At 46.6% G+C, this 141,130-nt stretch overlaps 4 protein-coding genes, 1 long non-coding RNA gene, 1 other non-coding gene and 1 pseudogene across 11 annotated transcripts; 5 read left to right on the top strand and 2 right to left on the bottom strand.

Annotated features, from left to right (window-relative positions):
* Nucleotides 1-9,013: 9,013 nt before the first annotated feature.
* LOC141501029 (uncharacterized) lies at nucleotides 9,014-14,750 on the top strand. The gene is made up of 9 exons (XM_074204675.1): nucleotides 9,014-9,023; nucleotides 9,937-10,086; nucleotides 10,370-10,665; nucleotides 10,712-10,820; nucleotides 11,340-11,908; nucleotides 12,023-12,062; nucleotides 12,381-12,456; nucleotides 13,243-13,332; nucleotides 14,366-14,750. The coding sequence occupies exons 1-8, from the start codon at nucleotides 9,014-9,016 to the stop codon at nucleotides 13,301-13,303; spliced, it is 1,311 nt and encodes a 436-aa protein (XP_074060776.1). The 3' UTR covers nucleotides 13,304-13,332; nucleotides 14,366-14,750.
* A 6,213-nt stretch (nucleotides 14,751-20,963) lies between these two features.
* On the top strand, nucleotides 20,964-56,924 carry FLNA (filamin A). 2 transcript variants are annotated; one of them, XM_074206940.1, is made up of 47 exons: nucleotides 20,964-21,357; nucleotides 23,865-24,113; nucleotides 24,288-24,385; nucleotides 24,686-24,833; nucleotides 25,181-25,299; nucleotides 25,475-25,552; nucleotides 25,651-25,813; nucleotides 26,198-26,398; nucleotides 27,047-27,184; nucleotides 27,731-27,854; nucleotides 28,287-28,423; nucleotides 28,710-28,903; nucleotides 29,266-29,379; nucleotides 29,477-29,620; nucleotides 30,017-30,140; nucleotides 30,306-30,466; nucleotides 30,740-30,830; nucleotides 30,973-31,142; nucleotides 31,386-31,503; nucleotides 31,645-31,907; nucleotides 33,318-33,915; nucleotides 35,582-35,755; nucleotides 35,866-36,028; nucleotides 36,120-36,280; nucleotides 36,698-36,868; nucleotides 37,545-37,668; nucleotides 38,012-38,168; nucleotides 39,711-39,900; nucleotides 40,155-40,178; nucleotides 42,344-42,591; nucleotides 43,087-43,179; nucleotides 43,622-43,724; nucleotides 43,822-43,962; nucleotides 44,109-44,237; nucleotides 46,168-46,341; nucleotides 46,688-46,849; nucleotides 47,994-48,197; nucleotides 48,335-48,487; nucleotides 48,753-48,875; nucleotides 49,383-49,649; nucleotides 50,242-50,379; nucleotides 51,349-51,464; nucleotides 52,156-52,288; nucleotides 52,675-52,851; nucleotides 54,124-54,342; nucleotides 54,607-54,810; nucleotides 56,586-56,924. In XM_074206940.1, the coding sequence occupies exons 1-47, from the start codon at nucleotides 20,979-20,981 to the stop codon at nucleotides 56,771-56,773; spliced, it is 7,947 nt and encodes a 2,648-aa protein (XP_074063041.1). In that variant the 5' UTR covers nucleotides 20,964-20,978; the 3' UTR covers nucleotides 56,774-56,924. The 2 variants fall into 2 exon arrangements, with proteins under 2 accessions (XP_074063041.1, XP_074063042.1); XM_074206941.1 differs by lacking the exon at nucleotides 40,155-40,178.
* Nucleotides 56,925-79,799: 22,875 nt separating this feature from the next.
* On the top strand, nucleotides 79,800-80,852 carry LOC141498470 (GTPase NRas pseudogene; annotated as a pseudogene).
* Nucleotides 80,853-117,384: 36,532 nt separating this feature from the next.
* Nucleotides 117,385-121,517, bottom strand: LOC141498052 (uncharacterized). Of its 2 annotated transcripts, none has more exons than XR_012471527.1 (3): nucleotides 120,956-121,517; nucleotides 120,694-120,836; nucleotides 117,385-118,072 (listed from the first exon to the last, which is right to left on the bottom strand). It is a non-coding gene; the product is annotated as an uncharacterized LOC141498052 (long non-coding RNA). The 2 variants fall into 2 exon arrangements; XR_012471528.1 differs by lacking the exon at nucleotides 117,385-118,072 and having other exon boundaries at nucleotides 119,222-120,836; nucleotides 120,956-121,141; nucleotides 121,404-121,517.
* A 612-nt stretch (nucleotides 121,518-122,129) lies between these two features.
* On the top strand, nucleotides 122,130-124,017 carry RPL10 (ribosomal protein L10). The gene is made up of 6 exons (XM_074200675.1): nucleotides 122,130-122,238; nucleotides 122,472-122,530; nucleotides 122,624-122,731; nucleotides 122,811-122,949; nucleotides 123,458-123,620; nucleotides 123,802-124,017. The coding sequence occupies exons 1-6, from the start codon at nucleotides 122,216-122,218 to the stop codon at nucleotides 123,952-123,954; spliced, it is 645 nt and encodes a 214-aa protein (XP_074056776.1). The 5' UTR covers nucleotides 122,130-122,215; the 3' UTR covers nucleotides 123,955-124,017.
* LOC141503806 (small nucleolar RNA SNORA70) lies at nucleotides 123,251-123,383 on the top strand. The gene has a single exon (XR_012473111.1). It is a non-coding gene; the product is annotated as a small nucleolar RNA SNORA70 (small nucleolar RNA).
* Nucleotides 124,018-124,266: 249 nt separating the features above from the next.
* Nucleotides 124,267-133,103, bottom strand: LOC141497837 (deoxyribonuclease-1-like). 4 transcript variants are annotated; one of them, XM_074200671.1, is made up of 9 exons: nucleotides 132,885-133,103; nucleotides 132,627-132,812; nucleotides 131,512-131,600; nucleotides 131,050-131,136; nucleotides 130,833-130,945; nucleotides 126,319-126,431; nucleotides 125,879-126,036; nucleotides 124,513-124,609; nucleotides 124,267-124,426 (listed from the first exon to the last, which is right to left on the bottom strand). In XM_074200671.1, the coding sequence occupies exons 1-9, from the start codon at nucleotides 132,915-132,917 to the stop codon at nucleotides 124,349-124,351; spliced, it is 954 nt and encodes a 317-aa protein (XP_074056772.1). In that variant the 5' UTR covers nucleotides 132,918-133,103; the 3' UTR covers nucleotides 124,267-124,348. The 4 variants fall into 4 exon arrangements, 3 of the variants coding, with proteins under 3 accessions (XP_074056772.1, XP_074056774.1, XP_074056775.1); XR_012471458.1 differs by lacking the exon at nucleotides 124,267-124,426 and adding an exon at nucleotides 124,963-125,130 and having other exon boundaries at nucleotides 124,524-124,609; nucleotides 125,879-125,984; XM_074200673.1 differs by lacking the exon at nucleotides 124,513-124,609.
* Between the last annotated feature and the right edge of the window lie 8,027 nt (nucleotides 133,104-141,130).

Genomic DNA, 141,130 nt, shown 5'->3' on the forward strand with positions numbered 1-141,130 from the left:
GATATGAACAGTTTTCAAGTGAAGAAATTAAAGTGATATAATCATATGAAAAAAATACCCCAAATCATTACTGATGAGAGAAATGCAAATTAAAACAACTATGAGATATCACCTCACACCTATCAGATGAACTAAGATGACAAAAAGAAAAGAATGATCAATGTTGGAGAGGTTGTGGGAGGATTAGGACATTGATACCTTGCTGATGGAGTTGTGAAGGGATCCAGCCTTTCTGAAGAGCAATATGGAACTATGCCCAAAGAGCAACAAAAATGTTCATTCCTTTTTGACCCAGCAATTCCAATTCTAGGACTATATCCAGAAGAAATAAAAAATGGGAAAAGTCCCCCATGTTCCAAAATATTTGCAGCACTTCTTTTTGTAGAGGCAAAGAATTGGAAATTGAGGGGGTGCCCATCCATTAGAGAATGGCTAAACAAGTTATGGTATATGAATACTATGGAATATTATTGTTCTATAAGAAAGCACGAATGGTCAGACTCTAGAGAAGCATGGAATGACTTAAATGATCTGATGCTGAGTGAAGGGAGAAGAACCAAAAGACCAGTATATACATCAACAACAACACTGTAAGATAAACAACCTTGATGGAAGCGGCTCCTCTAGGCAGTCCAGAGAGTTAGGATAGCCGTATTAGACCAGCTATGGGCTATATGTTCCCCATCCAGAGGAAGAAAAACAAAACCAAAAACCTTCAGAGTCAGAATGAACACTATTCACTTTTTAAGCTTCTCTTATGTTTTTCCTTCTTATCTCATGGTTTTCTTTCCTTTCTTTTAGACCTATTTCCTCATCTAGAAAATAACTAATCTGTTAACATGTTAAACACAAATGTACATGAGCAACATTCACCAGACTGTTTGTCGCCGAAGGGAGGGAGGTGGGAAGGGAGGATGAAAGAAAATTGTGTAACTTAAAAATATACACGTGCATGTGAAAAAAAAAAAAGATCTTATGGGACATGACATTATTCTCTGACACCAGGTACGAGAAGTAAAGGAACTGTTGTTGGGCCAGTAAGCCAATGGGGGTGTTGGACTCACCAATAAGTAGACTTGAACTGTACCTCTCTTCAGGTAGATGTTGTATCCGGATGAATCAAATGCCATTTAATCACCACCTCCCCCAAATCATGGCATACTCTTCTTCCTATACATGGACATGGTCAATAGTCAGTGAATAAAGATTTCTTAAATGCTTACTGTGTGTGAGCCAGTGCACTAAATGCTGAGGAAAGAAAAAAGGGCCACAAGGATACTGCCTGAAGAAACAGCCATAGTTGGGCAAACAAATGATGGAGTGGATGGATTAGAAATAATCACCAGTAGGAAGGCCCTCAAATGACAGAGCAGCAGGGAAAGCTTCCTGGAGAAGTGGGGATTGAAGCAAGCCAGGAGCTGTAGATGGAGGAAGGGTTTCAGGCTGGAAAATGCCCGGAGCTTAGAGATGGAGCATCTTATTTGAGAAAGAGAAAAGAGGTTGAAGTCACTGTATAACAGTGATTGTGAAAGATTTTCAGAAGGCTAAAAAAACTTATCCAGGATGAGGTGATGGGGGGGGGGGTGCGGATCATGAAGGTTACTGAATGTAAAACAATGTTTTAGCTCTTAAAGGTAATAGGGAAACACTGGCGTTTATCAAGTAGGGGGTAATCTGGTCAGACCTGAGCTTTAGAAAAACTTCTTTTATTGGCTGAGTCAAGGATGGGTTGGAGTGAGAAGAGACTTAAGGCAAGTCGGTAGTAGTCTAGGTGTGAGATGATGAGGACTAGGTAGTGGTAGAGTTGGAAGAGAAAAGGGGACATATTCAGGAGATGCTACAAAGGGAAAATTCACAGGACTTGGCAACAGGTTATATATAGTAGGGCAGTGTGGAAAGAGGGGGGAGTTGAGGATTCTTCATAGGTTGTGAGACTGAGTGACTGGGAAAAGATAATGGTACTCTCAATAACAAAGAGGAAGTTGGAAAGAGGGGAGAGAGATGAATTCAGTTTGGGACATGTTTCAATTGACGATACCTCTAATGTGGTATGAGAAAATTGGGCCTGGTGGTCTTGAGACCACCATAATAATCTTCCCCTTAAGGAAGGTTCTAGTTTCTAGGATCTATACTATGAAGCTATCATCACAGTCTCCCCTTAAGGTGGCTTATAAGTTTATAGAATATCCTCAGGAATGTTAGTACAACTATGCCACCCCAAATAATATTTTGTCCCTAAAAATATAAGCTTGTTTTTCCCTCCAATAACAACGTCACCCCTCCCCAGTCCAGATAACATGTATTAGGCAGGTGGGAAAAACTGTACTTCCTACTGTCCATTCAATGAGCAGTGGGGAGAGGGACTTTAGTAGTCCCTTTTAACCTTTCTGTGGGAGAGTTAAAAGACACTGTTCTGAGCTGTGAGTGTGTCCCCCTTTGGGGATACCCATTCCTAAGAATGTAAAGAAAACCTTTTGAGTCTGTGGAGTTCTTGGTAAGGTATTTCTTCCTCCTAATTTTACTTCTCACTCTGTATTCCTTCAATTCACCTCCCTTCCTTTGTGTATAACACCCCCCCCCCAATATTTGAAGCAGTAGATTAGGTTCTGTCCTTTCCTGCACACATTTTGCCCACCAAGAAGGCCATCCAATATGAGAGTATAAGAACTCCACCCTCAGAGAAATTCTTTGGTAGCACCACCCTCTCCTCCAAGAGAAACAAAGACCAGTCCACACAGTGCCACCCCAATGTCAGCTACACTCAACTGGAGTCTACGTGTTTGAATTAGTTGGAGATGAGCTCCTCTTCTCTTTCTTCCCCATTGTTGGCACCAAAGTTTGGCATAGAACTGATTCCCATTGTTTTCTATGTTATTCTCAGTACTCAAACTCATTAGGGCTTGTTTTCCTGTATATCTTTGACTGACCCACAGGCCGTTCCTTAGACAGAAACTGGAGATGGCAGACAAGGACTTAACCTATTAACTGCATGTGGGGGGACAAGATGGCATTGTGAGTTCAGTTGTAGAAAACAAGGGAACCCTATATATCATCCCAGGAAGGAATGTAACAAAACCTCCATTCAGTCCAAGATGTCCATTAGGCAGCTGAAAATACAAGAGAGGAGGTTAGCAAAGTGGTTAGAGCTGGATAAGTAGAGATGAGAATTGAATCCATGGGAGTTGGTGAGATCACCAAATGAAGTCTCATAGCAGGAAGAGAGAAAAGGGTACAAAATAGAGTGAGTGTGATCTGGATGAAGATCCAGAAAAGGAGACTGAGAAAGAGCAGCCAGAAAGATAAGAGAACCAGGAGGGAGAGTAGAATCATGAAAAACCTAGAGAAAAGAGGATAAAAGACAGGAGAGCAGAGGTACATAATATGTCTTTGGGAAGAGTGGATAGAACTTTGAAGGACAAAACTACTCAATAGCACATATTTTTGGGCAACCATGCTGGAGTTGGAGTCAGGAAGGTCTGAGTTCAAATGTGACCACAGACTCTTCTTAATTAATGGCTGCATGTATACCGTGGAAACAATATAAAGTCTGGCAAATTGCCTTCTGGGGGGGGGGGAGGGAAATAAGATGGGGAGGGAAATTGTAAAAGTGAAAGTAAATAAAATCTTAATTAAGACTGCTTCAATTTTTCAACCATAAAATGGAAAAGATCATGTGTAGGCTCGGACTTATCGTGTGGATAGAAAACATTTCCCTCCAACTTTTCTGTCATTGAAAGTCCTCTTTAGGGGGCAGCTTGGTGGCACAGAGGATAGAGCATGAACCCTGGAATCAAGAAGACCTGAGTTCATATCCAATCTCAGACACTTGATGCTTGCTAGGCTCTGTAAATTTGGGCAAGTCACTTAACCCCACAGCATTGCAAAAACAAAACAAAAAAAAAGCCTTTTCCCTTTTCACAGAGTCCAGATGCAGCATAGCCAATAAAGTCTTGCCCTTGTCTACAGGACTGTCTCAATTGCTGGGTAATCACAACTGGGCGGGGGCAACAAGTTCCTCCTGAGATCCAGCTACTTGTATATTCTACAACCAACTAATTGCTGGAAGAGCAGCTACATGGCATAGTGTATAGAGCTCTGGCCTTGGAGTCAGGGGGATGGGAGTTTGAACCCAGCCTCAGACACTGACTAGCTGTGTGACCTTGGGCAAGTCACTTCACCTTGATGGCCTTGAATCCTGGACCATCTCCAGGCATCCTGATCCATATCTGGCCAACCAGATCCAGATGGCTCCAGAGGAGCAAGTGAGACTGGTGACTTAGCACAGCCTCCCCTCACTCCAATCCAGTTCACGTGTTTGTCATGGCATCACCTCCCTAATGTCATGGTCTTCTTTGAAACTGAAGGACCAAAAACCCCATTACTAATTGCTGGACCTTTTAGTCTTTCCAAGTTCACATAATATGCACCTTGGCTGTTCTGCCTCAGGCTATTCAGTCCCCTAAGATCAGGAAAGAAACTACAACAAAGGAATAGTTAATGTGTATTCAGGGACACTGGATGGCCAGGAAGGGAAAGGAGCAGAAGGTGTGTGCAAAAGGAACTAGAGTAAACCACAGGAGTTAGGAAAGTCAGCATTCTCAAGTCTTTTGTAGGCAGATTCATTGTTTCAGCAACCAATTAGAAGCTTTTCATCTCACTTTAGGAAGCCCATAAGAAAGAATTCATTGAAGTGATGTGAAGGGCCCCTTCTAAATTAGCCATGAAGAGTGGGGAGCAGGGAGGTCTTATTGCACATTCTCTAAAAACTGTTCTCACTTATTGCTGATATTTGTCTCCAAAGAAGACCACACATCCAGGAGATGATGCCACGAAGAGCACATAATTTAGATTTGAATGAAAGGGGGCTGGACTAAAGCACCGGCCTCATGTTCCCCTTCAGAGCCATGTAGGTCCAGTGGCCAGATATTGGGAGACAACGGGGTTAAGTGATTTGTCCATGGTCACACAACTAGTAAATATCAAGAGTCTGAGGTCGGATTTGAACTTAGGTCCTCCTGATTCCAGGGCCAACACTCTATCCACTTGCAGCATTGGTTAACTTTCACTGATTACACTTGTAAGAAAAACAAGGATGGCAAATATAAAGGACACTCTGCCCTTTGAGGTCACCTTAACTTTGAAACTGTATAATCAGAATAGGTAGACCAGTCACATAAAGACACTGAAGACTACTGGACAGTCCCACTTCTGCACCAGTAGAGTGTAACTCACACTGAGGTGGCACTGGGTGGACCGGTCTTTGTTCCTATTGGAGGAGAGGGTGGTGCTACCAAAGTATGTGCTAGTTGTTACCTCATAGTTGTTTTAATTTGCATTTCTCTAATCAGTAATGATTTGGAGTGTTTTTTCATATGATTATATCTAGCTTTAATTTCTTCATTTGAAAATTATCTATTCATATCCTTTGACTGTTTATCAACTGGGGAATGACTTGTAACTTTATAAATTCGATTCAATTCTCTAAATATTTTAGAAATGAGACCTTTATCAGAACTCCTAGTTGTGCAGATTGTTTCCCAGTTTTCTGCTTTCCTTCTAATTTTGGCAGCATTGATTTTATTAGTGCAAAACCTTTTTTAATTTAATATAGTCAAAATCATTCATTTTGCAATTTATAATAATACTCTATTTCTTGTTTGGTCATAAATTTCTCCCCTTTCCATAGATCTGATAGAGTTTTCTTGGCCTATTAATTTTTCTACGGTGTCACCCTTTATGTCTAAATTCTGTACCCATCTTGACCTTATTTTGGTATAGGGTATGAGATGTAGGTGTATGCCTAGTTTTTGCCATACTATTTTCCAGTTTTTCCAACAATTTGCATCAAATAATGAGTTCTTTTTGATCAAGGTATAACATGGAAACAATGTAAAGACTATCAGACTGCCCTGTGAGGGGGAAAATTGTAAAATTCACAAAAACATAAAAAATAGTGAGTTTTTATCCCAGAAGCTGATGTCTTCAGGTTTATCGAACAGTAGATTACTGTAATCATTTACTACTGTCTCAATAATTTTATTAAAGATTCAAGTTCCAACATATTAGAAAACAATCTCTGTTGAGTAAGGATTTCACCAACAGGCAAGGAGTTTTTTTTTTGTTTTTGCTAAAAACCCATAAAATCACCGTCCTGTCTCATGCCAGTCTCTGGCACTGATCTCTTCCTTCCAGTAGATCTGTTAAAACGGATAATTTTGATTACATGAAATGAAAATGGTATTACACAAACAAAACCACCAAATGTAACCAAAATTAGAAGAAAAGTGGGGAACTGGGGTAAATTGTTAGAACAAGTTTGTCTGATAAAGGTCTTGTTTCTCTAATATATAGAGAACTGAGCCAAATTTATAAAAATAAGAACCATGAGAAATGGTTAAAACATATGAATAGACAGCTTTTAGAAGATGAAATCAAAGCTCTTGATCACATATGAAAAAAAATGTTCTAAATCATTAAGAATTAAAGAAATCCAGATTAAAACAACTCCAAGTTATCACCTCATACCTATCAGACTGGCTAACGTGAGAGAAAAGCAAAATGGCAATACCCTGAAGAGATGATGTAAAAGGGTAAAAACATCACTTGTACAAAAATATTCATAGCAGCCCTGTTTGTGGTGGCAAAGAACTGGAAATCAAGTAAATGTCCTTCAATTGGGGAATGGCTTAGCAAACTAGGTCTATGTGTGTCATGGAACACTATTGTTCTATTAGAAACAAAGAGGGACAGGATTTCAGGGAAGCCTGGAGGGATTTGCATGAACTGATGCTGAGTGAGATGAGCAGAACCAGAAAAACACTGTACACCCTAACAATAACATGGGGATGATGATCAACCTTGATGGACTTGCTCATTCCATCAGTGCAACAATCAGAGACAATTTGGGGGCTGTTTGATTCTCTGTCATGACATTTGACTTATATCAATGCATACCATGAAAACATTGTAAAGAAGAACAGACTGCCTTTTGGGGGGGGGGGAGCAAGATTAGGGGAAAAATTTTTAAATTCCAAATAAATAAAATATTTTTAAAAGTTAAAAAAAGAAAAATGATAAATGCTGGAAGGGATATTGAAAAAAAGTATACTAATGCAGTATGAGTGGAGTTATGAACTGGTCTGGAAAGCAATTTGGAATCCTGCCCATCAAAGTGTATCAATAAGTATATTTCTAGTTGCTCTTTTTGCAGGGGCAAAGAAAGGTAGCAATTAGGGGGATGCCTATCAAAGGGGGAATGGCTGAACAAATTGTAAAATATGATTGTAATGGGTTTACTATTATATTGTAAGAAATGATGTGGGGAGTGGTTTCATAAAAACTTTGGAAGACTTACATGAGCTGATGAAAAGTGTAATGAGGAGATCTAGCTCATTGGATACAGTCACAGTAATGTGAGTGATACCATGAGTGAATTTAATCCTAAAGGCCTGGAGGAAAAGTGATAGCCACCTCCAGAGAGAAAATTCATGGATTTTGGGTGCAGATTGAAGCAGTTTTTTCTTTATTTTTCTTGCTTATTTTGTTTTGAATAACATGGTTATTAGGAGGACAAGGAATAGTGTTCCCTGTCAGAATTATGGAAAGAGGGACAGTTTATGAGCAAAGAAGAGATAGAGAACATTATAAAAAACAAACTGGACAATTTAATTCAAAAGATTTTGCGTCAACCAAACCACTGCAACCAAGATGAAAAGGAATGGAATAACTTATGGAAACAATTTTTCCAACTAGTGTTGCTAAAATGGAGAACTGAATCAAATTTAGAAAAAAAACCAAACCTAAGTCATTCTCCAATTGATAAATGGTCAAAGGATATGGAAAGGCAATTCTCAGATAAAGAATTCAAAGTTATCTATTTTTAAAAATTGTTCTAAATCATTATTGATTAGAGAAATGCAAATTAAAACATCTGTGAGGTATCATGTCACATTATGACTTGAAAAGAAAATGATCCATGTTGGACTGTGGGAAAACTGGGAGAACTCATGCATTGTTGGTGGAAGTCTGAACTGAGCCAACTTTTCTGGAGAGCAATTTGGAACCATTCGCAAAGGACAGTAAAAACGTGCATCGGCTTTGATCCAGTCATGCTACTATTGGGTCTGTATCCTGAAGAGATCAAGAAAAAGGGTAAAAATCCCACAGGTACAGAAATGCTCATAGCAGCTCTGATTGTAATGGCGAAGAATTGCACATTGAGGGGATGCCTATGCATTGGGGAACGGCTGAACAAATTGTAGCATATGGATGTGATGGAAATAAGAAATCAGGAGGGTTGGGATTTACGAGAAGCCTGGAAAGACTTATATGAATTGATGTGGAGTGAAGTGAGTGGAACTACATCACAGTACAAGGATCACCCTTGATGCCCTGGTTCATTTCAGCAGTGCACTAAACAGGGACAAGTTTAAAAGACTTGTGATGACCCATACGGTCCATGAGCAGAGGAGAAAGTGTGGAGTTTCAATGAAGACCAAAGTTTACTATCGTCCTATTTTGAAAGTTGTCTTTTCTATGATGTCAGTTTTTTCTTCTGTTTGGATTTGATTCTTCTCTCCGAGCATGATCAATATGAATCGTTGTTTAGCAGAGTTATGAATATAGAGCCCCTATCGGAATGCTTTGTGATTGGGGCAAGGGGAGAAGAGAAAAATGTACAACTGAAAACTTTGTATAAAATAAATGACTGGTATAAATGACTGTTGCATGTCATCAGAAAAACATATGTTTTTTAAAAAAGTCAATCTGGCTAATACAAAAATGAGTTTTGGCTGATTTCATTGCTAGAATGTGCTTGGCTATTCCATGGGGGGGATGAGGAGGTGGAGGAAGAGACCTCAACCTAAATTTGAAGAAACAAAAAGGAAAAAGGAAGGAAGCTGAAGTCCAGTTTATAAAAAAGAAATAAAGGCCCAGACAAGAGGAGATGAGAATACAACTTTTACTTCCTTTACAAGGTTGTGAAGAATGACTCAGACCCATAGAGGGCCCGATGGGACAGGGTGTGAATGGCAGAAAGATCTGTTAGAATCCCTCCTAAACATCTCCTCTGTCTGGGATCCTAGGTCTGCTATCCTTGAGCCTCAGTTTCTTTATTTGTAAAACAGGCCTAATCAGAGCCCTTTTCCCTCATTGCAAGGATGAGATGAAAACATTTGTTAGATGTTTTGCACACTTTAAAACCTAGGAACTTGAGTTATTCCTTTGTTTGGGGGGTTTTTGTGCTGTGGCCTTGTCAAATGGTGGGCAGGGGGAGCTTAGCGTCCATGCTAAGTCCCTCCCTCTCCCTGCTTTTGTGCCTAGCACCTGTGTCTGTTTCATTTTCAAAAGGCTTTGTTTGGGGTGAAAGCCTGGTATGTACGGGGACCTGGGGATGTGGCTCTATGCCTTGGTTCGTGCCCTGACCTCACAAACACAGGAAATCTGAGTCACCTTGGCAAGCAAGACTGACATGCCATCCTGTCATAATGCCAGGGGAAATACCCTGCCTTCTCTTGGGCCTCGCCCTCCCCAACCACACCTTTTCTTCTGGGGTTTTCCTGGGGGCTGGCAGAGTAGGAGAAGGGGGATCCTTGGGAGACTAAACAGCTGTTCCTAGAGGAGGAAGGCATTTTTATGCCCACCTCCACAGATCGCCTTGGGCACCTCAGATGGACCAATCTACAGGAAGGAAGGAGGAAAATGGGGGGGGGGGGGCTGTAGAGATCTGGAATGGAGGGAGGAGGAACATTGAGAAGAACATGAATTGGCAAGTCAGGGTCCACAGTGGGGTTCTCCCAGGATCTCCTTCCTCTTTATTTCTCTTTCTTTCCTTCCTCCCTTTCCTGGCTCCCATGAAGATGTCCAGGGAGCCCTTGGCAGCCCCCTATTATTGGCTCTAACAGTGGTTTCCGCTTTGGCTCTGCTTGGGAGCAGGCCTCGGTCCTGCTAGTCGGCTGGGGCTTAAGTGCAAGGACGTGCCCCTTGCCATGTGGGGAGGGGCCCCAGACGGGGAGACCCCCAAGGAGCAACCCACCTTAAGGAGCCGGTCCCCACCCTGCCCCAGGCGTGCCTCGTACGCGGCCAGTGAGGGCAGGAATGACGAGCTGGGCGAGGGAGAGGGCGGCCCGTCCCAGCCATGACCAGAGGCGGCGCTCTGACCTCCCGTCCCTGAGCTCCGGCGGCGGGATCGCGGCGCCCCGGCTCTTTCCCTCTGCTCCCTGTCGGTCCCCACCCACCTTTCCCCCTCGAGACCTCTGTCGCTAGCATTTATCGCCGCGTCTGAGTCTCTCCTTGCCCTGACTTTGGCGTTGGTCTTACTGCCTTCCGTGTGACCTTGGGTGAGTCCCTTAACTTTTGCGGGCCTCAGTCCCCCCCCCCCTCTGTAAAACGAGGCCCTTCCGGGCCTCCGGGGAGGGGAGTTTGGCCGCTATCACGTCTGCCCGAAGCCAGGGCCGGCGGGGGGCACCCCCTCCCAGCTGGGCCCCGTTTTGGGTGCCCCGAGAACCCTGGACGCCTCGCGGCATCCCCCTGTATCCCCCAGCCCCCCAGCCCCAAAGGCCGCCTGGAGAGCTCGCGGGGAGGGAGCTGACGTCACCCGACGGCATCCGGAGCCTGGCAACTGCCGCAAAACCGAGCTCCGATTGGCTGCGAAACGAGCGCGAGGTGCCCATTGGGCCAAGGGACGACGGCCAATGGCCTCGGAGCCCAGCCGCCGAACGATTGGCTGAGAGCGTGGGGGGGGGGGGGCGGCCCCGGGCTGAGGGACGGGCGCAGCCCCTGCCCCCCACCCCTCCCAGCGGCTCTCCCCTATCGGCCAGGTTCGTGGTTAGGCCCCGGGCCAGGCTGGCGGTGCCGCCCTGGCCCCTACCCCTCGTGGGCCGCCACCCAAAACCGCAGGGCGGGGGAGTGCGAAGAGCCACGTGGTGGGGGTGAGGCCTTCCAGGGGGGGCCAGGCTGGGCCACCTCCCTCCAAGTGGCCCAGGGCGAGTCACTTCGCCTCTGGCTGCCAACAGCACCTCTGTCCCGCAGTTAGCACAGGCGTTTGAGAATTCGTGGCCCCAAAGCGCTCCAGACAGTCCCTGGCACATGGTCTGCACTTGTCCGCTGGCTAAGGGTCGGGGGTTTTCTTGGCACAGCCACCTGAGGGCTTGGCTATTTCCTTCTCTACCTCATTTTACAGATGAGGAAACCTTTAAGGGGACTCATCCAAGGTCACACAGCTGGAGGTGGAGGCTGGCTCTGAAATCCAATCTAGCTGACACCAGGCCCCAATTCCAGCAACACAATCAGCCCCACTTCTGCCACACAGTAGAACCCTTTGTCCTCTTTCTCCCCAGCCCTACCAGGTCAAGCCCGAGCTCCCGTGAAGGTGCGCTACTCAGCCAGTAGACTGAAAAAGGAGAAGAAAATGGAGGAGATGAGCAAGAAGGAAGAAGTGGCCCCCCAACAGCTCCCCAGAGCCTCAGGCACCCAGTATGGGGAGGCGAGAGCCAGGAGCTACCACCTGCCAGAGGAAGAGGAGGCTCTGAGCATCCCTGGTTCAGCTGAGGAGGACGAGGAAACAGAGGCCATCCAGGCCATGGCCCTAGGGCTGGAACTCCAGTGCAGGCTTCAGCGCCACCTGGACCAGCTGCAGGCCAAAGCCAAGGCCAAGGCCCAGATTAAGGCCCAGGTCCCCAACCTGAGGGCCCAGCCCTTGCCCCACAGAGGGTGTCAAGGGGAGCCCCAAATCAAGGACCAAGACTGGGGGACTAGCCTGGGCCAAGTCTCTGAAGAGGAGTTCCAGCCAAGGGAAAAGGGGAGCTTCAAATCATTTGGGGAGCTCCTTTGGGATGCCAAATGGGGTTCTGATGAGAAGGGGGAAATCACCACTGCTGAAGCTCCTAATCTCTACCTCAGAAATCGGGTGAGTAGTCCCAGAGCATGCTGGCCCCAGGCCCCCAGGTCCTCAGCTCCCAACTTGGGAGGCCCATGGCTCCTCAGCCCTTTCCTGGCTCTTGAGCCTATGTCTCCTCCCCAGCAGGTCCCCAAAGGAGCCACCACCCTGGGCCTGACACCTTGTAAGTCTGCCCAATGGCAGGGGGTGGGTGGGTCTTGTGCATGTGTCTGTGCATCTCTCTGTGTGTCTCTGTGTGTCTCTGTGTCCCTGCCTCCCACCCAAGCCCTGTCAAGGCTGAGTCAGTGTCGTGGAGTGTTGCCCTGGACAGTATAAACAAGTCCCCCCCCCCCCATGCCCCCCTCAGCCAAAATTTAGCTCTTTCCTTATGAGGAGAGGAATTGCAGCTGCACTGTTCCCCAGGGGCCACCAGCCGGGCCTGTTACAGCCACTCTCTCTCTGACCCCCCCCCTTGAAGCCTCTGTCTGCCCTCCCCCCACAGACACCCCCAGCCTCAGGGCCACCAGCAGCCAAAAGTTTGGAGAGACCCTGATTCCAGTTGCAGAACAACAGGAGAGGTGAGATTCTCCCCATTGCTTGCCCACCCCCCCACCCCCACATCCCCAGGAGCCTTCCTCACTTACCCTTTCCTGCACCGCTCAACAAAAAGCCTAAGTCCTGGCTAGAAAGGATTCCCTGTTCCTAGCCTGGCTCGGCCTCTCTCAACCTGAAATCTCAAAAAAAGTCCTCAGTTTCCCCTCCAGGTCCTTCCCAGACCTCCACTTCCCCTTTTGCAAGAAGACCATCTTTGAGTTCCGTTGTAACCCGTCTTCTCACATCCCCCCACTTTTCTTCCCACTAACCCTTCTGACCAGGACCATGTGACTAGCCAATTCCCTTGCATAAAGGCTCATTTTCTCCTTCTGCTTGCTCACACCAACCTGCCTCAGTCTCCACCTTCATGCTCCAGCACATATGGCCAGCCTTGTTACCAGTTCTCTGTCTTGCCCGCCCCCCCCATCTCTGGACTCCCATGTGTCTGTGCATGTGCTTGGGTCCCTTCTCTTGAGACCTCACTTTTCTCCTCTGGCTCTGGCAAATGGAGGGGTTTGTGTATGTACCCCCCCCTCAGGTGTTGCCTGCTCTGGCCTTCCCCATCCCATCCCCCCCACAAGCAGAAGAGGGCCCTGTCTACTCCTCTCCACCCTGGAGCCTATCTGGCCCAGGGACATTGGAAGTGGAGGGCAAGAGTACTCCCAAGCTTGAGGTGAGGGGTCCTGGGTAGGGGTGGGGGGGGCAGAGAAGGTAGAGAGATCCAGGGTAAGACCCAACCCTTCAATGAAACCCTCCTCCATCCCTGCCAGCTCCAGGACCTTTGGCAGAAAAATGGTGGCCTTCCAAGAAAGGAACTCAACAGGGAACTGAGGGCACAACCCCCACCAGTCACCCCACAGGTAAGCTCATCCTCCCTCCTAGTTCAGAGATGGAAAAACTGAGGTGCAGAGCCAAGGACCAACTTCTTCCTCAGCCCAAGTCTGGAAGAGCAAGGAGGCTGGCTGTTGGTTTGGCCTCAGTCTCCCCATCCAGCTTCACACACAAGTGTGGACTAGAGAGCCCAGCCCAGCTCTGCTCCATCTGTAAGTGAAGTACCCTTTCGAAACCCATGAAGCCTCCTTCCCCTCCCTATCCCCATGAACCAAGCCCCTACACCCAAACCCAGGTGGAAACAGACCTCCAGGGGGGGGTCCAGACTCACCCCAAAGTATAGATGATATGGGCTAGCTTGGGTCAGGGAGGTAGGGCAGGCCTAGGCTAACTGATGCCTAGTTAGAACTTGGAAGATTCCCAGGAGTCTTCCCTACTATGGCCTGTACCACACCCTTCTCCACCAAACCTGGGTATAGCGGGCTGATCTGGATAGAAATATTGTGAAATAAGGCAGAAAAGAGGAACTGAGGCTGAGTCAATCAGAGACAGAGACAAGAGAGACACAGAATGAGGCCCATTTCCTTCCCTTCATTTCTTTGTTTTTTTTGGCTCCTTTTCCCGGGCTGGGTTCAGGGAGGGCCTGAGATGGGTCAATCATTGCTTGGAGAACAGGCAGGCAAAGGGGGAGACCCATTCGGGCCCCTCCCTCTTACATTGAGGGGGGGCATCTGCCCCAGCTCCTCTGGACTTGCTGGGCTGGCCTTGACTGGCTTCCTGAATGTGACCAAGGCCAAAGTGCCCCCACCCAACCAAGTCTGAGCCACTGAGCTAGAAGGAATTGGGGGGGGGGGGGGGTTGCATAGTTCACTAGAGAAAAAGGGGGAGGGGGAGTGAGAGAGGGGAAGGGGCCAATGGAGAAGACATCCCAGCCTTTTGGCATCACAGGCTCCCTGGGGTGCCAGGAACTGGGGCTTGGGCCTAGGAGGGGGAGGGGTGCAGATGGGCAGACCTGTGCGAACATTCTGCCTTGACTGAATACATGCTGACTGCTCTGTGCAGATCCCTGGGATGGCTCCTGCTGGAATCAGGTCCCCGTGAATAGTGGCTCCCAGGTAGCAGAGCTGAGCCCATGCCCGACGCCCAGCCAGCCATCAGAATCAGGGGGGACTCCCGAAGGAAGGGTCCCAGGCCCCTCTTCTGGAACTCTTTATCCCTGACAGCTCCCAGGAGCTTAGGCTCTGACACCCTTCTTCCTCCACTCCCTATGGAGAAGAGCAGACTTGGCTTCCCCAAAGAGTGGTGCATTGGGAAGCTATTGGGCTTGGGAGCTCCTTGGTGCCAAGCTGCCTTGGCAGAGACACCTAATAAAAGTTGTTGGTTACTTGAAGTCTTGACTCGGGCATTGATTATCCTTCATTTGGGGGGAGCTATGGGGTGGGGAGGCTCTGGATAGCATAACAGGAAGACTAGATGATCTCACAGGGCCTCTTTGGTTCTGGGGTCCCAGGCCTATCCCCACTGGGCCAGTTCTAGGCCAACTCCTTCCCCTCCCTCGGTTCTATTTTCCAGGTGGGGGATGGGCCAGGTTTTAGCTTCTAGGTGACATTAGACTTTACTTCCCTTGGATATGCTCCTCATCCTCCATTGGGGGAGGGCGTAGACTGAGGAAGTTATTTGAGAGTTGTGTGATCTTCCCGCCCCCCACAACTGCTCCCTTGTTCATCCCCTACCTACTCAGATCTCTCCTTCATCTAGGATTCTGTCATCCCCCGCCCAAAAAAAAATCTCCTTTCTGTTCATCCCCTACCCACCCCAGGTCCCTCATTTAGTCTAGGATTCTCAATCTCCCTTTGCCCAACCCTCTTTTGTTCATTCCACTACTGAGGTCCTTCCTTTATCTAGAATTCTGTCATCCCCCCTCCCCCAATCTCTCTCCTGTTCATCCCCTACCTGATACCCAAGTCCCTCCTTTAGGATTCTGTCATCTCCCACCTCTCCCTTGTTCATCCCTACCCATCCAAGCTCCTGCTTTAGTATTCTGTTATCTCCCCCAATGTCTTTCCTGTTCATCCTGTACCCAACCCGGGTCCCTCCTTTATCTAGGATTCTATGATCTCCCCCAAATTTCTCCTGTTCATCCCCTACCCACCCCAAGTCTTTCCTTTAGTCTAGGATTCTATGTTCCCCCTCGGCCTGAACTGCCTCCTTATTCATCCCCTATGTACCCAGGTCCCTCCTTTAGGATTCTGTCATTCCCTGGCCAATGTTTTTCCTGTTCAACCCCTACCTACCCCAGGTCCCTCCTTTAGTCTGGGCTTTTGTGATCCCCCCCCACCTCCCCCCACCCCCCCACCCCCTCTCCACCCCAGGTGCCTGGCTTTAGGGGAAGCCAATGCTGGTGGGACAGGGAGGGGCCCGTGTTCCCCAGTTCTCCTGGCCTGGGGATGGGGACTTAACAATGTCCTAGAAGAGATTAGCAGTGGTCCAGGGCCCGTTCCCCCCACTATCAGCCCCTCTTCTCCCTCTCCATACCCTTATATTCTCCTACATTCGGGAAGCTAGGAGGGACCTTAAAGAAGCTGAAATCTTGGTCCAATTCCGTGGGCCAGAGAAGGAAACTGAGGCCCTGACAGGGGCAGGGACTTAGCCAAGGTCACTCTGGGAAGGTTCCTGAAATCTCAGGCCAGGGGTCTTTGAATTTTCTTTTCCATGGCTTCATTCCCCAACCATTTTGTTAGGGGACTAGAGTGGGGGTCTTTGGTGATAAGGGGGAGGTCATGGAACCCTAGCCTGCCTGGGGGGTGGGGGGTGGGGGAGGGGGTAGCCAACAGCTTCAGAAGTCCTGGCCCCATGATTTCACTAGAATGGGGGGGGGGCTGTCCCACTGGAGCTGCTCCCCCCAGGAGCTGCTGCTCCCCCTCAGGAGCTGACCCCCGGCCCTCCCTTCCTCCGGCCCGGCGGGCTGTGAGCTCATTCCCCCAGGGGCGGGGTCACCGGCAGCAGGGCCACCCCCACCCCCCACCCCCGGCTCTCCTTCTCCCTTGCTCCGACTCCCTGGCTCCCCGCTCCCCGGCGACTTTACCAATTAAGGCTTTCTCCGGTCCAGGCGCCGGGGCCCCGGGGGGGCTCGCTGCCCACAAGAGGGGGCCCCCGGCCCAGCCCGGCCCAGCCCGCCGTAGCCCGGCCAGCGCAGCGCACCGCAGCTCCGCACAGCCCCCGCCGTGCCCGCGCCAGGCGCTCCGGACTCAGGCGGCCCCCGCGCCCCGGGAGGGACAAAGCAGGTCAGGCGTCCGGCCCGCGGGGAGGGGTGCTGGCTGGCCGGCCTGGCCTGGGAGGGGGCAGGGTTGTAGGGCGCTCCGGGGGGCCTGGTGGAGAACTCACTCTTGGGGGGGGGGCCGAGGGTTCAGGTCATTCTGTGTTATGGGGGGTTGTGGGGGTGTGCATGGGTGGAAGATGCGGGTCACTCTCTGGGCCGAATGGGGAACGCACGGGGGGGGGGGGGCGGTTAAGGTCTCGGGTCATTCTGTGCTTGGGTGGGAGGATGGAGGTGTGCATGGGTGGAAGGTTTCGGGTCCCTCTTTGGGGTGGGGAGTGCAAGGTCCCAGGTGACTCTGTGCATGGGGGGGGGGGGGTGTCAGATTGCAGGGCACTCTGGGTTTCAGTGTGGATGTCAACCTTTGGGGGGGGGGGGTCTGATGGCAGGGTATTCCATCAGTCTGTGTATAAATCACCCTTATGGGTAAGGGGGTGAGATTCCAGATCTTTCTATGGCTGGGGGGTGGGAGGGGAGGGTGTGTGTCTATGTGTAAGATTGCAGGGCCCTTTATAGGTGGCTGGGAATCACCCTTGGGGGTGGGGGTGTAAGAACCCAGGTCATGGTGTGGCTGTGGGGGGTGTGGAGGTGTCAGGGTGGGTGTGGGTGTGGGTGTGGGGGGTGGCCAGGCTCCCCAACAGCCACTCTATGGCCAGTGTCATCAAGGGGGCTTGTTGGAGGGGACAGGGTGGCACTGGGCAAGGAGCCCTGGGTGGCCTCCCCCTGTGCAGTAGACTGAGCCTCCCAACTTATGTGGGGGGGGATGCATCCTTTCTGCTTGCCCCCCCACCTGCTTGCACAATTCTATAGGCTGCCCCCCCCCATCTTTGGGGCAGGGGTGCTCTGCCAGAGCCCCAGACCCTCAGGTCCAAGCAGCCTGGGGCTTAAGCTCTAGGGCTGAATTTTGGGTCCTATTCTGAGATGGTCAGCATGGGAAACTGAGGGCCCAGGGAGGATGGCTTCTTGCCTTTCTGCTGAGTGTTCAGGACAAGGGGTTGGGGCTGGCAGCCGAAGGGAGTGGGGGAGCGGCCACTTGAGTTCAGGCCTAGTCCTCAAGCTCATTCCAAATAAGGGAAAATATGAAGGGGTGGAATTTCAGCTTCTTGGACCAGGGGAGATGGTGGGGCATTGGGTGGGGCGCCCCCTAGTGTCTTCCCAAGAGGCTGCCCCCCCCCCCAGCAGGTCCTGGGCTCCTGGCTGAGCCTCAGTAGTCCTGGGGCCAGAGCTGGGCCTATTCTGGTGCTTCTCTTCTGTCTGGGTTAAGGAATGCAATTGAGTGGGGAGGGTGCACCAGTGGCCTAGGTCTTTGGCTGGATGGCCAACCCCTCTGCCTCAGTTTTCCCTTTGTGGAGAAGCAGTCCAAGATCACTTAGGATGCCAAAGTCAGACTTTGTAAGGGGCAAGTTTGGGTTTCCTGGCTCCATGTGTCATTTCCATGGGTCCTCCTCCCTGCTGCCCTCCAGCTCCTGCCTCAGGAAGGGGTTCAAGACTGACAGCAAGGAGTAGGTGGCACCCCAGGTTTCTGAGGCTGATCTCCCCCACAGCCATGGAAAAGACCACAGTAGTAAAAATGAGACCTGATATGGGGGGGGGGGGGCAGGCCAGTGTGGCCTTAAAAATAGACCTCAGGTAATTCAGAGTGATCTAAGGAGAGTTGACTGTATTTGGATGGGTCCAACTGAGGCCTCCTCCTTCTCCCCCCCCCCCATCAGACAAGAAGAGAGTGCTAAGTGGGGGTGAGGAGAGGGGGAGACTATTGGGAAGAGGCCTAGGAGTGATGCAAGGTTTCCTGGCAGCTGGATCAATGGATTGGGCATGAAGGTTCATTCAATGGAGGGAGCCCAGAGCCAGGGAGAGGAACCAGCCACTTATGGGAGGGGGGTATTTAGAGAGGATGACAGCTGCTGCCTCCCAAACTCCCCACTCCTTAGTAGGGTGACTGGTACTGGTCCCAACTTGCCTCCACTCCCTCCCCACTGTGTCCTCTGTGTGTGCCCCCTTATTATTTTCCTTCTGTGTACTGAGCCTTTGCTCTTTTTGTCTCCCCTTGTAACGGTGCAGGACCTCCTGCCCCAGCCTGTTGGCCCTTATAAGTCTGACTTCGCTTCCCTTGGCCTTCCTCCGCTGTCCCTGTGACCCCTTGTCACCTTGACTTCTGTGTCCCCCCTGCACTTACCTTGTCTCTTCACTCTAGCTTCCTTCTCCTGTCCTTCTGACTCTTGGAACCCTGACTTTTCTGCCTCTTGAGTTGTACTTGTGTCCTTCCTCCTCATCCTTCTCCCTGTCCTGTGTGCCTCGACCCTTGTAAGCCTGATTTCTGTGCCCCCTGCACTGCGTGCCCTTTACTCCCTCCGCTTCCTGTGTCCCCTGTCCCCCTCCACCCTTCTTCTTTTCTCCCCTCCTGCCTCTGCCGTCTTTTCTGTCTCCCCTTTCCTCCTCCTGTCTCTTATCTGGACCCCTTCCTTTTCTTTCCTTTCTGCCCTGCCAGCTGTCTCTTGTTTTGCCTCTCTTTGTGTCTGTCTCTGTCTGTGTCTCTGTCTTCTTCTCTGTCATCTCCTTTCCTTCTGCAGATTCTTCCCTGTGCTGACTTCCTTTGGTCTTGGATCCAAAATACCCCTCCCCCAGGATTTTGGGACGACTAAATGGGACAAAAGAAGGCCTTCCCCATCTTCCCCTGGTTTGGCCCACTGAGGTCCACCGCCCAGGCTGTGGTAGTGTGACTCAGTTCCCCTAGAGTTGGGTGTGGTCCTTCCCTGATTTCGGCATGAGGGCTGCATTTGAGCTGGTCACTGCAAGTCTTGGGGAGTCCACTGAGGCTGAGAGGCAGGAGTCTTTGTGATCTGGGTCTCAGACAGGCTCCAGGGTGTTGCCTCCCATCTCCCTGTGTTAGGGGACTGCTGTTCCCTTTGGGTTATCCCCGGGGCTCTGGGGCTCTGCCAGCGAAGTCTGGAAGTACCTGGGCCCCCCACCCCACGTCCTCTTTTTCCCAGGCTGTTATTGGAGTGCCTGCCTTGAGGATGTGGAGAAGTGGAGGAGGGGCAGGTTTCTGGGAGGGCCTGGGGGGGGGTGCGGGGCCGGTTGGGAATTTTGGGGTGTGGCAGAGGCCCAGAACAGAGCCGATTTGGGAAGGGAGGTGACCTGGGGTACCCCTTGTTCAGAGATGCCTTAAGTTGTGGTCTGGAGGTGTGGCGGTGGGGACCAGGCGTGCTTCCCCCATCCCATTTTGTGTTTGGGGTGGGGGGGGGGGGTTAAGGCTCAAGGGAGAGGGTAAGGAATCTATTGTCTTTTCATTCCTTGGCCAAATAGGGAGGGATGGGGTTGGGGGTGTGGGGGCAGGCAGGAGGCCCAAGGCTCGCCTTGGTTTCCTCCTTTGATCAAATGGAGAAACTGAGTCTCTGTGTCTCTGAGCTGGATAGGCTGCGGGAGCAGTGGGTGGGCCCTTGTGGAAGACAAACTTTCGACCAATGGGGAGGTGCGGTGGGGGTGACCTTGGACTAGTCTTTTCCTTTTCACCGGACTTCGGTCCTCCTCACTCTAAGGCTGGGAGGCCGAGGGAGAAGAAGTAGGGCTCGCTGGCTCCTGACTCGAGTAAATGTTTGGGGGGAGGGGGGGTTGGACGGAGGGGGCTCCCGTCTTCTGCTCCTTGCTTCTCCCCATCCCGCTCGGGGTGGGGGAGGGGGTGGAGGACTGCTTCTGGGGACGTTGGGGCAGCTGCCTGGGGTGGGGTGCGGACCCGGGGCTGCAAGGGGACAGGAGCTCCTGGAGTAGGTGGGCTGCGGGGGAGAGGGGTCCTGGAGGGTGGGGGTTGGGGCGGAGGGGTCGGGAGACGAGAAGGACTGCAGGAGGAGGGGGGGGATGCGGGCGGAAAGAAGGCCTCCGAAGGGGAGGGGTCGGGGACCGAGAGGGGTGAAAGGTGGAGGGGGGATGCGCGCGGAGGGGGCCGGAGGAGGAGGGGGCTGGGGAAAGAAGGCGTCCGCGGGGCGGGGGGGGGGAGGTCGGGAGACGAGAGGCGGGGGTCTCCAGGAGGGGGGGGTGAGAACAAGGCGTCGGCGGGGGAGGGGTCGGGTCTCGAGAGGGGCTAAAGGCGGAGGGGGGATGCGCGCGGAGGGGGTCTCCAGGGGGAGGGGGCGGAGGGGGGCGAGAAGAAGGCGCCCGCGGGGGAGGGGTCGGGAGGGCAGGGCGGGCCGGAGAGGAGGAGTCGGGAGGAGGAAGGGGCCGGCGGAGGGGCGGGGGCCGCCGGCTGAGCGCCGCGTCTCTCTCTTTCCCCGCCTCCCCCCGCAGCCTCGGCCGCTGACCGGCCCCGCCCCTCGTCTCGGCCCCGCCCCAGGCCCGCCCCCCCCCCGGCGGCCGGCGCTCCCGATGAGCGGCTCGCAGGCGCGGCCCGGCCAGAGCCCCAGCGCGGGCGGCGGCGGCGGCGCGGACAGGCCGGCCGAGCGAGAGGCCGACATGCCGGCCACGGAGAAGGACCTGGCGGAGGACGCGCCCTGGAAGAAGATCCAGCAGAACACCTTCACGCGCTGGTGCAACGAGCACCTCAAGTGCGTGAGCAAGCGCATCGGCAACCTGCAGACCGACCTGGGCGACGGGCTGCGCCTGATCGCGCTGCTCGAGGTGCTGAGCCAGAAGAAGATGCACCGCAAGCACAACCAGCGGCCCACCTTCCGCCAGATGCAGCTGGAGAACGTGTCCGTGGCGCTCGAGTTCCTGGACCGCGAGAGCATCAAGCTGGTGTCCATCGGTACGTGCCCCCCACCCCCACCCCGGCCGCTCTGCGCGGGCCCGGCTCCGCCTTGCTCCCCGACGAGAGGGGGAAGGGAACACGCGGGGGGGGGGGGGGGAACGGCCGCCCTGAGGGTCTCTACCCGCCGCCGCCCCCTCCTCGCCGGAAGGGCCTGACTCACTCTCCCCCCCCCCCCACGGTCTCTGGGCCCCGAAGGGGGTGGGGTGGGGCCCACACCCCACCCCGGAGCCAGGCGGGGGGGGGGGGAGGCAGGCGGGCGGGCAGGATGTGGGGGGCGGGGTGGGCCCTGCCCCCAGCGGGGGGGGGGGGCGCCGCCCCTTCACCCGCCCCCATTCCTCGAGCTTTGCCCATATAAGGCGAAAAAATGTTCGAAAGCAGCGGCGTGAGCGGGCGGAGCCCGCGGGGAGGGGGCACCCCAGCCGCGAAGGCGGGGCCGCTGGGGAGAGGGTGGGAAAGGCCTCAGTGTCCCCTTCGGGAGGCCCCTGCACGTGTGGAGAAGGAGCTTTGTTGTGACTGGGAGGGGAGGGTGTGGCCCGCCGGGAAGGCCGCTGCACGCTGCCATCCTGGGCAGGGCGGCTCTGGCTATGCCACAAAACGGGCACCGACGTCCACTTGGGCCCTCCCGGGGGAAAGAGGCCGGCGTTCTTCTCAGCCCCCTGGAGAGAGGAGCGGGTGGCCTGGCCAAGGCCCAGGGGATCCCCCCACAGCCCCTGGCTGGGGTCAGGAACAGCCAGGAAGGGCTGGCGTGGCCCTTGGGGTGACGCTCAGGAGACCCTTCCTCCGGGAAGAGACGAATTCACAGGCTCTCCGACCTCCTCAGCTGCCATTGCCCCCCCCCCAAGGGAGCAGCCCGTTCTTCTGGGACAGCCTTCTCCCCCAAAGCCCATGGGGATAGGAAGCCTTGCACCAGGCTGCCCCCAACTCCCAGGAGGGCTCTGCCTTCTCAGGCCCGGCATGGGCTTCCTCTGCCCTGCAGCTCAGCCACCTCAGCCGTACACCATTTCTTTTCTTGGACCTGTCTACCACACTTCCTCCCCCCCCCCCACTCCTCTCTATCCTCCCACCCCACGGGCTTGGGTGAACTCCTGGGGCAAGGCCCCCCAGAAAGGCAGAATCCTGTGCGAGGGCCAGCTGTCTCCTGAGGCTGACAACCAGCCGATTGGGGGTTGCCATGGCAACACAGTGGCCCCTGGCCAGGCCCTCGGGTGGGTCTGAAGCATCCTGGCCCACTTCCCTGGCCAAGCCCGCCAGCTTTGGCCCACTGCTCCTTCTTCCTGGCTCACAGCCTGCCTTTTGCTCAACTTGCTGCGGTTTGGGACGGGCTGGGCCTATCCTACTGCTCTTCCCTCAGATTAGAGGAGAAGCTTGCCACAGGGCGGAGCATTCTTCCCCGAGCTTTTGGGGGCACTCTCTGAACCAAACCACTCCTTTTGTTCCCCACCCAACCCCACCCCTTCCTTTCCAACCCACAGCCCCGCAGGCCCAAAACACAGGATCTCATCTGTTGTCCCCCAGCCTCCTAGACCAACCCAGGTCTGTAACGGAGCAGAAACACAACCGAGGGGCAGCGGGAAGGCACCCAAGCCTTGGCAGACTCAGTCCATTCTTGCCACTTCCCCAGAGCAGGCTGAGACTTGTCCTAGTGGCTTCACTGCCATCTAGGGAAACAAGGGCCTGTTCCCAGTGACTAATCACCTTCCCTTCCCCTTCACAGAAGAAGTCTCAATATGGCCCAATTGGGGGCCAACCACCATCTTCATTGGGTTCAGAGAATTAACCTTTTAGCTATGCTTCTCCCCACCCCCACACCCCCACCCTTGCCCTTTCATGGGAAAGGGAGAAAGAAACCCCACTAGCTACAGATTTCCAGTTCCTTCTGAGTCAGCTGGCCTGGAACATGTCTCCCCCCCTCCCCCAAAACCCTGCCTCCTCTGTTCTAACTTCCCAGAATGCAGGGGTCTTCCCCAGATGGGACCCAGTGCTCATCAGCCACACCCCAGATGCTCTTGCCTTCCTGATCTCCCCCCCCCCATCTTTAATTACTGTTGACTTTACAAACTCTCTAACTCTTCTTCTTCCCCCTCTAGGGGTTTGCCAGCCACCTCACCTACAACTTCCTGGTAGACAGTAACAGAATTATAAGCATCTACACATGCACTTTCATATTCATTCTTTTCTCTGTTCCTCCACCCTCCTCCCCTTCTCTCACGTATTTGACCCTTCAATTTGCATGAAGTGAATTCTCTAGATGATAAAACTGAAGCCTGGAAAGGAAATTAGTTGCCTGGAGTCACTGAGCTACTAAAAGCCAAGGAGGCTTCACCATCATTGCCAGCCTAGTACTGTAGCCACACACCTTTCCCCCCACCACCCCCCTTCTAGTCTGACTAGTTCTTCCATTGACCATGCGCCCATACTCCCCAAGGGAAGAACGCCTTCACTCAAAATCGCCCAGCCCCTGAGACTGAACAGACACCCCTGTCTCCCCCCCCCCCCCCCCACAGACAGCAAGGCCATTGTCGATGGCAACCTGAAGCTCATCTTGGGTCTGATCTGGACTCTGATCCTGCACTACTCCATCTCCATGCCCATGTGGGATGAAGAAGAGGATGAGGAGGCCAAGAAGCAGACACCCAAGCAGAGACTCCTGGGCTGGATTCAGAACAAGCTCCCTCAGCTGCCCATCACCAACTTCAGTAGGGACTGGCAAAGTGGGCGTGCCCTTGGGGCACTCGTGGACAGCTGCGCTCCAGGTGAGAGCCCCTCCCACTTCTGTCTACTTCTTGGAGGACTGACCTTGGCTGACATCCCCATCCCAGGGTACAATGTAGTCCACTACTGGAATCCCTTGGATGCAGCGGGGGGGGGGGGGGGGGTGTATGTGGAGATGGACCTGCTCATGCCATGGCCCTCCTTTGTCTCCACAGGCCTGTGCCCCGACTGGGATTCCTGGGATGCCAGTAAGCCCGTGAACAACGCCAGAGAAGCCATGCAGCAGGCCGACGACTGGCTCGGCATTCCTCAGGTATGAGTTCAGCCGATATTTGTAGCTCACTCCCATCGCAAGAGACCCAGACAAATCAACCCAGAGCTCATCTGACAGGGGTGGAAACTGAGACACAGAGTGGAGAAGTAACATTTGAAGGATGGACCCCTTGGTCCCATGACACCCACCCAGTCAGGTGCCCCTCTAGGCCCCTGGCCCAATCTTCTCCAACTCCAGCCTCCCCCCCTTGCTCTTTGACCCTGCGGGGGGGGAGGGGTAGCTGGAGGATGGTGCTGCTGCATTGACTTTCCCTCACCCTGGCAACGACATCCCCTGCAGGTTATCACTCCTGAGGAGATCGTGGACCCCAACGTGGATGAGCACTCAGTCATGACCTACCTGTCCCAGTTTCCTAAGGCCAAGCTGAAACCTGGGGCCCCATTAAGGCCCAAACTCAATCCCAAAAAAGCCAGAGCCTACGGGCCAGGTGAGAAGCTCTTGTCTCGATGCCCCAGCTCTTTTGGAGCCAGACCCAGTAGGCTTGGCACTTTGTGGAGGGGAGAGGGGGAATATGCTCCAAGCTGGGCAGCTGAAGGGTTCAAGGTGGAAAAAGTGGCAGCACATGCCTTGACTTGCCCTCACCACCCCCTCTTTAGTTATTGCAGCCAACAGATGCCCTGCTCATAATCCCTAGATTGAAGAGAATGGGGTATACAGCAAGGACCCCATGTGTGCAGACTGTGGGAGGACCCTCTGCTTGGCCACAATGCAGGGGAGAGTCTAGAAGCATTCTCATGCCATCCAGATCAATTCATCTTGGTGTCTTTCTCATAGGAATCGAGCCCACTGGTAACATGGTGAAGAAACGGGCAGAGTTTACCGTGGAGACGATAAGCGCTGGCCAGGGGGAAGTCCTGGTGTACGTGGAAGACCCTGCTGGGCACCGGGAAGAGGTAGGTGCTGCCCCTGCCCACTAGAGGGCTTGGGAAAGGGGACATTTGAGCCCTATGCGGGAGATGGGAGTCAAGGACTGGCTGGCAGAGCAAAGCTGGGTGGCTGAGCATCCTGGCCTCATGCCCAGCAAGCTGACTGAGCGTGCGCCACCCCCCCCCCCGCCTGCTGTTCCAGGCCAAGGTGATTGCCAACAATGACAAGAATCACACCTTCTCCGTCTGGTACATCCCTGAAGTCACAGGGACACATAAGGTGAGTCTGATGTTCAGGCCAGAGGAGGGAAGGGAGAGGAGAGCACGGCCAGCCTCACTTCTTGACACCATCTCTTCCCGTGTCCCCCCCTTGGCCAGGTCACGGTCCTCTTTGCTGGGCAGCACATTGCTAAGAGCCCCTTTGAAGTGTATGTGGACAAATCCCAGGGAGACTCTAGCAAGGTCACGGCCCAAGGTCCTGGCCTGGAGCCCAGTGGCAACATTGCCAACAAGACCACCTACTTTGAGATCTTCACTGCCGGTGAGGCTGCCCTCTTGTCTGTCCAGACCTTCCCCCACCCCAAACCCAAGAGATATACAGTTAGATGTGGAGGACAAAAAGCGGATGGGGTCCCAAACTAGCCCTCTGGGGAGGGGTGGATTCGAGGTTTAGGCCTGAGCTTCAAAGGAGCCCCAAAGTAAAGTGGCTGTGGTGGAGCCTAGACTGCCTTCATCTTGCTTCCCGTGACTCTCTTGAGCTTTTGCCTGGATGGCAAGATGTGCTCTTCACCTTTATTTCAGAGATGTTTGTTCTGACCAGGGTTCTAGGCCATCCCCCTCTTTCCCACCTCGAATGGGAGTGGGGTGGCAGAGGAGGAGCAGGAGGGCAACTGGGGATCTGCTACTGTTATCTCCTGATGGCCAGGTGCCGGCGTCGGAGAGGTGGAGGTGGTGATCCAAGATCCCACGGGGAAGAAAGGCACAGTGGAACAACAGCTGGAAGACAAAGGCAACAGCACGTACCGCTGTAGCTACAAGCCCACCCTGGAGGGAATCTACACCATCTACGTCACCTTTGCCGGGGTCCCCATTCCCCGGAGCCCCTACACTGTTGCCATTGGGCAAGGTGAGCTCCTCTGGTGCATGCGATGCTCCCTCACATGCTGGGGGCCCCAGGGGACTATCATCCCGGCCACTGCCGCTGCGCCGCCCTCCTCCATTGTGTCCTGGAGAGGTTGAGTCCGTTGGGGGAAGGGGGAAAGCCACCAGCCCACTCTTCTTCTCCTCCTCCTATTCCTGGCCGCCTTGGGTCCCCCCCCCTTTTTCCCTGTCCTCTCTTTCCATCCATTACCTCTCTTTGCACTGTTCTTGGCGAACTCGCTGTCCCTTCTTCCGTCTGTCTCTTCTTCATGCTTCCGTCTTCTCTGAAGACCTGCCTCCGGCTGCCTGGGAATCTCTGCTGAGCTCTGATCTCACCAAAGGGTGGACGGTACTTGAGCCCACTTATTTGGGAGGGAGGGGTTGACGGGGAGAGAGGGGGCAAGGGGGGAGGGAGGCCCCAGCATGGCCCTGTAGCCTCCCAGCTCCGGGAGCACAGGCAGTACCTCCGGCTCCCAATCACTGGCCTAGCTCAGCCCGCCGCTGTCACATCTTCACGCCTGCCTCCTTTACCACCCAATTCTCTGGAAAAAGAGAATCTCCAGTCTGGCCTCTGGCAGGCCACTAGGGGTTCCTCCAGCCCTCCCGATAGTGAGATCGCCCTTCTCTTCCCCAGCCTGTAATCCCAGTGCCTGCCGGGCCGTGGGCCGAGGTTTGCAGCCCAAAGGCGTGCGAGTGAAGGAGATGGCTGACTTCAAAGTCTACACCAAAGGGGCGGGCAGTGGCGACCTCAAGGTGGTCGTCAAGGGTCCCAGTAAGTCACGTGGGGGACGTGGACAGGGGAGGGAAGGGGAGGGACTGATGGCCTGGGAATTGTTCCCTTCGATCTGATGACATTGAAAAAATGTCTGGATTTCCCAGAGAAAGTGGCATTTGAGTTGGGGATGTTTCGAGAATGAAAGGAATGAGGGCTGCTAGGTGGCGCTACAATGGATAGAGTACCAGCCCTGGAGCTGGGAGGACCTGAGTTCAAATCTGGCCTCCAAAGATTTCATATTTGTCTAGTGATGTGACCTTGGGCAAGTCACATAACCCCAGTGCCTTAAATAATTTTAAAAAATTTAAAGAACAAAAGGAATGAGACAGAGGTGATGGGGCTGGGGAGGGGGGCTGAGTAAAAAGGAAAAGCCCCTCCTAGTATGCACAGATGTGGAGGGTCAGGGAAGAAGACCCTTTGCAACTGTCCCGGGTGCCACCAGGGCCCACATCAGGGTGGCCAGTGGGCCAGGATGCTGGTGATCAGGCTTCTTGGCATGCCTTGGCCCTTGACTCTTTTTCCTCTGTACCTCCCCCACAACAGAGGGTGAAGAACGGGTGAAACAGAAGGATCTCGGCGATGGCATCTATGGCTTTGAATATTATCCTCCCCTTCCTGGCAACTACACGGTCACCATCACCTGGGGTGGTCAGAACATCTCCCGGAGGTGAGGAAGCCAAGTTAGTGGAGCCCTTGTGATTCTCAGCTTGGAGCAAGACCTTGCTGGCCATCCCCTCCCCTTCCCCCCAGACTTCCTCGTTTGAACAAAAGGGAAACCAGGTCAATGGTGCAACCCCCCTTAACCAAGAACTAAGCTCCTCATAACAGCATTATCTCCTTGGAGCCTCAATACAACCCTGGTGATTGTAGTTCCCCTTTTGACAAAGAAGGAAACTGAGATTGGGAATGACCAAGTGGTCCCCAGGGTTTCCTCACCCAGGGTCCCTTGGCCCCACCTGGTAGTCACATCTGCTCATGGTTCCTCCACCTTGCCACTTGGCTCCTTGGGACTGCGTGTCCTTATCTGGAAATTGGGGGACTGGAGCAAGAGGGAGGCATTTGCTGTTTTTCTCAAGCTCTGTGTGTGTCCTCTTGGTAGTCCCTTTGAGGTCAAGGTGGGCCCAGAGTGCGGCAGCCAGAAGGTGCGGGCCTGGGGCCCCGGCCTGGAGGGGGGCGTGGTCGGCAAGTCGGCTGACTTCGTGGTAGAAGCCATTGGAGATGACGTTGGCACCCTGGGTACGTCAGGAGGCACCGACTTTCCCGGGACTCCAGAGCAGTTGGCAGTTGGGGGGAGGGGATCCTCGCAGTCTCCACAGAATGGGGAGGGGGGCACACAGGGCCTTGCTTGAGGCAACCGGGGGGTGCTCTGGTCTTGACCCTTTCTGTGTGTCCTGTGGATGGGTAACCTTTCCAAGGCCCCTTTAGATAGTGGCACTTCCAAAATAGCCTCTGCCCTTGCTTGGGAATGCCCTTCGCCTCCAGCTGCCACTTCATCCCACCTCTCCATCTATCCATCCCCCAGGCTTCTCGGTGGAGGGCCCCTCCCAGGCAAAGATAGAGTGTGATGACCGGGGCGACGGCTCCTGCGATGTGCGCTACTGGCCCCAGGAGGCTGGGGAGTACGCGGTCCATGTGCTCTGCAACAACGAGGACATCAAACTCAGCCCGTTCATGGCTGACATCAAGACGGCGCCCAAAGACTTCTACCCAGAAAAGGTAAGGGTGGACTGGTTTCCAGGAAGGAACTTCCAAGGTGCAAGGTCGGGGCTGGGGCCCTCCCCATAGGTGGCCTCTCAGCTGCTAGTGGGTGACCTTGGGGCTGTATGGGGGCTGGGGCAAAGGGAGTCCCAGCAGCTTTTGGGAGAGGCCCGAGTGGCCACTCTGATCACCCTCTTTGGGCTCCTGCGAAGAGGCTGCCAGGGTAGAGGGAGCTCAGTGCCAGGGAGTTGGGGTTCATGCCAGTGAAGCTTTTATTAAAGCGTCTTGGGGGCCAGGCTTGCGGGAGTGGACTCTTGCAGGCACTCAAAGCCTGCCCGGTTCAGGATTTCTGGCTTTGATGTCTCTCCGGCCGGTTTTAGGTGAAGGCTCGTGGCCCGGGACTAGAGAAGACTGGTGTAGCCATCAATAAGCCAGCCGAGTTCACCGTGGATGCCAAGAACGGTGGCAAGGCCCCTCTCAAAGTCCAAGTGCAGGTGAGATGGGGCTGGATGGCCCGGGAATGGCACTAGAGCCCTGCCCGGAGACCAGTGGTGCTCAAGTTGCTTCTCCGCCCCCCCCCCCCCCCTTCAGGACAGTGAAGGCTCCCCCGTGGATGTCGTCGTGAAGGACAATGGCAACAGCACCTACAGCTGCTCCTATGTCCCCAAGAAGGCTGTCAAACACACGGCTGTGGTTTCTTGGGGAGGGGTCAACATCCCCAACAGCCCATACCGGGTGAGCCTCCCACCCCCACCTCTGTGCCATTAGTGAGGGGGAGGAGCCTGGGCTTGGCTGGAGTCAGGTTGGGAGTCGGCCACATTGGATCCCAAGAGTCTGGCTCCAGAGCCAGAAGGGCTCCAGCCCACTCCCTCCCCTTTTCTGCGCTGCCTGTTTCCACGAATGGCAAGTCGAGGCTCAGGAAACCATCTTTTGAGCTTTGTCTGCCTGTGGCCATTGTTCCTGGGCCTCCCTGCCTCTGTCTCTCCCTTCTTTCCCCAGCTTCAAAGGCTGCTGAAGGCCAGGCCCCCTATCCTCTGCTTCCCTATCATTTCCCATCTATCCCATGCGGTGAATGCAGCCCAGTTTTCTTCATCTTCTTCCCAGTCACCTTTGGGCCTTGTGTCTCTGCAGGTCAACGTGGGAGCAGGCAGTCATCCCAATAAGGTCAAGGTCTATGGGCCAGGAGTGGCCAAGACTGGGCTCAAGGCCCATGAGCCCACTTACTTCACTGTGGACTGTACCGAGGCCGGCCAGGGTGAGTGCCAATGGCCCGGGCCAGGGGCTGGCCTGTTTTAAGGCTGAAGCTGAGGGCAGGGGTGGGGGCGGGGAGTGGGGGGCAGAGATGGCCTTCGGGCCAGGTTAATCACCCCCAGGGACATCGAAGGGAAGCATTCTAAGCTCTGCTGTTGGGCCTGTGCAGGCGACGTCAGCATCGGCATCAAGTGTGCCCCTGGAGTGGTGGGGCCGGCAGAGGCGGACATCGACTTTGACATCATCCGCAATGACAACGACACCTTCACAGTCAAGTACACCCCCCGGGGGGCGGGCAGCTATACCATCATGGTCTTGTTCGCCAACCAGGTGAGAGGTGTCCGCGACCCCTTCCTACCCAGCTCTACCTTTTCCTCCTTTTTCACGACTCTGCCCACCCTGTTCTGCCCCTCCCTCTGTGGTTCTCACACCACCCAGATTGTGGTTCCCTAGCCCCTCTTTCTCTTCTGTTTCCTTGGGCCTGACCCCTGTTCTTGAAATGCCTTGAGTGATACTCCTGGCCTCTTTTTCCTCAAGGAAGGCCAAGACTCTCAGCCCCCAGGGGCACTTCTTGCTGCTCACACCAGTCTCCTTTCTTTCTAGGCCACACCCACCAGCCCCATCCGGATTAAGGTTGACCCTGCTCACGATGCTAGCAAAGTGAAGGCTGAAGGCCCTGGGCTGAGCAGGAATGGTGAGTGGCTGAAGGAGGAGGAGGAGGCTTTGGGTAGCTTGTGATGGGAAGGACTGGTCCCATCAGCTTCTGCCTCCCACCCCTGAGGTGGGATTGAGGGCCCCCACTGGGCGGTGTTCCATGGCATGGTTTCTCTCCTCAGGTGTGGAGCTCGGCAAGCCCACCCACTTTACCGTCAATGCCAAGCCAGCGGGAAAAGCCAAACTGGATGTGCAGTTCACGGGCCCGGCCAAGGGGGAGGCTGTCCGGGATCTTGATGTCATCGATCACCATGACAACACATACACTGTTAAATATGTCCCCTTGCAGCAGGTAAGGCCTGGCCTGAGGGCCTCCTGGGATGGCAGTCTCCTAGAATCTGCCTCAGAATTCCAAACGTTCACCCCACAGGCCCTTGGGTCACCGGGCGTGGGGGGGAGTGGCTTCTACCTGAGTAGTCCCAAGCGCCCATCTCCTTCCTTTGGTCTGAGGGAAAGAGTCATAGGCAGAGCTGGGGGGGAGGGGGTGCACACGGACCCAAAGACTGAGTGGTGGCACCTTCCTCCCCAAAACTAGGGCAACATGGGTGTGAATGTGACCTACGGAGGGGACCACATCCCCAAGAGTCCATTCTCTGTGGGAGTGGCCCAGACCCTGGACCTCAGCAAGATCAAAGTGTTCGGCCTGGGAGACAGTGAGTTCTTGCAAGGAGGGAGGGTGAGGAGAGTCCCCCCTCCTCCCAAGCCGCCTTTGGGGAGAGCCCTTGTTTGGGGGGACGCATGCATGTGCACACGTGCACACCATTTACACGCAGGTATTTTATTGTCCCTTCCAGAAGTGGAAGTCGGCAAAGACCAGGAATTCACAGTCAAAGCCAAGGGGGCCGGAGGCCAGGGCAAGGTGGTGTCCAAGATCACCGGCCCCTCGGGCAAGGCAGTGCCCTGCAAGGTGGAGCCTGGACTGAATGCTGACAACAGTGTGGTCAAATTCATCCCCCGAGAAGAGGGCCCCTATGAAGTGGAGGTGACCTATGACAGCGTGCCTGTCCCTGGCAGCCCCTTCCCAGTGGAGGCCATGCCCCCCACCAACCCCACCAAGGTACCCAGCTGCACATATCCCCACCCCACCCCAAGGCTAAAGTCCCAGGGTTCTGAGCAAAAACGAGTCCCTGCCTGCAAAGGGCTCATCTTCTAATGAGAGAGGGCAAATGCAAGGTACTGGGAAGTCAGAGAGGAAGCAGAGGATGCTAGGAGAGCCACAGCAAGAACACAGGTGGCACTTGTGTGAGGAGGAGGGCACTTGGGCGGAGATAGAGAAAGGTCAGTACCCAGGCAACGCTGGAGCCAAGGGATGGTTTTGAGTGAGGAGTTCAAGGAGATACCGAAGTTCCAAGCCTGAGGGGGAAGGGGGGTGCCTAGGAGAGGGTTGCCTGTGACAGTCAGAAAAGAGGCTTCTTGGGGAAAGGAGGTGCATCCAGGTTGGGACAGGTGGATTTTGAGGGAGAGGGCCAGACCCAAGTTCAAATCCAGCAGTCTCAGACCCTTTGTAGCTATGTGACCCTGGACAAGTCAGTTCATCTTGGTTGCCTCAGTTTCTTCATCTGTCAAATGAGTTGGAGAATCTCTCCAGGTCCCAAATGGGGCCACAGAGTCACACACAACTGAACAACAACATGAGATCCATTTCAAGTTGCCCAATGGGAAATTGGTGTTGGAGGGCCAGGGTTCAGGAGAGAGATGATACTGAAATCCATAGGAGCCAATGAGATTCCCAAATGGAGGAGGAGACAGACGCCTTGAGGGATGGACCCCCGTGCTAAGAGGGTGTGACCTGGCCGGGGACCCAGCACAGAAGAGGAGGGGCAATGGTCAGAGAGGGAGGAGAGGCCAATGGGCCGTGCCCAAGACTGCAGAGAGATGGCAGGGAGATCGAGGAATACAAGGCTAGAGAAAAGGTCTTTGGCTTTGGCGGCAAAGAACTCAGTGCTAACTTGGGGAAGTAAATGCAGCAGCTGTGGAGGGATGATGAGGCCGGATTGTAGCCAGTCGTATGAGATAGGAAGTAGAGGCCTTGATTGTAGAATGCTAAAGAGGAGAGCTCAAAGGTGACAGCAAGGATGGAAGGCTCCAGGCAGGAGGTCTTCAGGGTAGAAGAGTCCCAGGGGCCCCGCAGGGGGTGGTATTCTTGGGTGGCCCCTCATGGCTGCCCTCATCTAGTCTGTGCCAACATCAGCTTATGGTCATGTCTGGTCAGAGGCATCACTGAACTAGAGCAGCCCATCCCCCCCAGGATTGCCATGGCTCCTGTTGGGTTAGGAGAGAATGGGGCTTCCTGGGCCTCCCAAGTCCCTCATTGAGGCCCATGTCAATGGCAACTCACCCACGTTGGAGCCAGGCCTTGAAACAGGCCATCTTCTCCTTGGGGAAGTTCTTGGGGCGATCTGAGGCTGTTCTCCACCCACCTCATCCTCAGCTGCCTCACTTCCTTTTGCCATCTGCCTCCCTGCAGGTGAAAGCCTTTGGGCCCGGGCTGAAGGGGGGCAACGCCGGCTCCCCGGCCCCCTTCACAATCGACACCAAGGGGGCGGGTACAGGAGGACTCGGTCTGACGGTTGAGGGGCCATGCGAAGCCAAGATCGAGTGCCTGGACAACGGGGATGGCACCTGCTCTGTGTCCTACCTGCCCACGGAACCTGGGGATTACAACATCAACATCCTCTTTGCGGATGCTCACATCCCAGGCTCCCCCTTCAAGGCCCACGTGGCCCCTTGCTTCGACCCTTCCAAGGTCAAATGCACTGGCTCTGGGCTGGAGCGGGCCACAGCTGGCGAGGCGGGGCAGTTTCACGTGGACTGTTCCACAGCCGGGAGCGCCGAACTCACCATCGAAATCAGCTCAGACGCAGGCATGCAGGCTGAAGTGCACATCCAAGATAATGGGGACGGCACCTACACCATCACCTACATTCCTCTCTACCCTGGGGTCTACACCATCACCATCAAGTACGGCGGCCAGATGGTCCCCAACTTTCCCAGCAAGCTCCTGGTGGAACCGTCCGTCGACACCACCGGTGTCAAATGCTACGGCCCTGGGGTGGAGGGCAAAGGTGAGCTCCAGGTCTCCTGGAGGCAGTCTCCAAGTGCTGGGCAGTCTGAGCTCTCTCCCTTGGGTGCACTCCATCGTGACCCTTCTGGGGACCCCAGGTTAGGGACTACAGGAGAGTGGCCAGAAGGACGGCCTGGCAGGCAGAGGACCCAAAGAAACGAGCAAGTTTGGGGGGGCTGGGGGGGGGAACGCCTCTTCAGGGCCTCTTTTCAAGACCAGGCCTTTGGAGAAAAAGGTTTGGGCCTCTGAGGCAGAGGCAGGAACTGGGCAGATGGGGGTGGGGATGGCAGGCCACTTCCAGAGCGGAGCCAGACCTCCACCTACAGTGCGTGTTGGAGTACGAGTTGAGGGAGTTGGGGGCGGGGGCTTAAGCCAGCCCTTTGCTCCTATTCTGGGCCACCCGAGCCCGGAAGGTGGTGTCCAAGGTGTCCACCTACCGTGGAGCCATCAGCTGGTCTCTCACAGATGTTTGGGGGCCAAGATCTCTGACCCTAAATCTTTTTTATCCCCTTTCATGGTTTTCCATTCTACAAAAGATGATTTTTATCATTCTTTTTTCTTAATTATTATTTTTTACAAGGCAGTGGGGTTGAGTGACTTGCCCAAGGTCACCCAGCTAGGCAGTTCTGAAGTGCCTGAGGCTTACCATTCATTTTTACAAAATCATGAGGAGTTCCCAAGTTTTCTCCCTCTCCTTCCTGCTTCTGAAAACGATCTTATCAGGTAGAGAAAGAGCAAGGGGCGGGGGGGGGGAGATAGGAAGGGGCGATGGAGGGGCAGCTCAGTGGCCTAATGCACAGAGTACCCACCCAGGAGTCAGGAGGACCTGAGTTCAAATCTGGCCTCAGATCTTTGATATTATAGTAGTTGTGTGACCTTGGATAAGTCACTTCACACCATTGGCTTGCTGGGGGGAGGGGTGAACATTTTAAAATTAACAACAACAACAAAAAACACATGGAAATGGCCTGCTTGCCTCTAATCTGGATGAGAATGGTGTGTGCCATCGCCTTGGACTCCAGACCAAGCTTCAGCCACTGGCAAGTCTGGGAATCCCCTGGGATCTGCACACTTCTGTTCTCTTCTTACCCTTGTTCCATTATCAGTCATTGAGACAGACAGAGAGGAGAGAACTAGAGAGACAGAGAGGGGATGCCCCAGCCCTCTGCTGGGGTTGGCAGGGCTAGAAGTTGCCTTGGAAACATGGCAACAACTCATTTTGTAGGTGAAAAGGGACTCGATAGTTAACATTTGCCCATTGGGCAAACCCCAGTTTCCAGAGGGCACACAGTTGACCTGCGTTGGCCTCTGGCTGGCGCTGAGTGGCTGGGCCTCCATCTCCCTACTGTCTGCCATCTCAGACAAGGGCCTTCTTGGAGTAGATTTCTGCCACCCTATCTCAGATGAGATGCCAGTGGTGAGGCTTCCAAGAAGGGGCTCCCCTGGCCCAGGCCTGGAGCAGCGGACCTGCTCCTCCCTCCCCACTTCATATACTCCATTTTGGTCTCCATCATGTCTGTGGCAGAGCTGTGGCAGTTGCTTTTAGTATCCTGGAAAGGCATCAGGCCACTGGGTGGGTGGGACAGACGGGGTGCTGGGCCTGGCCAGCTCTGAGCTTTGCCGCAACATTCCCATCCCGGCCCTCATGATTCCTTCTACCTTCATAGGGGTATTCCGAGAGGCCACCACCGAGTTCAATGTGGATGCTCGGGCCCTCACCAAGGTGGGGGGTCCCCACATCAAGACCCGTGTTGCCAATCCCTCAGGCAATCTGACTGACGCCTATATTCAAGACAATAGAGATGGCACCTACAAAGTTGAATATACCCCTTATGAAGAAGGTAAGAGCAAGAGGGCCTGGGCCCCTGGGAAGTAGGGAGGAAGAGGTGGCGAAGCTCTCTGGGTGAGTGGAAAGCAGGTGCCTAGCTTTCTCCCCCTTCCCTTGGTTCAGGGGTCCACTCAGTAAATGTGACCTACGATGGCAGCCCCGTGCCCAGCAGCCCCTTCCGAGTCCCCGTGACCGAGGGCTGCGACCCATCCCGAGTACGTGTTCATGGACCAGGCATCCAGAGTGGTACCACTAACCAACCCAACAAATTCACTGTGGAGACCAGGTACAGGGGATAGCCCTGGTGTGTGGCGGAGGATGGGGTGGCATGGTAGGAGGTTATGGCCAGATAGACACTGTTTTCTTGTGGTTTCCAGGGGCGCAGGCACAGGGGGCCTTGGTCTGGCCGTGGAAGGTCCATCAGAAGCCAAGATGTCCTGCATGGACAACAAGGATGGCAGCTGCTCTGTGGAGTACGTGCCCTATGAGGCAGGGACCTACAACCTCAATGTGACCTATGGTGGCCACCAGGTGCCAGGTACTGTGAGCTTTTTGAAAGTGGGTGCTTGAAAAAATCTGGGGGTCCAGGATGAGTGGATGGGCCTTGCTGTCCTCTTCCCTGCTCAGGCCTCATGGGAAGTCCCCAGCTTAGTTCTGAATGTCATGGCTCAAGAAGGGAAGGGCTAAGTATGAGCAAGTGTCTAGAGGAGGGCAACCAGAACAGAGCCACTGAGGTAGAAGAAAGAGGGCAAGAAGATCTAGCTGGAGCTGCGATTGCTGTCTAAAAGGCCTGGACCTGGGAACACTGGGAGCCTTCCTGAGGCAGCCTGTCCCTGGGGGACTGTGTGACTCAAAGATCTCTTGAGAGAGGAAGGGAGGGAGGAAGTGCAGCTGGGGCATGGGACTCTGGGGTCTGGTGCCTCGTGCTCCCTCATCCTTTATTCTGCTCCCACAGGTAGCCCATTCAAGGTTCCCGTCCATGATGTGACTGACTCAACGAAGGTGAAGTGCTCAGGGCCTGGGCTAAGCCCTGGAGTGGTCCGAGCCAATGTTCCTCAGTCCTTCCAGGTGGACGCCAGTAAGGCAGGCGTGGCCCCACTCCAAGTCAAGGTTCAGGGGCCTAAGGGTAAGTAAGGTCATAGGCAGCTGGCCTGGGGGGGGGGGGGAGCTTTAGAGGAGCCATGGGACAGGAAGGACTCCGAGGCATGGGTTTGATGATTCAGTGCCATGAGGAAGGAAAAGAGGTTCCTCCTGTGGGCGAGGCATTGACCCCCCCATAACACCCCAGGAGGCAGGGGCTATTGTGACTCCCATATTGCAAATAAGGCAAAGGAGGCCAGCAGGATTAAGTGACCCACATAGCTTCTAAGTGTCTTGAGCCTGGATTTGAATTCCACCTGGTGCTCTATCCAGTGAGTCATCTGGCTGCCTCCATTGTAAAAGTGTGAAGGGTACTGTTAGGAAAGGCTTATTGCTCCAGGAGAGAAGGAAAGGTGCCAACGCAGGGTTTTCTAAAAGACCTCTGGCCTAAGACTGGAAATTGGGCTCAGATCGAGCAGAATTGCTAAGCCTGGGTTTCTTGGCCAAATAGAGATGGCTTTCACTTCAAGGGTCTTTGGGGCCCAGTGGCCTGAGCAGGGGACCAGGCAGGGAGTTCCCGCTGCTGGCTCTGTTGCCTAGTTGGTAATGGGTTTGAGGAGGAACAGAAGTGATGCTGAGAGAGTGTGGGAAGGGTGGGCTGCACCTGGACCCATTTTCTCCACCCAGTCTGATGTGCAGTCTTTTCTCTTCCCATCCCCTAGGGATAATCGAGCCTGTGGATGTGGTGGACAATGCAGATGGCACAAAGACTGTCAACTATGTGCCCAGCCGGGAGGGCCCCTACAACATCTCAGTGCTCTATGGAGATGAGGAGGTTCCCCGGAGGTAAGTCTATCCTCAAGTGAGAAGGGAGCCAGTCAGCTTGGAAAACAGGGAGGCCAGGGTTGGCAGATGGAAGGGCAAGGTCTCTGTTCTGAAGGAAAGCTACCCTCCTCAAAGAAGTATGGCGTCCATTTCGCAGTAAGGGAGAACAGTTAGGAAATGGGCACTTCTGGTGTGGCCCTGCAGATGAGTCCTGTTGGCGGGCCCCAAGGGTCATTTCATGTAGGAAAAGGAAGGCTCCTGGGGCTGGCTGGAAGGGAAGCCCTTCTTCTGGGACATGGCACAACCTCACTAGGCTTTGTTTCTTCCCCTACCTTTTTTTCCCCTCCCCATTTCATCTTTCTAGTCCCTTCAAGGTCAAGGTTCTGCCCACCCATGATGCCAGCAAGGTGAAGGCCAGTGGCCCTGGCCTCAACACAACAGGTGTTCCTGCCAGCCTGCCTGTAGAATTCACCATTGATGCTAAGGATGCAGGCGAAGGCCTGCTGGCTGTCCAGATCACGGTGGGTCGCTCAGCTTGGGAAGAGGTGGGCTGGCCAATTCCAAAAGATACAAAGCTGGCCTGCAAAGGGGGTAGAGGGTGGGACCCTTCCTAGATGAGTGGGAGGCAGTGGGGCTCATGTCCTCACTAACCCTGCCTTGGGATTCATTCACCACATGCTAGTTATCACACATTCACCAGGTCCCAAAACAGGCTTCCAGAGCGAAGGAAAGCCGATGCGCTAGTGGGGGAGCAGGACAGCCATTGGGTTGCCCTGCCTACAAAATGTGACTGACTGAGGGTTTGGCCTTTTACTCAGGGAGTTCTGGTTGGTGAGTCAAACAGCAATGGTTCCCAAAGGGCCGACTGACAGGCCAGAACCCAGCCTAGGAGGACAAGGAAGGAGGAGGCCTTAATTTTTTTTTTCCTTAATTCCATGCTATGGTCATTTTTCAACATTTATCCATTTGCAAATTTATGAGTTCCCCATTTTTCTACCACCCTTCCCCCTCCCCACGGTGGCCAACAGTCCGGTAAAAGTGTACATGTACATTTGTGTTGAACATGTTTACATGTTCTTCATTTTGTGTAAGAGGAATTAGAACTGAGGAGAAAGGAAGAAAACCATGACATAGGAAGGAAAAACAGAAGAGAAGTTTCAAAAAAGTGAACCCAGGATGCCTTCTAATTTGATGGGTTTTTCCTCTTGATGGGGGATGGCATTGTCTGTAACCAGTCTCCTAGGAGCTCTCTGGGCTGCTGAGAGGAGCTGCATCCATCAGGGTTGATCAGCTCACAGTGTTGTTTTTATTGTATATGGTGTTCTTTTGGTTCTGCTCCCTTCATTCTGCATCAGTTCTTGTAATTCATCCCACACTTCTCTAGAGTCTGGCCATTCTTGATTGCTCATAGGATAATAATAATCCATAGTATTCATGTCCCATCACTTGGTCAGCCATTCCCCAATGGATCGGCGTCCCCTTAACATTTTGGAACATGAGGGACTTCTCCCATTTTTAATGATTTCTTCTGGATATAGACCTGGTATTGGAATTGTGGGATCAAAGAGTACGAACAGTTGTATTGTTCTTTGGGCAGAGTTCCAGAGGCTTCATCAGACCAGAGTTCTTTGGCTTTTAAGTACTCTGGCTGCTGGCTTGGTTGGGATGGCCTCAGAGCTGGCTCCTCCAGTGGGCCTTGTGCAGCCTGGCCGGGAGTGTGGAGCAGTGGTGATTGAGCTTAGTTTAGGGTCAGGGGGCTCCTTGAGCCAAGAGCCACGTCCTGGACCCTGCCCCGGCCCATGCTCCTCTTGGCTTCCTCAGAAAGGAATCCCTTAAGTTGAAATACAATGACCCCGATCCTTAAAAGGTCAGTTTCTGGGCCTTGACTTAAGAAGAGCTGGTCTGTCAGTCTCTCTGCCCTCAGTTTCCACCTCTGTAAAAGGGAGGGCTCAGAATCTGGCTGCCCAGGTCCCTTTTGGCTGCTTCCCCTGATGTCAATATTTCAGGGCAACTGGGGTTTGGGGAGCACCCTCTCATGTCCCTGCTCCCTTCCCTTGTGGCAGGACCCTGAAGGGAAACCCAAGAAGACCACGATCCAGGACAATCAGGATGGTACCTACACTGTGTCCTATGTCCCCGACATGACGGGCCGATACACGATTCTCATCAAGTATGGGGGTGACGAGATCCCCTTGTCCCCCTACCGTGTCCGGGCCCTGCCCACGGGTGATGCCAGCAAGTGCACAGTGACAGGTGAGAGCGGTGGTGGGGGAGGGGCCTCGTGCCCCTCTGGAGGGTTGGTGGGCCCCCTTCTCCGAGACCCTGCGGACACTCGCTTTCTTACAGACACCCCTCGTTTCACTGCTGCTCACCGCCCCCCAGTTGTCTGTGTGTGCAGATGTGTGTGTGCGTGTGTGAGTGTGTGGGTATGCAGGTGGCATTGGCACCTTGTGTGACCTGGTTTTCTCACTTGACCTTTCTCCTTGCTCTCTGCCCTTTCACCTCAGTGTCAATCGGAGGTCACGGGCTAGGTAAGCTGCTTGCTGGTGCATACCCCAAATTCGGCCCTGTCCAGAGGGGCAGGTTCCTTTCCTGCTTGTCCCAGCTCCCCTCAAACCGTTCACAGCTGCAGCCACTCTGGGCAGTGGAGGGGGGCTGGGGGGGGCAAGGCGAGAGTAGGCCTCAGGGTGGGGGGAAGCTCTCTGAGCCCTCGCTCAGCTCAACCTCTGCAAGTCGCTTCCCTTTCAAGGCCAGAGGTGGAAGTCCCCACTCCCCCCCCCCCATGTTCTTGGGTTCTCTAAGGGAGCGGCTGTGAGCTGTTTGGGTTGGGGGCATCCAGAGGGACCATCTTTGCCAGGGAGCCTTGGGGTCTGGGGATCTCGGCACAAACGCTGCCCCTTTTCCCAGGGAAGCCGGGCCTGGCACCTGGCTCTCTGTCTTCCCTGCCCCCTGTCACCTCCAGGGGCAGCTCTCTCCCTCCCTCCCTTCCTCCCTCTCTTCCTCGCTAGCTGGGAACCCCTGTCTCACCCTCCCTGAAGACCTGAGGGAGTATTGGTCTGTCCTGCCCCTGGCCCAGAGCAGTCCTGTGCTCCTCCTTCCCCCTTCCCAGCCTTGGCCGGATCCGCAGACTCCTATTCCCACCTCCAGGGGGTGCCTCAGTCCTTACCCTGGGTGTGCATGGCAGGGGAGGTGGGGGTTGCTGGGGAGGTTGCTCTGCCAGCATGGCAGGAGACAGTGTTCCGCATTTTCTTGCACTCCCCCTCTCCCTGCCCACTAACCTTCCATGCTCCTCCAAGCCCAAGCAGTGACGTTCCGTATGATCCGAGGGCCCCAGAGTTTGAGGAGAGCAGAGGGGAGGGAGGCCCTATGGTGGGTCTGCAAAGGAGGAAGTATATGGGTGGGCCTCAAAATCCAAGCTAACCGAAGCCTCTGGGGCCTGGCCTAGCACCTCCCTCAGGATAGCCGTTGAGTCTTCCTTGGGTTCAGCGTCATGTACTTAAGCCAGGAGAAAGGCCTCAGCGAGGTGGAGCTGCAGAGGGCAGAGGCCAAAAGGCTGCCGCTGAGGCCAAGGCCAAGCTGCTGAGGGAGGACCAACCCACAAGGGGAGCAGAGACCCATGGGGATTTAGAGGCCAACATAGGACTGGCCACTAGCCAGCTGGGGTACTTGGAAAAGCCATGGGAGTCATTACTCAAGACAGGTCCGGGGAGCCAAAGGGAGCTTGAACCACCCCTTCCCTGTGACCATACTGGGTGCTTGCTCTCAGAGGGTCTCACTAGCCATTCTTGGACTTAACTCCTCTCCGGGTCCCCACCGCCGGCCAGATGTTGTTCGGGGTCAGCCTCTCTCTCCCATTTAGGGATTAGTGCAGAGGTTGCCCAGGTGTAGACTTTCCCATTCAGTGAGGGTTTTGAGGGTCCTCAGCATTCGATCCCTCGCTCCCAAACGTCACTGCCAGGCCCTCGTCCTTTAGGCTGTGGGCCCCACGCTAGGCAGCTGCTACCGCTGCTGCTCTGCCCTTTTCTCAGTGCTCGTTCTTCCTGCACCCCCAAGTGTCACCACTGCCTCTGCGCTAACTCCGCTGAGTCTTGCCAATCTCTCTGAACTCCCTTCTTCCGGCACTTGAGTGTGCTCACGCTTCACCCCTGCCCTGCTCCACGCCTGGCTACGCTGGCCTCTCCCAGGGGGTGAGCATTCTCAGTTGTCAGGAAACTTGAAACTTCCCTGGGACCCTCAGTGCCCCCCCCCTACCCCCCCCCCCTGCTGCTGCTGGGGCAAGGGTTGCTCTTCAGTGCCTTCTGCAAGTCCTGGGAGGAGGGGGGAGGCAGCTGAGTTGCCAGGGTCCATGCCCATCTTTAAGTGGAGAGGGGCTGATGAGGCACACACTCACTGCTACCACTGGGCCAGAGACCACCCCTCACACAGCTCCCCTGGGCACCCCGGAGTGCTCCCCACCCTTTCAGACACTGATTAACAGCTGGGCCTTTCCCACTCTGCGTAAGGAAGGCCGACCTGCTGGATCAGGGCTTCCCTGACTATGGAGAAGGAGCTCCTTTCCTGCCCACTGAGAAACTCCTCCCCCTCTCCCCTTGGGCCAGATGGGGGCTCCCTTGGCTGTGCTTGGGGAGCCATGGAGGGGGGACCACAGGACCTGCCAAAGGCCCAGACTCATTGTCCTGCCCCTACCCCACCCCAGGCACTGGCATTGGCCCCACAATCCAGATCGGTGAGGAGACAGTGATCACTGTGGATGCCAAGGCTGCCGGCAAAGGCAAGGTCACCTGTACAGTGTGTACCCCTGATGGCACAGAAGTGGACGTGGATGTGGTGGAGAACGAAGATGGCACGTTTGACATCTTCTACACGGCCCCCCAGCCGGGCAAATACATCATCTGTGTCCGCTTCGGGGGCGAGCATATTCCCAACAGCCCTTTCCAGGTCATGGTGAGTCAGGGCCCCTCGGTCATCCCGGGACGGCCCCCCCACCTCCCCGTCCCCAGCCCTCATCCTTTCACTGGGGTCCCAGTGGTACAGCTGCGCCAGAAGGATGCCAGCTGACATGGGCTCCCCAGAAACTCTTTGTACCTGTGGTTTTGGACAAGACCCTTTCTTCTTCTAGGGGCCCACCCGTCTGCTTCTCCATCTGTGATGGTGTTTGGACCTATGCAGGGGTGTGCTTGGAGTGTGCATGGCCAACATGCTCACGTGTGTCTGCCTCCATCCCCCAGCTGCAGGCCTTTTTCCTAGAGTGTATAACCCAGAAGGCACTAGTCTGGCTTCTTTCTGTGTCCTGGAGGAGTTTTCCCCAGGCGCGCCTGCCAACCGAGGCCTAGCCACAGAGCCGCATCCCATTTGGCCTCTAGTTGGGTATCGGCAGTGGACGGCATCTCAGGTGGCTCTAGCCAGCCTGTCCGCTAACACCTTCTCTCTCCCCACCAGGCCTTGGATGGGGATCAGCCCACCACACAGCCGATGCGCACCCAGCAGTTAGCAGCCCCATACTCCTATGCACCAGGTGTCCAGCAGCCTTGGGTATGAGTTTATTGGCTCTCCTCAAAAACAGCATGTGGGCCTTTGGGGCTGTCACTGTGCCTTCTTCCTCAGGAGAACTGTTGGGCCATGGGAGCTCCACCTCCACCTTGGGCTCTCACTTTTTGGGATTAATGCTGAGTCTGAGGGGACCCCTCAAAGGGTCCTTGGCCTCCAAAATCTTCCAGTCTTACTAACCCAGACCTCTGGGATCTCCTTTTCAAAGTGCTTGGGCTTGGGCCTGGGCTAGGGTGGCTGGCCCGTCCTCTGTGGGTCCAAGGACCTGAACAAGAAGATGTCCCATTTTGGAGGAAGAGGGAGAAAATCATTTCTTTCCATAGGCCCATCTGAATCAGATTTCCCTTATCCCTCTGGCTCAGTTCTGATTTTCTTCCAACTGTCACCCCTAACCTGGAGCATCTTTATCTCGACTTTCATTTCACAGACAGCAGAACGGCCATTGGTAGGGGTGAATGGACTCGATGTGGCTGGCTTGCGGCCTTTCGACCTGGTCATCCCCTTTACCATCAAAAAGGGAGAGATCACAGGTAAGGAGGAAAGCAAGGGGAAGAAGAGGACTCAACCCTGGCCAGTGTTCAGTTCTTCATCATGGGTGCTGAACGAGGCTCTCTCTGGTTCCCGCAGGGGAGGTTCGCATGCCATCAGGTCAAGTGGCAAAGCCTTCCATCACAGACAACAAGGACGGCACTGTGACTGTGCGCTATGCCCCCACTGAGGCAGGCCTCCATGAGATGGACATACGCTATGATAGCATGCACATTCCAGGTGGGTCCTGACCTGTAGCATAATGGCTTTGGCATAATGAGTCTTGGAGAAGCCTGGCTAAGCCAGGTTTGACCAGTTGGTCAAGGGCAGAAGGCAGATGGGCTTTAGCTTCCATGGCCTTGCTGAGCCCCTAACCCTCACTACAGGAAGTCCATTGCAGTTCTACGTAGACTACGTCAACAGTGGCCATGTCACTGCCTACGGTCCAGGCCTGACTCACGGACTAGTAAATAAACCTGCTATCTTCACTGTCAACACCAAAGATGCAGGAGAAGGTGAGGTGGGAGAGGGATAGGGAGGGAGAGCTACCCTCTGGTTGCTTCTCCTCTTGGTCTTGGGGATGGGAGGGCCAGAGGCCCAGCCAAGGGCAGAATCATTTGGTCTAGTTTGGCCACAGCAACCACAGGCAGGCCTTGAAATTCAACAAATCTAGGAGTTTTTTCAGGACGAATCCATTAAATGGTTGACCAAATAGAGCAGGCTGATTTTTCATTTGAATAATTTTGTACAGTCTGCGAATGATGTTATAAATATCCAGATGGCCCTTGGCAGAAAAAACATCCCCCCAGCCCTGCTATAGGGGTAGAGGAGCCAGGTTCTGCTTCTGACACAAACTGGAGTAACTTGAGGGGAGGGGGTGATGAGGCATGGGGGTCACACACACAAAATGACAGGTTCCTACAAATAAGAGGAAACTGAGGAACCCATGTCAAGTGCCCCCATTGGATTAGTGGCAGTGTTGTCAGATGGTGTGACTTCACAGGTACACAAGGTAATGACCCTTGCTGGAGCAAGAGAGACTGAAGCAAATCCTTAAGTGTCTGTCAACTTGGGGCCCTACCCTCTCTGCCTTCCACTTTCAGTCCAGCAATACATGGACCAAGGGAAGAGCCTGAGGGATGACCAGAGTGATGGCTTTTGCTAGTCTTCAGTCCCCATTTTGTAGACAAGCCTGTTGCCTAATTCCAGCTCATGTGGCTCCTCTTGCCAACGGGATGGGGTCTAAGCTTGCCCAGGATCTCCACCCAAAAGGCTGCCCTTTCTGGTCTTCTATACTTGCCCATTCCACTGCTAGGGCTAGCTCCCAACCATCCCCAAGATGTCAGACTCTCCATCTTGATTCATCTCCCCATAATCTTGGCCCTCTTCTGTTCCTCTAGGTAGGTTCCCAACTCCCTTGGAGGCTGCTGGCTTTCTATCCAGGCTTCTAGGAAGAGCTTCCTATTGTCCTGTATGGCCCTCCCTCCTTCCCCTTCCTGAGAGCCTTCCTTTATAAAGAACAAAAAAAAAAAAAAAAAAAAAAAGAGGGAGAAACGAGCATTCTACCACCGCTGAGGCATCTTTGCAAGTTCACTCTTTGGAGCCAACTCCAGCCTTCGTTCTGCAGTCTTTGGTCTAATATTCTTTCTCTTTCCCTTTTGCCAGTTAGCACACAGATCATCTTGCTGATTCCACTAGCTTCTTTGCATCCTCTGCTGCTGTTCCTTGTGACTCTGAGCACACTAACATTCACACACCATGCTCTCTTTGACGTTCCCCCAATTGAGAGGCATCTCCACGGTTTCCAGTCAAAAACTTTTTGATTGCCCTTGGTTAAAATGACATCTTTTTATTTCTTGATTGCCAGCTTCCCCTATTGGTTTGTTTTCCCCTCCCCAAAGGTCCCAGATCTCCATTTTTCCTTATTTCTATGCTATCCTCTTTAACGAAGAGGTAGTGTGGCTAAGAGAACAGGAAGACTTCTTGCCCACACTGCTTAGAAGAACTTGGTCAAGCCTGCCAGCACTATGGACAGTTCCTTTGAGCTCTAAGTCCAGTCTCTAACCTGATCCTCCGGTCTTCCCCACTCAGGTCAAGATTGTTGAATGGTGTAAGATGAATTCTTAGCTCCCAGAGGCCTATTTCCTGACAGCATAGGTTGAGTGCTAGAGTCCTATATCATGAGGGACCGGTGGGCCTGAGCCCCATCTCTTCTTTCTCCTAGCTAGGCTACCATGTCATCCCATGACTTTCTCTACTGAACATATAGTCCCGACTTCCTCAGCTTCTCTAAAATAGCATATCCCCTGTGGTGTTTGTGCCACATAGGTGCTTAATAAAGGCTCATTGAATTGGGTTGGGCCTTTGGAGCTCTGCCCAGCCAGTATGGCAGAAGGAACTTCTCCCCTCCCCACAACCTCTGGGCTCACGGTATGTCTTTTCCAGGGGGCTTGTCCTTGGCCATTGAGGGCCCTTCGAAGGCTGACATCAGCTGTACAGACAACCAAGATGGCACCTGCACTGTCTCCTACCTCCCGGTGCTCCCAGGGGACTACAGCATCCTGGTGAAGTATAATGACAAGCACATTCCTGGCAGCCCCTTCACAGCCAAGATCACAGGTATTGGTTCCAGGGGCTCAGGGTGGGGTTGAACTGACCAAGGGAGAGAAGAGTTCTAGATAATCCAACCCTTGTCCCAGAACCTCCGTGCTTCCAGCCTAGTTCCTAGACCAGTTGAAGGACACTTACATCACTTGACTCCCATTTGAAAAATGTGGCAAAGTAGGGTCAAGGGAGGAATGGACTTGCCATGCATGGATCATTGGACAGTGCTCTAGCACACCACTCTCCACACAGAGTAGCAAAATGTGGCATTTCAAATGGTGTGCTTGACCCCTTCCGTATGGTCGAGGAGAACCTCTTGAATGAAGAGATGGGCTGACTCTTTCCCCCTTTTTGCTTACAGGGGATGATTCCATGCGCATGTCTCACCTGAAAGTGGGCTCTGCCGCCGACATCCCCCTCAATATCACTGAGACAGACATCAGCCAGCTCACGGCAACCGTGGTGCCACCCTCGGGCCGAGAGGAGCCCTGCCTGCTCAAGAGACTGCGCAATGGCCATGTTGGTTAGGAGGCTCCCTTTGCTCTCCTCTGGCCCTGGGAACAACAGGGAGCAAACATAAGATAGGATTTGCTGGTCTGGAGCTGGCCCAAGGTGGAGGGAGAGCCTCAGGACAGGGCCTCAGTCAAAAAGAGATTAGATGACCTGACTTCTTGGCAGAGTTGGAATGTCCCAGGATGCCATGTCTGTGGGCTCCAGACCTCGCTGGTAGTCAGAGTTGGGAGTCTGAAAAGAGCCTTGCCAACAGGCCCCAAAGTGAAAGAAGTGGAAGAGGAAGGAAAGTCGAGTCTTTGGCTTCCCTTCCAACCAGTCGATAGACTGATTAGGGTGTGTCAGAAAGAAAGGAAAGACGGGCCAGAAAGTGCTAGAACCATGGGGAAATGTTTAGGGGCTCTGCTAGCTTATGATGAGGCACAGCCAGATGGAATTGTGGGCTCCATTTATGAGGGACATGGCTGCTGAGAAGGCATCCTTCTGCCATCTGGCCTGGCTGGACCCCATCAGAAGTTCAGCTAAGCGAGAGATCAGTAAGCCAGAGTCTAGAGGGTGACAACCAGCGGGTTAGGCCTCAATGAAGTCTGTGGTATCTAAAGAATGGTTCAAGGAAATGGGGATGTGTTGTCTGGTAAAAGAAAGAAAGGGGAGGTTAGCCCTGGAGTCAGGAGTACCTGAGTTCAAATTTGGCCTCAGACACTTAATACTTACCTAGCTGGGCGGCCTTGGGCAAGTCACTTAACCCTGTTTGCCTTGCAAAAAAATATAAAAAAAAAAAAGAAAGAAAGATCTGAGGGATATGCCCCCCTCCCTTGAAGTAATCCGCAAGGCTTTTGTGAAGCAGAGGAGGCCAAACTGGGAGATATGGGAGGAAGGCCAAGTGGGGCCATCCCAAACAGTGAAGGAGGCCCAGAGAGGGACAGTCTGTCAGGAACTTGGTTTCTTGGGTCTGTTTGTCCAGTGAGTTCCCTTCTAACTGGAATTCTGGGAAGGCCTTTCTGAGTCTTCCACATATAGACCTGGATGATGCTAGGAATCATCCTTGTATGTTCCCTAGCCCAGGGAGCTCCATGGTCATCGTCAAGCAAGTGGTACTGGGTTGTCCTCTGCATATGGCTAGCCTTGTTTAGCAGGCTCTGTTCTTCCCATCCTAGGGATCTCATTCGTGCCCAAGGAGATAGGGGAACATCTCGTAAATGTGAAGAAACATGGGCAGCATGTCCCCAACAGCCCTATCACAGTCATGATCAGTCAGTCGGAGATCGGGGATGCCAGTCGTGTGCACGTGTCTGGCCAAGGCCTCCATGAAGGACGTACCTTTGAACCAGCTGAGTTCATCATTGATACCCGGGATGCAGGTGACTGTGACCCCCTCCCCGGACTGGGAGGGTGGGGAAGGGAGTCCCGAAGAGTTGAAGAAAAGGCTGTGAGCCCAATGGAAGGGGAGAGAACTGGGCTGGCCAAGTGGGCTTGACTTTGTCTTTGTCTGGCCCAGGCTACGGAGGGCTCAGCCTGTCCATCGAGGGCCCCAGCAAAGTTGACATCAATACCGAGGACTTGGAAGATGGCACCTGCAAGGTCACCTATTGCCCCACTGAACCAGGAAATTACATCATCAACATCAAGTTTGCTGACCAGCATGTCCCAGGTAAGCAGTGGGCCCTTGGGGACCCAGCCCCAGCCTAAACTGCCTGAGGGGGGCGGGGAAGTGACTGTGTGTGTGCATATGGCGAGGGTGATGTGTGAAAGAGAGATCCAATTGGGCCTTTTCTGATGACTCCTTCCTGGCATGTAGGTCTGACAGTGCCCATATTCTATCTGGTGTGCCTTGCCCCTGGCTAAAGTGGTAGGAACAGGCACTGAGCAGGGGAGGAGCTGGGATGGGATACATGAACGAATTCTGCCTTCTGCAGGCAGCCCCTTCTCTGTCAAAGTGACGGGCGAGGGCCGAGTAAAGGAGAGTATCACCCGGCGACGGAGAGCCCCATCGGTTGCCAATGTTGGCAGTCACTGTGACCTTAGCCTGAAAATCCCCGGTAGGTTCAACCGAGACGGGACATTTTGGGGACAAGATAGGAGGGACTTTAAGCAAGTCACTTCCACGTCTGGGCCCTTCTGTGATCTAGGCCTAGTCCCCTAAGTCGCTCCAAAGCTAGAAGAATCTGATTCAAACTAGAGAAAAGTTAATTGAGGCCTCTCAGGCCCAGGAGATGAGGTTGGGATGAGGGAGGGATTCGCTTCCCCTGACCTTGGGAGAGAAGTATGGCAACAAGGGAGCAGGGCTCCTGCATCTCAGGTTGGGGGGTGGGGAGCAGTGGGGGCCTGGTCAAAGGCCGAGCTGTTTTTCCTTGCTCTTTTCCACTCTGGTCCAGATGGACTTCCAGGGTCGGGGGTGGGGGTGGGGTCCAGGCTCATGACATCAGGGGAGTAGAAACATTTGGGCCTGTTGCCATCAGTCCCTGGCCTGGTCTGCGTCCCCTTTCCCTTTCCTGGCCGCTGCCTGTCCCTGTCTCTCTGTGAGCTCTTGTCTCTTCAACCCACAGAAATCAGTGTCCGAGATATGACAGCCCAAGTAACCAGCCCTTCAGGCAAGCCCCACGAGGCTGAGATCCTGGAGGGCGAGAACAATACCTACTGTATCCGTTTTGTCCCTACTGAGATGGGTGTACACACGGTCATTGTCAAGTACAAGGGGCAACATGTGCCTGGCAGCCCCTTCCAATTTACAGTAGGGCCCTTGGGAGAAGGGGGTGCCCACAAGGTCCGTGCTGGTGGTCCTGGCCTAGAGAGGGCAGAAGCCGGAGTGCCAGGTAAGTGCCTTCTTCTGGGGCTGCTTTCTTCCTATGGGTTCCTAGTCATCTCTAGCCTAAAAGGCTCCTAGGAAAGTGTGGAGAGATAGACAAGGACCAAGTGGGGCATCTGGGGTGGGATGGGGAGAGTAGGCTAAGCTGGGAGTTGGGTAGTGACCTAGACCAAGGGGAGTGGGACTAGCCTGACCTGCTTAGAAGGAGCCTGGGGCCAATGGTAGGTGGCAGTCATCGGGACCTAGACCTGAATCCCAATTCTGCCCCAGCTTTGTACCCAAGATTTGAGAGCCTTGGAGTCCTAGGCCACTCCTCCCACCTCTCATCCTATCCTTTATCCCACCCAGGACTATAGAGCCAGTGTCTCAAAGGGTTGTTGCAGAGACCCAGCAAGTTGATGCCAGGCTGTTGTTGGTACTGGCCAAGGCGATGACTCCTCTGTAGCTTAGGCTGGGAGACCAAGGAGTTCACCATGAGGCAGACCCTGGGTGTGGTAGATGCAGGGTTGGGAACCCAGGCCTTGGCCAAAGCTGATCCCAAGCTGCAGGCCCTGCTTCTGGCCTCGCTCACACTCATGCTTCCCTCCTTACCTTTGCAGCGGAATTCAGCATCTGGACAAGAGAAGCTGGCGCTGGGGGTCTTGCCATCGCCGTTGAAGGCCCTAGCAAGGCTGAGATCTCCTTCGAGGACCGCAAGGATGGCTCCTGTGGTGTGTCCTATGTGGTCCAAGAGCCCGGTAGGTGGGGGGGTAGGAGGGCAGGCTGTGCCACGGCGGGCTGCAGGCCACAGCAGGCCACGCCACGTGTAAAGCTTGATGGGGGCTGCAATCTGACCTGTGCCCCCCACAGAGAATTCCCCACAGGAGCAGTTGGCCTGGCCCAGGTTGCTGTCGGACAGACACATAAAGTGATTCTTGAGCGGCTGGAGAGGTGCCCTCCCCACGGCAGCCTCCACCACACTCTTTGGTGGCTGGGGCCTGTGGAGGAGGAGCCAGGGATCACTGGGGAGAGATGGAGCCCCCGATCTGAGGGGAGAGACATGGCCCCTATCCTTGGGGGAACCCCCCGATCTGAGGGGGGAGACGTGGCCCCTACTTTTGGGGAACCCCCAATCTGAAGGGGGAGACAAGAAGCCCCGAATGTGAAGGGGGTAACAAGGACCCCTCTTGGCTCTGGGGAGCCCCCTCCATCTGAAGAGGGTGGCAAGGCTCCCTCTTGGCTCTCGGGAGCCCCGTCTCAAGGGGTGACAAGGCCCTCTCATGGCTCTGGGGAACCCTCCATGTGAAGGGGAGACAAAGCCCCCCTGATTCTGGGGAGCCCCCACATCTAAAGAGGGAGACAGCTTTTTCCTCAGCTCTGGGGAGCCCCACTTCTTAGGGGGAGGCATCAATGTGGTTCAAGACAGCGCTTAGGCAAATGGCCCAGGGAACGCCCCGTGGCCCCCTCATCTGCCTGTTGGCTTGTGGTGCATTGTTTCCTTCTGCCCTTTGCAAGGCAACCTCTGCTCTTGAGACTGGAGTGGGACAAACAGTAGCAGGTTCCCCAGCTCACCCTGGCTACAGATGGAGGTGCTGCCCCCAGCCTCCCTGGTGCTGGGTTGGACCTAGTTAGGCTGTGGGCCAGGGCAGTGCGCGAAAGGAGGCTGCACAGGGGGAGCCTCGTCCGGAGGCTCATGCGGCTGATCCCTTGTTGTTTTTCCTACCTAGGCGACTACGAGGTTTCGGTGAAGTTCAACGACGACCACATCCCTGACAGCCCCTTCGTGGTGCCTGTGGCTTCCCCGTCTGGTGATGCCCGGCGCCTCACTGTTTCTAGCCTTCAGGTGAGGCACTGAGAGAAACCATCCCCCAGCAGGGCCCAGCCCCCCTGGGCAGGACATAGGTGGCGCCAGACCGGACCCTGCCATAGGGCAGAGCTAGGGACTTGAGAGCAAAGGCCTGGAGCCTGGACCCCAGGTCAGGAGGGGGAGAGAGGGGGAAGAGAGAGGCCATAGAGAGTGGACCACCTCTGCCAGCCTAGTGGGGAAAGTGGCAGGAACCCCCCTGGTCTGGCCACACCTGCCCCTGCCCAGGGCTGGCACCAGCCCCTGCCCATCACTGGGGGTTTTTCTCGTGTCTCAGATCTAAAGGCTTTTAACAGAGCTTGGTGCCTGTTGGGTGCCAGGGCTGAGGTTTAAAGAGGGAGAGCCTGGCAAGGCTGCATGGTGGTACTGAAAGTCGGTTCTTTCCCTGGCCTCACAGTGTGAGTGTGTGGCAGGCATGGGTGGGCCTGTGTGCCACATGTCTGCCATGTGTGGGTGTGGCTTCCGCTGCCCCTCTCAGGGCCCCTTGCTCTCCCTCTTTAAACTGGATCTGCTGCCAAGTGGGTAAGTTGGACAAAGCCTTGGGGCTGCTTCCTACCTTTTTACTCCTTCCACCCACCTCCTTTTCTTCCTTGGTGTCTCCTATTCCCTTCCGCCCGTCCCCCCCTTCTGTACCCCTGAGGGTCTCTAACCGCCTGTGCTGTGATTCCAGGAGTCAGGGTTAAAGGTCAACCAGCCAGCCTCTTTTGCAGTCAGCCTGAATGGGGCCACAGGTGTCATCGATGCCAAGGTCCACAGCCCCTCTGGGGCCCTGGAAGAATGTTACGTCACAGAGATTGACCAAGGTGAGGCCAGACCGTGCTGTTGCTTGGTAGGGCAAGGGAGGGCAGGCACCGGAGTGGTTAGGCCACTTGGGAGCCCAAGACGGGAAGGAGAGATGATACTAGAGACCATCTAGCCCCAAGCCCGAGGAAGGCCACTTCCCTGGAGGGGAAGTACCCTGCTCTGTGACTAGTGCAGCTGTGGCTCAGTGACCCTGACACAGGCCTCACAAGCAGAAGAGCACTCGACGTGTGCTCATGGGGAGCCAGGCAAGGCAGCCCCCCTGGACAGACGCCTCCTCCAGGGAGCACCTGGAGACCAGGATGTAGCAATGAGGATGCGGGAAGGGGCTTTGGCTAGAGCTGCTGGGAGGGAAGCCGCTATCTCCTCCTTATTCTTTCTGAATCAGATAAGTATGCTGTGCGCTTCATTCCCCGAGAGAATGGTATCTACCTGATTGATGTCAAATTCAATGGTTCCCACATCCCCGGCAGTCCCTTCAAGATCCGCGTGGGAGAGCCCGGGCAAGGAGGGGATCCGGGCATGGTGTCTGCCTATGGGGCAGGCCTTGAAGGCGGGGTCACAGGTAGGTCTAGGCTGAGAGAAGGAAGCGGGAAAGTGATATGATGGGTCTGTTTGGAGTAGGCCTTGCTTGTCAGCTAGCTGGAGTAGGCCTAGACCCTAGTCTCATCAGCACCTTAACAATAGCTCTGGGGGAAGACCAAGAAGAAGCCATACTGGGCCCCCTGCTGCTGAGTGGTCACTAGGGGCTCGTTTCAAGGTATGCTCATCCTAGCTGACACAAGAGCTCTTCCCAGGCCTTAGTGCTCCCCAGATCAGGGTAATGTTCCACAGGAATCAATGTTTGTACTTGCCCTGGGCCTGTTGCTTCATGAGTAGCATGTCTGAATGCTTCAGCTATGAAATGGGAGGCCCAGGAGGGCCTGGCCCCAGGAACAAGTTGACACCCTGATGAGATGACATCTTGAAACTGAGGGGCAACAACAGGACTTGGGGGGGGGTGTCAATGGTAGTTGTCTCAAGGTGGCTTGTGGAACCAGTGGGGCTTCTCTTCCCTGGAGGGCTGGCAACACTGAGGCTTTCTGGGGTAAGGTGGAGATTGAGCCATGTTGACCTTCCAACTTCTCTTTCCTCTCAATCTCCTGGAACCACTGACCTGGGGCAGTTGTGTGTGTGTGTGTGTTTGTGTGTGTCTTTATCTGGCCCTTTTTACACAGTAACACCCAAGAGGTAGGTGTCTCATCAAGGCAGGGTCCTTCTGAGGCCAAGCTCTCCTCTGCCCACTGTATCTTTCCACCCCCACCACTGTGGTCTCCTTGAAGCTCTGCCTATGCATGGACACTTTCCAAGCTCCTTCTATCCCACTGTTCCTGCTGCCTGTGGAAAAGGAACCCAGAAAAATAGCCAGCCAGTCATCGGCCTCCTGGGAAGTTCTCTTACATTGCCGATCCATCTCAATGTCCACCCTGGTCAGAAGATGGATGGTGTCCTTTCAGTGGCTACTCAAGCTGACTTGGAAGCCATTGTTCTTCCTCCTTCTGTTCTGGAGTCCTTAACGCCATTGAGGCAAGGCCATCTTGGCCACATGTGGCTCCTGTTTCATTCATTCTGGAAGCTCAAAGGGAAAAAGCAGCTTGGTGTTGAGGACATGGCTTGTTTTTAAAATCCCCAGTGAAAGCCTGTCTTGGTCACCAAGCTCAGTGGAAGCTAAGATCCTCCAGCATCCCTGCAGTCCTCTTCCTCAGCATGGTCTCACATGTCTGAGTCAGAAGTGGGGAGGCGGACAAAGCCTCCTTTCCCCCTTTGCCTTCGGACTACCTCCTTCTCTCCACACTAGGGAGCCCAGCAGAGTTCATTGTCAACACTAGCAGTGCTGGAGCTGGTGCCTTATCTGTCACCATCGATGGTCCTTCCAAGGTGAAAATGGACTGCCAAGAGTGTTCTGAGGGCTACCGGGTGACCTACACACCCATGGCGCCTGGCAGTTACCTCATCTCCATCAAGTATGGAGGCCCTTATCACATCGTGGGCAGCCCTTTTAAGGCCAAGGTCACAGGTATGTTCTCTGACCTCCCCGCCCCCATCTCCCACCCCCCCCGTCATGGAGTCCCTCTTCTTTTGTGTTTTTTTTTTTTTAACATGGCAATGGGGTTAAGTGATTTGCCCAAGGTTACCCGGCTAGGTAATTAAGTGTATGAGGTCAGATTGGAACTCAGGTCCTCCTGATTCCAGGGCCGGTGCTGTATCCACTGTAGCACCACCTAGCTGCCCCTGGACTCCCTCTTTTTTCTAACATTTGCACACTTCATTTGCCCCATAGGTCCCCGGCTGGTCAGCAGCCACAGTCTCCATGAGACCTCATCAGTGTTTGTTGACTCTGTAACCAAAGGAGAGGCTCCTGTTCAGACTCGAGCCCTGCCCAAGCTTCACTCTGATGCCAGCAAGGTGGTGGCCAAGGGCCTGGGGCTCAGCAAGGCCTTTGTGGGCCAGAAGAATTCTTTCACTGTGGACTGCAGCAAAGCAGGCACGTTTGGGGACCCTTGGGGCTGCTGGTGTGGGCAGACCTGGGGAGCGTGTGGGCCCATAAAGATTTTGGGAGTAGAGAGTAGGGTCCAAACTAGCTGTACTACTTATTCTCTGGGCAAGGCACTTGCTGCTCTTGGGGGGCCTGAAAAGAGTAACAACTCTGGGGAAAAGCAGAGATCAAACCTGAGCCACAACTTAGGTTTCCAGGGTTTCTTATAGTCTTTGGCCAAGAAACTTGTATTAAGCACCTACTGTGTAGCACTGGACATTGCTCCAAAGCAAAAGACAACACATGCAAACAAGCACCCCATCCCTCCCCAGAATAAAGAGGTAATTAATTAGCTGGGGGAAGGCCTCCTATAGAAGGCAGGGTTTTAATTAAGCCAAGGAGATCAGCAGGCAGAGTGAAGAAAGGAGAGCATTTCAGGTTGGGGCAGAGAATGTGTGAAAGGAGAAAAGTGTAAAAAGCCTGGGAAGGTACAAGGAAGTTAGGTTATACAGAGCTTGAAATACTAAGCAGAGCATTTTGGTTTCAGTTCTAGAGGTGATAGGGAGCCACTGGAGTTTATCGAGTAGGGGAGTGATATAGAGTCAGACCTGCACTTTAGGAAAATCGATTTAGTGGCCAAATGGAGAATAGACTAGAACAAGAAGACCTCTCCCTCCCTACCCCCCCCCCCCACAACAGCATTAGTGTTAGCATCAGAAAAGAGAAGGGAGGTGACATTGATAGACTTTGGTGCCATATTGGATATTATGGGTGAAGAGTGAGGAATCTAAGACAATTCCTAGGTTGGGAGTCTGAGGGACAGGAGATGATAGTGATCTCTCTAGTAATAAGGAAGGTGGGAAGTGGGGTAGGTTTGGGGTGAGGGGAAATTAATTCAGTTGTGGACATACTGAGTTCAGTTTGTCTCCTGACCATCCCTTTAGAGATATCTGAAAGCAGTTGGAGTTGGGAGGTCAGAGGTCAGCAGAGGTTGGGGCAGGATCAGTAGATGGGAGAGTCATCAGAGGGAGCTGGTGAGATCCCCAAGGAAATAATATACAGGAAGAAGAGAAGAGAAGAGGACCCAGGACAGAACCCTGAGGGACATCTATTGTTGCAGGGAATGATCTTCAGTCAAAGAGGTCTTGAAATGTTAAGTGACCTACCTAGGATCACCTAGCATTACAGGGGACTCTCTGAGTCCCCAGCGGTTTCCTATCTGTCAGTTGCTCTTCCCAGACAGAAGAGAGGAGCATTTATTAGGCACTTACTGTTTGTTAGCTGATGAGATAATTTTAGAATTCTCTCATTTGCCCCTTCCAGCCCTGGGAGAGAGGTGTTGGGAGTCAGATGTGAAATGATTTGCTCAGAGTCACAAAGCTGAATCTGACTCTACCTACCTAGGAAGAACAGGATTTCAATCTGGAGCCACTGCCCCCACCCTCACCTAGAACAAGTGCTAGCACTTGGAACAGTCCAACCCTGTGTCTCTCAGACACACCCAACCCCCGGTCAAGCAGTGGCCAGTGAGGTCTGTTGATTCCCTGGACTGTGGAGCAGCTCCTAAGATGCCCTTTAGCATTTGGAACCCTTCACAATCTGCTCCACTTGAGTGCATCTCTCATTGCAACCAGATGGACCTATTCTCTGTGCCTTTTGCTCCTTGAGGAAGGGCCCTTTTGTCTTGGTAGCTCCCCAAGCACCTCGGTGCATTTAGGGCTCGGTTGGGGTTACTCTTGCTGGGCTTAAAAGAAATGCCTGATTTTTTTCTCTCCTGTTCTTAGGTAATAATATCCTTATGGTTGGGGTCCAGGGCCCCAAGACTCCCTGCGAGGAGATCTTGGTGAAGCACGTCAGTGGTGGCCTCTACACGATCACCTACCTGCTCAAGGAGAAGGGCGACTATACTCTCATGGTCATGTGGGGCGAGGAGCATATTCCAGGGAGCCCCTATCATATCACCATGCCCTGATTTGCACCTTCCCCTTCCTATTCCATGCCACCTGCCTACCACTTGCTCCTGACCCACCTTCACCCAACCCCACCTCCAGTATTGACCTGTGGATCAGTTTACAAGGAAGAGAATTTAACCTCTTCTCACTCCCAGCCCCCCTCCCAAACACTATTTTTCTGTCCTAATGTCCTCCCTAAGCAAAAAGATCCAAGACCCACTATTGATTTGGCAAGGGTGAGGAGGCATCTCCAGACATTGAAAACTTCCCCTTCCCCCACAGGCTTCCACATTCACCCTTCCTGGCCCGGGGTGGGGAAGGGACGGCGGCTCTGTCCTTAGAACATAGGCCCCCAGCACCCCCATTATACTACTGGCGTGGGCTAGGCCACCAGTCTAATGCTGCGCAGAGGTGTCCCCGGCTGGCTGCTTCCTGCTCCCTGCTCTAGACACATCTCTGGCCCTTAGGCTCAGAAAACAGTTGGGTATTTTTTGTTTCATTTTTGTTAATTTTTCGTTTTATTTTGTTCAAAAAACTTTTTTGGGGGAAGGGGCCATGTAACTACCACTCCCTTTCCCACCTAAAGGGGAATAAAGTTGGGCTCCAACTCTCCTCTTGGGCTGAAGGTCTCTTCCTTTCAATGTTGGGAGGGAGGGAGCAGAAAAAACCCAGAACTCAATCTCAGTTACAACTTTCTTAAGCTTTCCTGTAGAATTCTGAACAAGTCATTATTTTACTCAGTTATTAGTCTGAAAGTCCCCTCTGACTCAGGGGGGGGCAAGGGGCCTCTGGGAAGGCCTCAAGTGGCTGCCTACTCAGGAAGGAAGTGAAGAACAGGCTCCAGTCCCTAGAAGTTGCTTCATCCTTTCCACACACTGTCAACTTGCCAGTGGACTAGAGCTGGGTTGGAAGACTGGGGAGTAAAGTGGGAAGATGGAGGAGGGGCTTAGAAGTAGGTCAACTCTGGACAAGTGTGGGGCCACTAACCACGGGTAACTGTTCTTGTAATTCAGTTGAACCCCACTCTTTGGGACCCCATGGACCACAGTACAACAATGCTGTCCAGGGGGTTTTCTGGCCAAAGGTATGCGAATAGGTTACCATTTCTTTATGCAGTGGACAGGTGAAGTGACTTGGCCAAATTTGAACTCAGACCCAGCACCCTATTCACTTAAGTCCCCTGGCTGCCTTGGTAACTGCCCCAGGCTGCTCTAAATCTAGGCTGCTTGAGAGCCTTTCTCATTTCCACTTTGACCCTGAATGGGAGCATAGAGCAGAATGCTACCTCAACCAGGAGGCTTGGGGGTGAGAAAGTGGGAAATGAGCACAAGTTTTGACCTCTACCCACACATCACAGCAAACATGAAATGCCTACTCTAAAACCAAAAAGGTCCCTGGGCCCAGTGTTGAGGATTTTACAAATTGTTATCAATCATTCATTGAGAACTTTCTGAAAGGGAAATTGCACCCATAGTCATATGAAAAAATGCTCTAAATCACTACTTATTAGAGAAATGCAAATTAAAGCATCTCTGAGGTACCACCTCGCACCTCTCAGACTGGCCAATATGACCAGAAAGGACAGTGATCGATGTTGGAAGGGTTGTGGGAAATCTGGGACACTTCTATTGTTGTTGGAGCTGTGAACTCATCCAACCTTTTTGGAGAGAAATTTGGAGCAAAAAGGGCAACAAAAACATGCATCCCCTTTGATCCAGCAATACCACTACTGGGCCTATACCCTGCAGAGATGATGAAAAAGGGTAAAAACATCACATGTACAAAAATATTCATAGCAAAGCTGTTTGTGGTGGCAAAGAATTGGAAATCAAGTAAATGTCCTTAAATTGTGGAATGGCTTAGCCAACTGTGGTATATGGAACACTATTGTTCTATTAGAAACCAGGAGGGATGGGATTTCAGGGCAGCCTGGAGGGATTTGCATGAATTGATGCTGAGTGAGCTGAGCAGAACCAGAAAAACACTGCACACCCTAACAGTAACATGGGGGCCATGACTCGCTCATTCCATCAGGGCAACAATCGGGAACAATTTGGGGCTGTCTGTGATGGAGAATACCATCTGTATCCAGAGAAAGAACTGGAGTTTGAACAAAGACCAAGGACTATTACCTTTAATTTAGAAAGAAAACCTGCTATCTTATTGTCTGATCTTGCTCTCTTATACTTTCTTTTTCTTCTTTAAGGATCTTGTTTTCTCTCATCACATTCAACTTAGATCATTGTGTACCAGGGAATCAATGTAAAGACTAACAAACAAACTGCCTTCTGGGATTGGGGGGGGGGAGAGAAAGAAGATTGGGGGAAAATTGTAAAACTCAAAATAAGTAAAAAATTTAAAAAAAAGAAATTGCACCACCATTTTAAACCATAGATAACCACCCCACCCCCCAGCAAAAACTCCAAATGGTACAGGTCGTAGATTATTTTAAAATTCTTATCAAAAAAACAGGTCAAGAAGGTGAGAGCATCTTTTATAATTACATGAATTAAATAATTAGAAGTGTTCACCACGGAGAAAGGGTTAAAGATCGCAGGGGGAGAAGACAGATGATTATGAAGATAAAATATTTTTTTTACAGAAAGTCAATGAACTGACATCCCAGAAACATAGAAAATTAAATTCAACTCTTTAAAAACTAAAAACAAAATTTGCCCAGAAGATAAATGGACAAAAGGTCCAGGCAGGTCTGGAAGTAAGAAGTTTTCACTATTAACAACCAGATGAACAAAAACATTCCAAATCACTAATCATTTGAAAAATGCAAATGAAAGTAACTGAGGTTTGACCTCACACCATCAGCTTGGCCAAGAGGACAAAAGAAAATGACAAACATTGGGAAAGTTGCCCCTGTGGCCTCATTTGGCCTGGTCAACATGCCATCAGAGAAATGCTGAGGATGGGAGGTCTTTTTTCCAATTTAGGTCTCTGGAATGTCATGGGAAGGAGCATTCGAGTAGCCCCAAGTGCAAAAGGATACCCAAGGGGAACTGGACTCCTTACTAGGGGAAAGATGCAGGAATGCAGAATCAAGAGGGTGAGATGCATAGCACCCCTCAGCCCTGGGCCACCTACCTGGTCCACCACACGGATAGACAAGGGCTGGAATGATTGCATCAGTAGACATAACACCAAGGATGACAGTCCCATCTGACCTCACAAGCACATAGGGTGGTTGTGTGGATAAATAACAGATAAAGGAACGACTACACATTACTTCATCTCTTTCCCAGAGAAGAAATCTCTTAGTTCTAACCCAACATCAACCAGTGTAGGAGTTAACTACACATAATGATTTAGGCAACTTCCAAGGGTTTCCATGTGAAGTCACCCACAATAACCAATATAAAGTACAAGAACTCATGTCCCCCATTTCTTCTCTCTCTCCCCCATGGAACCCAAGGTGTTCCAATAGAACTCCAATGGGGAAAGATCTTATGGTAGTAGCCTGGCTTCCAGCAACCAGCAACTTGTTATATCTAGATGGGGTGAGGGTCTTAGATGTTGAGTGGGGCTAAAGATGGCCTCCTGATCCAGTGGTGCAGCCCCTGCCATAAATAGTGATGACTGCATTCTATGCAGCTCCATTTTTTCAAGGGCCTTCAGTCATCACCCATCATTTACTACATTTCATCATCTCCCACCATTCCCAGGAGCAGCTCTATTTACCCCAATCTCACATTCACATTTTCCTAATTGATCTGCCCATGCTTGTGTAGTTGTACATGTGTGTGTGTGGGGGGGGGGGGGGACCCAACCTCATCATTCTACCAAAACTACCCTCTGCGAATTGCCCATGAGCTCTTTACTGACAAGTCCAATGGTTTTTTTTTTCCTCAGTTTTCTGACAATACATTTGATCATACTCTTCTCTTAAATACCCTCTTCTCTCCTGGTTCGGGTTGGGGGTGGGGGGCTTCCAGGTTCTATCCTGGGCCCTCTTCTCTCCTCCCTCAATGCCAGTTCACTTGGGGAGGGGGTCTTATTAGCCTTCTCCCACCCCTACATCCTTTAGTTTTCTGTTCACTTTCCCCATTCCATTGCAGGGATAAAGACTTTTTATTACATCCCCAGTACAGTGCCTAACACAAGGCCAATGTGTAATATTTTTTCACTATTAGCTCCCATGGATGGAATGATCATTTCTATATTGACATCTACTTATCCTGTCCCAGCTTCTCTGCTAACCTCCAATCTCCCATCTCCAACTGCCTTTCAGACATCTTGAACTAGATGTTCAGGAGTCATCTGAAACTCACTTATACCCCAAACTGAACTCATCATCTTTCCCCTTCCCCCTACTCCTCTCCCCCACTTCCTTGGGCTCCCAACCTAGGAATCTTCCTAGACTTCTCACTCTCACCAGCCATAGCCAAAATGGTGCCAAGGTCTTTCATTTTCACCTCAGCAGCATCTCTCAAATGTATGTCCTTCTCTCCTCTGCCCCTGCCTCTACCCTAGGGCGGACCCTCATCTCCTCACCCCAAGACTATTGGAATAAACTGCTGGTGACTTGTCCTGCCTCAAGTCTCCCCCACTCCACTCCATCATCCATTCAGCCTGACCATGGCACCCTTCTATGCAGTAAACTCTCATGACCTCCTCTAGGAGCAAATACCAGCAAAAACATTCAAAGTCCCCTCCTCCCTTTCCAGGCTTTTTTTATACCCAACTCCCTGACACACAGTCTTGGATCCATGTCTCTACTCCCCACATTCTCTCTGGATGTTCTGTATTCCTGAAACACTCTCTGTCCTCTGCTCTAACTATTGACCTAACCTAGCTTCCTTTAAATGCCAACTAAAATCCCACCTTCCCACAGAAAGCCTTCCCTAAGCCCTCTTCTTCCAGATGGAATCATTTCTTATTTATTTTTATATGTAGCTTGTTTGTTTACATTTGATTCCATGTTCTCTCTTTGATTAGATTGTAAGCTCCTTTAGGACAGGGACTGGTTTTTGTCTTTCTTTGTATTCTAGTGCCTCCCACATAGAAGGAGCAGAAGATGGATAAGGTCAACCCCCCTCCAGGTTGCTGAAGGGAAGACTTAAGAAGAGCCAGCAGTCTCCATCATGTCCCTCTTCCCAGCTGGCTACCCCAGAGACTTCACAGTTTCCCCTTGGATCCAAGCCCCCCTCTCCTGTTGGACTGAGTGACTTTGCTCCCAATGGGAGAGCTGTGTTCCCAGCCACATGCCGTGCATATCTCTTCTGATTTCGGCTTTGTTCTGATTTGGACAAAAGGGGTTTCCTAATCGTTCACTCTGCATGTACATTGTAGAGCAGGTATTCGGTGAGAAAGGGATCAAGCCTTGGCTTCAGAACTTGGGGTCCCTCTTTCCCAACTTCCCCTAGATCTGAGACAGGCAAAATCCTACCTTTGGGCCATTTGGTCTGGTGCTGCCACAGGAACTGCAGGTGGGACTCGGAATTCAATAAATCTAGGAACTTTTTAGGTGTGAATTAGTTAAATGTTTGACCAAATATAGCTAGCAAATCATATTAGAAATATCCAAATGACCCTTGGCAGAACAAAGGTTCCCCACCCCATCCTTAGATGAACAATATACAAAGGGAACAGATAGCTCTGTTCCTAGCCTGGTACCCCCTCTCTCTGAGAAAGTAGAGTGGGGACCTCCAGCTCCAACCTCCAGCTTCCCCTCCTGGCAGAAATGAAAGTCTACCTTGTGGAAGGAAGAGGGGGAGAAGAATCAGGAGATGTCTGGTATTCCTCCTCCCTTAAAGCCACCCACAACAATCCTCTCATCACAGCTGGTCTCTCCACACATGAGGGCACCATTCTCTCTACCCAGGATTCTTTCCCTACACAGGGGAACACTATGCATAGGAATATGATTCCTGGTTTCCTATTTTTGCAAACTATGATTTGGGGTGGACTAACAATCTTTTTTGTGTCCTCAGATTATTCCCAGTATTTATCAATAAAACCCAATAGCAAGAGATAGAAAGAGAAACTCAAAGTAACTGTAGACAATTTAAGAGACTTGGGAATCTAGCTCCCAAGACAAACCCACAAACTCTATGAACACAATTACAAAACACTTTTCCCACAAATAAAATCAGACCTAAACAACTGGAAAAATGCCAATTGACCAAGGTTAAGCCAAGCTAATATAATAAAAACGACAATACTACCTAAATTAAATTACTAATTCAATCCCTTACCAAACTACCAAAAAATTTATTTTACAGAGTTAGAAAAATTAGTAACAAAACTCATCTGGAACAACATCAAGAATATCAAAGGAATTAATGAAAAAAAAAAGAAAAGGAAGGTAGATTAACTGTACCAGATCTAAAACTATATTAGAAAGCGGCAGTCATCAAAACTGTCTAATACTGACTAAGAAATAGAGAAATGGATTGTTGGAATAGATAAGGTACAAAAGAAACAGTAGTAAATGAGTAGAGCAATGTACTGTTTGATAAAGCCAAAGACTGTAGCTTCTTGATGAGAACTCAATAGCTGACAAAAACTGCTGGGAAAACTGGAAAAGAGTATGGCAAAAACTAGACATAGACCATCAGCTCACATCCTGTACTGAGATAAGGTCGAAATGCATGCAGGATTTGAGCATAAAGGATAATACCATAAGCCAATTAGAAGAATAAGGAATAGTTTCTGTCAGATCTGTAGAATAGGGAGAAGTTCATAATCAAAGAAGGAATAGAGAACAACATAAATTGCAAAATGGATAATTCTGACTACATTAAATTAAAAAAAAAAAGGTTTTACACAAACAAAACCCAAGCAACCAAGAATACAAGGAATGCAAAAAGATGGGAAACAATTTTCACAGTTACCGTTTTTGAGTAAGGACACACTACTAAAAAAAAAAAAAAACAAGAACTGTGTCAAATTTATGAGGCAAATCATTCTCCAGTTGACAAAATGATCAAAGGATAGGAACATCCAGTTTTAGATGTAAGGAATTAAAACTAGAAGTTATATGAGAAAATGGACCAAATGGTTATTGGTTAGAGAAATACGAATTAAAGCAACTTTGAGGTACCACCTCACACCTATCACCTTGACTAAAATGACAAAAAAGGAAAATGATCAATGTTGCGAGGGAATGTGGGAAAACTGAGACACTAATGTACTGTTGGTGGAATTGTGAACTGGTCCAACCAGTCTGGACAGCAATTTAGAATTATGCCCAAAGGGCAATGAAACTGCTTATCTTTTGATCCAGGAATACCATTAGGTCTGTATCCCAAAGAGATCATAAAAAGGGGGGAAAGACCCACATGTATGAAAATATTTATAGCTGCTCTTTTTGTAGTGGCAAAGAATTGGAAATTGAAGGAATCAGTTGGGGAAATGAATAAACAAGTTATGGTACATGAATGCTTCTGGGGTACTATTGTTCTGTAAGAAATCATGATCCAGGAGCAGTTAGGTGGCAGTGGATAGAGCACCGGCCCTGGAGTCAGGAGTTACCTGAGTTAAAATCCGACCTCAGACACTTAATAATGACCTAGTTGTGTGGCCTTGGGCAAGTCACTCAACCCCATTGCCTTGCAAAAACCTAAAAAAAAAAAAAATCATGAGTGACTTAACTTCAGAAAAGCCTGAAAAAGACTTGCTGAATGAAGTGAGTAGAACCAGGAGAACATTGTACACATTATGTACCTCGTGACTTGATTAACTAGGATGGACTCAGCTCCTCTCAGCAGTTCAGTGATCAAGAAAACTCCTGAGAGTCCTGCTATGGACAATGCCATCCACAACCAGAGGAAAAAACATAGTGTCTGAATGCAAAGCGTGCTATGATCAGTTTTTTTAAACTTTCTTTTATGTTTTTTCTTTCTCATGTTTTCCCCCTTAATTCTAATTCTTTTTTCACATGACTAATATGAAAATATGTTCAACACAATTTTACCTATATCAGATTGTTTGCTGCTCTGGGAAGGGGGGAGGGAAGGAGGTGGTAGGAAAATGTGGAATTTAAAGGCTTGTAAAAGGATGAATGTTGGAAACTACTGTGTGGGATGAGTTTACCCACTTAAATAAAACCTGGAGATTTCTCAAGGAATGAAGAGAAAAGTTTTATTCAATTCTGGAGAATTGGACCCCCTTGCTCCATCTTAAACATGGAGAGAGAAAAGGGGTAAAGAGCAGGAAATCCAAGATCCATTTATCCAAGTGAGATCCCCCCCCCCCCCACTGACCCATCCTCGTTAGTGAGGAATGTGGTCTCTAAAGAAAAAGCCTATAATTCAAACAGAGACAGGTTCTCCCCACTCCGGGACAAGGAATGTAGGACCATCTGGACTTGTCCAGATAAGACAGGGTCAGTTTACTCTTTACATTTTGGTCAAGGTAACATAAAATTGCTTGTCAGGGGACACAGCTTTAACTATTTCTAATGTATAATATTCTACTGAAGAAATCTAAGACTTTATCCCATTCAATACCTTTGCATGTAATTGGAAAAAATAAAATTTAAAAATATATTTTCTTTCCTTTATTTATTAGTAATCTTTTCTTTTTAAATTTTGAGTCCTGTCAGGACTCCACCTGTAAGCAATCTTTTCTCTTTGAATTTTGAGTTCCAAATTCTCTCCCTCCTTCCTACCTCCTGTATGATCTATGGAGAAAGCAAGCAATATGATATCAATTGTACATGTAAAATCATGCAAAACACAATTTCATTTCTTTGCCAAATTTCCCATAAAAAGCAAGAAAAATAAAACAAGAAAATGATGCTTCAATTTATATTCAGTTCATCAGGTCTCTCTTTGGAGGTAGATAACATTTTTCCTTATTAGTCCTTTGAAACTATCTTGGATCATTGTATTGATCACAGAGTAGCCAAGTCTTTCATAGTTGACCATTATTACCACTTTGCTTTTACTGTGCACTATGATGTCCCAGTTCTTCTCACTTCACATTTAGATGGCGCCTTGTCTTTCTGAAATCTTCCCCCATCCCCTGTCCCTTGTCATTTCCCACAGCACTATAGTCCTCCATACCAATCATATAACACAATTTCTTCAGCCTTTCCCCCATTGATGAATGGGCATCCCTTCAGTTTCCCATTTTTTGGTCATGTACACATGGATCCTTTTCCTTCTTCTTTGATTTCTTTGACTACAGACCTAGTAGTTAGTGCTTTCGTTAACTTCAAAGGGTACACACCCTTTTGTAGCCCTTTGGGCAAAGTTCCAGAATGGTTGGACCAGTTCACTACTCCTATTGTGTACCTATTTGTGGCCCTATTTTTCCCTCATCCCACCCAGCATTTGTCATTTCTGAGAAGTCTTAAGTGGTACCTCAGAGTTGTTTTAATTTGCATTTCTCCAATCAATAGTGATTTAGAGCAGTTTTACATATGACTAAGGATAGCTTTGATTTCTTCCAAAAACACCTATTGATATTCTATGATGGTGAATTCTAAGGTCATCTTCTTTAGCTTCAATTCTGATTTAACCCTTTGCAAATGATGAGGATGTTTGTCCTACATTCTCAAAAAAGACCATGACATCAGGGAGGGGATGCCATGACAGGCACATGAATTGGATTTGACTAGGGGTGGGGACAAAGTCCCCAGCCTCACGTTCTCCTCCAGAGACATCTGGATTCAATGGCCAGATAGGAATCAGGACCACTGGAGATGGCCTTGGATGCGAGGGAATCAGGGTGAAGTGACTTGCCCAGGGTCACACAGTTAGTATCAAGTGTCTGAGGCTGAATTCAAATTCCCATCCTCCTCACTCCAAGACCAGTGCTCTATCTATTGTGCCATCTAGCAATCTTGAGCAAATGAATTACCTCAGTCAAGGAAACTGAAACCTGGGAAACAACTTTAATTTATTTTTTCCGATTGATATTTTATTTACTCAATGACATGTGAAAGTTTTTCAACCTTCACCCACATTAATATGCATATTTCTAAGTTAAATAATTTCTTTCCACCCTCCCTTCCCACCCACCCCCTTCAGTGGTGAATAGTCAGGTGAATATAGTCCATACACATTTGTGTTGGGTTACAGATGAGTCATTTTCAGTATGAGGAAATAGGATTAAGGGAAAAGAAAGAAAACCATGAGGTAGGAAAGAAAAACAGAAGAGAAATTTTTAACAAGTGAATGTAATGTTCGTTCAGACTCTGTAGGTTTTCTTTTGGTTTTTCTTCCTCTGGATGTGGATGGCATTATCCATAGCCGGTCTCCTGTGGGTGTCCTAGCTCTCTGGACTGTCAAGAGGAGTTGCCTCCATCTCACAATGTTAATGTTTACAGTTGTTCTCTTGGTTCTGCTCCCTTTGCTCAGCATCAGTGCCTGTAAGTCATTCTATGCTTCTCTAAAGTCTGACCATTCATGGTTTCATATAGAACAATAGTCCTCCATAACATTCATATACCATAACTTGTTCAGCCATTCTGCAATGGATGGGCATCCCCTCAATTTCCAGTTCTTTGCCACTACAAAAAGAGCTGTTACGAATATTTTGGAATATATGGGACTTTTTTCTGTTTTTTTATGATTTCTTCTGGAAATAGGTCTAGAATTGGAATTGTGGGGTCAAAGGGAATGAACAGTTTTATTGTTCTTTGGTCATAGTGCCATATTGCTCTCCAGAATCAATAACCTTAATTTAGAAAAAAAAAGTTTTTGGCATTATCCTGTAGCCAATTCTGTTGCAAAAGAGGGATTTTGTCTTCCCATTCTAGAAAATATTTTTGTTTGCATATTTTCTTTTATTTTTCTCTTCATAGGAAGTAGAATTTTCTTTTTAGGGTCACAATTTTTTTCTTGAGTATATCCTGGAACATTTTTTCCAAAATAATATTTTTTATATTAGCTTTTGGGAGGCATGAAAGACTCATTTTCTGGCCTCAGACACTTACTAGTCGTATGACCCTTAATCCCGTTTGCCTCAGTTTTTTCATTTGCAAAAGGAGCTGGAGAAGAAAATGACAAACTACTCCAGTATCCTTGTCAAGAAAATTCCATATAAGATCACAAAGAGTCAGACAGGACTGAAAAGTAGCTAAATAGCAACAACAATGAGTTTATCTTGGGCTAGCTTCATCTTGTTGCTGTTATTAATGGGTCTGTGTGCATTAGAATTTTGGCATGCACCTCTGTAAGAAAACAGAACCATCAGGAAATTTTAAAGCAGAGGAATATGATAACGATCATCAGTGTCATATAATATGAGATCTCTCTTAGTCAGCTCATTCCTGGTAACTCTTTCCAAATGTCCATTAAATTAGAATATTTCATCTTGGATCTTAGCAGTCCCATGGATCTGTCTGATTCTAAGAAATATTTTCCTTTAAAAATTCTGGAATAGGTCTCATCCCCAGGGTGGTTTGGGAGAGAAAGTAGATCCACTTCCCTGGTTCTGAGTGGCCTGCTGAGATTTTCTAGGTACCACTGCTAGTAAAATCTCTTAGTTATAAATCTTAAGACAATGAACACAATCCAACCTCTTAAAGTTGACTTTCCAATTACTAGTTCATAAGGTGAAAATCAATTCAAATCTTATTAATAACAGCTATAAGAACATCAAATTAGGAATCTATAATTCCTCCCCAAAATTGAGAGAATTTCTGTCATCACATACTTTTTGGTCTTTTTAACCTGAATTGGGGACCTGATGTGTATAATGCTATGTATAGGCTGAAGGAAGAATCTTAAAAAGGATCCATGAGAGCCAGACTTGGAAAATAAGCCCTTCTGCCTCTTAATTGTAGCAGACAGAGACTTCAATACAGGAAAAGAAATATGATTTGCATTTTCTTTTAAACTTATTAATGTAATTTTACATGCAAAATATTTTATTCAGTTTTGAGAACTTATTGCTAAAAACTAATCAAAGCCTCTATATCCTAGGGAAAATGAAATTTACCAAAGAATCCATCTGTATATACTCAACTGAACCTAAAAGGAGGTTTGATACTTTACTTTTTTGTATCTTGTTCTTAATTACCTTCAGGATCAAAAGGAAAAAAATGTAAATATAACATTCAGAAACATCATGTTGATTTGTCGTTCTTAAGAGAAACATTTGGAAGCCACATACGTGTTTCTATGTAGGTACAGACATAGATAGATAGATAGATAGATAGATAGATAGATAGATAGATATATCTGCTACTTCTTAGAGATACATTTGCAAGTCATATGTGTGGATATAACTCTAGTACATCTAATTCTATAGCATTTCATCATATCACCCAGAAAAAATGTGGCACTGTGCAAAGCTAATGCTACACATACAGACATGCATGATCTTGTCTTTCATTATCAAAGAAGATCAAAATAACATCACTAGGTTAGAGACAAGTTATAACGTGCTTTCGGCCTAGCTGATCAGCCCAATACGAGTTCGGAATGCTCTACTGCAGGTTGGGCACAAATAGTCCAATGTGAACACTTGGGGTGTGTACTCTAGATTTATTTTTATTTTTGTACAAATGGTATTTTTTATACATTACTAAAATATTCTTGTTTAAGAGTAAACATAATATCCCCTCCCCAAAAAAATAAAGACCCTCATGAGCAATAAAGTAAAGGAAAGAGAAAAATGTTAAAATTAAAATTAAAAAATAATAATAAGGGCAGCTAGACAGCGCAGTGGACAGAGCACCAGCCCTGGAGTCAGGAGGACCTGAGCTCAAATCCAGCCCCAGACACCCATAAATCACCCAGCTGTGGGGCCCTGGGCAAGCCACCCAACCCCATTTGCCCTGCAACCCCCCCCAAATAATAATAATAATAATAGTAATAATAATAATAGTAATAATAAATGTGCTTCAGTCTGTGTTCCAACACCACCAGCTCTGTCTCAGGTGGATCACATTCTTTAGGATAAGTCCATCACAAAGGCTACTTCCATACTTTTCCATTGTTGCTGATCGCAACTCCCTCCATTCATACCTCCCCACTACCATATACTATATTTTCTCTCTCCTTTCACTGTCCCTCTTCTTAAATGTGCTGTAGGGTAGCTGAGTGGTACAGCAGACTGATCACCGGCCCTAGGGCCAAGAGGCCTCAAGCCCACATAGGGTGGTTACTCTAAACTTACAGATGTCACATTTCCTTTGAGCTTTTTCAGTTCTGCCTTGTTCACAAAGCATGGCACCCTCCGATGAGGACATGCCATGCTGGGTGATCCTGTGCCAGGGTCTCCCAAGCTGTACAATCAATACTAAAGTTCTGAAGAGAGACCAAGGTGTCCCTGTATGCTTCTTCTGACCCTTCCTTGTGCGTGAGTCCTCCATAAAATAGTCTTTTTTGGCAAGCATACATTAGGCATTGAAACAACGTGGCTAACCCATCTTAGTTGCACTCTGTAGTAATGTTGGAACATTAGGCAATTTAGTTCAAGAAAGGCCTCAGGGTCTGGGATCTTCTCCTACCAGGTAATCTTCAGAATCTTCCTAAGACCATTTAAATGAAACACACACACACACACACACACACACACACACACACACACACACACACACACACACACACACAAACACACACACACACAAACACACACACACACAAACATAAAGGGCTTTCAAATATTCCTTCAGCTTCAGACTTTCCAGTGTAGCCTAAATTAATTTCTTCATTTGACCTCACATCCAAGGGATTCTCAAAAATCTTCAGCATCACAATTCAAAAGCAGCAACTCTGTGGTCCTCGTATTTCCTCATAGTCCAGCTCTCACATCATATATTGCTACTGGAAAAATCGGAGCTTCGATTAGAAGGACCTTTCTCCATAAGGTGATATCTCTGCTTTTTCGTCAACTGTCCAGACTTGCCATAACTGTCCTTCTAAGAAGCAAGCAGCATTTAATTTCATGCCAGTAGATGCCATCTGCAGTGACAGATATTGTACATTAACCCCTAAGGCAAAAAAATAAAATCTTTATATCTGGGATCTGTTGAGATTAAATTGGTTTAAAAGTATACCAATATATACTCTTCCAGGTAAATGTTATAACTTTTATAATCGGTGTCCGATCTATCAGATAAAAATCACTTCTTATTAAACAAACTTGGAAGTTCCCTCACCTCAGCTGTGAGAAGTTCTAATTTCTCATTCTCATTTCTCACTTCATTACTTTAGAATTTCACAACATGCTTTCAGAAAGACTGATAAGATTTTAGGACCTTGTTCAATTAGAAGGTTCCAAGAAACATGGTTCATCCCCAAAGAACTTCACAGATAGAGCACCAACCCTGGAGTCAAGAGGACCTGTGTTCAAATTTGACCTCAGACACTGAATAAGTGCCTAGCTGTGTGACCTTGGGCAAGTCACTTAGCCCCATTGCCTTAAATATATAAAAAAAATTTTAAAAGAGAACTTCACAGATGAAGACATTTACAGGTTTAATATACTTTTCATAAACAGTGATTATTATTATTCATCTGAAAACAAACTATATATTTAACAGTTTTATAAATTATGATCACATTCTCTATCAGCTCATTTCATAATTAACCATCCAAATTAAAAAAGAAGTAAATTTTCTGATACAGTTACATCATTCTTTAAATATCATTTTTCAAATTCATAGCATTTCTTATACAATGATTTCCCAAAAATCACAATACAAGAAAAATTAGAATACCAACAGCTAAATAATAACAATGGATTTTAAAACAAAACAAAACTTATGCCAGACAACCAATTCAACTGAATACGTTTCCAAATCATCTTACATGGAAAATCACTTTATCCATCTATCGATTTGGCATTCTATACTAATTACACTCAGACATCCGTATGTAGAATAATTTGGACATTTTAAATTCTTATTCATATAGTTTCTAAGCATGTCATTTTAATGCCAAATATCAAATATATTTTTACATTAAGTTCTGATCTATAGATATGGGATCAAACATCATATCTTCTGACTAGATCCCATACTTTAAAAAGTTTTTACCAGGAATGTTTGAACCAGAATCAGAGGAACTGAAAAGATTGATTTTGGAACTGAATTTTACTACCAAATCTGAATTACTGAAACAAATTCAACTCCACACCCCTCTAAATAAATTTTTATGTCTTTTCTCAGAAAAAACCTTTGTTCTTATAGGCAGCAACAGCACTGTAAAATAAGTAACTGGAGCAATAACCAGAAAGAATGAGATATCAAGTGATTTCTGAAGCATCCTCAAAATGAGACTGAGGTGGGGTGGAGCCAAGATGGCGACAAGAAAGGATCCAGTCTTAGGCACTCTCTGATAAAACTCATAAACTAAGGATTCTAACTAAACTTTCGAGAGACAGAATCCACAGAGGGACCCAATGAGGCAGTTCTCCTACTCAAGGTAACCTGGAAAAGAGCAGAAAGGCTCTGCTCCCCGGGGTCGGAGGAGCGGCCTGCCAGAGGGGTGGCCTGCCAGAGCGAAAGAACTTCAGCCTCCCGGAGGCAGCCCCAGGGAGCTGGGAACCACAGCTCACAGCAGCCGGGGCAGTTTCCTGACCTACTCCCTGGGGAGCACCGGGCACAAAAAGTGGGGGAACAGCGGGGGACCTCTGCCAGAGCGAGCAAGTGAAACGCAGCCCTCAGGGCACACAGCAAGCAACATGGTCTTTCTGCAACCCAGATCCAGGAACAGAAGCAGGCAGGGCCAGTAAGCAGGAGCCCCACCCAGGGCATGAGCCCATTGAACCTAGGGAGGGGAGTGAAGAGAGAGAGACTGCAGAGCTCTGTCCTCTGTCCCTGGAACAGAAATCTGGGGCTCTGACCACATTCAGATCCTGATCCCAGTCTAGGCCCCCCCGGAAGAGCAGCAGCCCCCCCCACCTCAGCCCCGTGGCAGAGGGAGGTGCTTATGGTCATTCACAGACCAGGAGGGAGGACAGAGCCTCACACACTGAGACCCTTGTGGGAGTGTCCCAAAAGCTCAGGAAGCACCCCAAAAAAGGCACAGACTGGGAAAAATGAGCAAGCAGAGAAAAAAGAGGAACACAATTGAGAAATATTTTGCAACTGAGCCCAAGAAGGATCAAAATAGTCAGAAGATGAGGAAGCACAAGCTCCTACATCTAAAGACTCCAAGAAAAACAGAAATTGGGCTCAGGCTATGACAGAGCTCAAAAAAGACTTTGAAAATCAAATGAGGGAGTTAGAAGAAAAACTGGGAAAAGAAATGAGAGATATGCAGGAAAAGCATGAAAATGAAGTCAGCAGCTTAGTCAAGGAAATCCAAAAAAATGCAGAAGAAAATAGCATGCTAAAAACAAATGGATAAAACAGTTCAAAAAGTTATGGAGGAGAAGAATGCTTTAAAAAGCAGAATGGGCTAGATGGAAAAAGAGATAAGAAAACTCTCTGAGGAGAACAAATCCTTCAGACAAAGAATAGAATTCAGGGAGATTGCTGAATTTGCCAGAAATCAGGAATCAATACGTCAAAACCAAAAAAATGAAAAATTAGAAGAAAATGTGAAATATCTCATTGAAAAAAACAACTGATCTGGAAAACAGACTTAGGAAAGATAATTTAAAAATTAATGGAATACCTGAAAGTCATGATCAGGAAAAGAGCCTTGACATCATTTTCAAAGAATTACTACAGGAAAATTTCCCTGATATTCTGGAAGCAGAGGGCAAAATAGAAATGGAGAGAATCCACCGATCCCCCCCGAGAAAGAGATCCCAAAAAACCAACCCCTAGGAATATTATAGCCAAGTTCCAGAACTCCCAAGTCAAAGAGAAATTATTACAAACAGCCAGAAGGACACAGTTCAAATATCGTGGAGCTGCAGTCAGTATCACACAGGACTTAGCAGCAACTACATTGGAAGCTCGTAGGGCTTGGAATATAATGTACTGGAAGGCAAAAGAGCTTAGAATGCTGCCAAGAATCAACTACCCAGCAAGGTTGAATGTCCTCTTCTAGGGAAAAAGATGGACTTTCAATGAACCAGGGGAATTTCAAACGTTTCTGTTGGAATGGCCAGAACTGAACAGAAGGTTTGATCATCAGATACAGGACTCAGGTGAAGCATAGAGATTGGAGGAGAGGGGGAAAATATGAGGGACTTAATGAGGATGAACTGCATGTATTCCTGTATAGAAAAATGACACTGATAATACTCATATGAACCTTCTCAGTTAATGGAGCAGGTAGAGGGAGCTTTTATAGTTGAAGCACAGGAGAAAGCGGAATTCGAAGATAAAACATGGTGTAAAACTGGAGTCAATAGAAAAAAAAGGGAAATGTAATGGGAGAAAGAAAAAGGAGAGGGGGAATAGGCCAAGATATTTCATATAATAAGATTTTTCTTTATTACAATGAGCTATTGCAATGATATGGAAAGTGGGAAGGCAAGGGGGAATGAGGGAAACTTCGCTCTAATCAGAGGTGGCTAGGAGAGGAAACAGCATATATATTCAATGGGGTATAGGCATCTGGAGTAAGAAGGAGAGATGGGGGACAGGGGGAAGGGGGGATGTGAGTGATGAAAGAGAGGATGGACCATGGGGGGAGAGTGGTCAGAAATAACACATTTTCTTTTTTACTTCTTGCAAGGGGCTGGGATTGGATGCCCTGTCCTGGACCATAGGGCCAGGTGGATGCTAGGCTTAAGGGGTGGTATAGGGACTCAGGGCCTCTTGGTCCCAGAGCCGGGGATCTGTCTGCTGTGCCACTCAGCTACCCTACAGCAGAGTCAGAGTGAAAGGAGAAAGAAAATATAGTACATGGTAGTGGAGAAATACGAAAGGAGGGAGTTGAGCTCAGCAATGGCAACTGTAGAAAAATATGGAAGTAACTTTTGCCATGGACTTATCATAAAGAATGTGATCCACTCACGACAGAGTTGTTGGTGTTGGAACAAAGACTCAAGCACATTTTTATTAATATTATTTTAGGGGGGGTGCAGGGCAAATGGGACTGGGTGGCCTGCCTGGGGCCACATAGCAGGGTGATCATTGGATGTCTGAGGCTAGATTTGGACCCAGGTGCTCCTGGCTCAAGGGCCAATGCTCTGTCTGACACCCATGTCTACCACCCAGCCACCCCTACTATCATTACTATTTTATTTTGTTTTGGGTCTTTTTTTTTCTTTTTTTTCTTTTTGGTTTTTGCAGGGCAGTGAGGTTCAGGTGGCTTGTATGTCACACAGCTGGGTGATTGTTGTGTGTACGGGGCCAGATGTGGGCTTGGGTGCTCATGGCTCCAGGGCTGGTGCTCCATCCATTTCGCCACCTGGCCATACCTACAATTACTACGATCATTTATTTATTTTTTTTAATTTTAATTTTTTTTCTGTCCCCTTTACTTTACCACTTAAGCAAGTCTATATTTAAGGGTGAGGGTGTATTTCATTTACTCTTAAGCAAGAATATTTTATTAATGTAAAAAAAACCATTATTTGTACAAAATGAGAATAAATATTAAATAAAATTTAAAAAAGAGTAATGCTTAAAAAAAAAGAAAAAGAAATGGCAGGGAACCAAGGAGATAAGGGAAGAAAAGCCACATGGAACTGGCACCATATTGACCAAGGCCAGGATACGTGGTTCTAGCTTAGAGACAAACTGGTCATCCTAGAAAGAAGAAAAGAGAGAGTTCCACTCCAGAAGACCTTGCTTAAATACCTTTCCAGAGTGACTGGGTCTTTGAGGAGGGCTTTAGCACCTGGTTCCAGATGTTTTCCAATACATTCACCTCAGGGGTGGTTCCCCAAGGAGTGCCCGAGACAGTACTCATTGCACAAGGGTGGCCTTCTACACACTAGCCTTTGCTGTCCCAAAGGGCATAACTTTCAATTCCAACACGATCATTTTCCTATGCCTTCCTTTAAAGAGACTTGCCCAGAGTCACTCAGCTAAGAAGTATCTGAGGTCAGATTGGAACTCAGGATGAGGAACATTCCTGATTGCAAGTCTGGCTCTCTATCCACTATGGCACCAGTAGCAAACCTGGTCCTGTCTATAGGGTGTTTTGGGGGACAAGTTTGCTTGTCATCTACCCATTAGACTGGGAGCTCGCAGAAGGCAAGAGCTATGTCCCTCCTGTCTTTGGATTCCTAGCCCTTCAATGGAGGTTGACATAGACTAGGTGCTTAAATAAATGTTGAGGGCTCTAAGTGGTGTTCCCGTGGATGGAGTGTGGAAGGTCTGAGTTACAATTCATAAAGAAGTCGACTCAATCTCAGAGGCATTTTTATTCTAGGACAGATATCCAAACTGGCATGGCAGCATTCCCCTTTCCATCCAACCTGACTCAGCCCCAAGGCAACTTTGAAGGAACTTGGCTAGCCATCTCGATCGAGGAAAAGCCATGGCAAAGCCTTGATCCAGATTATTTCTATAAACGGCCTAGTTCTGGTAAACTGACAAACTAGTCTACCTTCATATTCCCCAATGCCTGAGGAATCAAGTCTCTATGGCATTTCACCTGGAGCTCCAAGGACAGCTGTCCCCCTTTCATGGATATCTTCATACTTGTCAATGGAAAAAGCTACAAGACAGGTGACTTTGGGGGCCATGGCTCCAGAAGGTCAGAGTCCATTCAGAAAGCCTTTTGGTCTTCACCTAAGGGCTTTCCCCCCAAGAGTCTGGAAAGGGCTTTAGAATAAAAGATCATTCCTGACTCTTTTTAGTGTCACTCTAAATGAAGTTTGAAATATGCTTCCAAATTCATCTGCGTGAATCCTCCCTTCAACTAGTGAATGAAATGATCTATCCAGGGCTTCTTAGCCCGTACAGTTTTTGTCCTGGTCCTCCCATAAATATTTCTGAGAGCATTGGTGAGCATGCCAAACACTGGCCCTGGGGGCTATGGACCCAGGTTCTAATGCTACCCAGGTATATTGTTAGTGTAAGAAGTGAATTAGTTTTCATTTCTACATCAGTTATGTGAAACTGAGGAGAGGAGACTATGTCTTACTGATTAACAGCCAAGGAGGACAGAGAAAACTATAAACTAATTCGATGTTTTTTAGGGAGGATGGGGGAAGCCATAAAGAAATGAATAAGGGCAGAAGAGTCTAAGGGCCTGGGTCATTCAATTGTGGTGAAGGGGAGGTTTGGGAACCCACATGTGGGGGGTCCAGAGGAGGACCTCTGCATTTCCCAGCCAGTTGAGGACAGGGGAGGGATTTGTGTTTCTAGACAGGGAATAGAAGGCTTTGCTTTGGGGTTTCAGTTGTGTGCCCATATGGGGTCACCTGTTCTTAAGAAGATTACAGTAAGAAAGGATCCTCTTTGCTTCTCTGATGGCATTTCTGAGTTCTTGGTAAGGAGCTGGTTTCTTACAGTTGGGCAAGGCACTTTATACCACTGGACCTCAATTTCCTCATCTGTAAAATGAATGTGTAGTTCCCTCCAGCTATGAGTCTTGGGTGTGGGGCTGAAGAGAAAGCTCCAGGGTATTGTTCTGGGAGGAATCCAACCTCTGCCCCAAGTGTGGCCATCTTGGGCCTCACTCAGCTTCCTCAGAGGTAAGAGTCATGTGGGTGAAAGGACAGGTGCACTCCAAGTATCATTACTCACCACCCATGGCACCATGAGTTAGTTGCTTTGGTCTTCTTCTAGTACAGGGGATAATGCACAGAGAAGAATGTTATGCCAAATATTATTTCCTTCTGTCTTGGCCTTGCACGTCCTGTGGGTGTCCACTTAAGGACAAATGTCACTGAATCCCTCCTAGTGTGAGCCATCCAAACCTAGGTATGGTAACCTAGCTTACTAGAAGGGGAGATAGGAGCTCCCACCCCATACATTTTGATGTTCAGATACAGATAATTGAAGGTGACTTCCAAAGGCTATCCCATCCAAAAGGGGTGGCCAGATGTAAATGCTTCCACTCCTTTCCATATGGGCAGTCCCAAGGCAATGGTCTTATAGCAGTCCTTGATTTCTTTTTTTTTTAATTTCTTTTTTTTATTCTCATTTTGTACAAATGTTTTTTTTTACATTAATAAAATATTCTTGTTTACAAGTAAACAAAATACCCCTCCTCCCCCATGAATATATATAGACTTGCTTGGGTGAAAAAAGTAAAGTCCCAAGGCAATGGTCTTACAGCAGTCCTTGATTTCTTTATACTACTCTCTCCGTTTGGGTCTTAACCACCCCCCACTCCCCAAGGAGGCCACACTGGTCAGTCTGCTGAAGGGGCTTTGCTTTGCCCAGTCCCCTGGCTGCTGCTGCCTTTACTTTCTCTCTCTCTCTCTCTCTCTCTCTCTCTCTCTCTCTCTCTCTCTCTCTCTCTCAGATTTCCCTAAGAGATATAGGCCTTATTGCTACTTAATTTACTAACTTCTTTCCTTGCTCTTTCCATTTAAGTCACAGTAATATGTCATCAACTTTGATGTCCCTTTACCTAATCAAGACCCTATGCGTGGAATTCTTTTCTACCTTACAAAGAACCCAGCATCTTTCTGGCCTTTATGCTTCTGGGTGGGTGGGTGGATGGGGCGCAGATCTGAGCTTCTTCAGTCTTAAAACCAGAAGAGTGGACTTGTTCACCATTCTGCCTTGCAGCTCTGTTGTTCTGTGGTTCCAAATGCCCATGATCCTCCATGGACCCTCTCCTGATAATGGACCAGCCACAAGGCAGCTAATGAAAGCATCTGCCTAATAGGAGTTGGATCAACCCTAAGTTGGAGGGCAAATAGGAGCAGCCGGAAATGGATCCTAAACTCTGTCAGGGCCTGGACAAAGTTGGCTCAGGGCCCCAGTCATCTCTTTCTCCATCATCTCCACTATTGCCACCATTTTTTCCCATCCTTTTGCTTGAAAGCCAGGTTCTCCTTTTCTTGGGATGCCATGGTGTTGGGCTGTTGTTTACTGCATACTTCTTAAGCCAACATTGAAACCTAGACCTCATTGGCGCAATGGGCCTTGGCACTTCCTTACCTAGTTGCACAAATCATTATCTTCCATCCTCAGAAGGAGAAATGATTTGACATAATGGGTCAAGCACAGGATTTGAAATTAGGAAGACTGTGGTGCCAATCCTACTTCAGTTTTAAATGAGATAAGAAATGGAAAGTATTTTGCCAAAATGGATGCCCTCCAGAAATACTATTGTGATGATTTACACTTATGACTCTGGGCAAGGTAATTTCACTTTCCTGGACTTTGGTTTGCTCTTGTCTAAAATGGGAGAATTGGATTAGTTAGCCTCTAAGAAGGAAAGCAAGAAAGGGGACATCTAGAAAGTTGTGGGATAAAGGAAGGGAGGGGCAGATCCCAGAGGGGAGTAGGATGGGAGTAAATTGGAAAATGGAGAGAGATCAAGAAACCATAAAAAGGACAAGAACTCATATATAGGAAAGTGTTCATAGCAGCTTTTTTGTGGGGGGCAAAAAATGGAAGTTGAGGGGATGTCCATCACTTGTGGACTGCTTGAACAAATTGTGGCATCGGAATGTGACATGACATTATTGCTCTCTGAAAAAGGTGGAGCAGGCTGATTTCGGAAAAATCAGGAAAGACAACATGAACTGATGTGGAGCAAGGTGAGCCGAACCAGAAGAACGTCACACACATGAACAGCAACACTGTTTGCTGAGCAACTGTGAGAGATTTAGCTCATCTCAGCAGTTACAGTCATCCAAAGCAATTCCAAAAGTCTCTGATGGAAAATGCCATTCAGATTCAGAGAAAGAACCAATCGATTCTGAAAGCAAATTGAAAAACATTGTGCTTGTGTATCTGTTTGTCTGTGTGTGTGCATGTGTGTGTATGTGGATGTGCAGTTTTTCGTTTGTTCTGTTTCTTCTTTCACAACATGACTCATGTGCAAATGTTTTACAGGACTGCTCATATATAACTTGTATCAGTTTGATTGTTCTCTTAGGGAGGGGGAAAGAGAGGGAGGAAGGGAGTGAGAAAATGTTATCCGAGGAATCGCTCGATTCCCATGAAAAACTCAGAACTCTGACCCTGGAGTGTATGTGTAAAAACCAAACAGATCTCTTTAGAAAACACGGCAAGGCTCGGGTGGGGGCTGTTCATGGCGGTTCCGGGGTCTCCGGAACATTTACCGGGTGCAAGGCGGAGTTGGGCCGGAGTCGAGGCGGAGGAGCTCGAAGCGCCTGCTGGGGTGAGATGACTGAGTACAAACTGGTGGTGGTTGGAGCAGGCGGCGTGGGCAAGAGCACCCTGACCATCCAGCTCATCCAGAACCACTTCGTGGATGAGTATGACCCCACCATAGAGGATTCTTATTGAAAGCAAGTGGTTATTGATGGTGAAACCTGTTTGTTGGACATATTGGACACAGCTGGACAGGAAGACTACAGTGCCATGAGAGACCAGTATATGAGGATGGGTGAAGGCTTCCTCTGTGTTTTTGCCATCAACAATAGCAAATCATTTGCAGATATTAACCTCTACAGGGAACAAATTAAACGAGTGAAAGACTCAGATGATGTGCCTATGGTGCTGGTAGGAAATAAGTGTGATTTGCCAACAAGGACAGTTGACACAAAACAGGCTCATGACCTAGCCAAGAGCTATGGAATTCCCTTCATTGAAACCTCAGCCAAGACCAGACAGGGTGTTGAAGATGCTTTTTACACGCTGGTAAGAGAAATACGACAATACCGCATGAAAAAACTCAACAGTAGTGTTGATGGGACTCAGGGCTGTCTGGGTCTTTCATGTGCAGTCATGTAACCAAATGGATTTTGGAATTTTATACTCAGAAAAGAGCCACTTTTGAGCTGCACTGACACCCTGGTCCTGACTTAACCTGGAGGAGAAGTATTAAATACTCATCTTCAGTCTCCCTGTGAAGCCCCTTGCCACTCTCCTGGTGCCCAGTAGTAGATCAGCACAGTGTTCTCTTGTCTGTTCTCTACCTGAGAAGTTCTCAGAGCAACTACCTCCTCACTTGGTTGTCTGACCAGAGAAATGCACCTCTCCTTACCAGTATTTCTTATTCCTGGGCTTTTTCTCTCTGGGTTGTTTGGGATGTTTTTTTTTCCCTTTCTAGGTTTTTCATTTGAAAAGAAATTCATACTCTGAAACAGAGAACCAAACTGTCAAAATACTGTTGAAAACAGCATATTGAGCTCCAAAGTACCAACTGCTGGTTATTTTTCTTTTTTAAAATGTTGAACTTTGACCTGCGTAGTCTTTTCCCCTTCTTCAATCATAATGGGACCCACAATACCAGCTCCCTTCATCTGCACTTATGTATAATTAGCTTGCCATAGGAGAGAGATATAAGAACATGTTCCTGTCCTAAAGGGACACAGGAGGTAAACAAAGAGATTGGGGATCCTTAAAAAATAGAGGAACAAATAGAGACAAGAATGGACCAAGAGAGGAAATAGACCCTGGGAGATATAGAGAGAAAGCAAGGAGGCACCTATAGAAGAAGAAGGGGGTAGAGAGGAAGTATGAGAAGAGTATGGACACAGGAGACAAAAACAAGGAACAGTTAGGCAGGGGACAGATCTTGAGAAATCATAGGACAGGGGGGAGAGAGAGAGAGAGAGAGAGAGATGACAGAAATAGAATGAGGGACACCAGAGAGAATTGAATAACAGAGTGAGAGAGGAGAAATACCCACAAACATGGAAAGGACATACAGTGGTGGAAGGGGAAGAATGGAACAAGCATTTGTTAATTGTGTGGTAAACTTTAAATATCTAGCATTAAAATAAAGACCAAAATAAAGGTGAAGCAGGAAATTTTCTTCTCTAGGATATACTGTAAACCTATAGCTAGAGGCCAGCTATCCAAGATGAACTCCCTGAACCAAAAGAGAGAGGAACATTTAAACAAAAACAAAGGATAGGGGAAATCATTAACTTTTGGTCTGACTTTGCAGGTTGCACAATATTAAGTTTCTCAATGGCTGGTCAAAGACACTCATCCTGACACAATAACTCTTATCTCTCTCTGGACATGAAGCATCATGAGGGCAGGACAAGTTTTCCAGCTTCGGTTCCTGTCTTTGTAACTACCATGGGGGAGAGATTCACAGATCTGCACTTCTCCCCTCCTGCCAAAGGTGACTATAAAAGTGACTCAATACTTTTCTAAAGAAATCATCTTTTTTTTTTACCCAGGAATATAGTTTGGGGAACCAAGTATACTTTAGCATTCCCCTATTTTGATTAAAGATGACATCATGATGTCAGCTATTGATAAGAAGGAGAGAAAAAAATGAGGGGCATCTTGGAGGGAGAGAGAGCATCTCTTGGGAGCCCTAGGGTGGTTAGAAGAATGGACAGACAACAAACGTGAGGTCTGACTATGAAGGAAGAGGGAATAAGGAGAGACTCATTTACAGAGTTAAGGGGAAAGTTATAGAGATCAAATGGGGGGCAAACCCTTGGATTGAATAATCGGGACAATCAAGAAGCACAAGAGGGAGAAAGTAAAGAATTCCATAAAATTCTAGTCCATTTCTTCTTGCTTCTGGAGACATCTGATGTCCTTCTATATCGTCAGAATCTGTCAAGAACCAGACTTTTCTATAGTCCATTGAGGTTACTTATAGGTATCTCCTTTTCTGGTAAAAGAAATATCTCAACACTAATTTTATCAGGCCAAAATGATGATTTTGAAACCTCTTGGATCATGGAAGTTGCTCTTTGATTTGCTAATTGTCACACAGAGAACTTCGTTACAAACAGAACATTTGAGAACCAGACCAGTTTTGTAGAAACCCATTGTAAAAATGCAGTTTTCTACTTGGCATTCTTATTTTATTTCCCCCATTTGGAAGCTGCTGTTCTACTGACCAAAATAACTTCCATCATCAAAATAATAATAATGATGATGATGATGATGATGATGATGATGATGATGATTCTTTGAAAAGGTTAAAAATGACAAATTCTATTCAACTTGACTTGGTAGCACACACTTTTGATACTTCTTTTAGAACAGTTTGTATGCATTAGTAGGCTATTTCTAAATAAAAGAGTTTTAATGTTTTGCCAATGTTTCAAAAGAAGAAAAAAATTTTAGCTGAAAGTGAATTTCTTTAAAAAAAATTTAACAAAGTGAAAAATGAAAAAAGTTATAAATAGACCATGGGTCGTCCTTCTTTGGATAGACTTTGGTGACTAACATTCTTTTCCTTAAAACAGACCATTTTGAAGATCCAGGCCTGATTTCACAAAAGCTTTTTAAAGATCCCCTTAGCATTTTGAAAAGCTAAAGGATCTTCATTCTCACAGGAACATGGAGCTGATGACAGATATCAAGGTGGTCCACTAGCCTAGTTGCCAATTAGAATGGGATAGTTGTAAGAACCAAATGGCACAAATTTATATTTTTTCTGTACTGATCACTTGACGTGATACAGGAATTGACCACAAGGACCAAGGACATAAGGAAGGAAAACTTCCCCTTTTGATTTAGATGTCATTTTCCAAGTAAGGCGATGTGGATGGCCAAATGCCTGGAGCCATATTTCAGTGTCACCTCTGGGAAACCATTTCCCCAGTCTCTCAGTGAGTCTTTCATCTACAACATAACCAACCCCGTTGGGCTGCTGATCTGATAGAACTTTTAACCCAATAAATTTCTTTTATACCTAGACTCAGACTCAGATAGAAGGCTAATCTTCAGTCTCATGAGGGCCTTATGGCAAATTCCTATGATCAACTTAAATAAAATTTTTAAAAAAGATAGTAAAAAAAGGCACAGTTAGATGGTGCAGTGGGCAGAGCACTGGCCCTCGAGTCAGGAGGACCTGAGTTGAAAACTGAACTCCGACACTTCTTAATAACCTAACTGTGTAACCTTGGGCAAGTCACTTAACCCCATTGCCTTACCTCCCAAGCTAAGTGGCACAGTGGATAGAGCATCAGGTCTGGAGTCCAGAGGTCCTGAGTTCAAATACCACCTCAGACAGTAAATAATTACCTAGCTGTGGGATCTTGGGCAAGTCACTTAACCCCATTGCCTAACCAAAAAAAAAAAAAAAAAGAAAAAAGGAAAGACAAGGGGCACCTAAGTGGCACACTGTTTAGAGCTCTGTCCCTGGACTCAGGAGGACCTGAGTTCAAATGTGGCCTCAGACATTTAATAATTGCCTAGCTTTGTGATCTTGGGCAAGTCCCTTTACCCCATTGCCTTACCTCCCCCCAAAAGAAGGAAAGACAGGGGGCAGCTAAGTGGCACAGTGGATAGAGCACCGGCCCTGGAGTCAGAAGGACCTGAATTCAAATCCTGACTCAGACACTTATTAATAACCTAGGCAAAAGGCACTTAACCCCTTTGCCAAAAAAAACCAAAACAACCAAAAAAAGATTGAAAGACAAACATCATCATCAGTGTGTGAGTGTGAGTATAACATGTGACTATGTGATAATGTATTTGTATGCAAGTGTGTGTATGTGTGTCTGAGCAACTATTTGTGAGTGTGAGTGTGTGTGTGTGAGAGAGACTGTGTCTATGAGTGTGAGTGTGTGTGCACCCTTGCCTTGCTTCTCAGACCAAGCTTGGATGAATTTCCTGGATACCCATTGCCTGTAAATCCTTGAACTCAGGCCTTTGCTCCAAGGCCAGCCATGAGGCAAATAGAGCAGAACCCTCTTGCGCCCCCCCCCATAATACACCCATGCCCACCCACTAGCTCTGCTTCCAGTCACAGCCTGGTAGAGGGCCTACTACTACTCCTCCTTCCCCTCCCTGCTAGTGGCCCCGCCCTTTCAGTGGATCTAGTGCTGACCCTCTCCAAGGGGGCAGGGGCCAGCTTTGCCCCCTCCCAGGAGACTGTTAGAAGATTCCTCAGGCTCATGGATAGGTCAAGCTAATATAATAAAAATGACAATTCTACCAAAACTAAACTACCTGTTTAGGTCCCTACCAATCAAAATTCCAAAAAAATTACTTTAATGAGTTAGAAAAAGTTGTAAGTAAATTTATATGGAGAAATAAAAAGTCAAGAATTTCCAGGGATTCAATGAAAAACAAATGCAAAAGAAGGTGGCTTAGCCCTACCTGATCTAAAATTAAATTATAAAGCATCAGTCATCAAAACTGTCTGGTATTGGCTAAGAAATAGAGTGGTGGACCAGTGGAATAGACTAGGTGCAATAACAGGAAGTGATTCTAGTACTCTACTGTTTGATAAACTCAAAGTGTCCAGCTACTGGGATTAAAAACTCTCTCTTTGATAAAAAACTGCTGGGAAAATTGGAAGTTAGTATGGAAGAAACTTAGATTAGACCAACACCTCACACCCTTTACCAAGATAAGATCCAAATGGTTACAGGATTTATTCATAAAAAACAATACTATAAGCAAATTAGAAGATCAAATACTAGTTTACCCGTCAGATCTATGGAAAGGGAAGCATTTATGACTGAGGAAGAGATGGAGAACATCACTAAAACCAATCTAGATGATTTTGATTACATTAAATTGAAAAGCTTTTGCACAGATAAAATCACTGTAACCAAGATCAAAAGAAATGTAGTAAAATGGAAAATAATCTTTACAACTAATGTTTCTGACAAAGGACTCATTTCTAAAATATACAGAGAACTGAGTCAAATTTTTTTTAAAAATGCCACTCCTCAATCGGCAAATGGTCAAAGGATATGCAAAGGCTATTTACAGATGAGGAGATCAAAGCAATCCATAGTAATATGAAAAATTGCTCTAAATCATGACTTATTAGAGAAATAGAAATTAAAGCTTCTCTGAGGTACCACCGTACAACCTCTCAGACTGGCTAATATGGCTAGAAAGGATAATGATCATTGTTGGAAGAGTTGTGGGAAAGCTGGGACACTATTACATTGTTGGTGGAGCTATGAACTCATCCAACCTTTCTGGAGAGAAATTTGGAACTACACCCAAATGGCAACAAAAATGTGCATCCCCTCTGATCCAGCAGTGTCACTACTGGGTCTATACCCTGCAGAGATGATGAAAAAGGGTAAAAACATCACTTGTACAAAAATATTCATAGCAGCCCTGTTTGTGGTGGCAAAGAATTGGAAATCAAGTAAATGTCCTTCAATTGGGGAACGGCTTATCAAGCTGTGGTATATGTATGTCATGGAACACTATTGTTCTATTAGAAACCAGGAGGAATGGGAATTCAGGCAAGCCTGGAGGGATTTGCATGAACTGATGCTGAGTGAGATGAGCAGAACCAGAAAAACACTGTACACCCTAACAGCAACATGGGGGTGATGATAAAACTTGATAGACTCACTCATTCCGTCAGTGCAACAACCAGGAACAATTTGGGGCTGTCTGCGATGGAGAATGCCATCTGCATCCAGAGAAAGAACTGTGGAGTTTGAACAAAGACCAAGTCCTATTACCTTTAATTTAGAAAAAAAATGATATCTTATTCTTTGATCTTGCTATTTCTTATACTTTATTTTTCTTCCTTAAGGATATGATTTCTCTTTCATCACATTCAACTTAGATCAATGTATACCATGGAAACAATGTAGAGACTAACAGATTGCCTTCGGGGGGAGGGGGGAGGGAAGTGAGACAAGGGGGAAAATTGTAAAATTTAAATATAAATTAATTAATTTTTAAAAAAAGATTATTATTCCATGAGTTGGGTTTTTGCCAGGCGAAGTTTATGTTATTTTTGTTAACATGTACAGAAAAAGGTTTAAGTTAGCTAAATGTTCCAAGAAGAATTGTATATTAAAATTAATAAAAGGAAATAATAATAAAAATACCTGAAAAAGTCCTTGGTACTATTTTCATAATTTGAATTCATGTCTTTGATATATTGTTAAGCATGATTTGTTAGTCCAATAGACTATTATGGCAATATTGTACATTTATTAACTGCATTTTTTGTGTGTTAACGTCAACACATGTAAATGTCTACAAAAGATAGAACTAAGGTCATAGAGAGACACTGTCTTACTTTTGCAGCTGAAAAGCATAGAGTTCAGCCCTGAGCAGATGAATCGCCTGTGAGGTGCCATCCTCATTGGAAGAGATCACAAGCCTAAACAAGCATAGGTACAAGAGAACCTGTTTGCAACCATGACCCTGTCTCCTTTTCTTAGCCGCCAATAGCCAGGAGTGTCCCAGCAGGTGGACCCTCGGGGCTCCCACCCAGCCCAGTCTGATGATCCAGATCATATAATATGTGACATATAATAATCTATAATATAAGTACCTTAGCCTGAAGAAAAGGCACAATGTCCAATTAACAGTAAAAATGACTGGAAGGGTAAGCCTAGGAAATCAGGTAGTCATGAGACCACAGATTCCATGAGGTGGAATAAAATCCCCATCTTGCTGAAAATGAGAATTAAGATTCTTCATCCTTAGCCTCATCTGAAGCTGACACGGGAAAGCAAGATTTGGTTCATCGGAGATGGCTGTGGTATGATCTCTGCTGGCGTGACATGGCTTCTAGTTGTCTGTGAAGGCTTGGTTGTGACTTTCGCCATGTCGCCATTGCCTTCCCAAGATGTTTGGTACTGGAGGATCAAATGCAGTGATTTTTTTCCACCTGTAACTGTAATCCTGCTGATCTTGTGTGTTGAAGGCCTTCTGTTTCTCTCTTTCATCACAGTTATGTTTGTCACTCAGATCCCCTCAATAGGCAACAACAAAACAGAGAACGAAAGGTTGAAATGTGAAAAGCCAACTTGGGAGGGGAGGCTCTGAGGGTAAGGGATAGAGTCTGTTCCGAGGGGCCAGCCTTCAATTCTTTGAATGAATCACAGGATTTCAAATCCAGAGATTCCTATTGAAGTCAGAGAGGTAGTCCAGAGTTTTCTGTGTGGGGCCCATTTCTTAATACAGCAAGTGGCCAATGCATGCTTAGATAGTTATTTGGGGTCTGAAAGTCTATTGACATAGGATCTGTGACCAATGGGGACTGAACCAACACAAACCAATTGCTTGCAATAAATAGAATTTTATACATTTAGTCAGAGAGCACAAATTTTCCAGAGACCAGAGGTGCAAAATGGCAGTTTTCCCTAGCCATGAGAAGCTTGGGCTGGATGGGTAGGAGTGTGCCTGGGACACTGGAAGGCCCCTGGGCCAGATAAAGTGACTAATCTAAAAGGGGGAAATGTTGGGAGCCAGGGTCTCTAAGCTGTTTGACACAGTCGCAGCAAGAAGACTCAGGGCAGTCACACTGCCTGATGGAACAACATTTCCTTCTTCAATAAATATAGGGATTCCATGTATACCCATATTTATAGTTCTATTATTGATTACAAAACTTACTCTTCCTAATAGTGGAATGACTATAAAGGAAGGATTTCAGAGAAATTCCTTGAATAAAACAGATTGTGAACTCTGTCCAAATTTAACAGGGTTGCCTCTCCCTGAGACATACAAAAGGCTTCAGCATTATGAAATCTTTGGAAGACACAGCACTGGGAGTTCCAGGGAGATGTCAGAATATATACAGGGAAACCAGATACAAGATGGGTCAGATAGAATTCCAGGGAAATTAACAGTTTTGCCCCCCTTATCATACACAGGAATATATGATAAAGATATGATAAAGATGGTGAGAGAATAGTTAGTATAGTTAACCAATATGTGAACTCTAATAGCCTTAGTTTATTGGCAAAGAATAAAAAGTCATAGAAACCGTAGCGTCTACCAACAAGAGCTGAAAGGAAAATTAGTTATTGAAGGAGTTAACGGACAGGTGGACAAACATAGCTACCCTCACTATAGGCTGTCAAGGGAGCATATCAAAAACATTACATATGCAGTACAAAAACATAGAAGCATTCCATTAAACAAATTATATCAAAGATTATTGTAAGGAAAGTTCTGTTTAATCAATAACTTTACTATGCAGCAACAAACTAGGCAACAGGCAGGTTGAGGTCATCACGGTCTGAGCAGGGACAAGAAAATTAATTACATGATTGATAATCACACTTGTAACCACTACATGATCAAACTTGTAACCATATGAACTATGTGATTAATGATGAAAATTTTATACTTCTGCAACCAAGGAAATGATTTTAGTTTGCTTGTTTCATATGATTCTAAGACTATAAAAATAAATCTAAGCAGCTGACAGTCAGTCAACCTGCTCCTGCCTTTACCCACTTTTTGACTCAACTCATTTTGCCGACTCTATCCCTCCTGTCAAGTTCCAAGGACCCCGCGGAGGCTGGACCCCCGCAGACTGGTGCCCGAACAGGGACTTGACAGGTAATATCCCCTCCCTTTTTTATTTTTCTAGCGGGATAGATAGGTTTCTGCTCGGGGAATCTGCAGGCCTCCTGATGAGAGTTATATCAGGCAAGAAAGGGCAGTAATCTTAAGAACATTATGGGTAATAATAAAAGTAGGCAGAGAGTTCTTTTTATTGAAATTCTGACTCATTTATTACATAAAAGAGGAATCAGGGTTTCTAAGGTCCGAGTCACTCGATTCATCTCATTTGTACATAATTGGTGTCCTTGGTTTCCTGAAAGTGGGTCTATAGATCTTGAAGTTTGGCAAAAAGTAGGAGAAGATATCAGAAAATATTATATAGAACAAGGACCAGAGAAAGTTCCTATATATGTGTTCAGTTTATGGAGCCTGGTCAAGGGGACTCTTGATCCTGACCATGAAATTACAAAAATAAATACTAAGTTATCATCTGCAGTTTGTGCTGCAACTGAGGAAACTCCTTTATTAATAAAATCTAGAAATAACTTAAGGGCGTCTCTTAGAGATAAGCCTGAGGAAGATCCTCCTCCTGATGAATTAACTCCTGAGGAAGAGGAGGATCTGGAAGAAGAAGCAGCTAGATATAATAATGATTGGGGTGCATTTACTGTAGAAAAGAAAAAAAAAAGGAAATGTTGTTCCATCAGGCAGTGTGACTGCCCTGAGTCTTCTTGCCGCGACTATGTCAAACAGCTTAGAGACCCTGGCTCCCAACAGGTGGGGGCTGTAACTTAGCAAGAGGATAGTCATGCTTCCATTGCATGAGTGGAATAGGGAATGTGCAACTCCCAGAATCCACTTCACCAATTCCTGATCATCAGAATAAAATTCTAGAAGGCTTCCTCTGCCTAGGATGGAGGGTCTCAGAAGTCACCTCAGAGAAATATCAGTTAATGGCACCACCACAGGATCCTCATATATGTAGTGGTGGTGACTAAGAAAAATGGAAAGATGGGTATGTGTTGATTAATGAACTTTGAACAAAAGGACTAACTTGGACCACCATGTGATGCCACAGGAGGAAGTTGTCGAGGATTGTTGGCTAGGCAGCCTGTGTTTTTCTGTGTTAGACTTGCCAGATTCCTATGTCTGATATAGAAGACAAAGATAAGTCTTCATCTTCCCAGGAATTTATGAGTTAGCTGACCAATGGAAAGTTAACCCCTACAAAGTAACTGAGAGACTGGGCAACTTGTCCACTTACAAAAAAGTCCCATAAAATAGAGGGGGGTCTAGCAGGACTATTCATCACGACTACCTATTTCTCCCAGGAGTTAGTCAGACTTTCTAATGACCAGATGGGAAGAATCATGGACACTGACCTAGGAAAAGGTTGAGGAAAAAAGACCATCCAATAGTTGTACACAAACTTTCTGACCCCCAGATGGGCATCCATTGAAGGAAATGGTGTATTATTTATTACCAGGCAGGGGATCTGAATCCAGAGACCACCTCTCTCTTGCCCATAAGTACTGCAGAGACTCCTCAGGCCCAGTAGCAACTCAGGGGGCTAGAATGTATTGATAGTCAGCCTTCCGTAGCTGCCAACCCAGATTTGGACACACAAGTCTATAGGATTCTGATGGTCTGGCGCAGGAAATGAAAGATAAGTCAGTGACAGGAGAATCAGACTTGTTAGACCAGTCACTAGGCTCTTAGGATGTTTCAGATAAACCTGAAGATATAGTATCTCTAGATGACAATACACAATAGAGCTGTCTCCTCTGAAATGGGCCTTGCATGCAATTCCAGATGTTTCCTGATGTCCATGTGAATTATTACCAAATGCTTGAGAGTGCTTCTTTCATATTTTATGGCTCATTTATTTGACTATTTTGTGTTATATGCATACTGTAGAGTGATGTCTTGTGGTCCGTTGTTTTGGGTACCCATTCCCCACTATTGCTTATATTGTTGTCTTTTCTAGATAGACCTATTGAAAATATTATTGGTGCAGGAGCAAACTTTGCTTTGTCACTTAGCTGAGCTTATTCCATTGGATGAATCAGTGTGTCCCATAGATAAGCATGTACTATTGAAAGGTGCACGTTATATGTCCTGTTTGTAATGAAGCATGTTGTTACTGTAGCATCCTCAAAGGTGATGATCTATATAGTGCCATGTATTATGAGTGGGCATTTTTATTTTATTTCATTTTAATCAATACCAAAGGTCAGTTATTTAGAATGGTAGGAAAACCATCTCTGTTGTTTTAAAGGACTGATATTTGTGTTTCTTCTGTATATTTATAGGTTTGGGGTTTGTCTTTGCAAGGGACCACAAAGAGTTTGGGCCTAGGGGAGAAATGGAACCCAACCCAAAGCCTATGAATAAGAAAATGAAGTTTTCTTATAAGTAAGTTCTCTCGAACCTGTATGAGGATGTGCCTTCCTCATGAATTTACCTTCCCCGCCCCCCCGGACATTCCATAGGTGATTTGGCCACATTCCAAAGACTACAGGAGCCAGCCACTCCTTGGAATACACAGGTAGTACTGGGGAGAACTGGCTATTCTCACAGTATTGACCTTATTCAAAGTACAATCTTCCAGCCCCCTATGGCATTTCCTTGAAGTCTTCAAAACTGCTAAAGTCTTCAAAACTGCTAGACTTGTAGGCTTTTCCCATATTACTGTTAAAGGAACTCCCTCCCAACTAAATTAGCATCTAGCCTTCTCTGTTCTCCACTGATAAATACTCTGAGGCTCCAAGCATTGGCGGGAATCTCACCCATAGAGAATTGAGTCTGCCTGGGACTTTTCTTTCTCTCTCTCTCTCTCTCTCTCTCTCTCTCTCTCTCTCTCTCTCTCTCTCTTTCTCTCTCTCTCTCTCTCTCTTTCCTTCTTTCTTCCTTTCTTTCCCAAACCAGGACTTAACAGAAAGGCTGGACAAGAATTTGGGATCCCCCCAGCCACGGACTGTTCAGAGTTGGTGCTCCCCCGAATTGGTGATGTTATCTTTATCTTTTTCTTCTACTTTGATTATAGTATTACTAACCCATTGTCTTTAATGTATTAGTTGCTGTATTGGATGTTATTGTAATCAATCTACTCCTTGTGTTGTGTAATTAAAATACTTTCATTTTTTTACGAGTGTCAGTGAGTGTCATTTGCAGGAACGAATCCGAACCTCATTTAAAATCACAATACATAAATTGGCGTAGCCCGGTAGGACTCCTTGTGCAAATGCCTCTATTTAAGAAAAGTATAGAGACCCCTGTCCCTGTTGAAGTACCGGGATGGGAGGAACCCCCCTTTTCTTCTTTAGCAAAGGTTTGGACTCAAAACACAGGCTCGTGTGAAAATTGGGAAAGCAGGGTTAGGGATGGAAAGCACCCCCCAACTTACTGAATGCTTAAGTAAAATAACCATAGAAAAGGGAAAGGAGATGAATAGTATTTGCAGAAGGGGATGGGCTCTTTTAACCGCATATTGGAAGGGATGTCAGGCTTTGGACAAAAAGGAGGAAGAGAAAGTTCAAATGGAGAAAGAATTGATTGACTTACAAGGGCAAATGTCTATGCTACAGTGTCAAAACTTCATTTTAGGAGATCAGGCTCGAAACTATCAGCATGTTGCGGAAAAAGCTGCTGTTAGGGTAGCTCAATATAAGTACAAGAATAGACAAGGAAAAGTTAATAAAAGAAAGGTACATGCGGTAATAGCCTCTGCTAATTTGGACTGGGATCCTGATAAATGGGATGGTGATGTTTGGGATGAGAATGATGAGGATTGGGAAGAAAGGATCAGGGAGTATATACCAGATGTAGGAGATAATGTAAGACCTATAGTGAGATGACGGAAAGAAAAGGAGGGTGATGATCAACCTAGAAATATAGAAATTACTGAAGATTATTCACAAAGAGAGATTTCTGATATGTTAGGGCATTTTTCACAAAAGTCAGGAGAACCAACTATAGCTTGGCTGGTTAGGCTAGGTGACGGAGGAGCTGGAGGAGTGTAGCTAGACTCTAAAGACTGTATGAAGTTTTTAAGTCTGACCTATAACCCATTTGTACAACAAGAAATCAGAGACCACCATCAAAATGGGGGAAACACTAACATGCTAGAATTAGTAGCATCCGGACTTAGAAGTCAGTATCCTGACTCCTCCATGTGGCCTAATGCCTCCAGACCCTGGTATACTTTGAGGGATGGAATACAGAAACTGAAAGAAGTCATGAAAACTGCCGTGCAGGTGGGAAATACTGATACATATCTTGATACCCCAGTGCTAGCCTTACATAGGGCCCCTATGGTAAAGACTGCTCCCCCTGCATATAAACATTTGATATTAACCTTACTGGTAGCCTCCACTGGAGAAAATCTAGGGCAAGTAATAGATAAATTATCTCAACTGGGGGATCTAGGAGAATTTGGAGAGATAAGTGAGTCTGCCCCCAGAGAAAGAAATAAAACTCAAACTAACAATCCAAATAGCCGAATGTCTCATAGGGAGTTGTTCGCTACCTTGCTTAAAGCCGGAGTAAGGAAGGAAGAGATAGACGGTATTAGTACCTCTGAAATGCATCAATTATACCGTAAAGGAGTGGGAGATAAAGGAAAAGTTTCTACATTAAATGTGGAGCCTACTGCTCCCCCCTTATACCCCTCATTGGAACATTTTAAAGGAGAATAGGATAAAGGTCGAGCCTTACATGTCCACGCATTACATAATGATTACAGAACTCATGTGCCTTTGATTATCTATTGGAAAAATGGATCTATAACTGAGACTAGTGCCTTAGTGGGCACTGGGGCAGAGGCCACTTTAATTTATGGAAATCCCTCTAAATTTAGGCATGGTGTACCAATAACTATATCAGGTTTAGGAGGAGCCGAAGTCCGAGCAAAGCAAGTGTCCTTACATATGAAAATTGGTTCTTTCCCTAGGAAAAAGTAAAGAGTAGTAATTGTTCCAATTGCTGAATATATTATTGGTACTGACATATTGAAGGGAATGACTTTACATTTACCTGATGGTCAATACCAGTTTGCTATGCATACTTTGAGGATATCAGTGGTAGTAGGTAAGCTGTTAATGCCTCCTGTCACTGTCCCCACACCTACTCAGACGGTCAGAGACAGTATAGGATTCCTGGAGGAACAGAAGAAATAACTCAAACTATAAAAGAATATGTACAAACAGGAGTGCTTGTTCCTACTACCACCATATGGAACAATCCGGTTTGGCCAGTAAAGAAATCTGATGGGTCCTGGAGAATGACAGTAGACTATAGACAATTAAATAAAGTCACCCCTCCCTTATATGCGGCTGTTCCTGATACTATAACTTTAATAGAGGCCGTGCAATCCTATCCTGGTTCATGGTATGCAGTAATAGATTTAGCAAATGCTTTCTTTACTATACCTATTGATTCCAAACAATGGGACCAGTTTGCTTTTACATGGCAAGGTAGGCAATATACTTTTACCAGATTACCACAAGGGTATTTACACAGCCCAACAATCTGTCATAGGATTGTGGCTGAGCATTTAGATGAGTTACACTGACCAGAAGTTAAAATAACTCATTATATAGATGATATCATGATTCAGGCGCAAACTTTATCACAAGTAGAGCAGCACCTTATACAATTAATTGAACATATGAAAAAGAAGGGATGGGGAATAAATCCCACTAACATTCAAGGACCTGCCCAAAGTGTAAAATTTTTAGGTATAATCTAGAACAAAGGGCATAGAGTGATATTGCCTAAAGCCCAACAGAAAATATTAGATTTCTCTATTCCTCGAGACAAAAAAGGAAGCTCAGAAATTCATAGGATTATTTGGTTTTTGGAGGAATCACATTCCTCATTTAGGACAAATCTTGCAGCCTTTGTATAAAGTTACAAGGAAAAAATATGAATTTGAATGGGGAGAAAAAGAAACTCAAGCATTTGAAGAAGCAAAGATAGCAATTCAAACTGCCCTAGACTTATGGCCAGTGAAAGAAGGTCCCATAGAATTGCTGATTGGAGCCTCTGGCAGAAACAACAAGGAAAAAATGTTCCCTTAGGATTTTGGTCCAGGAAGTTACCCCCCTCAGGACAAAATTATACCCCTTTTGAACAACAATTATTAGCTGCATACTGGGCTTTAGTTGAAACTGAGCATTTAACATTAAATCATGAGGTAATTTTAAGACCTGCTATACCTATTATGAGCTGGATTTGGGGAACCCCTGCTTCCCATAAGATTGGACATGCCCAAGAATCATCTATAATCAAATGGAAATGGTATTTACAAAATAGAGTTAAAACTGAAAGGCAAGGTGTTTCAGCATTACATGAAAAAGTATTGGAATTACCTACTAATAGTGCTCCTATAGGGGAGTCTCCTAGACAATATGAACAATCACCTGTTTCTTGGAATCAAGGTTTTTATTCTTTGACTGAGGAACAGAAAAAACATACTTGGTTTACTGATGGCTCTGCTAAATATGTGGGGTCCAAGAGACATTGGAAGGCTGTGGCCTATAATCCCATAAGTGGGACAGTTCTAGAAACAACAGGTGAAGGCCAGAGTAGCCAGTGGGCAGAACTCATGGCAGCTTTTCAGGCTTTGCAGCATGAACAAGGCAAACAATGCCATCTGTTTACTGATTCATGGGCAGTCGCTAATGGATTAGCTATATAGATGCCCATGTGGAAAAAACATGACTGGAAAATAAGGGACAAAGAAGTTTGGGGCAAAAACTTGTGGCAACAAATGTGGGAATGGTGTCAAAATACTAATGTGTCTGTGTTTCATGTAGATGCCCATGTGAAGCCTGATTTGGTGGAACGTGAGTATAATGCTCGAACTGATGAACTTTCAAAACTAGAAGGAAAATCCTTACAGATAGCGTCCCCAGAGGATAGGGATGAGCTGATGCTGGGAAAATGGATTCACATTACTGCAGGTCATCTTGGTGCTCTTGCATCTTACAGATGGGCATTGGCTAGAGGAATTAATATTCCCTTAGATATTTTTAAACAGATAACTCAGGAGTGCCCCCAATGCCAGCTCTTCAGTCAGCGCTCTGTACCTCGGACTGTAACTGGAGAATTGGCTAGAGGCACTTTGCCTGCCCAGACTTGGCAAATAGATTATATAGGCCCATTGCCTCTAAATCAAGGGTGCCAATATGCCTGTACTTGTGTAGACACCTATTCAGGAATATTAATTGCTTGCCCATATAGACGAGCAACTCAAAAGAATACTTGTAAGACTATTGATATTATTTCCTTATATTATGGCACCCCCACGCAAATCCAAAGTGATAATGGAACTCATTTTAAAGGAAAAGAAATCGATATTTACTGTGGATATAATAATATTTAATGGATATATCACATTTCTTATTATCCACAGGCAGCTGGACTTATTGAAAGAATGAATGGCTTATTGAAAGAGAAGTTGAAAAAATTAGGAGACAATAATTTGAATAAGTGGAAGGAAAATCTATTTGAAGCTTTGAAGCAATTGAATAATAGGCCATTGGCTGATGGAGAAGGTACTCCATTGTCCAGAATGATGACTCCTAACCTACAAATAAGGAAAGCTTCTAACATTCCTACCATACAATGGTGGAAATTTCATAACAATGCTAGGGAACCTTGGAGGGCCTCACTTGGGTCTGCAGGTTATGATTTATATGTAGTGCATGGTGTGGAAATAAAACCTCAAGGCCAGTCATTATGTAATACCAGTATTGGGGTCAAACTACCTACTGGATATTATGGTCAGCTATTCTCTAGATCCAGCTTGGCCAATAAGGCACAAGTGCATGTACTAGGAGGAGTGATAGATAATGATTATAGAGGAGAAATTAAAGTTTGTTTACATAATTCCCATGTGTCTGAAACCTACTTCTGTAAGACCGGGGAGAAGATATATCAGATGGTTGTATTACCATACCTCATTGGACACTGGATAAAAAGAAATCAATCCCCTGATAAAACTACTAGAGGGGATCAAGGATTTGGTAGCTCAGATGAAATACACTGAGTACGTGAGAAAATAATCCCAGGAACTAAAGTATGGATAAAAAGACACCCTACAGACACTCCTAGGCCAGCTGAATTAATAGCTCAAGGGAATAACAATACAGCTATTGTTTGTTATTCAGGAGATAACACTTGGCACTGCATTCCACTAACTCAAATGTTTATTCACAATTAACTTGGACCCCGGGAGCTCAATTAGCAAATTCAGGAATCCATGGAAAAAAGCCACTAAATCTATACAACAAGGAGATTTCATCTGTCCTGCATACAGCAAGTGTAATATTGCTAATTGGTCTACTACTGATGCTAAATTTTATAGAGCCCCATTACCTATGTCTGCCCTCCTAACAGGACCTTCTCCTATAATTATTCTTATCTCTTCATTGGTTAATATCTCATGTTGTATTACTCCTCTCCACTTTACGCTCCCAACATTATGGGATAAAGTAATAAGACAAAGATTAACTGAAAATTGTACTACATGGAATATAAATAACTCCACCCTTAGTATAACTATTCCCCTTAATAATCAATACTTGTTTTGTGCCAATGCTTCTGTAATAACCAATCGCAATGCTTCAATACATTATTCATTATTATTGCCCAAAACACCCCCCATCGATCATCCTCCATCTGTTGTTCGTGTCCCAAAATCATGTATTAATACCTCTATTGCTCAGCACAAAATTGTACTTCATTATAATGTGTCCTTTCCACCTTTATTGCCTTGTACTAGATTTAAAAGAGCCTGGTATGACACCCTACTTGGCGGGGCAGGAACAGGTTTGGGTATAGTAAATTCTATAGATCTTGAGACCTTGGCCACCAGACTGCGCAGTGCTGGATGGGATGTATCTCAAGCTTTGACAATTAATGCTAATTGGTTGCCCACGACGATCCTGCCACACCAAAATACTTTAAAATACCAAGGCCAATTCTTACAAGTTTTTAATGATAGCATTCTAGCTAATATATGTATTGATGCTAATATAAGTGCCCTGTTTAATTGGACCAAATGTTCTTTGCAGAACATGTACACTTTAATACAAAAAGAGAATGCTCAAAGGTTATTACAAGGAGATATCAACATTTGGGATGTAGCATTACCCTATATGGCAAATTATTGGAAACAGATCAAGCCTGAACGAGCTCAGTGTACCTCCCTTTGGTGTAGCGGGACTGTAGTATATTATCAAGTTCATATATGGAAAATGATATGTCAATTCCATGTGATTCCTTTTGTGTTATATGATTATTTTGCTTTACCATGTATAAATAGTAACTATATAGATCAAGACAATGTAACTCATACTCTACAGGACTGTACTTTCACTAACAAAGGCATCGTGTGTGGGATGATGACCCGGCAGATGGAGCCCTGCCTTCTCTCACACTCCTCTAACCTTTGTGACTTAACTGTCTATCCTCTTTCTAACTTTTCAATGTTATATGAAGTATCTTCTCAACACATTTGTTTAACCTCTAATAATAGTACTGATTTAGCTTCTATCTCTCAGAAACCTCCCTTTTCTGGATGTTTTACTAACATCTTTTTACACTGGCAGGGTGATGATTTTTACTTTTCCCCTGATACAAATGTTGTTAAGAATTTGACTTGGGTACCCAAATTGTTACCTCTTCCCCATACTTCTTTATCTTTACAACCTTTAATTGCTATTCTTAATCAATCTTATGTCCTAAAAAAACTGTTAGAGTCTAATCAGCGCACTTTGAATGAACATCGAATACAGACTCACATAGTTGCAGGACATTTAGGCAAGGCCTCTCATTTAGTAACTTCTGATACTAATCACCATTGATATGATTTTCTGTTTAAATCAGCAACTGCTACTAGATATTTTAACAGTTTAGCTATTCCTATATTGTTGTTAATGATTTTCTTGTTATTATTATGCCTTTGTAATTTTTATATGTATATTAAAATGAAACAAATTTACAATAGGTTTACTCCTATAGTCCCATCCTCATACATTTCTCGTGACCTTGAGGTCAAATGAATAAGAAAATGAAGTTTTCTTATAAATAAGTTCTCTCGAGCCTGTATGAGGATGTGCCTTCCTCACGAATTTACCTTCCCCCCCTCTCCAGACATTCCATAGGTGATTTGGCCACATTCCAAAGACTCCAGGAGCCAGCCACTCCTTGGAATACACAGGTAGTACTGGGGAGAACTGGCTATTCTCACAATATTGACCTTATTCAAAGTACAATCTTCCAGCCCCCTATGGCATTTCCTTGAAGTCTTCAAAACTGCTAGACTTGCAGGCTTTTCCCATATTACTGTTAAAGGAACTCTCTCCCAAGTAAATTAGCATCTAGCCTTCTCTGTTCTCCACTGATAAATACTCTGAGGCTCCAAGCATTGGCGGGAATCTCACCCATAGAGAATTGAGTCTGCCTGGGACTTTTCTTTCTCTCTCTCTCTCTCTCTCTCTCTCTCTCTCTCTCTCTCTCTCTCTCTCTCCTTCTTTCTTCCTTTCTTTCCCAAACCAGGACTTAACAGAAAGGCTGGACAAGAATTTGGGATCCCCCCAGCCACACGGACTGTTCAGAGTTGGTGCTCCCCCGAATTGGTGATGTTATCTTTATCTTTTTCTTCTACTTTGATTATAGTATTACTAACCCATTGTCTTTAATGTATTAGTTGCTGTATTGGATGTTATTGTAATCAATCTACTCCTTGTGTTGTGTAATTAAAATACTTTCATTTTTTTTACGAGTGTCAGTGAGAGTGTCATTTGCAGGAACGAATCCGAACCTCATTTAAAATCACAATACAGCCTATTAGTACATTTCTCTCTCCTCACTGTTGGAGATGAATGCCCTGCCCTGTGACAAGGGTAGGGCAAAGTTGGTATGAGGCAAGAACTTCAGTTCTTAGCCAATCTACATTGAGACTCCTTAAGTTCTCGTCCCAAGACTCCTTAAGTTCTCGTCCCATTTGAGCCCCTCTTCAAGTTTTGAGTTTTATTGCTTTGGGCAACTTGGAGAGAGAAGATGAAAGAAATAAATCCCACTTTGGGTTTCTGAAGGAAAAGACTCTGAAAAGATTTGGGAGGAGTGGGCAGCCTACATCATTGCCATCTTCCCAGTTTAGTGCTCCAGAGACTTCAGAGTATTACCTTTTCAGCTTAGATCCAGGACCCTCTCTCTTAAGAAGACCATGACATCAGAGAGGTGAGACCATGATAATATGAATGGGATTGGAGTGAGGGAGGGCTGGGCTAAGTCACCAGTCTCATTTTCTCCTCCAGAGTCATCTGGGTCTAGTGGCCAGTTAGGAATCAGGATGACTGGAGATAACTCTGGATGTGAGGCAATCAGGGTTAAGTGACTTGCTCAAGAGCACAGTAAGAGTCAAGCATCTGAAACTGGATTTGAACTCCTGGCCTCCTGACTCTAAGACCAGTACTCTATCCACTGTACCACCTAGCTGCCTTAGCTCATTCCCAAAAGGACAACCCCTTCATTCTGGGCTGTCTGGCATATATTCTCCCATATCTCAAATTTCTGTGTTGCTATGATTTTAGATATTTAGGTTTCTTTGCTATTTACCATTTGTAGTCATTATGAAACTGGGATTCAGTGAGAAAGAGGGAAAATCCTGGAAATAGAGCCTGGGGTTTCTCTGTGGCCCCTAAGTAACAAAGGGATCAAAAATGAGTTGGAACCTAATTATGCCCCCCAGATGAATAAAAAAATATATGGATCAAATATACCTGCTTCCAGCCTGACACTCCTTTCTCTGGCCTCATGAGGCTCCTTCTTCCCCTTCTTGTAGGAATGGAAGTCCCCCTTGTACAAGGGTAGAGGGAAGAAGAGTCTAGAGATGTCTCTTCTGCCTCCCTTAGAGTCACATACAACGACAGCCTCCTCAAAAAACATGGGCCTTGTTCTACACATGGGGCCCACTTTCTCTACCCAGGGTCCTTTCTGTCTGCAAACAGCCCTACCAAATGATCCTAGGCTCTCTAGTCTTAAGAATTCACATGAAGTCAAGAGCTACCCCTCAGAGATAAAGGACCAGGAGGAGGAGGAGGAGAAACTTTGGAAATGGGGACCTGTCTTGAATGAGAGAAGGCTTTCCAAAAGAAAACCAGAAAGTCATATTCTAGTCTGAAAATGACACTTCCTTTGTAGATAAGGAAGAAGCAAGAGCTTGTGTGGCAGCCAGATACTGGAGGCCCACATTTAACATCTTTTCTGCACAGGACCCAGGATTCTCAGGAGAACCACAATAGGAGACTTAGATCATATAGGTTTCAGAAAGGGTACAGCAGGGGAAGGTATCGGACTTGGAAAAGTTGATCAGCTTTACAGAGAATCTCAACTCTTGGTTTTATGCTTAACCCTCAGAGGCAAACAACTCAGAATCATCTGGCAGGTTGCTATGCCAACTGGAGTGATGCAAAATTTGTCAAGTATAAAGGAGAAAGGCTCTCTAACTTTTCAGTCTGAGCAGATAACATACCACAAAAGCTCATGTGGGAAGACTCAGTAAAACTGCATTTAAGACATCTAGCCAACATGGCTGTCTGAATGGAGATAGATAGCCGAGTTCCCACAAACTTACTCTTCCAATCCAGAAATTTACCCTAGATCCAATCATTCTCCTTTTTTGGGGGGTTTGGTTTTGTTAGGGTTTTTTTTTGCAAGGCAATAGGTTTAAGTGACTTGCCCAAGGTCACACAGCTAGGTAATTAAGTGTCTGAGGCCGGATTTGAACTCAGGTATTCTGATGCTCTATCTGCTGTGTCACCTAGCTGCCCCCAATTACTCTCAAGATATCCAACCTAGCTTTTGCACCGACTATAACCAAAATCAAAATAAGTGTAGTAAATTGGGAAACAATTTTTACAACTAATATTTCTGACAAAAGACTCATTTCTAAAATATACAGAGAACTGAGTCAAATTAAAAAAAAAAAAACCAAGCCATTCCCCAATTGACAAATGGTTAAAGGATATGCAAAGGCAATTTACAGATGAGGAAATCAAAGCTATCCATAGTCATGAAAAATTTCTCTAAACTACTACTTATTAGAGAAATGCAAATTAAAGCATCTCTGAAATACCACCTCACACCTCTCAGACTGGCCAATATAACCAGAAAGGACAATCATCAATGTTGGAAGGGATGTGGGAAATCTGGGACACATTGTTGGTGAAACTGTGAATTCATCCAATCTTTCTGGAGAGCAGTGTGGAATTATACCCAAAGGGAAACAAAAATGTGTATCCCCTTTGATCCAGCAATACCACTACTGGGTCTATACCCTGCAGAGATAATGAAAAAGGGTAAAAACATCACTTGTACAAAAATGTTCATAGCAGCCCTGTTTGTGGTAGCAAAGAATTGGAAATCAAGTAAATGTCCTTCAATTGGGGAATGGCTTAGCAAACTGTGGTATATATGTCATGGAACACTATTGTTCTATTAGAAACCAGGAGGGACGGGAATTCAGGGAAGCCTAGAGGGATTTGCATGAACTAATGCTGAGTGAGATGAGCAGCACCAGAAGAACATTGTACACCCTAACAGCAACATGGGGGCGATGATCAACCTTGAAGGACTCGCTCATTCCATCAGTGCAACAATCAGGGACAATTTGGGGCTGTCTGCAATGGAGAATACCATCTGTATCCAGAGAAAGAACTAACTGTGGAGTTTGAACAAAGACCAAGGACTATATTACCTTCAATTTAGGGGGAAAAAACCCATTATCTTCTTATGTAATTCTGCTCTCTCTTATATTTTATTTTTCTTCCTTAAGGATCTGTTCTCTCTCATCACATTCAATTTGGATCAATGTATACCATGGAAACAATGGGAAGACTGGCAAATTGCCTTCTGTGGGGGGTAAGATTAGGGGGAAAATTGTAAAACTAAAAATAAAATCTTTCAAAAAAAGAGTAAGGGAATAATTGTAAAACTCAAAATAAATAAAATCTTTCTCTTATTTAAAAAAAAGATATCCAACCTAGAACTGTACAAAAATAAACCAGAAGCCCAGTCACTCATTAAGGGTACCACCAATAAGGCCTACCAGTTCCTAGCAATGTAGAGCCTACAGGGCTCTGGGGCCTGAGGCAGCAAGAGAAATAGACTCTTCAAGATCCAGGGAAGTTACTAGAAAGCCCTAGGGTGGTATAGTAGAGGTGAACGAACATGACTTCTGTAAGTTTAATCACCTCTGAGATCAAGGAAACAGAATTCTAAGCAACAGACTGATTCTAATGTGCAGAAGAGCTCTACCATCTCAGATTCCTCCAGCCAACACTGTCCATTCTAATGAACCTAACTACAGAGAAAGCCATTTCCCCAAGGAACAAACCTAACCAGGAGCAACTCTAGTGTCTTCAAGACTTGCCCACTTTCCCCATTTCTGCTTCAGAATCTCACCAAGCCTAAAAAACTCTAAAAACCCAATCTGGGGGGTAGCTAGGTAGTGCAGTGGATAGAGCACTGGCCCTGGAGTCAGGAGTACCTGAGTTCAAATCCAGTCTCAGACACTTAATAATTGCCTAGCTGTGTGGCCTTGGGCAAGCCACTTAACCCCATTGCCTTGCAAAAACTAAAAAAAAAAAAAAATCTGTAACTACAACCAATCTGAGAGGTCTTCCATGACATGGTAATGAAGGGCTTTTCTTTACAGAGCTCTCAAGGAACTCAGAATGCAAAACTCCACAATAGCCTTGTCCAGAATGGTGTAGCAGTGCTCAGTCAGTCAAGGCCCAGTTCTGAAGACCCCAAAGATCCAGCATTTTGAACCCCTGGATCCCCAGGAGGAACCAGAGGACTAAGGGTTTCTTTCCTACCCAAGAACAGCCAGCCACCTTGACCAAAACATGTCTGGGGTCTAAACAAACTGGGGCACAAAGCCCCAGTTCAGGTACCAAAGCTGAAGAGATGAATAAATCAAATAAAATGCTAACCAGTTCAAAAAAAGTATTATAGATATAGAGACCTCATCCAAAAATAGCAAATGACTCCATAATTGCATAAACAGGAAGGAAGGAAGGAAGGAAGGAAGGAAGGAAGGAAGGAAGGAAGGAAGGAAGGAAGGAAGGAAAGAAAGCAGGCAGCCAGTCTTTGGAGAAAAGAATTAAAAGAATATTAGAAGGGAAAGTTAGCACATAATCCAAAAATACACTCACTGAAATCTAGAAGGAAAAACCCAAAAGTCAACAATTCCATGACAAAGCAAGAAATATTAGGAAATCAAAATATTAAGAAAATAGAAGCTATCTCATATAAAAACATTTGATCTCATAAAACAGTTTTTGGAAAGAGAACTTAAGAATCACTGGACTCTCTGAAAACCATGATCAAAATAAAAGCTTGGACATAATATTGGAAAAAAGCATAATTGAAAATACCCAGATCAAGCCAGTGATCAAGACAGAAAGAAGCTCACCTCCTAAAAGAAAGCCCTGCAAGCAAACTCCCAGCAATGTCAGAATCAAAATCCAGATCTCTCATATCAAAGAAAAAATTTCAAGATGTTTTCTTCAATCGTGGAGAAAGAAGCAATGCAAATACCAAGAGACCACAGTTGGGATCATCACATAGTACCTAGCATGTTCCAGTGAAAAGGATATCTTAGAATAGAAGATTCCAAAAGGCAAAATATATAGACTTACAACCAAAAATAACCTGCCAAATTGAGTATAATCCTATAGAAGGAGAAGTTTTTTTTTTCCTTTTAAAGATTCTATTTATTTTGAGCTTTACAATTTTTCCCCTAATCTTGTTTCCCTCCCCCCATCCCCCACAGAAGGCAATTTGCCAGTCATTACATTGTTTCCATGGTATACATTGATCCAAAATGAATGTGATGAGAGAGAAATGAGATCCTTAAGGAAGAAACATAAAGTATAAGAGATAGCAAGATCAGACAATAAGATATCCGCTTTTTTCCTAAATTAAAGGTAACAGTCCTTGGTCTTTGTTCTAACTCCATAATTCTTTCTCTGGATACAGATGGTATTCTCCATCACAGACAGTCCCAAATTGTCCCTGAGTGTTGCACTGATGGAATGAGTGAGTCCATCAAGGATGATTATAACCCCCATGCTGCTGTTAAGATGTACAGTATTTTTCTGGTTCTGCACATCTCACTCAGCATCGGTTCATGCAAATCCCTCCAGGCTTCCCTGAATTCCCATCCCTCCTGGTTTCTAATAGAATAGTGTTCCATGACATACATATACCACAGTTTGTTAAGCCATTTCACAATTGAAGGACATTCACTTAATTTCCAATTCATTGCCATCACAAACAGGGCTACTATGAATATTTTTGTACAAGTGATGTTTTTACCCTTTTTCATCATCTCTTCAGGGTATAGATCCAGTAGTGGTATTGCTGGATCAAAGGGAATGTCCATTTTTGTTTCCCTTTAGGTGTAGTTTCAACCTGCTCTCCAGAAAGTTTGGATGAGTTTACAGCTCCACCAAGTGTCCCAGATTTACCACATCACTTCCAACATTGATCATTGTCCTTTCTGGTCAAATTGGCCAGTCTGAGAGGTGTGAGGTGGTACCTCAGAGATGCTTTAATTTGCATTTCTCTAATAACTAATGATTTAGAGCAATTTTTCATATGGCTATGGATTGCTTTGATCTAATCTGTAAATTGCCTTTGCATATCCTTTGACCATTTGCCAATTGGGGAATGGCTTGTTTTTTTAAAAAATTTGACTCAGTTCTCTGTATATTTTAGAAATGAGTCCTTTGTCAGAAACACTAGTTGTGGGGGGCGCCTAGGTGGCGTAGTGGATAAAGCACTGGCCTTGGAGTCAGGAGTACCTGGGTTCAAATCTGGTCTCAGACACTTAATAATTACCTAGCTGTGTGGCCTTGGGCAAGACACTTAACCCCATCTGCCTTGCTAAAAAAAAGTAAAAGAAAATAAAAAGAAAAAAAAGAAACACTAGTTGTAAAGATTGTTTCCCAGTTTATTACATTTCTTTTGATCTTGGTTACAGTGGTTTTGTCTGTGCAAAAGCTTTTTAATTTAATATAATCAAAATCATCTAGTTTGTTTTTAGTGATGTTCCCCATCTCTTCCTTAGTCATAAACTGCTCCCCTTTCCATAGCTCTGACAGGTAAACTAGTCCTTGATCTACTAATTTGCTTATAGTATTGTTTTTTATGTCTAAATCCGGTATCCATTTGGGTCTAATCTAAGTTTCTTCCATACTAACTTCCAATTTTCCCAGCAGTTTTTATCAAAGAGAGAGTTTTTATCCCAATAGCTGGACTCTTTGGGCTTATCAAACAGCAGAGTACTAGAATCATTTCCTGCTATTGCACCTAGTCTATTCCCCTGATCCACCATTCTATTTCTTAGCCAATACCAGACAGTTTTGAGGACTGATGCTTTATAAAATAATTTTAGATCTCTTAGGGCTAAGCTACCATCTTTTGCCCTTTTTTTCAATGAATCCCTGGAAATTCTTGACTTTTTATTTCTCCATATGAATGTACTTACAACTTTTTGTAACTCATTAAAGTAATTTTTTGGAATTTTGATTGGCAGAGCACTAAACAGGTAGTTTAGTTTTGGTAGAATTGTCATTTTTATTATATTAGCGCTACCTATCCATAAGCAGTTGATATTTGCCCAGTTATTTAAATCTGATTTAATTTGTGTGAGATGTGTTTTATAATTGTTTTCAAAAAGTTTCTGAGTCTGCCTTGGCAAATAGACTCCCAAGTATTTTATATTGTCTGAGGTTGCTTTGAATGGGATTTCTCTTCCTAGCTCTTCCTGCTGTATCTTTCTAGACATGTATAGAAAAGTTGAGGATTTCTGAAGGTTTATTTTATATCCTGCAACTTTGCTAAAGTTGCCAAAATTGTTTCCAGTAGTTTTTTAGATGATTTTTTTGGGATTCTCTAGGGATGCCATCATGTGATCTGCAAAGAGTGAGAATGTTGTCTCTTCCTTCCCAATTCTAATTCCTTCCTTTTTTTTTCTTCTCTTATTGCTAGAAAATGAACTCTTAATGGAAGAGTCTTTCTGATAAAAAGACCAGAGCTGAAGCAAAATCTTTGAAATACAAAAATGAGTCAAGAAAGGTAATTTACCACAAGGTAAATTTATTTCCCCAACTGGAAGGTGTATAATGATGAAGTGTTAACATTGTAACCAAGAAAGAAGTTGTACTTAGTAAGTGTTTAACAAAGAGGTCTCTTCCCCGCCCAAACTCTGTATATACATGGCACATGCTTATTTTACTAATATAAAGGATGTGTTGTACATTTATAACAATAATAAATATACAATATCTTTCTTGTAAATTTCCTAACATCCAATTGATTCTCTCATAATGCTTTTGTGGATTTTTGCTGAACTCTCACATCCATAGTTGATCGGTAATTGCAAGTAAACCTGAATCGGATAGATGGAGTGGTATTTCAACCCATTAATTCTCTTCCTGCTGTGTTTTTTGTCATTAAATCGGCTATGTGAGCTACTGTTAACATTTTCTCCCCCTTGTACCCAATCTATTCATTAAACTAAAATCTGTGCCTACTTAATCTTTCCTAGGGATTAGAACATTGATTCTACATTGCTATTTACAAAATCCCCGGAATCATTCAAATGAATTTCATGTTTTGAAATACTGCTTAATGACAGTTTTTTTTCCCCAGTCATCCATGGTGAAGTGAGTTCTGCAAAAGGATAAGAACTGGAATCTAATAAATCAAAACTATTTAAAAGTATTTAATTATTGTTTCCATTCAATAAACAATGTAAATTCATATGCTCAGTTATATTATCTAATGAGCTCTAGCAATGCAGATGCCAAACTAAAGGTCTACAGAGTTGTTGTACATTTGCAAATCCTGGACAGTCTACCACTGCTTTGCCAGGAAACTGAATCAATTCCATTTAAGTTATCTTAGGAAGATTCTGAAGATCCCCTGACAAGATGAGACACTTGACTCTGGGGACCTTTTTCAAACTAAACTGCCAGGCATTTAAATGTTAGTACAATGAATACAACTCCAAAGGGCTGGCCACATTGTTTGAATGCCAAACATAAACTTTCCAAAAAGCATTTTTTGGAGAACTCACTCAGGGCAAATGTTCACATGGTGTTCAGAAGAAGCAATACAAGGACACCCTTAAGGTCTCTCTTAAGAACTTTGGAATTGTGTGACATGGGAGACACTGGCACATGGTCACCCAGCATGAGTGACTGTATCAAAGAAGGTGCTGTGCTCTGTGAGAGAAGCAGAATTGTAGTGGCTCAAAAGAAACATGCACTGTACAAATTTAGAGAAGCCACCCCAAAATGTTCATAGTGCCTATTTGTGACCTACCTGTGGTAGAGCATTCTGAGCTTGTATTGGTCTAATCAGTCACAGCTGAACACACTGTAAGTTGACAAATATAGTGATGTCATTTTGGTCCTCTTTAAGAATGAAGGATGTACTTAAGAAAAAAAAGAATGAAGGATGTAGGGGCGGCTAGGTGGCACAGTGGATAGAGCACCAGCCCTGAAGTCAGGAGGACCTGAGTTCAAATCCAGTCTCAGACACTTGATAATTACCTAGCTGTGTGGCCTTGGGCAAGTCACTTAACCCCATTGCCTTGCAAAAACTTAAAAAATAAAAAGAATGAAGGATGTGGGGCAGCTAGGTGGCACAGTGGATAGAGCACTGGTCCTGGAGTCAGGAGGACCTGAGGTCAAATTGACTAGCTGTGTGACCTTGAGCAAGTCACTCAGTCCCGTTGCTTCAAATAAACTATATTTAATTTAAAAAAGAGAATGAAGGACAACAATCTGGCAACCAAATAATCTATATTTTCTAATATAAATAAAATTAAATTTAAAAAGAATGAAAGACAACATCTTAGTAACTAAATAATCTATATTTTCTATTAAAATATTCCTAGGAAGAGCATTGAATTGATGATTTTCATTCACTGGGATGTTTTTAAAAATCTATCTGATGACTGAAACTTCAGTTTGAGATTCATGCTTCTGGTACCAGTCTTTGAATTTGCCAAAGTTCTTGTGGTGCATTGGATGAAGCTTTGCACTTTCTGGACATTAGGTGATCCTCACTACAAAACAGACAAAGGTAAGGAACATTCTTCAAGTCTGTCAATCATTAAAGCAAAGATTAGTAAGAAATGAATCTCAGCTCATCTCTGTGTCAAACACAACTAAGAAGGTGAGGATGAAAAATGCACTGTCCAGCAGTCTCTATTCCTCAATAAGGCCCTACCTGTTTCAGACTCAAGCTAGAGCAAATTTCATCAAGTACAAATTCTTTAATTACACATTTCTAGTCAAATTTGATTTTTTATTAGATTGGTAAGAAATAGAATAAATGTTCAGAAAGATTTAAAGCTGATCAATTTGTTCTATTTCAGATACTGAATCCTAAAGTGATCAATGCAATTGATGACTCAAACACGGTCCAATGACGATAGCTACTCCAGAATTCTATTACTCTATTAGTAACTCCAGTTCCTCCCAGAATTCTAATAGTACCATCCCAGCGAAATGACTTCACTTTCAAATATTCATTATTAAAGTCAGTCACTTCAAGAAGATATTCATGTATGCAACCTATACTGTGCTATGGTTGACACCAAGTCTTTTATTTATTTTATTTTTTTTTTTATATTTTTCAAAGCAATGGGGTTAAGTGGCTTGCCCAAGGCCACACAGCTAGGTAATTATTAAGTGTCTGAGGTCGGATTTGAACTCAGGTACTCCTGACTCCAGGGCTGGTGCTCTATCCATTGCGCCACCTAGCCACCCCGACACCAAGTCTTTTAAAGCAATATAATCAATGTAAGAGCTAACTGAACTGTATACTGACTATGCAACAGTCAAAATTTAACAATCAGCTTTCTCACAGCCTCAAATGAGCCTCACTTATTTGAGACAAAGAAAACATAATGAAACACGCACACACACACACCACACAAACAGACACACCACACACACACAGTTGGTAGAAATATATACTGAACTCCACAAGAAAATAAGTGAGACAGGTAGAATGATGGTGGGGTAGAGTGGGAATTACTGGGAGACAGGAATGTAATGGAATATTATTGAGTTGTATGACACCATTAAAGAGATGCTTTCAGAGAATTCAGGGGAGTATGAACTGAGGCAGCATGAAGTAAGGCAAAAAGTTTATCCAAGCATGACAATATTGTGAAGAAAATCAAATTTGAAAGACTTAGCAGCTCTGATCAATGTAATGAACCAATCCAAGAAAATCAATGCTTGAAGCATGTTATTGTTTGTCCCTTGTTCTCTAAGAAGACCACAACATCAGGGAGGTGATGCCATGACAAGCACATGAATTGGATTGAAGTGAGGGGGTGCTGTGCTAAGTCCCCAGTCTCCCTTTCTACTCCAGAGACATCTAGATCCAGTGGCCAGATAGGAATCAGGATGACTGGAGGTGACCCTGGATGTGAGGCAATCAGGGATGAAGTAGCTTGCCCAAGCTAGTAAGTGTCTAAGATTGGATTTGAACTCAGGTCCTCATGACTCCAGGGTCAGTGCTCTATAATTCATCTTTCTCCTTCTTCCTGAAGAATGACAATCAAAGCTCTGGAGGGCTAGTGTGGTATATTTTTCCATGAATACATGGTCTCCTAAGCAAGACTGTGTCCAGGGTGAATATGCTTCCTTTTGGTAAAGGGCTGTGTGTGATCTGAAATGGTCAGACAAACCATCAGCCTTCCATTGACTGAGCCTGGATGGAGCTTGTTCCAGCCTAGTCTTGAGCTTACTTGACCAGTGGAGACTCTATCCTATAATCAGGGGATCTACCTTTCCTTGGACTATTCCATACTCAGAAGTGCTCAGTGATGAAAATACTTGTATCACTTACTTTAAATTAGAGGCCCCTATCCCCAAGAGAGTCATACCAGAATGGAGCCCTGAACCTATATTTTTAGAGCAAATCACAAAGCCCCTCAGGGGTAAACTATGACAGAGAGTTGTAAGCAGTCTAATTCTGGGGACCTGACCTGCTCATTTGCCTATGGGTTAAATCAAATAAGCCCCTAACAACAAAATGAACTAAGCATTTAAGGGCTGATTATTTGGAGTTTCTAGACCATCAGAAAAACTTAGGAGCTTATAGTGCTTAAATGTTTTACAGTAAGATGAGCATTCTAGGTCTGTTACACACACACACACACACTCACACACACACATGCAGACACACAATTAACATTTCTCATCATAGTATTGAAAGATCATACTTTTCGCTTTAGCCTCAGTATCAGCCTTCTACAGGATTCAGTGAGAGCAGGTAAGAGTATTTAAGAATCCAGTGATAAAAGAAATGCCAAAATCATCTCCTAAGGAATTGATTGTAAAGGTAACAGACTCCAGGAAAAATAATGCCCATATGATCATGACTGAAAACTAAGAAAGGGGGATGGCAGTGGTGGGAACCACCAATTTCTCCCTAGTGGATCCCCCCCCAAAATGAGTGTATTCTAGAATGACAGTAATCTCTGGCTGCAAATGGGAAAGCCCAGTTTGAGTCCTACTGAGGCCCTCCCTATATGTAGTGAGTCTTGGGCTGGATTTTCCCAGAGAAGTGATCTATGGGGTCTCCTCCTCAGGGTTCTAGGGTTACCCATGAAGGATAAAGCATGTCTCTTATGCTGCCAGCTTATTCCTTTATTCTGGTGTGTCATTTTGATGCCCCACTACCACCACCAAAAAAAAAAAACTGGCAGTGAGTAGTACTGCAATTCCACTTATGCCAACAAACATCAGTTTTTTACAAGGGATATTTACTGCAAAGACATGGCAAGAAGAGAAGTATAAATGTTTTCCTGGCATCTCCCTGTTCTTCCCTTCCTTTCCTCTCCCCCCCCCCCACATCTTGGTCCCTGGGGAGAGTGAACTCAGACTAACTCAGTTAGACAAAGAATGAAAAAGAAAATGGGGGGGGGAGCAGTTTGATAAACCCAATCCACATATTAGCCAAGTCTGACTGGAGCATGTGAATGTAAGAGATAGCTTGTTACGGTGGAAAGATAATTGTCATTGGAGTCAATCTGAATCTCAGTTCTGCCATTCACTAGCTGTATTACCTTGGCACAGTCCTTGCCTTCTGCTTAGAAAGGTGGAACTAGGGACTTAGATTAGAATCCTTCTAAGATAAAGTTGTGATCTTATGAATTTATAAATTTTATCCTGGAAGCATCTGGGAGCACCAGAGAAAGGCAATAAAAAAATATGTATCCTCTTTGTCGCAGCAATACCACCACTGAGTCTATCCTGAAGAGATCATGAAAAGGGGTAAAAAATCTCACATGTACAAAAATTTTCATAGCAGTTCTTTTTGTAGTAATAAAGAATTGGAAATTGAGGGGATACCCATCCATTAGGGAATGGCTAAACAAATTGCAGTATATGTATGTCATGGAACCCTAGAGTTCTATAAGAAATCATGAGGGTCAGGATTTCAGAAAAGTCTGGAAAGACTTTTTGCTGAGTGAAATGAGCAGAACCAGAAGAACATTATACACACTAACAACAACATGGGATGATATCAACTCTGATGGACTTGCTCATTTCAGCAGTTCAATAATCAAAGACAATTTTAAGGAACTTGTGATAGAAAATACCATCTGCATCCAGGGAAGGAACTGTGGAGTTTAAATGAAGACCAAAGTTTATTATCTTCAATTTTTAAAAGTTGTCTTAGGTATTATGATATTTTTTTCTCTAATGTTTTCTTTCTTCCTTTTGGATTTGATTCTTCTCTCACAACACATTTGATTTCAACCTATGTTTAGCTTGGTTACGAATGTAAAGTCCATATCAGGTTCCTTCCTGTCAGGGGGAGAGGGGAGGGAAAAAAATTGTCAGACTCAAAACCTTGCAAAAAAAAAGATTGGTAAAAACTACCATTGCATGTGGTTGGAAAAGAAATAAAATAATTTTAAAAAAGAAAGAAAGAATCCACTGATCACTTCCTGAAAGAGTTCCCAAAATGAAACCTCCAAAGAATGGCCAAATTCCAGAATTATCAACTCAAGGACAAAAGACTGCAAGCAACCAGAAAGAAACAGTTAAAATATCAAGGAGCCCCAGTCAGGACTACACAGGATTTAGCAGATTTTAAATTAAAGGATTGGAGGGCTTGGAATATGACATTTCAGAAGACAAAGGAGCTTGGAATACAACTGTTAACAGAATTTTTCCTGAGTCAGTCTCTAACTTGGGTGTGACAGAAAGAGTGCCAGTATTCAGTCAGTGGTTTATTAATTATTTTCATTACAAGAAACCGGTTTGCAAATCATAGGATTTCTCCTGATAGGAGCTCTGCCGTGCTGTGGTTCAGGCAGAGGATATATACTTGATCATAAATGGGAAGGGAGGGGAATGACAGATCATGGAACAATCGTTTTGGAGGCTTGAGTGATCTTCCTAGGACAAACCCACCATGCAGGACAATGCAACAATCATATCATCGGTGGCCATCCAAATAGGACAACAGGTGTCCCTGAGTCTTGTGGGAATGGCTAAGTTGATTATAGAGTCTTGAGGATACCCCATTGTTCTGCTTGGCTACAGATCAGGTTATATCGATTCACTTCACTTAACACAGATAAGTGCAGGTCAGGGGGAAAATCTAGGACCTGTCATGATTGATGGATGACTTCTCCTTTGTTTTCACTGTTTCCTGGCCCCGAATATCTGCCAGTGAAAAGAATCTCTAGAAAACTAAACTATTATTATTCAATTTATATTGATCAATAAATCATATCATATTAATCAATATAAAAATCATAACTCTTGACACAGTTCAGAATGAACTGTCCAGCAAAAGTAGACATAGTCTGTCAGGGGAAAGATGGGCATTCAACGAAATAGGGAACTTTCACACTTTCCTGATGAAACGACCAGAGCTGAACAGAAAATTCAGTCTTCAAATACAAGACTCAAGAAAAGCATAAAAAGATAAACAGGAAAGAAAAAAAGCCATGTTTATTTAATAAGATTAAACTGTTTACATTTCTACACAGGAAAATGATCATTGTAACTCTTGAGAACTGTCTCTATTAGGACAGCTAGAAATATAGAGAGTTTATACAGAGACACTAGGTATGGGTAAAAGCTGACGTTGATATGATAAAAAAAAATTAAGGGGTGAAAAAAGGATTGTACTGGGAAAAGAGGGAAGGGGGAGGAAGAATATGGTAAATTACAGCACATGAAGAGGTGCAAAAGACCTATTACATACAATAGAGGGAAAAAAGGGAGGAGGTGAGCATTGTTTGAACCTTACTCTCATTGAACTTGGCTCAAAGAGGAAATAATATATATCTTCAGTTGGGTTTTAGAATTTTCTCTTATCCTATAGAGAAAAAGAAGGAAAGGGGGAAAGAAAAGGGAAGGGAGGTCAGATTGCGAGAGGTAGTAATCAGAAGCAAACCACTGGAGAGGAGGGACAGGGTAAAATGAGAGAAAAGTATAGAGAAAAATAGGATAGAGGGGAATATACAATTAGTCATCTTAACTATGAATGTGAATGGGATGAACACTCCCATAAAAGCAGATAGCAGAGAGGATTAAAATCCAGAATCCTCTAATATATAGTTTACAAGAAACACATCTGAAGCAAAGAGATTTACACAAAGTAAAGCTAAAAGACTAGAGAAGAAAATATGCTTCAACTGAAATTTTAAAAAGCAGGAGTAGCACTCCTGATCACAAAGAAAAAGCAAAAATAGCTCTAATTAAAAGAGATAAAGGAACTACATCTTGCTAAAAGGTACCATAGACAATGAAGTAGTATCAATACTAAACATATATGCACTAACTGTTATAGCTTCCAAATTCTTAGAGGACAAATGAGTTACTGGAAGAAATAGATAGCAAAACTATCGATTAGTGGCGGGTCCACAACTTCCCTCTCTCAGAATCAAATAAATCTACCACAAAATAAACAAGAAACAACCTAAGGAAGTGAATAGAATTTTAGAAAATTTGATGTGATAGAACACTGGAGAAAATTAAATGGGAATAGAAAGTAATATACCTTTTTGGTACAAGGCAACCACACAAAAATTGGCCATGTATTACAGCATAAAACCCTCACAATCAAATGTAGAAAGGCAGAAATATTAAATGAAACCTTTTCAGATCATGATGGCCATTTAAGAAAGGGCCATGACTAAAAACTAATTGGGAACTAATCTAATTCTAAAAAAATGTATAGTTTATGATGCTGAGTGAAGTGAGAAGAACCAAAAGAAGATTATACACACTCACAGCAACATGGGGTGATAATCAACTAAGATGGACTTGATCATTTCTGCAGTGCAATAATCAAAGACAATACTAAAAAACTTGTGATGGAGAATATGACCTATATGCAGGGGAGGAACTGTGGAATTTAAATGAGGTTCAAAGTTTACTATCTTCAATTAAAAAAAAAAGCTCTTATGAATTATGTCCGTTTTTTCCGCTCTAATTTTTTTCTTCCATTTGGATGGGATTCTTCTTTCACAACATGATTAATATATGAATCTATGTTTAGCATGGTTATAAATATAGAGCCTATAATGATATTGATTTCTGTCAAGGGGAAGGGGGAGGGAGAGAGAACAAAGTAAAAAAAAATAATTTTTGAAAACTACCGTTACATGTAGTTGGAAAAAAAAATAAAGAAATGATGAAAATAAAAAAAAGAATATGTAGTTCAAACAACTAATCGTGCAATCAATGATTTCATCCAAGAGAACAACAATAATGAGACAATGCATCAAAACTTATGGGATACAAGAAAAGCAATTCTTAGGGGAAATGTTATATCTCTAAATACACACATAAAATAGAGAAAGAAGAGATCGATGAATTAAGCAAGTAACTAAAAAAGCTAGAAAAAGAACAAATTTTAAATACCAAATTAGAAATTCTGAAAATCAAAGAAGAGATTAGTAACATTGAAAGTAAGAAAACTATTGAAGCAATAAATAAGGCTTAGAGTGGGTTTTATTTTTAAAAAATAAAATAGATACTCCTTTGGCAAATTTGATTTTTTTTAAAAAAAAAAGAAAGAAGGAAACCAAAGACCAGATACAAAAAGGTAAAGAGTGAACTCACCACCAATGAAGAGGAAATTAAGGCAAAAATTTGAAGTTATTTTGCCCAACTGTATACCATTAATCTGACAATATAAGTGAAATAGATGAATATTTAGAAAAATATTAAGTTGCCCAGACTAACAGAAGGGGAAATAGAATATTTAAATAACCCCATTTTAGAAAAAGAAATTAAACAGGCCATCAATGAACTCCCTCAGAAAAAGCCCCCAGGGCCAGAAAGATTCCCAAGTTCTACCAAATATTTTTTAATATTTTATTTGTTTTCCAATTATATACAATAGTAGCTTCTACCTATCATTTTCTGTAAGGTTTTGAATTGTACAATTTTTCCTCCACCCTCCCCATCCCCCCACAGAAGGGAGATGATAATCTTTACCTTGTTTCCATGCTATACATTGTCTATCAAATATTTAAAGAACAATTCATTCCAATACCATTTAAACTCTTAGTGAAAAAAGGCAAAGAAAGAGTCCTTCCAAATTCCTTTTACTACACAAATATGGTGCTGGTACCTAAACTAGAAAGAGCCAAAACAGAGGGAAAGAATTATATTTCCCTCATGAATATAGATGCAAAAAGTTTAAATAAAATATTACCAAAGAGATTACAACAAATGATCACAACACACTATGACCAGATGAGATTCACAGCAGGAATGCAGAGCTGGTTCAGTTAGCAAAACTATCAGCATGATCGACCATATCCATGACAAAACCAACAGGAATCATGGAATTATTTCAAAGCATACAGAAAACAGTATCCATTCCTATTAAAAACATGACAAAGCAGAGAAATAGAATATCCTTAAAATGATAAGCAGGATTTATCTAAAACCGTCAGCAAGCATTATCTGGAATGCTAAAAACATTGACAATAATATCCTGGGTGGAATAAGGATGCCTATTATCACAACTATTTTTCAATATTGTACTAGAATTGGGTTTTTTTAATTCTAATAAATTTAAATTTCTCAACTACCTGCAAAGATAATTATCAACATTCCTTTTTGGGGAAGATTTTGAGTTCCATATTTTTCTCCCTCTCTCCCCTCCCCCCTCCCCTTGGCAGTGAATAATCTGCTATAGGTCATACATGTATAACTATGTTCAACATATTTCCCAATTAGTCATGTGAAAGAAGAATTATAGCAAAAGGAAAAGAAACTCATGAGAGGGAAACAAAACATAAAGCACAAAACAAATGTTAAAACTTGAAAAGAGTCTGCTTTGGACTGCATCCAGTCTCTATAATCAGACTCTCTAGTTCCTTCTCTGGATGTGGATACCACTTTATTGCCATAGCTCTGGTGTGGGTCTGGACATGAACTTTGGAGAGTCAGGTCGGGTAGACACACCGAAACATGCAAGGTTGGGAAGTGAGAATCAACCAACTTTATTTTTGCAAACTCAGACTTTTTAATAGCAAAATCTTATCTCAAGAATGACAGGTTAAAGGAGACCCAGTTTCACCATTTCCTAGGTAAATTTACAATATTTTTCTTAGAAATCTGCATACTTCTCTATCAGAGAAATCTTTTACAACCTCCTGGGAGCCACAGATTTTCCCAGGTCAGGGTTCACTGGTGAACCAATGGATCCATACAATGAGCAAAAATACATACATATCTTTGATGGAAAAAGTCACCAAGGATATGTGAATATCACTCCCAGGGGCTGGCCCTCTACAGTCTTTTCCCTCACAAGTCCTTAAGAATTCTTTGATCATTGTATTGCTGAGAAGAGTTGAGTCCATCAGAGTTGATCATCACACAGCATTACCGTTAATGCATCCAAAATTCTTTTCTGCTCACTTCACTCATCAGTATTCACGCAAGGCTTTCCAGAAGGCAATGGGGTTAAGTGACTTGCCCAAGGTCTGATGATAATGATGCTCACATCAGGGAAGTGATGCCATGAGAAGCACATGAAGGAGCTTTGAGTGAGGGGAGGAGGGCTGGTACTAAGTCCCCAGTTGCACTTTCTCCTCCAGAGCCAGCATGATTCAGTGGCTGGATAGGAATCAGGACTGGAGATGGCCCTGGATGTGAGACAATCAGGGTTAAGTGAGTTGCCCAAGGTGTCTGAGGTTCGATTCAAATTCCCATCTTCCTGATTCCAAGGCCAGTACTTTATCCAGTATGCTACCTGGCTGACCCCAGGCTTTTCTGAGGTCGACCTATTCATTTCTTACAGAACAATAGTGTTCTGGCACATTCACATATCACAATTTGTTTAGCCATTCCCCACTTGATGGGCATCCCCTCAATTTCCTAATTCAAGCTACTACAAAAAATAAACATTTTTGTGCATGTGAGTCTTTTCCCCTTATTTATGATCTCTTCAGGATACAAACTTGATAGTGCTATAGCTGGATCAAAGGGTATGCACAATTTAATAACCTTTTGGGTTTTGTTCCACATTGTTCTGCAGAAGAGTTGGATGAATTCCCAACTACAGCAACAATGCATTAGCATCCCAGTTTTACCACATCCCTTCCAACATTGATCATTTTCCTTCCATGGCTACTCTGGTAGGTGTGAGGTGGTACTTCAGGGTTGTTTTAATTTGCATTTATTTTTTCATATGACTAGATTTAATTTCTTTGTCTTAAAACTACCTGCTTATCTTCTTTGACCATTTCTCAATAGGGAAATGACTTGTATAGTTATAAATATGATCCAGTTCTCTGTATATTTTTAAAATGAGTTCTTTATCAGAAACACTATCTGTAAAAATTTGGTACTAGAAATACTAGCTTTTCAATAGAGACAAAAAGCAATTGAAGGAATTAGATTAGGCATTGAGGAAGCAAACTTTCACTGTTTGCAGACAGTATGAAGGTATGTTTAGAGAATACTAGAACACCAACTAAAAAAGTACTTGAAGCAATGAACTTAAGCAAAGTTGCAGGATATAAAATCCTGCATAGATAATGAGCTTTTTCTATATATTACCAACAAAGTTCAACAATAAGAGATAGAAAGAGAAATTGCATTTAAAGTAACTGTAGACAATATAAAAATATTTGGGAGTCCACCTGCCAAGATGAATATAGGATCTATATGAACATAATTACAATACACTTTTCACACAAATGAAAATACATCTAAACTACTGGGAAAATAGCAGTTCCTCATGGGTAGACTGAAGTAATATAAAGAAATGATAATTTCCTCTAAATTAATTTACTTATTCTGTGACATACTAATCAAACTACCACAAATTATTTTATAGAGTTAGAAAAATTAGAACAAAATGCATCTAGAAAAATAAAAGTTCAAGAATATCAAGGTGATTAATGAAAAAAGATGCAAAGGAAGGTGGTCTATCTGTGTCAAATATAAAAGTATATTATAAAGAAGAAATCATCAGAATGATTTGGTACTGCTAAGAAATTGTGTGGTGGCTCAGTGGACTAGATTAGGTACCCAAGATACAGGTATAGGTGTCTAGAGTAATCTACTGTTTGATAAACCCAAAGACTCCAGGTTCTGGGATAAGAACTTACTATGTTACTAAAAAAACAAAAACAAAACAAATTTGCTAGAAAAACTGGAAGTAGTATGGCAGAAACTAGGCATACATCAGCATCCCACACCCTCTAACAAGATAAGGTTGAAATGAGTACAGGAGTTAGACATCAAAGGCAATACCATAAGCAACTTAAGACAGCAAGTAGTTTACTTGTCAGAACCATGGAGAAGAGAAGAATGTATGAACAAACAGGAGACAAAGCACATTATGAAGTGCAAAGTGGAAAATGTTGATGACATTAAATTTGAAAGATTTTGCATGAATAAAATTAATGTAACCAAGATTAGAAGGAAAGCAGACAGCTGGGAAACAAATCGTACACCTAGTATGTTGAATAAAGGCTTCATTTCTAAAGTATATGGAGAACTGAGTCAAATTTTTAAGAATACATGTCATTCTGCAATTGATAAGTAATCAGTTTTCAAATGAAGAAATTAAAGCTAAATGTAATCCTATTTTAAAAAGCTCTAAATCACTGTTGATTATAGAGATTCAAATTAAAACTGTGAGGTACCCCTTCAGACTTATGAAATTGGGCCATAGGACAAAAAAAGGAAAATGATCAACGTTGGAAGGGGGAAGTGGGAAAACTGGCACATCAGTGGAGTTATGAAGCCATCCAACTATTCTGGAGAGCAATTTATCCAAAGGATGATAAAACTATGCATACCCTTTGATGCAGCAATACCACTGCCCCATCTGTATCCCAAAGAGAGTATACGAAAGTGAAAAGGATTCATGTGTACCAAAATATTGATAGTAGCTCTTTTGATAGTGGCAAAGAATTGGAAATTGTTGGGATGCCCATTCATTGGGGAATGGCTGAACATGTTGTAGTCTGTGAATATGTTGCAATACTATTGTTTTGTAGGAAATTATGAGCAGGTGGATTTCAGAAAAAAAATAATAAACCTGGAAAGAGTTACATGAGCTGATGCTGAGTGAAATGAGCAGAACTGGGAGAACATTGTAAATATTACCAACAATATTGTATGATAATTAACGCTGATAGACTTCACTCCTGGGTAAAATAGTGATGAAGGATAATTTTTACAGATGTGTGGAAAAATCATATCCACATCGAAAGAAAGAACTGATGGTGGTTACGTAGAGATAAAAACATACTATTTTCATTTTCTTTTTTCAGAGTTTTCCTTTTATTCTTTTTCATCTTTCACAAGCTGAGTCCTGTGGAAATGTTTTACGTGATTGCAGGTGTATAATTTAAATCGCTTATCGACTTAGGCGAAAGGGAGCTGGGAGGAAATCTGAAATTCAGAATCGTTAAAAAAAAAAAGAAAGAAAGAAAAAGCTGTGACTTTGGGCAAGTTACCGTACCCCATTTCCTTAAATTAAACTAAATAAAGTAAATCTATATAATCCTTACATGTAATTGGCGAAATCCCTTTCGAAATGAAATGTGGTAAAATCCAAAGTAGGAAAACGAGGTCAGAGGTCAGAGGTCAGAGGCCAGAGGCCAGAGGCCAGAGGCCAGACACCAAGGGTCAGCCCGCAATGGAGGCGGAGGAGGACCAGGCAGGTTTGATGAGGGGAACCAGGAGAGGCTGTTTCCCTGGAAATCGAGAGGAGGAAGCGAATGGGTCGGAAGCCATGGAGAGAGGTCAGAAAGGTGGTGTCTTCGTGAAGACAATGGGAGGTTGGTGGCTCTGTGGGACCGCGCGTTGGTCCCTCAACTTCCTCATCTATAAACGTGCTTTAGCTAAGAGTAAAGGAACGCTGGGGCTCTCCGGCAAAGAGAGAGATCCAGACGCCCTGGTGGACCGTGGCAAATGGGGCGGAGGCAGGGGAGGGGTACTTGGTCATTCGACGCCTACTCGGTGGGAGAGAGACGTCTGTCTGAAGGGAAGGGAAGCGACTGGGCCAGGGTCTCGCTACTGGAGTTGGCCGCCATTCTTTCCTCGGTGTAAAAAGAAAAGGGGGCGGCGGCCCCCGACCCCAGGCCCCAACAGGGCACGCCCCGCGGCCCCCCCCCTCCGCTTTGTTTTCCAGATTTGCCCCCACTATGCGCCACCCAAAGGTAGCTCGGAAAGCGCGGGAAGGCCGCCCCCCCCCCCCCCCCCCCGCAATGCCAAGGCGGCGGGAGGCGGGGGAGGAGTGCACGGCGCGCTCATGCGCACTCGTCCCTACCCCTCCCGGCCGCTCCCGAGCCGATGACGTCACCTGTGCTGGCGCGCGCTGATTCGGCCGAGCGGAGAGCTGGGAGGCCGTCTGGGAAGCCCCCTCCCCCTCGCCTCAAGACGATCCTTGACTCTGCGTCAGGGGGCGGGGCGGGGGCCGCGCGCCCCTCCCTTCCGGTGGCGCATTCGCCGCACCCGAATCGGCGCCGCGGGGGCCTAGGGGCGTTTCTCCAGTCTTCCGGAAGCTCTAGAGCGTCGGCGCATGGGGATCCGAACGCCAGGGCGGGGTAAAGGAGGGGCGGAGACGGACGTCTTATAAAAGGCGGCCTCCGCGGTGGGGGCGGTCCTTTCGCTGCGGCGAGGTGAGTACGCCGTTTCTTGGCGCTGGTGCCTCCGCCCTGCGCTCAGGCCCGCCTCCGGGCCTAGGTCCCGCTCCGCGGCCCGATCCGATCACACGCCTTTGTCTCTCTTATTTCCCTCCAGATCAAGACCCTATCGGCGCTAGCGCCATGGGCCGCCGTCCCGCCCGCTGGTAAGTGGCCGGCGAGCCGGGGCCCCACGTGCGCCCGGGCCCCCCCCCACCGCCTAGCGGGACCCTCCTTTCTGCAGGAAGACCTTGGAGCCATCCCCGCCGGAGCGCCGATGCGCCGGCCCAAGCCGATCGGAGATCGCTGCCCTGGTCGTTATTCTGGAGCCAGTCGGGGGGATGGGGGGGGACCGAGGGGCGGGCCTTCCCCAGCCCTGATCCCTTTTCTCTCTCGACAGTTATAGGTATTGTAAAAACAAGCCGTACCCCAAGTCCCGGTTCTGCAGAGGAGTTCCTGGTGAGTCCTCCCCGAGGGGGGAGGGGGACAGGGGTACCATTTGGGGCCCCCAGAGGCCCCATCAGTTCTGCTGATTGACTTGGCTTTCCCCAGATGCCAAGATAAGAATCTTCGATCTTGGTAGGAAGAAAGCAAAAGTGGATGAGTTCCCATTGTGTGGCCACATGGTATCAGATGAGTATGAACAGCTGTCTTCAGAAGGTAAAAAACAGTGGCACATGGGCCTGGGGTGGGGTCCTACTCAGAATGAGGACTCAAAGGTCTCACCCCTCCTCCTCAGCCTTAGAAGCAGCACGCATCTGTGCCAACAAATACATGGTGAAGAGTTGTGGCAAGGATGGTTTTCACATCCGTGTGCGCCTGCATCCTTTCCATGTCATCCGCATCAATAAGATGCTGTCCTGTGCTGGAGCTGATAGGTAAGACACCTAATTGGCTCCTGAGCTGCAGGCCTTTTGTTTTAGAATTCTGCTAGCTTTCTGCTTGCTCTCTTCCGCCCCCCCCCCCCAGTCCTTTCTATGGAAGGCCAGGGACTATGAAGACAGTCCCTTGACTTAACTGGCACAGAGAGAGGACTGGGCTTTCTAGCCTCAGACGTTATGTTATAGAAATGACGCACCTTGGAGCTAAACAGGTCACATGCTAACTTGACTTGGAATTGCTCACCAAGGCATCCAAATGATCTGGAGGGAAAGCTAATCCTTAGAGAGAGAAGCCCTCCTGCAACCAATTAAGCCGATCAACCCACTTCTCTGTGTGGGGCTGGTGTGCAATGGTTGCAGACAGCATTTCCCTGGTTGTGTGTGTACCTTGTCCTTAATACAGGGTATTCTAAGGGACCTCGGAAACACTTTAGGTTGATGAGCAGGTCTACCAAAGAGGTTTTGATAGGTCAGCTTCAATCAACTATATTTCCTACTTTCTTAGGCTCCAGACTGGCATGCGAGGGGCTTTTGGGAAGCCCCAGGGCACTGTAGCCCGGGTTCACATTGGCCAAGTCATCATGTCGATTCGAACCAAGGTCCAGAACAAAGAGCATGTGATTGAAGCTTTGCGTAGAGCCAAGTTCAAGTTCCCTGGCCGCCAGAAGGTAACCCTTCCTGTGTCCTATAGGTAGCCTTTCTTTTAATTTGCTGGGAGAGATAGATAATGTCCAAGGTGAAAGAAAAGCTCTCTGGTTTGAATTGTCTTGAACTGAAGCACCTAACAAATGGTCCCTTAAATCCTGAAGGATTGGGGCAAAACTGACTTATTTCTTTACCCTCTCATAGATTCACATCTCCAAGAAGTGGGGTTTCACCAAGTTCAATGCTGATGAGTTTGAGGATATGATAGCTCAGAAGCGCCTCATTCCTGACGGCTGTGGGGTTAAGTATATCCCCAGCCGTGGCCCCTTGGACAAGTGGCGGGCACTCCACCAGTAAATGGAGTGGCCTGTGAATTCAGCCTTATAAGGCATAAAATAAACTAAATACTGCATAAATAAACTAGGTATTGCCTGTGTGTTACCTTGTCATTGGATTGGCTCTTTCCCACCTAACATTCAGAGCTCTGACCTCAATCTCAGGATAGAGGTTGGAGAACCTACAGTCTCCTAACACTACTAAGGTAATCTAAATAAGAGGCCAGTCATTTGACCTTCAGCTATCTGTATTACATACCACAAGAAAACCCAATCCTTAAGGTAATCAGCCAGAAGCTGGAAACTTGAAAGAAAAACACTTGGGTTACAGGTATAAAGTTTTTCAGCTCTTTAGTTTTATTATAGACAAATCTGGTCCAGGGACACCACAGCAGAAGTGAAGTGGGGGGCCGCTCTCAAAGTTCCTGGTGTCCTTGAGTTGGCCTTGGCCGTAGGCAGACCTCAACAGGGAAGTGATCACTGATTTGGAGGGCCTAGGGACAAACAGGTGAGACTGTTGACAGTGCTGCCCTAAGAGCCTTTGGGCAAGTATCTCTCCAACCATTTTAAGTGGGCTCACCTCCTTCTCAGACATGCCCAGTTCCTTCTGGAAGTTGAAGGTTTGGGCTGATCCAGGTATGACTGCCTGGAGTAGAGCCCTGCCATGCACTATGATCCTGCCAAGATCAAGGAATGGGCACACTGAGTTCCTAGGTGTGCCTACAAGTCTACAGGCTCCTATTTGCTTCCCCTTTCCATCTGCCAGTGAGATAGCAAGGATCTTGGGCTACCCTCCAAATTTGTGCATTCTTGAGTCTCCTGGGCTGGGGAGAGCACAAAGTCCATGCCTTGCTTGAGGTTAGCCAGTGAGTAGTGGTCCCAAGATGTACCTAGAGCTGGGACATTCCATCCCCATGTTAAACCCAGGGAGCCCATCAACACGTCAGGGCAAGGGTCACACTCTGCTGGTAAAGAACTTTCTAGAGGACTTTGCCACCACTGAGTCTAGACCACCATAAGACAATATTACCTACAGCAAACAGCCAAAATCAAATTAAATGAGCCAGTAGGATGAGACTGAGGACTCAAGTGATAGTTCCATTCCTAGAAGCCAGTGGAAAGATGGCTCCATTTTGAGTAGTAGCTTCTAAATAAAATTTCTCCTTTGACCTTTTAGGCAAATGTTCAGTTTCCTCATCTGTCAAAGGAATTGGGCCTGATTAGTCCTTTTTTGTTTGAGCTTTTCTTAGTGGCATATTCACAGAAACAAGAAATAGGGGTTAGAGCAGTCAGAATCACAATTGGAGACTTGGCAGATGTCTCGACAAGTCATCTGCCTCTACTTGGAGACTGCTAATGAAGGACGACTACCTGCCTCCTAAGGTAGTCTTGTCAACATTCTCACTGGGGCAGATTAGGTGCCTGCAGTCAGGAAGATCAAATTAAAATCTGGTTTCACATAGTGACTGGGGTCCCTTGGAAGAGTTATTTTGCTCTGTTTGCCTCAATTTTCTTAGAGAAAACCACATTGATGTCTTTTGCGAAGAAAATCCTGTGGGGTCCTAAAGAGTTGGAACCCTGGATAACAGTGAGCAAGATTTCTGTAGAGGTGATACTTCAAGGAAGCCAGGGAGGTTGGAGGTTAGAATGGACATAGGGAGTTTGAACTGGGAGGCCAGTGTCCCTGGATTGGAGCTATCTTAGTAGTGTGAGGAGATAAGAACCTGTACAAGTATTCTCCAGGTTAACCATGTCATGCTTGTGGCTGGAGAGTGCATTCCTGAATCAGGAAGCACTAGAAACACTGTATACTTGGTGTTACACCTGGGGCCCCAGGGAAGAAAGGTTTGTAGGCCCATGGGCCATCCCTTGGGCCTGGTTAGCAGCTGTGAAGGAAAACAACCTCTGATTACTTGGAAAAATAGATGCAGGACCCCCTGTCCCACCTGTCATAGGCACAGTGTGTCCTGGCACTGACGGTGGTGTCTGTCTGGTCCCCAATGAGCCAGTGGAAGTCTGGGTGGCTCCACAGGTGGTTGTCCAGCCAGGCCACTGGAGACATAAATGTGCAGCCTGCGTTAAGATCCCCGAGCAGCATGATGTCCTGGGGGAGGGGGTGAGGAGGAGCATGAATGATGACCCTGGAGTCCTGGCTCTTTCACCTCTCCCCCATAGTTTCCTGATCTGGAAGCTAGTCCCAATGATGGCTAACTAAGGAAAAGAACTAGGCAGTCTCCAGAATGGGAGTGGGAGGAACCTGGATCATGTTTATTTGTGTCTGTATGTATGTGACACAGGTAAGCTTGGAAGTAACCACAAAGTGTATTGTCAGTGGGTGAGCCAGGGGCCTAGACTCCTGCCTGAACCCCCTCCCCCTGCCATTTACCTCCACATTCCAATGCCGTTTCACATCCTGAACAACTTTGTAGAGTTGATCGATCTCTCGGGGGGCATTTCGGGGGCAGGCGTGGTGTGATATTAACACCAAATTGCAGATGTCTGAGAGAAAGGGCAGAAGGTTGGAGGGGCCTTCTGTACTGCCCTGTTCCCCCTTCAACTGAGAGCACCCAGTCAGCACCAGCCTTCTCCTCTTCCTGCTTCTGGCCTACCTCTTCCAGGAAGTCCATCTTCCTCAATCGACTTTCCCACTTCTCCTATTCCTGCTAAAGGCCCCAGGCCAGGCAAGGGCTCTGCCACCTCCACTTCCTGTTTCCCCTCACAGCCCCCAGCTTGGACCTGCCATTGCTCTTCCTATCAACTTTAAGACTCCCTAAATCACTGCATTTAGAATATAAGCTCGTGCTTTGGAGACCTGCCTCTGCCACTTCTGCCTCCCATTTCTTCAAGAAGGAGGAGGGTGGGGGTGGGGGGACAGGGAGGAGAGGTGCCCTCCAGCTTTAGGTCCCTGTTATTATCTGTGATTTTTTACCCCCACCTCAGGCTTCACTTTCTTCTCTAAAATGACAGCTAGACCACACCAGGGAGTTTTCCTTGATTTCCCCACCCCTCTCTTCCACTCATCTGCATTGTTTCAATTTCTCCCAACAGTTTTGTCTTCCTGAGTCTAACTTAGCCAGGACTCTGACCTCTGTTTAAATTGTGTAAACAGAGCCTGTTGTGACCCAGTGGACAAGTACCTACCCTACCTCCCCAGCCCCCCAGTTGTACTCCTCAGAAATCTGGTCTCTGACACGATTTTTTTCTGTTCCAAGTCTGATTGGGTAACCTGTAAGGAAGCTACAGGAAGTCTTCCCAGTCAGATAGAAGGTGGGAAGCAAAGCTATAGCATTTTCCAGATTTGGGATCATATTGCCTCTTCAGGGTTTCTCTACCCGGGACCCCAGAAGGCTGGGAAAAGATTTCAGGGGGAATCTGGTGAACTTGGATGGAAAACGAGAGATTTTATTTTCACTGATATCTCGCTAAAATGAAGTGAGTCCTTCGGCCTGCTCCAATATCCCTGATGCCACCTGGTCAAGCTCCAATTTTGACTTTGGGTCACTCCCATCATTCATCAGCTTTTCTCCTCCACACAAGCTACTGAAAAAAGGTGGAGAAATTTCCCCAACTGTTCTCAATAGGTCCATCCCAAGTTACCCAAGCTCACCTAGGCCCTTATCCTCTCCGTAGCTCTATTCTCAAAGCTCCCATGGTTTTCCTGCTTCCCCCACCCCAACTCTCATTTGAGAACTCTGCCTCATATTGTACAGAAAAAATTGAGGCCATTCACTGGGTGCCTTCTGCCACCTCCTTTACCCCCCCATCTCACATCATGAAGTGTGACCCTCCTCCTATCTACACAAATCATAACTTCCTCAAGAGACTGATCCCTTTGGCATCCCCACTCTGTCCCTTATTTTCTATCTCTCCCTTGTTTGCTGCCTCATTCCATCTTGCCTACAAATATGGGTCTAGTCTCTCCAATCCTGAAAAAGCTCTCTTGATCCTTCCATCCCGCTAAATATTCTCCTCTATCTCTTCTACCCTCCAAGGCCTTGAAAAGGCTGTCTACTTTCCTCTCTTTGAACCCCTTAAGAGTCCAGCTTCTGACTTCATCATTCTACTGAAACTGCCCTCCAAAGTGCAGCCTTCAACACTGCTTCACTCTTTCCTCCTTGATCTCTTCTCTCTAGGTCTTCCTCCCTCCCCCAACCACAACTTTGCTGGGTGATCCTTCAGATCACACCCTCTAACCATGATCAGTGTCCCTCAGGGCTCCATTCTGGGGCCTCTCCTCACTCCACTACTTGCTGATCTGGTCAGCTCCCATGGGTTTTATGACCCAAATTGCTGATTGCCACTCCTACCAGGCCTGCCCCAAACTGCCATCTCCAATTGCCTTTTTGAGGTGTCTACAACTGAACACATTAGCTTCCCTCCAAATCCTCCCTATTCGTGGAGAAATTACCACCATGCTGCCAGTCCCTCACAGTCAGGGACTTATTACTCTTTCACCCTGTTGGCTCTCAACTTCTTCCCAACACACCCCCTTCTCTCCTCTGACACTGTCCCCACCCTGGGGCAAGCCCTCCTGGGCTCTTCCAGTAGCCGCTGCTGAGTCTGCTTGCCTCTGGTCTCTAGGCCATCCTCCATCCAGCCACTAAAGTGGCTAAAATATATGTCCCACCCTGTCACTTTGCCATTTGGGAGTCCAGGGGCTCCCTGACCCCTCCAGGGTACTCTGTTTGGCATCCAATCTTCTTCTGCCTCTCCAGTCTTCTCATACCTTAAGCCATATACTCAGATTCAGTGACACTTGCCACCCAGCTGGTCCCCAAACATCACACTCTCTGGCCATCCCCTAGGCCTGGAACCCTCGGACTACTGGACTTGGGATCCTTTGCTTCCTTTAGCTCCCACCCTAAAGCCCATTTACTCCAGGAAGCTTTTCCCAATCCTTTTTCACTCCTCTGTTCATTGTCTCCTATTTATGTAGTATATATGGCTTCATCTCTGCCATCAGAGCAGAAGGGACTGTTTTTTTCCCTCTTCATCTCTATATATCCCCAATGCTTAACCCTTGGGAAGGATTTCATAAATGATTCTAAGGGCTGTTGGCTTCACCAGACTGCCACCAAAGCAATCCATTTCACCAAAAAGAAAGCCCTCCCACTGCCTCCAGTCCAGACGCAGACACTGAAACAGGTCATGGAGGGTCTCCTTGCCTGAAGAGTCTGCCTGGGCATACATACGGAGGATCTTCTGTACAGGTGAAGGAGGTTAATGAATAAAGGTCAGCAGACTGAAGTTCCCTACCTATGACTACTCCCCTTCAACTTAGCCTACCACTCCGCAGACAGTGCTCTTGCCAAGGTTAGTCCTTTTGGGAGTCCCTGGGGGTCTCCTGTCTCCCCTTCCTTAGTTTCTGAACCTGGCTGGGGGCTTCTCCCCCTCCTGTTCTCTCCCCACCTCCCTTTCTCCCTCTCCTCTTCCCAGGACTTCAGTTGTCCTTTTGACTCAGATGAGTCTCAGATAGCTAGACCCAGTTCCAATCTCTCCCCTCCCCTCCCTCCCACCCCCGTGACCTGAAGCCCTAGTCCAGAATCACCTACAGCTTCTAGGTTGCATCTACCTGGACATGGCACTGCACTGGCAGAGCCACTTTCTGAATTATCAAGCCCCAACTTTTCACTGGGAAGGGCCTCCTGCTCAGGTTTCCTGCTTCAAGCTTCTCTCCAATTACAACCCAATTACTCCCAGTCACCTGATTACAATTACACCCAGTTACAGATCACTGCTCTGTTAGAGCATCACTACAGAAGACACAATCCTTTCGTGCCCCACCCAACCCCCAGACCTCCAGGGTCTGCCTCTGGCAGTGATTTAGTTTGGCTTGCTCTCTATCCCAGCCAAGTTGGAGTTAAAGCAGTAAGTACTCCCTGTTCTTCTGCCCTCCCCAACCCCAGTAGGCCTGACCCCCATGCCTCAAATGACCTACTTCCACATCTCTGCATGGCAGATGCCATGTGCTCCAGGCCACCTTCCCCAAGTCCCCTTTCCCTTGAGAACCCTCCTCCATCATTCAGCCCTCTTAGCTAGGCAGTCTTTATTTTTGGTCTGGACCTTGGAGTACTTCTGGTATGACAATGCCCTCCACCAAAATGGGCTGACAGCTGCCTGGCAGTTTTTTGGTCCAGAGATAGCTCACTAGAAGGGACCTTAGAAGCCTGCCTAGTTCAACCCCATCCCTTTCCAGAGGAGGAAACTGTGGCCCAGAAAGGAAGGAATGAAATGATTTGCCCAGTGTCAGAAGATGGGAACCTAGGTTGTCTGAACTCCAAATAGAACTGTAATGACAGGGAACTGTCAGGCCCTGGAAGTCTATGAAGTCAGGTGACTTGTCCAAGGTCACAGATACTTGGCCATGGGAGAGACTAGTCTTGACCTCAGCTCTTTCTGCCTGGGCACTTCCTTCTGTCATAACCCTGGAGAGTTTTCTTGTGCTAGCCCACCTTCTCCCCTGACTTCCTCTTTGCAGATTGCATCGCCCTCTTCATTCGAGATGGACTGTTTGTCTTGGGCAGGGAGTGGAAGGCTGGGATCCTTCAACCAAGCAAAAGTCCCAAAGAAATGGCTGCACACCTTGGCATATGAACCTGGCAAGTGGCACATTTCTCTAGAGACTTTCCATAGCCCCAGCTGATTCTCCCAGGGATTCTGGGAGGCATATGTTATCCTTATTTCATAGTTGGGGAAACTGAGACTGAGAGGTTGCCTGACTTGCCCAAATATCTGCCATATTTTCCTGGGAATTCTTTTTCAGGATGGTCCCTGAGTCTGCTCCCAGTGGAGTCCTCTGTCCACCCACCATGCCAGGCTGCCTTTTCAGAATCCTGGACAATGGAAAATAGAAACTGGGGTGGGTCAGGGTGGGGGTCAGTTGGGAGGAAGGGTGAGTACCTGAATTTGGCCAGCAGAAACGGGCAACAAAGGGTCCTCGAAGGAAGGATTTGGCCTGACCTGGCTCAGCCTCGGGGATTTGGTATGAGTCCATGATGGAAACCACATCTGCTCTGAAGGGAAATCAAACTTGGGAGAGGGGAGTCCAAGCTGAGTGACCCCCTCCAATGTTGCCTCCCCACCATCACCCTACCAGGAAGAGGGAGGTCTCTGATACCTGTAGACAAAGACATTCTGCTCCTTGTAGCTTCCCAGGCCTAGGCGCCGACTTTTTAAGGCCTCATAGTGGTGACCAGGGTCAGCTCTGTTCTGGGACACCAAGGTTTTGACCAAGTATCCCCATCCTTGGGCAGAGTCCCCATATCATCCCTTCCAGACCTCCCCTCTGTTCCCAGGTCTCAGGGAAGACTGCCCATGCACCCCCCACCCCTGCCCCAGGTTTGATGTCCAGGATGTTGTCCAGCTCTGCTCCCTAACCCCTTCCCATCTGCTACCATCCTCCCAGCCTCCTTTGGGAGCTTCAAGCCCACTTGGAAACAAGGGGATGTTTGACTTAGTGGGAACCTCAGAGGTCCCCTGGCCCAGCCATGTCATTTGACAGTGGAGGACGATGGTCACCCAGAAGCAGAATTCAAATCCAGGCCCCATGTCTTCATTCCACCCTCCCATAACCCTGCACCTGTTGAGTTCCTGGAGGAGAAGTGACACAGCTGTGCCTTTTCTATCCCGGACCTCCTGCACCAGACAGATGTCACATCGGGAAAGAACCTGTGTTGGTGGAGGGGAGGCCTGACTCCAGGGCTCTCAGAAGGGCCCCTGTGGGCTCTCAATTGACAGCATTCTGTTGTCTTTTTATTGATGGAACATTCCTGCCCATGAGGGGCATCAATATGCCAGCAACAAGGACAGAGTCCCAGAGCCATGGGCTCACCTTGGCTTGCATTTGATTTGTTAACTATTTCCCAATCCCTATTTGCTCTGGGCCAGGTGGCACTCCAGGGCATAGGGAGCCTTGGCATTCCCCTCCCAAGTCTCCTCTGGGTCATTGGCCTCTGGGCCATTCCAGGAAACCTTTGGGCCTCTGCCCATAACCTTTTTAAATGCATAAAATAAAATATGGAGGATTACAAAGGAAACCAATTATCCCGAAATACTTGACAATTTTTTTTAAATGAGTCCAGGGACTCCAAGGTAAGGAACCCAGAAGGTCCTCACAGTGAGGAAACCTCCAAAGAGGGACTTCGGTGGGATGGGGGCAGCTGAGCTGGGAAAGGAAAAGGACCAGGCCCTTCCCAGGGCCCTGAACTGCCTGGGAAACCCAGGGAGCCAAGGACTCAGGACCCAGATTTCACTTTTAAGAAGAGCAATCACTAGGCCCTGGGGGCATCCCTGGGGAAACTGAGGCCCTTCAGGGCAGAAGGACAACTTTTTTCTGTGTCAATTGCAAATGGTTCCCTCAGACCAACTTTTAAAGACAAATTCAATTGGAGGGTGGGGGGAAGAAGACTAAGACCTTGGAACACAGCAAGTCCAAACTGGGGGGGTGGGGAGGAACTTACCTGAGGCATGAGAACCTTCTGGCAAGATCTGGTAGTTTCCTGTTTTACCTACTTCTTTTTGCTTATTAAGTGTTCCATGCAATTATTTCTGTACGGCTGAAGTCTGGTTAACCTACTTTAAATTCTGGCTCCCTAGGGCAGAGAACTTTTGGCCTCAGCCTAGGTATAGCTTCCTTCTGGGAACCTTCTATCCTTGGAAACAGGGTAGGGAAATGATGAGAAGACCATTTCTCACCTTGACCAGCACACTCATGACTTTGGGCCGATTGGCCTTAGCCTCCCCAAAGTTCTGAATGTTGAAGGCACAGATCCTCAGGGTAGCACATGCCAACAGGTAGAGTTGCCCACTCAGAAGGAGAAGCAAGAAGAGAGGGACCCACCTTGATCCTGGAATGACCCTGGGGAAGAGAGAGAGAGAAGTCTTGAAGGGCATCAGCATCCACCTGTTCCAAGAGCTTCCCTCTGAAGCTTTTGAACCCTACCTAAGGCTTACCAAGAACTGATGCCAGCTAAGAATCAACAACATAGCTTTTTCAAAGCTAGCCAGTCACGAAGGTTAGATTGAGTGAGTCCCAGGAAGACTCAGGAAGCTCCAGCAAAGGGAGGCCAGTGCACAGGAGCACTGGGTGGCAGCCCCCACTCCAGGCTGGGTGGCAATATCCACCCCCAGGGGTATCTGAGTCAGTGTGCTGAGTTGGCTCCAACTGGAAGGTCCAGCTTTGTGCCATCCTAGTCCCCTGACCTGGGCCTCCTGTTGACAAAGTGCTGAGCAAAGGGCAGAGCACAGAGGAGCTGGGGATGGGGAGAACCATTTAAAATTGAACCAGGAGAGGTATGGAATGGCATCCAGGGAGCTCTGCTAGGCATGTCTATAGTTCTAGATGTAAAGGCAGCACACGTGTCCTCTCATCCTCTGTTCCACAGCAACATCCATTTGGAGTCCTGCCCCAAAAGAAGCAGCTATGGGCAAAGGCAGCATCCGGGGGTCTTCCCCAAAATGTCCTCTTCTCCACGACAGCATCCAAGAGGCCTCCCCAGCCCATATCCTCTTCTCAAACTCCAAAGACCAGGGGTTTCCTTAGCCATGTTCCCTCCAATAACCCTAAAGGCTACCATCCAAGGGATGGACCACACCAAACATGTCCTCTCTAGCGCTCCACAGAAGCTTCCAGGAGCCCTTTCCAGTCATGTCTTCTCCCCTCAGCCAAACCCCCAGACCCCTGCCAGAGCCCCTACATCAAAGAACTCAGAGCCAGAAACCCAGGTCTTCAATGTACCCCAAAGCTGGTCCTACATTGCTCACTCCTTAAGCCAAAGCACAGACCGAGGCCTCAGCCAGTTCTGGGTTACTTCAGTGACATGGAAATCTCTCTTCTCAAAATGAGTTCATTGGGAGCCTTCTAAATAGTTATAAAATTATATATATGTATATATACATATATAATTATATATATATAATTATAAAAAATTATAATTCTAAATTTCAGAAAAACCTTATAGATTTGGCTTAAACAGAAGTGATCCATGAGGGGGGATGGAGCTATCTTTTCCTCCCATGAATTAAAATGGGGTTTGAGGGGATGAGGACAGCAAGTGATCAGAACCCATTGACTTCTTGAGACTCAATTCTGGAGCTAGCTCAGGCCCTTTTCTATTCAATGATGGGTCTAGTCAAATTTCTGTCTTGTGAGAAAATTTGACTCAATTGGAAATGGGAGAAAATGTTGCACTGTTTGAACCAAGCCCTGCATGGCTGGGAAACTGGACCATCTCTAACTGCTGCTTAGAGACCGTTAGCCAAGGACCTTGGTGACTGGAATCAGGACGGAGCTGAAGATGGTATGACTAAACTAGGCATAGACCCACATCTCACACCCTATACCAAATAAGAACAAAAGGGGTTTGGGATAATTCCACAGACAAAGTAAGAGAACAAGAACTAGTTTATCTGTCCTATCTATGGAGAGGGTAGAAGCTTATGACCAAAGAAGAGATAGAGAACATTACTTTTTTTTATTTTAGAGAACATTATAAATTGCAAAATGGATGATTTTGATTATATTCAATGAGAAAAGTTTTGTACAAATAAAACCAATGCAGCCAAAATGAGAAGAAATGCAGAAAGCTGGGAAACAATTTTCACAACTAGTGTTTCTGATAAAGGACTCATTTCTAAAATATACCCAGAATTGAGTCAAATTTATAAGAACACAAGTCATTTTCCAACTGATAAATGGGCAGTTTTCAGATGAAGAAATTAAGATAGTCATATGAAAAAAAATGCTCCAAATCATTATTGATTAGAGAAATGTGAGTTAAAATAAATCAGTGGTACCACCTCACATTTCTCAGATTGACCTAGATGACTATAAAGGAAACTGGTCAATGTTGGATGGGATGTGAGAAAACTGGGACACTAATAATGCATTTCTTGGTAGGGTTGTGAACTGAACCAACCTTTCTGGAGAATAGCAATACCATTAGGTCTTCATCCTAAAGAGATCATAACTGTATCCTAAAGAGCTCATAAAAAGGGGGGAAAGACATACATGCACAAAAATATTTATAGCAGCTGTTTATGTAGTGGCAAAGAATTGGAAATTGAGGGGATGCCCATCCATTGGGGAATGGCTGAACAAGTGATGGTACATGAATATGATGGAATCATATTGTTCTCTAAGAAACCAGAAAAGCTTGGAAAGACTTGCAAGAACTGATACTGGTAGCAGAACCAGAAAAACATTGTATCCATTAGCAGCACCATTGTGTGATGATCAACTGTGATGGACACAACTCCTCTCAGCAGTTCCAAGATCAAAGAAAGATCTGAGAGACCTCTTATGGAAAATGACATCCATATCCAGGAAAAACAAAGGAACAATGAAATCTGAATGCAGAGCAAAGCATACTATGTTCACTTTGTAAAATTTTTTTTGTTTTTTCTTTCTCATTTTTTTATTTTTCCCTCAGTTCTAATTCTTCTTTCACAACATGATTAATATGGAAAAATGGTAAACGTGATTGTTCACGTACAACTTCTGCCACACTGTTCACCAACATGGGGAGGGGGAGGGCAGGGAGAGCAGAAGAAAATGTGGAACTCATAAACTTGTAAATGGGTGAATTTTGAAAACTATATTTTCTTGTAATTAGATAAAAAAATTAAATTAAAAAATAGGTGACCCACCCCCAGTCATCAGCAGATAAACTCAGAGTGGGCTCTGGTCTTGAATGACAGCCCTGACAGCCTCACAGTTCAGACTGGTTGGAGTGGGGAAACATCTCACTCTGGTTTCAGGGTAGGGATAGGTCTGGGTTTTGATTTGTGGCCAGTTAAGCATGAGTCTGGGGTCCAAATCAAGCCTCGATGTAGGGCTGAGGTGGAGGGATTCCATATGGGGATAGGGTCAGTCCACTGGAGCATAGGTCAGCATGTATTGTGAGTACTGGTCAGGACTGGCTCCAGGATGGAGCCTGATAGACAAACTAATCTATTTATTATTTACATTCCATAGAGTTCAGGGATCAAGTACAGAGACTGAGGAGACAAGGACCTAAGTGATTCATTTCCAGTACCAAAGTCAATGGAGATTCAAGCCCTTCAAGTTATCAGCAGGTAAACTGATTGAGAGTGGCCTCTGGTCTTGACAGACAGCCCTCACAGCCCCAGAGATCATCCTGGGCCTTTATTTGCCCACTTCTGGGCCCCTCAGGGTCATTCACCCTTGGCTGAATGACTCAGTGGAACAATGGTGGGTGAGCTAACTGGGTCAGGTTTTGTCTGGATTGACTTTGATTGTGGCTGGTTCCTGCAGACTAAGGAGGAGGAGGAGGTAGCAAATTGCACCTTTGAGCCTAGACTGGTACAAGAGGACATCCTCCCTAGATGATGTTGTACAGTGAATCAGTCAAAAAAGGAAAGGGGGGGACAGGGAGCTGCTCAGGGTAGCTGAGAAGCAGACACAAGCATCAAGGTCAATCTCAAGGCCTGCATGTCTCCTGCATCCAAGGTACACTGAGTCAGTACAGGAGCTGGACCTTTAAAAATGTTCCCAAGCTAATAATCCTGACTGTCCTCTACACACCCAGGGGCAGCTCAATGGCGCAGTGGATAGAGTACTAGCCTTGGAGTCAAGAAGAGGGGAGTTTGAATCTGACTTTAGACACTTGATACTTGATAGTAACTTTATGACCTTGGACAAGTCCCTTCACCCTGATTTTCTCACATCCAGACCCATCTCCAGTGGTCCTGATTCCTATCTGGACACTGAAGCCAGATGGCTCTGGAAGAGAAAGTAAGGCAGGGAACTTTGCACAGCACCCCCTCACTCCAATCCAATTCATCTACTTGTCAGGGCATCACCTCCCTGATGCTGTAGTCTTCTTCAAGAATGAAAAGAGAACACTTAGGATTTAAGTCCATCTTGGTAGGCTTGTTCTTGGACTTCAGATCTAGTGTGGCAATTGAGAAGACTGGCTCTGTCACAAAAAGCCTTTTGGTCCCCATTGATGGGGGGCAAGGCACACAGTGGTCTGATTTTCCTTGTATCAGCTAAAACTGAATTGTGGAGTGTGTGGGATTCCAACCTGAATTCCACAGGGAAAACAAGAGGAATCTTCACATTCGGGGAATGAGGGTGGTCTCCCTCAGAGAAAGGTCAGCCACTCAAGAGGCTGTGGAGAGCAAGCCTTGTAGACCAAGGACACACAAAATGGAAACCCCAAGCTGTGACAGTGGATAAAGTAGGGAAAATGGGACATGATTATGACATGCTCCTCCCACTTACTTCCTACTCCTTTCTTCCCAGTACAAGGACATCTTCAAAATATTCTTTTGTACCAGTCTATCTCCTCCTTTTGCCAGGCCAAAAAAAAAAGCCTTAAAAAATGCTCATTTTGGTCCCCTCTGAAACTTCCCTGGCATTGTCTCCAAAGCCATCTCTCTATCATTGGTGAGATGACCTTCACTCTCTAGCTGTAAAAAAAAAAAAAAGGAGTTGCCAATCTGGGGGTGAGAGATGCTCCGACTGCCTTAAAACCACTTCTAAAGACTAGGAACCAAATTACTGGCTAGCATTCATTTTTTTTGGTGGGTTTTTGCAAGGCAATGGGGGTTAAGTGACTCGCCCAAGGTCACACAGCTAGGTATTTATTAAGTGTCTGAGGTCGGATTTGAACTCAGGTCTTGGTCTATCCACTTTAGCACTACCTAACTGGCCCTCAGCACACTTTTGAAGAGGAACAGAGCGAAAGGAGAGAGAAAATAGAATAAATGGGAGTGGGGAGGAATGGATGGAGGGAATGATCATCAGCAATAGCAGCTGTGGAAAAATAGGGAAGTAACTTCTCTGATGGACTTGGGATGAAGAATGCCATCCCCCCCCCCCCCCAGAGACAGAGCTGATGGGTTTGGAACACAGACTGAAGCCCATTTTTTTCTTTCTTTCACTTTATTTCTTGTGAGGTTTTTTTAAATTTTTGTGGGTGGGAGGGTTATGTTTAGTCTTACAACAAAACTGTTTTAGGAATGGATAAATAAATAGAAATATAAATTAAGGCTTAAAAAAAGAAAATGAGGAACTTATAAATATGCAAGTGGATGAATATTGAAAAACTTTCATTGGAAAAATAAAATTCAAAAATCCATTTAAAAATGGGGCTAGCTCTCATTACACTCAATTTGGATCAATGTACAACATGGAAACAAGGTAAAGACTGACAGATTGCTTTCTGTGGGGGGGGGTGAGGGAAGTAAGATTGGGGGAAAATTGTAAAACTCAAAATCTTTAATAAAAAAAAATGGCATTCAGTTTCAACATTTTTAAAAGGCAAAGTTCCATAGAGATCAGAGGAAGAAAAATTCCCTCTCCTTCCCCTCCCCCTCCTCTGTCATCAGAGCCTGGCCACACTTCAGGAATGGAGATGGAGAAAGAATCTTCTGGAGGCTTTGCGAGGTTCACCGGAGGTAACAAGATACAGAGTTCGATGGGCCAGCCAAGTTTTTTCTCTAAGTTCTGGGCACACAGTTACAGGCTCTGAGAGATGCCCAAATATAGATGGGCCCTGAAAAAGCACAATCCAACAACTGTGAGACAGTGACCCTGATAGCAAAAGAGCCTTCTGTCTCTAGCTCTCTCTGGCTCTCTGGCTCTCCCACACCCCTCCCAATATACCCAAGCTAAGAAATTATTCCCCTTTTAAAACTGCAGCCATTTTGTTTCTTTCATCTTCTCATCTGACACTTCCTTTATCCTATGCCAAATCATCTTCACGTCACTGAATTTTTCTTCCTCTACCTCTCCCCTGCCCCTCTGTTGCCCACCATCCAAAAGGGAACCCACCTCCCCCCCCATCCAACGCGTTGCCTCTCCCTCAGGGATAGGGATGGCCTCCCTGCGGAAGGTTGACTCCCAAAGCCCAGTTACATCCAATGTAGGGGGGCAGATCTGTCCTGCCCTAAATGTCAGGGGGCATACTTTCCAAAAGAATGTCGAGATACCAAGGAAAAAAGGGGCTCACGCCAGCTTGGTTATGACTAACTTTTATTAGGATTCATTGGGTTGTTGAAGGGAGTTCACCCACGTAAGACCAGTCATCCTGGGCAGTGATCAAACAAAGTAACACTGTGGATCCCACACCAAACCCAAACCAGGCCAGATATTATACAGAAACAAAAAAAAGGAGGCCTAGAGCAAGGATCGTCCAGGGTCATGTGCACGTTTTTCCCCATAGGATGGTGGGAGCTTCTTTTGCTTTTTATATTTCCTCAAGGTACTTTATATTTTCCTGTGCAGTCATAGCACAGGCTCCCATTGTGCCATATTCCATACAGAACTTGAACACTAACAAAAGCTATTAAGGGGCAGGTAGGTGGTGCAGTGGATAGAGCACCAGCCCTGGAGTCATGAGGACCTGAGTTCAAATCTGACCTCAGGCACTTCATAATTACCTAGCTGTGTGGCCTTGAGCAAGCCACTTAACCCCATTTGCCTTACAAAAACCTAAAAAAAAAAAGAAATTAATGGTTCTACCATGTAAACATTAGTTCATTCTGAAATAATGTATACAATTTAAAACAAAATAACTTTACTACTGTTTTTGTTATCTATCAAACAGAAATGTAAAATTTAAATTTATATCACTTTAATTATGCATTCCATTGTGCTAGTATAAAAGGATATAGTATTAGTGAAGACATGATCTTGGAAATGTGACTCTTTTCTTCCATTCATTTTATAATAATTAACTGATTTGACAATACTAACAGATACAATAACTGAAAGAACACCAAAAATAGTGAGCCCCTCATACACACACACACAATACTAGGGTTCTATAAAGTGGGAGATCTTTGTTAAAACTTTTTAAGGGAAGGGAAGGTAAAACAGCTTTTAAAAATACATCTTTATAAACATATAACTGGCTAAAAGATCAAATGGACATATATTTACTGACACTAATAAAAGGGTCTGGGGAGAAAAATGAACATTTCCACAAAGATATCTTAGAAATTCTATCATGTTTTATTAAGTTCTAATTCCATATTTGAAAAATGAAACTTAGGGGAAAATATGGTGACATATCTTCTTCCATGTATACATTGATATTTTGAAAACTAATGACATGATCACTGCCGTTGTCACTTTTTCATTAGAATGTAAGCTCCTTAAAGGCCAGGGAAGTCTCAGCATATGGTTTTGCCAAACTGAAACTTGACATTCTTTACTTTTATGTGGGGAAAAAAAAGACTATGAAGTGTTGATAATTGAGTGTGCATTAAATACAAAAATGATACAGTAAAAAAAGAAATTACAAATGCTGGAAGGAATGAGGGAAAATGGGTACACTAATGTATTGTTATTGGAGTGGTGAACCCGGTTCAGTCATTCTGGAGAGCAATGCCCAAAGGGCTATCCAGTCATCTTTGAACTCAGCAATACACTACTAGGTCTGTATGCAAGAAAAAGACAAAGGAGCTCTGTGTACAAAAATATGCATAACAGCTCTTTTTGTGGTGACAAAGAGGAGGAAATTGAAGGGATGCCCATTCATGGGGGAATGGCTGAATAAGTTGTGGCATGTGATTGAAATGTAGTACTATAGTGCTGTGGAAAATGACAAGGTGGTGGTGGTGGGTGATTTCAGAAAGACATGGCACCATTCATATGTGAAGTGAGAAGAACTGGGACCTCAAAATGCACAATTAGAACAACGTGGTAACAATGATCCACTGTGAAAAACTTGGCTATTCTGATCAATACAATGATCCAGGACAATTTCAAAGGACTCACCTCCAAAGAGAACTGGTGAACTCGGAGTGTCAATTGAAGTAGAATTTTCTCATTTGACTTTTCTTGGGTTTTTTTTTTTTTAAGTATGGAAATATGTTTGGCAGGATTTCCCATGTAGAACTTATATCCCCTAGTGCTTGCCTTCTTAGTGTGTGGGGCAGGGGAGGGAGGGAGAGAATTTGGAAGTCAAAATTTAAAAAGAAAAGAATGTGAAAAATAAATCAGTAAATACTGTTTTGTTTTGTTTTTTAAAGAGTAAGGTTTGAACTCACTGCAGTGAAATTTCTGACTCTGGCTCTACCATCAGGTCTTACAAAAGGGAAAATAGAACCTTGAAACTGAGAGCCAAAAGGTAACACAAGTGGCCATTGAGCTTATCTCAAAGTCAGTAGGCAAGGGAGAAGACAAAACAGAGAAAGCACCTTTTCTAAGACAGAAAGAAGTAGCT

The sequence above is a fragment of the Macrotis lagotis genome, chromosome X (assembly GCF_037893015.1).
Source record: "Macrotis lagotis isolate mMagLag1 chromosome X, bilby.v1.9.chrom.fasta, whole genome shotgun sequence".
NCBI lineage: Eukaryota > Metazoa > Chordata > Mammalia > Peramelemorphia > Peramelidae > Macrotis > Macrotis lagotis.

Excerpts from the sequence above, each read along its gene's own strand:
- LOC141501029 (XM_074204675.1), top strand. Across the intron at positions 10,666-10,711 it reads GGCTGCGAAACGAGCGCGAG|CCGCCGAACGATTGGCTGAG; the intron begins GTGCCCATTGGG and ends CTCGGAGCCCAG. Across the intron at positions 10,821-11,339 it reads GGCTCTCCCCTATCGGCCAG|CCCTACCAGGTCAAGCCCGA; the intron begins GTTCGTGGTTAG and ends CTTTCTCCCCAG.
- FLNA (XM_074206940.1), top strand. The coding sequence starts at position 20,979 with ATGAGCGGCTCGCAGGCGCGGCCCGGCCAGAGCCCCAGCGCGGGCGGC. Across the intron at positions 33,916-35,581 it reads CCCTGGGGTGGAGGGCAAAG|GGGTATTCCGAGAGGCCACC; the intron begins GTGAGCTCCAGG and ends CTACCTTCATAG. Across the intron at positions 43,180-43,621 it reads CAGGTGTCCAGCAGCCTTGG|ACAGCAGAACGGCCATTGGT; the intron begins GTATGAGTTTAT and ends TTCATTTCACAG.
- LOC141497837 (XM_074200671.1), bottom strand. The coding sequence starts at position 132,917 with ATGTTGTTGATTCTTAGCTGGCATCAGTTCTTG. Across the intron at positions 126,037-126,318 it reads AACGGCATTGGAATGTGGAG|GACATCATGCTGCTCGGGGA; the intron begins GTAAATGGCAGG and ends CCCCTCCCCCAG. Across the intron at positions 124,427-124,512 it reads TGGGCATGTCTGAGAAGGAG|GCCCTCCAAATCAGTGATCA; the intron begins GTGAGCCCACTT and ends GTTTGTCCCTAG.
- RPL10 (XM_074200675.1), top strand. The coding sequence starts at position 122,216 with ATGGGCCGCCGTCCCGCCCGCTG. Across the intron at positions 122,239-122,471 it reads GGCCGCCGTCCCGCCCGCTG|TTATAGGTATTGTAAAAACA; the intron begins GTAAGTGGCCGG and ends CTCTCTCGACAG. Across the intron at positions 123,621-123,801 it reads AGTTCCCTGGCCGCCAGAAG|ATTCACATCTCCAAGAAGTG; the intron begins GTAACCCTTCCT and ends ACCCTCTCATAG.